The sequence below is a fragment of the Mustelus asterias genome, chromosome 21 (assembly GCF_964213995.1).
Source record: "Mustelus asterias chromosome 21, sMusAst1.hap1.1, whole genome shotgun sequence".
In the NCBI taxonomy this organism is placed as follows: domain Eukaryota; kingdom Metazoa; phylum Chordata; class Chondrichthyes; order Carcharhiniformes; family Triakidae; genus Mustelus; species Mustelus asterias.
The window spans coordinates 5,877,527-5,984,688 of NC_135821.1; the positions used below are offsets into that span (position 1 = coordinate 5,877,527).

The window sequence follows — 107,162 nt, forward strand, 5'->3', positions numbered from 1 at the left end:
CACACCCACAAACTAACACACTCACACACACTCTCTTTCACACACACACTCACATTCACACATGCTCACACACTCACACACACACAGTAGTTTATCTATGACCCTAACCTTAAACATCCCAATGTGTGCATCCTTATAAAAGAGGATGTTTCCCCTTGAGGGAGATTGTGTGGAGTTACGGGGATAGGGTGGAGGGGAGGGCCTGGTTGTGATGCTTCTTCAGAGAACCGATGCAGACTCAATGGGCCGAATGGCCTCTTTCCGCACTGTCGGGAATCAATGATTCTAATCTAGGACTGGGGGGGGAACTGTTTGATGATAAGGGGTCACTCATTGAAAATGGAAATGAGGAGAATTCTTTTCTCTCAGAGGGAGGTGAATCTTTGGAACTCTCTTCCTCACAAGACAATGGAAGAAGAGCCTTGGAATATTTTTAAATCTGTGCGAGATAGATTTGTGATTAACGAGGGGGTGAAAGGTTATCAGGGATCGGCGGGAATGTGGGGTTGAGATTACAATCAGATCAGCCATGATCTTACCGAATGATGGAGCAGGTGTGAGGGGCCGAATGGCCTTACTCCTGCTCCTAATTCACACGTTTGTTGGTGAACAAAGCAGAATCTTAATTGCGCGTGGATTCACTGAGATTGAATCAGAAACTTGATAAAAGCCAGGAAGATATCCAGCAATATTGGGAAATTAAAGGAAATTGTTACGGCGCAGAGGTTGATCCCATTCTCAGAAGCCAAGCCGAATCCCCCAAAGAGGACTACCTCGCTTCGTAATCTGTCAAAAGTGTTTGGGAAGGATTAGCGATTCCGCTGTCTGGAAACTCTTTCTGATTTGGTATCCTTTTATTAGATAGATGGAGAGTCCTCTTAAGAGATATTTTTTTAGCTGGCAGGAGCTGCTCTTCCCTCTTTAGGTGTTGAGAGATGGCAGCTCTTCAGTTGAACTCTGGGCAGGCAGTTGAGTTCATCTTTTTATAACTGCGATAACCTAATCAATTTTCCCACACCAGGATTGGCCTAAATGTTGTCAACAACAGCAAAATCGAATTTGATAGGTTCCAGATAGCCGAGTGACACCACCGTAGTGGGTCGGATCTCAAACAATGACTAGACAGAGTACAGGAATGAGATAGAGAATCTGGTGAACTGGTGCGACAACAATAATCTCTCCCTCAATGTCAACAAAATGAAGGAGATTGTCATCGACTTCAGGAAGCGTAAAGGAGAACATGCCCCTGTCTACATCAATGGTGACGAAGTAGAAAGGGTCGAGAGCTTCAGGTTTTTAGGTGTCCAGATCACCAACAACCTGTCCTGGTCCCCCCATGCCGACGCTATAGTTAAGAAAGCCCACCAACGCCTCTACTTTCCCAGAAGACTAAGGAAATTTGGCATGTCAGCTACGACTGTCACCAACCTTTACAGATGCACCATAGAAAGCATTCTTTCTGGTTGTATCACAGCTTGGTATGGCTCCTGCTCTGCCCAAGACCGCAAGAAACTACAAAAGGTCGTGAATGTAGCCCAATCCATCACGCAAACCAGCCTCCCGTCCATTGACTCTGTCTACACTTCCCACTGCCTCGCCAAAGCAGCCAGCATAATTAAGGACCCCACGCACCCCGGACATTCTCTCTTCCACCTTCTTCCATTGGGAAACAGATACAAAAGTCTGAGGTCACGTACCAACTGACTCAAGAACAGCTTCTTCCCTGCTGCTGTCAGACTTTTGAATGGACTTACCTTGCATTAAGTTGACCTTTCTCTACACCCTAGCTATGACTGTAACACTACATTCTGCACTCTCTTATTTCCTTCTCTATGAATGGTATGCTTTGTCTGTGTAGCATGCAAGAAACAATACTTTTCACTGTATGTTAATACATATGACAATAATAAATCAAATCAAAATCAAATTTTTAAACTGATAGGCTGTCAAAATTCAAAAGCCTGCAAAGCCTGTTACCAAGGCAACCCTGATACTTGGTCCTCGTTACAAATGTTTCAATCTGTGTACCCTGTAGGCATCTGCATTTTAAACCCCCCAGAATCAACACAAAACCAGCTTCTAAAGGGACCACAGTTCACAAACTCAACTTCACAACAAAATTGATTGGAGGAATTTTTATTAAATCTGAAAGGGTAACTGGTGTACGAGAAAGCTGGTATCGAAGGGAATACAAGAGCAGGGACATATTTCTGAGGCTGTATAAGGCTCTGGTCAGACCCCATTTGGAGTATTGAGAGCAGTTTTGGAAGGATGTGCTGGCCTTGGAAAGGGTCCAGAAAAGGTTCACAAGAATGATCCCTGGAATGAAGAGCTTGTCGTATGAGGAACGATTGATGACTCTGGGTCTGCACTCGTTGGAGTTTAGAAGGATGACGGGGGATCTTATTGAAACTTACAGGATACTGCGAGGCCTGGATAGAGTGGACGTGGAGAGGATGTTTCCACTAGCAGGAAAAACTAGAACCAGAGGGCACAACCTCAGGCGAAAGGGACGATCCTTTAAAACAGAGATGAGGAGGAATTTCTTCAGCCAGAGAGTGGAGAATCTGGTGGAACTCTTTGCCACGGAAGGCTGTGGAGGCCGGGTCATTGAGTGCCTTTAAGACAGAGATAGATAGGTTCTTGATTAATAAGGGGATCAGGGATGATGGGGAAAAGGCAGGAGAATGGGGATGAGAAAAATATCAGCCATGATTGAATGGCGGAGCAGACTCGATGGACCAAGTGGCCTAATTCTGGTCTTATGGTCTTGTGGTCTTATGGATTTGGTTCAAGGCAGCGATGTCAGGGAAGCAAAGATATTTTGGACATGCGATGTGAAGGAGGGGGTGTTTGGAAAAAGAGGCGTTGCAAGTCAAGATGCCTGCAAATATACCCGCTGCCAAGTAGGGTGGTGGAGGCAGGCACGCTGACATCGTTTAAGACCTACCTGGATAGTCACATGAGCAGCCTGGGAATGGAGGGATACAAACGATTGGTCTAGTTGGACCAAGGAGCGGCACAGGCTTGGAGGGCCGAAGGGCCTGTTTCCTGTGCTGTACTGTTCTTTGTTCTTTGTTCTTTGTTCTTTGAAGCCACAGGCTGGCATGGATGGGCAATATCTAGACCGTGGACTGGCCTCTCTGCGGGTGGGGGGAGCAGAGAATAGAAATCAGTGGAGAGAGCTTGTTCAGAGTACGGACAACTCTCAGGACGGGGAGAGATGAAAGACAAGGGAGGTGAAGTGTGTTTTCACTATACTAGCAATAAGCAAGCAGGGATTTCGGAATCATCCGAGAGGGAGGAAATGAGAAGGATGGATTGGGTTGTGTTACAACGGGGAGGTGAATTTTCCCTCTGCTCGATTTTGGAACCACCCAAAGGGATATACCTTGCCTCGTAATGTTGTGCAAGTGTGAGTGAGGTGGTAGGAAGTTACTGGTTTTGGTAAATTGAAGCAAGATCTGACACTCTCTATCATGAACAATTAACAGGTCTTTATTTTAAAATTGGTGATAACCTTATTGAAACAATTAACAAACTGAATAAATCCCAATAGAATGCTGTTCGAATACTACAAGACTCATTCAGGAGTAAGGAAATAAGTCCTTATAGAATATAAGCTCCAGGGACCTGGGTTCGATTCCCGGCTTGGGTCACTGTCTGTGTGGAGTTTGCACATTCTCCCGTGTCTGCGTGGGTTTCCTCCGGGTGCTCCGGTTTCCTCCCACAGTCCAAAGATGTGCGGGTTAGGTTGATTGGTCATGCTAAAAATTGCCCCTTAGAGTCCTGAGATGCGTAGGTTTGAGGGATTAGCGGGTAAAATATGTAGGGATGTGGGGGTAGGGCCTGGGTGGGATTGTGTTCGGTGCAGACCCGATGGGCTGAATGGCCTCTTTCTGCACTGTAGGGTTTCTATGATTCTATGATAATCATTCTCAAATAATATAATACCCAGTGTCTGTTGGAAGTATAAACTTTCTTCGAATGCTTCTGTCTGGAACACTTTAAGTTGGTATTTCTTTCTCTTTAGATGGCGATTTTCTGAAGATGTAGATATTAAACTGCAGGATTCTACATGAGAGCCTTGCCTCTCCCTCCTTTCGACTAAAGAGGTAGCAAAGCTTGCTCTAATTGTTATCCCCCCTTGTCCGGGTTTATATACCTGGAATTATCTCACAGTATCCCTGCAACCTGAGTGGATTGAGGCTGTCAACAAACCTCACGTTTGAATTCCATTGGTCCTGTGTCCCTGTGTGCTTGCCTTAAACTCAGTGGTTCAATTCAAAAGCCTGTTTTGCAATGTTGGAACACTGACTGCTGCTTTGGATACAAATGTTACAGCACAGTTTTAACTTTACATCGGCAACTTCATAACAATTGTGTAAATCAGAGAACCTCTACAGTACGGAAGGAGGCCATTTGGCCCATCGAGTCCGCACCGAGCCTCTGACAGAGTATCCTACCAAGGCCCTCCTCCGCCCTTTCCCCACGACCCCGACTGGGCCAGCTGACTGGGCCAGCATTTATTGCCCATCCCTAGCTGCCCCAGGGCAGTTGAGACCCAACCACATTGCTGTGGCTCTGGAGTCACATGTAGGCCAGACCGGGTAAGGATGGCAGATTTCCTTCCCTCATGGAACATTAGTGAACCAGATGGGTTTTTCCAACAATCAACAATGGTTTCATGGTCATCAGTAGATTCTTAATTCCAGATATTTTTTATTGAATTCAAATTCCACCATCTGCCGTGGTGGGATTCGAACCCGGGTCCCCAGAACATTAGCTGGGTTTCTGGATCAATAGTCTAATGATAATACCACTAGACCATCACCTCCCACCTCTACACATCTTTGGACACTAAGGGACAATTTAGCATGGTCAATCCACCTAATCTGCACATCTTTGGACATGAAGGGGCAATTTAGCATGGCCAATCCCCCTAACCTGCACATCTTTGGACACTAAGTGGCAATTTAGCATGGCCAATCCACCTAACTTACCCATCTTTGGGCACTAAGGGGCAATTTAACGCGGCCAATCCACCTAACCTGCACATCTTTGGGCACTGAGGGTCAATTTAGCATGGCCAATGCACCTAACCTACACATCTTTGGACTGTGGGAGGAAACCAGAGCACCCGGAGGAAACCCGCGCAGACACGGGGAGAACGTGCAGACTCCACACAGACAGTGACCCAAGCCGGGAATTGAACCCAGATCCCTGGTGTTGTGAGGCAGCAGTGCTAACCACTGTGCTACCGTGCCGCCCATGTGTGGCTATAAACGACAACAAAACAAATCTCTGTTTCGGATTATACTGGATTTTATTCAGTCACTAAAAACCTGCCCAATTCTCATCATCATTTGGTTCACCATACAGATAAATACACAGGAAATAAATAAACACACACTTGAATTGACAGGAAAAGAACATGCTACGCAAAATATGATAGAAAATACATACATGTGCTACCAGCTCCAGTATTAAGGACACCCCCGGGGCAATTAAAAATACATAATTTAAAGGGACAGTGCTTAAAGGGACAGTACTTAAAGGGACAGTCCATAGTTCCTAGATTGCTGACACCCCCATTATAGAATTAACAACGGATGGTGGGGGGGGGGGGATGGGGCGAGGGAAAGTGTTCTCCCCGGTTGACACAGGTTAAAATTATGAACGCATCTCTGAAGAATGAGTTTCCAAGTTCTCTGCAACTTAAACAGACCAAAGAGCAGGGGCATCCACGGATATATAGTCACCAGGGTCACCACCAACATCTCTGGATGGGTGGGTGAGTTTTAATTGGAATAGTTCAAAGCAAACCACACAAATTTAGCCCCTCAATCCTCTGCCGGTTCTTCTAGGAAGAGTTATCCAATTAATGCCCGGCTCTTTCCCTATGGTTACCGACCCTCCTGCCACTGGGAATGTTTCAAGCCCCGCACCAACAACAATCCCACGCAGCCCCTATCTCTGTAACCCCACATATTTACCCTGCTAATCCCCCTGACACTAAGGGGCAATTTAGCATGGCCAATCCACCTGACCTACACATCTTTGGACACTAAGGGGCAATTTAGCATGGCCAATCCACCTAACCTACACATCTTTGGACACTAAGGGGCAATTTAACATGGCCAATCCACCTAACCTACACATCTTTAGACACTAAGGGGCAATTTAACATGGCCAATCCACCTAACCTACACATCTTTGGACACTAAGGGGCAACTTAGCATGGCCAATTCACCTAACCTGCACATCTTTGGACACTAAGGGGCAATTTAGCATGGCCAATCCACCTAACCTGCACATCTTTGGACACTAAGGGAAATTTAGCATGACCAATACACCTAACCTGCATGTCTTGGGACACTAAGAGGCAATTTAGCATGGCCAATTCAGCTAACAAGCACATCTTAGGACTGTGGGAGGAAACCGGAGCACCTGGAGGAAACCCACGCAGACACAGGGAGAACATGCAGACTCTGCACAGGCAGTGACCCAAGCCAGGAATCGAATCCCGGTCCCTAGCGCTGTGAGATCAACCACTGTGGCACCAAGCCGCCCACCTGCTGGGGTGATCACCAAGCTCTGCATCAACGAGGGACACTGAATCCTGGGCCTTCCTCCAAAGTAGAGTTTTTAATGAACTGATCCGGGGCTGGGCTGTGGGTTGAAGTGATTGAATTTAATTGATTAGCACCCAATACCTTGTAAAATTAGACGCAGCTCTGGTGATATAGAATGTTTTAAAGCAAATTGCTTCTATAGACAGAAGAGGGGAAATCAGAAACAAGGACTCATATAGACCAGGGAGTGCTGTACCGCCATCCCAATCCTGCCCACAACATCCGGATCCATGTTTTACAAGAGGTTGTGGTTGCGTTGCAAAGGTTATTGAGCGAAGGGTAGAACTTGGGGTAAGAGGTCGCCCTCAATGAGGTTCTGTCGGTCTCTCCCATGGGAAGGCAATCAGCCCCATTACACCTTTGGAAAGAAAACACGTGAAATAAATGATCAAAACCTGTAGGGAGGAACGTTCGGAACAGGGATCAGGCCATTCAGCCCCTCGAGCCTGTTCCGATATTCAATCAGATCATGGCTGATTTTTAGCACCCCACGATGCACAGGACATCTCAGTACATCACCCCCTCAGTACGCAGCACCCCTCAGTACGCAGCACCCCTCAGTATGCAGCACCCCTCAGTACACAGGACCCCTTAATACACAGGATCCCTCAGTACACAGCACCCCTCAGTACACAGGATCCCTCAGTACACAGGATCCCTCAGTACACAGGGTCCTTCAGTACACAGGGTCCCTCAGTACACAGCACCCCTCAGTACACAGCACCCCTCAGTACACAGGGTCCCTCAGTACACAGCACCCCTCAGTACACAGGATCCCTCAGTACACAGCACCCCTCAGTACACAGGACACCTCAGTATGCAGCACCCCCCAGTACACAGCACCCCTCAGTACACAGCACCCCTCAGTACACAGGACACCTCAGTATGCAGCACCCCTCAGTACACAGCACCCCTCAGTACACAGGACACCTCAGTACACAGGACACCGCAGTACGCAGCACCCCTCAGTACACAGGGTCCCTCAGTACACAGCACCCCTCAGTACACAGGATCCCTCAGTACACAGCACCCCTCAGTGTACAGGACCCCCCAGTACACAGCACCCCTCAGTACACAGCACCCATCAGTACACAGGGTCCTTCAGTACACAGCACCCCTCAGTATACAGGACCCCCCAGTTCACAGCACCCCTCAGTATACAGGACCCCCCAGTACACAGCACCCCTCAGTACGCAGGACTCCACAGTACGCAGGGCCCCTCAGAGTGTGTCCATCTGGATCATAAACTGAACCCACGGCCTACACTGGCAGCAAAGCCTAAAGGCCCAATTAAGGAACTGGATTTACCCAATATGTTTCGTGGGAACCTGGAGAGAGGCGAATGCTCGCCTGGGTCCAGCTGATAGACTCCAGGCCCCTCCCCTCTCCAAAGGACAAGAAGTCTTTATTCGGAGGGATGATAGACGAGCTGGGAATACCTGGTTATTGAAGGTCCATTAAGCTCAGGAAGGTTTGTAATTGCTGCCTTGTCACCAACTGGCGAATCCTCACACACGTCTGGTGATCCATAGAAGCTGCAACCGGCCAATCAGAATCATCGGAGAAAAGTCTGAGAACAAGACCAAGGAAAAGAATGAAGATGGGTGGATTTAATGTTTATTTATTTGTGTCACAAGTAAGGCTTACGTTAACACTGCAATGAAGTTACTGTGAAAATCCCCTAGTCACCACACTTTGGACACGAAGTGGCAATTTAGCATGGCCAATCCACCTAACCTGCACACCTTTGGACTGTGGGAGGAAATCGGAGCACCCGGAGGAAACCCACGCAGACACAGGGAAACGTGCAGACTCCGCACAGACAGTGACCTGAGGCCGGAATTGAACCCGAGTCACTGGCACTGTGAGGCAGCAGTGCTAACCACTGTGCCACCGTGCCGCACATTGAGTTGTTTAATTTATTGACTTTGGTTGACAGGTTAGTGCTGGCCCAGGCCAGATCTCCCACTGCTCTTCTTCGACAGAGTGGTGGGTGGGCCAGGAATGGGATCTCTCCCGTCCGGCTGAGGGTGTAGGTGGGAAAACGAACGATATACCTCACTCTCAGACGCAGTGGCCGCGTCCTCACCTCATTGACCTGCAGTAGCCGCGGAACCATCTCAGGCAGGGCTGCTGTCTTAGAGTGCGGAGCCTCAGGATCTCACTCAGCGCCGTCGACATGTCCAATCCACCCAGGGAGAGCTCTTTCTCCTCACTAAACACAATGAAAGATTGGCGTTAATACCGCACCTTTCACAACTATTACACAGCCCCATATTTATGCTCTGCCTTTGTAAGTGTAATCGCTGTTGTGTTGCGGCAGTTAGTTAGTGCAGAGCAAGATCCCACAGAGACCAAGCAGATGATCTGCTTCCGCGATGGTTATTTGGGGGATAAAAACTGGCCGTGCGCTCTGGAGAGAAATGAGCGATTGATTTCTCGCCAGGTCTTCAAATAGCCAATGCCGGTACGCCGTTCTGACTGTGGGAGGAAACTGGAGCACCCGGAGGAAACATATCTTTGTACACTAAGGGGCAATTTAGCATGACCAATCCACCTAACCCACATATCTTTGGACACTAAGGGGCAATTTAGCATGGCCAATCCACCTAATCTGCACATCTTTGGACACTAAGGGGCAATTTAGCATGGCCAATCCACCTAACCTGCACATCTTTGGACACTAAGGGGCAATTTAGCATGGCTAATCCACCTAACCTAGACATCTTTGGACACTAAGGGGCAATTTAGCATGGCTAATCCACCTAACCTGCACATCTTTGGACACTAAGGGACAATTTAGCATGGTCAATCCATCTAACCTGCACATCTTTGGACACTAAGGGGCAATTTAGCATGGCCAATCCACCTAACCCTCACATCTTTGGACACTAAGGGGCAATTTGGCATGGTCAATCCATCTAACCTATACATCATTGGACACTAAGGGGCAATTTAGTATGGTCAATCAACCTAACCTCCACATTTTTGGACTGTGGGAGGAAACCATGGCAACCGTAGCTTGCAGACATGGGGAGAACCTGCAGACTCCACTTATTTGTGAAGTCTGCCTGAATCATAAGTTTTGCATCTTAAAGTTGGCTAGGTTGAGCATGATATGTTTCACCTCAGGTCTGATTCAAATGACCCACTAGGGAGCTTTTATCAAACAAAGTTTAATTAAGAATACAGTTAACCTTTGGTGATAGCTTTTACCAATTTCTAACAAGAAAAAACCTATGATATTGTATAAACCTCAATAACTGTATGAAATGTTCCAACCAAACAAATCTCCTTAAAACTTGCGCCTGTCACAGATTTAACACAGAAAATACGATTGCTCGCGTGATGCTGGAACTCAGTCGATTGGTTGGCGAATTGAAACCCTGACTTCTCAGCCTTGTAACTTCCAGCAGACCTCGAGGTAGAGACAGTGCCACTGCCGGCCTCCAGCTTTTAGCCAGCAAACCACTGCAAGAGACAGATTTCTCACTCCAGGAAGGCAAGAAAATCTGCTTCCAGCTCGCCAGCAGAATCTATAATACCGGGGGGAAGGGAGAGAGGGAGAGAAAACCTGCCTGCAACTTGAAAACCAGGCAGCTTCTGATTCTCAACCAAAACTGGATTCCTCTGTGGAGGAAAGCCACCTGACTTTGACCTGTCAATCAGTCTTCCCCCGAACAATTCAAAAGGTCATAAAATCCTAGGCACTAAATAAGGCCCAGAGAGAAAAATAAACAAAACCCCATTTAAACCATTGAAGCAGCAATAAAAGGACTCCTAAGCAGGCAGCCAGTGCCACAATGAAACCAAAATGCCAGCTTGCAAACTGCAGAGAACAGGATTTAAAAAAAATACATTTCTTAAAGGCATACTGGCACACCATACAGACAGTCATCCGAGGCTGGAATCGAACCCGGGTCTCTGGCGCTGTGAGGCAGCAGTGCTAACCCACTGTGCCACTGTGCCAGGAAATAGCTATTAAGTGGACGTGGGAAAACTGGTACAAATCCGTGATGAAAAGCTTCTCACTTAGGAAGTGTGTACAGAGAAACAATTTGTATTGTTACAGGTCAGCTGGCATTGCTGCCTGTTACGCAGTTGTAATCGCCTGCAGAGGCAGAAGTCCCTTCACCAGAATCCCTTTATTTACAATTCCAACTGCAGTATACAGAGTGCTCGCAGTCAACAGTCTACCTTCGGGAGTGCCAGAGGAACTGACAGTCCCAGTTCAATTCAAGGAAAAGGCTCCCTGATTGGTCCATCAATTGGATTCTTAATCAGGCAGTTCATAGTCCAATAGGCCAACCTCAATGGCCTGATTGAAGTCGTTACAGAAGAGTGTTACTGAAGATCGAAAAGGGTGAGGAGGCAATGCCAATTTAATAATGATTTTCCTCTCACCTTCCTTCAGAGTTCTGGGGGGCTGAGTGTAATTCCGGAACATTCTGCAGCATGGTGGAGGAGCCTTCGTGCGTTGCGTTCCCCGCGTCACCGAGATGCCTCTTCACCTTTCCGGCACTCGAGCTCAAACTAGAATTCGAAAAGGAGAAGGAAAGTTAGAGCAAGGATCAATCCATCGGTGGGTCTTCATTGGTTGCAAAGCACTTTGGGACTTCCTGAGTCTGTGAGAAGGTGCTATATAAATGTAAGTGAGTGTTGTTGAGTGAGTGTGAGTCAGCTTCATGTGCTATTACTCAAAACCGCTTATATTTGTTATATTAAGTTTGAAGGCATCAGATGAAAGGAAGAACTAACTCCCATTCCATTTATGTAAAGCACCTTGCTGCCCTTTGGGAAGCTCAGTCATTGTTGTGATGTGGGCAAACTTGTCAAGCAATTTTCACAGAGCAAGATCCCATAACCAGCAAAAACCCCCCCTTCAGTTCACTGGAGTGAGAGGAGTTTTAAGTTTAAGCTTATTTATTCGTGTCACAAGTAGGCTTACGTTAACACTGCAATGAAGTTGCTGTGAAAATCCCCCAGTCACCACACTCCAGCGTCTGTTAGGGTTACACTGAGGGAGAATTTAGCACGGCCAATGCACCCTAACCAGCACGTCTTTCAGCCTGTGGGAGGAAACCGGAGCACCCGGAGGAAACCCACGCAGATACGGGGAGAACGTGCAGACTCCACACAGACAGTGACCCGAGCCGGGAATTGAACCCGGGTCCCTGATGCTGTGAGGCAGCAGCGCTAACCACTGTGCCACCGTGTTCGTAGTGTCATGAGGTTCCTTCCATTTACCTGCCTCAGTTTAACCTGAAGCTCCTTCGAACCCAGCTTGATCTTCTGCCCCGTTCTCTGAACCCATCGCCCCCACCGCGCCCCCCCCCCCGGATCCCTCCCCCCCCAGTGCCACCCTCCTGCTGTTGCCAAGCGTGTCATCAAATATGCCTCCCCACGCCCTCCTCCACCCCAACTCCCACGCTGACCCAGCACAACCCCAGTGCTCCCACACCCATGTTCTGGGTCCTTACCTGGTCTGTGTTTCTAGAATTGAGTTGAGGAAGTTCCGAGCCACAATTATTCTCCTCAGTTTACTTAACTCGCTGGTGAACAGACTGTCTGAGTGTCTCTTGTGTCTGTGTTAAAGGAAGAGAGGGCTCTTATAACACTTCAAACGGTAAACTTTGCATGCCCCATGCCACAGCGACTGGGCAACCCGGGCGTGGGGCAGGGTTTATTCCAACCAGCCTGCGAACAGGAGTGAGGTGAATGGCTCACGATGCGGCCTAATGCAAAGCAGACCAGGCCGAGTACGGACAAACAGAGACGGGGTCTGCTGATGACCTTTCAATCACAGGAGACCTACAGTCGCTTGGTCACTTTATGGGCGGCACGGCGGCACAGTGGTTGGCACTGCTGCCTCACAGCGTCAGGGACCCGGGTTCGATTCCCTGCTTGGGTCACTGTCTGTGCGCAGTCTGCACATTCTCCCAGTGTCTGCGTGGGTTTCTTCCGGGTGCTCCGGTTTCCTCCCACACTCCAAAGATGTGCGGGTTAGGTGGGTTGGCCGTGCTAAATTGTCCCTTAGTGTCAGGGGGACTAGCAGGGTAAATACATGGGGTTACGGGGAGAGGGCCCGTGTAGGATTGTTGTTGGTGCAGGCTCGATGGGCCGAATGGCCTCTTTCTGTACTGTAGGGGATTCTACGATTGTATGGATTGAACCAATAGAAAGCCAGCGTGTGCTCAATGGGCCAAGCGGCCTCCTTCTGCGCTGAGCAAAACCTGGACTTTCCACTCCTCAGAATGATTGGCCAATCCACAGAAGCCTGAACTCTGATTCCCATCCGAAAATATTCTGCCCTGAGTCGTACAGGACAGGAGAACGGAGTCTCTGATGAGAAGTCTGCGCCCGGGACAACTCTCCTCACCTGTTTGGGGGCAGTGATTGCGCCACTTGCAGAAGGAAGATTACCATGAGGAGAAATTGCACGTTGTCCAAAAGTCTGGCGGCCATCGCTCTGTAACAACAGAATTATTTTTAACCTTATCATTACCTCAAGGCGGTCGGAGACTTAGGCCAAAGTTCTTCTGACTTTCTACCCATTCCCTCCCTCCCTACGTGACCTGGTCGACTTTCTCCCCCAAGGACGATTAAGAACCCTTGAGCCATTTTTCTTGCTGTTGTGTCCACACTTCAAATGGGTGGCATGGCCAACATTTATTAACCACTCTGTGATCGCCCTGACAAGGTGGTGGCCACTCTTCTTGATTCACTGATAGGACATTTGGCACAACTGATTGCCAATCCAGGTCGATTTAGAGGGCAGTTAAGAATCAGCCACCTTGGTGTGGGACTGGAGTCACGGGTAGGCCCGGTACGGGTAAGGAGGGAAGGTTGTCTTCCCCGGAAGAGTCTTCAGGAAATTGGTTCTTCATATTTGACGCAACAGCTTCATGGTCACTTGGGGGCGGTGACACAGTGGTTAGCGCTGCTGCCTCACAGTGCCAGGGACCTGAGTTCAATTCCCGGCTTGGGTCACTGTCTGTGCGGAGTCTGCACATTCTCCCTGTGTCTGTGTGGGTTTCCTCCGGGTGCTCCGGTTTCAAGGGCAACTAGGGATGGGCAATAAATGCTGGCCAGCCAGCGACGCCTACATCCCACGAATGAATTAACAAAAAAGAGAATCCCACTGGCGTGAACAGCCGAAGAATTCTGGCCTTGGTGTCAGTAAAAGTTTAAAGTTTATTTATTAGTGTCACAAGTCGGCTTACATTAACACTGCAATGAAGTTACTGTGAAAATCCCCTAGTTGCCACACACTCCGGCGCCTGTTCGGGTTACACTGAGGGAGAATTTAGCATGGCCAATGCACCCTAACCAGCACGTCTTTCAGAGTGTGGGAGGAAACCAGAGGAAACCCACGCAGACACGGGGAGAACGTGCAGACTCCACACAGGCAGTCACCCGAGCCGTAGCGTTACGGGGATGGGTAGGATTGTTGTTGGTGCAGACTCGATGGCACTGCAGGGAATCTATGATTCCGTGTGAACCGTCTGAGTCTCTCCCTATCCTTAAAAACCTCCAAACCCTTTCTCCACAAATGATGTTCTTTTCCTGAGGGAGTTCACGAGGCAGAGTTGTCACAGAGGGGCCACGCTCACTAAGGCTGTCAGATAAAGGTTCCCTCTGATCACTCTCACAGGAAAGATCGCAGGGAAGATTTACGAGGATGTCACCAGGGCCTGAGTTATAGGGGAGAGATTGGCCAGGCTAGAACTTTGTTCCTTGGAACGTCGGAGAATGAGGGGTGACATTATTGAGGGGTATAAAATCATGAGGGGCATCGATAGGATGAACGCATACAGTCTTTTTCCCAGGGGCGGCACGCTGGCACAGTGGTTAGCATTGCTGCCTCACAGCTCCAGGGACCCGGGCTCAATTCCAGCCTCGGGTCACTGTCTGTGTGGAGTTTGCGCGTTCTCCCCATGTCTGCGTGGGATTCCTCCGGTTTCCTCCCACAGTCCAAAGACTTGCTGGTTAGGTGGATCGGCCATGCTAAATTGCCCCTTAGTGTCCCGGGATGTTATAGGTTAGAGGGATTAGCAGGGTAACTAAGTGGGGATAGGGCCTGGGTGGGATTGGAGTCGGTGCAGACTCGGTGGGCCCAATGGCCTCCTTCTGCACTGTAGGGATTCTAGAAAACTAGAGGGCATAGGTTAAAGGTGAGAGGGGAAAGATTTAAAAGGGTAAAAGCAAATTACTGCGGATGCTGGAATCTGAAACCAAAAGAGAAAATGCTGGAAAATCTCAGCAGGTCTGGCAGCATCTGTAATGAGAGAAAAGAGCTGACGTTTCGAGTTCAGGCGACCCTTTGTCAAAGCTAAAAGTTATAGCAAGTGGGAGATATTTATACTGCAGGGGGAGGGAATGAAAGATGAGTCGTAGCCACAGAAACCAGGGGGAAAGGCTGCTAATGGCAGCCCATAGAGAGAATAGAGGGTGTGAACGGCCAAACGGCAGAGAAGCTGGAATCAGAGGGTAAACTGTGACAGATAGAGATGTGGAGGGAGGGTGGAGATGGGTGGGAGAGAGATAAAATTGAAAAAAAGAGGGAAAGGGGAAGCAAAGGGGGAGAAAAGGTAAGGAAAGGGGGGATAAAGTAGGGGGAATGAGTGGGGGATGGAGGGGGGGGGGGAAGAAAAACAAAGCAAGATTTCAAAGGGACCTGAGGGGTACCTTCTTCACGCAGAGGATGGTGCGTGTATGGAATGAGCTGCCAGAGAAAGTGGTTGAGGCGGGTTCAATAGCAACATTTAAAAAGCATTTGGATAAGTGCATGGATGGGGAAGGATTAGATATGGGCCAAACGCAGGCAATTGGGACTAACTGGGAGGGCACGATGGTCGGCATGGACCTGTTGGGCTGAAGGGCCTGTCTCTGTGCTCTACGACTCTATAAAATGGCATAGAAATACCCCAGACATGAACTCACTAGAAAGGAGTTGCTGGGCTGTGTATACAGCACGGGGCTGACCTGGGCATGTTTGTTGTGGGCACTGCCTCGGATTTGGAGGGTGACAGGGGAGGACAGTGGACAAGTAGAGATCCCACCCAATCAGCAAGACCAGTTTCTTACTATATACTGGAGAGATAATGTCCTGTCAACTCTTCGCCATGCTAGCAGAATTGGAAGAAGAAGCTGAATAAGGAATTACTCACGGTATCTGAACGTCTTTGAGAAGCAGTTCTCTGTCTTTGTCTTGTGAACCCAGCCCAAACCTTCAACTGTCGGTGTTCCAAAAAACCATCCCTCTTTATATACACCCTTGGCCTTGAGGTTGCTGGATACACCCACTCACTCAATCTTTCTCACGGGCTGTGCCCTTGACTAATTACCATTGTTGACAATCAGACTGTTTCTTATCTTGTTACTGGAAGGTCGCGGAGAGATAACCACAAATGTCATTGGGCTTAATCACCAGAGCAAGCCAAGGAAAATGGGGGCTAGGAATGGTCAATCACTCTTGAGTCTATCTTCCTGATGCACCACACAGTCGACATTCAATAAAAAGAAACAGGGATGACTTGGCGGCACAGTGGTTAGCGCTGCTGCCTCACAGCGCCAGCAACCCGGGTTCGATTCCCGGCTTGGGTCACTGTCTGTACGGAGTCTGCACATTCTCCCCGTGTCTGGGTGGGCTTCCTCTGGGTACTCCGGTTTCCTCCCACACTCCAAACGTGTGCAGCTTAGGGGGATTGGCCATGCTAAATTGCCCCTTAGTGTCAGAGGGACTAGCTAGGGTAAATGCATGGGGTTACGGGGGTAGGGCCTGGGTGGCATTGTGGTCGGTGTAGACTCAATGGGCCAAATGGCCTCCTTCTGCACTGTAGGATTCTGTGGCTTTTTGACAATTATTGCCTGTGTTTATTTATTTTTTACTCATTCGTAGGACATGGGCATCACTGGCTGGCCAGCATTTATTGCCCATCCCTAGTTGCCCAAGGACAGTTGAGAGTCAACCACATTGCTGTGGCTCTGGATTCACATGTAGGCCAGACTGGGTAAGGACGGCAGATTTCCTTCCCTAAAGGACATTAGTGAACCAGATGGGTTTTCCCGACAATCGACAATAGTTTCATGGTCATCAGTAGATTCTTAATTCTAGATATTTTTTATTGAATTCAAATCCCACCATCTGCCGTGGTGGGATTCGAACCCGGGTCCCCAGAACGTTAGCTGAGTTTCTGGATTAATAGTCTAGCGATAATACCACTAGGCCATCGCCTCCCCTATTAACTGAGGCTTAGAATATCAGAGCTGGGAGGTTATGATGGGAGCTGTATAAAACGCTGGTTAGCCCCCAGCTAGAGTACTGTGTGCAGTTCTGGTCGCCACGCTATAGGAAAGATGTGATTGCACTGGAGGGGATGCAGAGGAGATTCACCGAGATGTTGCCTGGGATGGAGTGTTTCAGCTATGAAGAGAGGCTGGTTAATCTGGGGTTGTTTTCCTCGGAGCAGAGAAGGCTGAGGGGGGACCTAATTGAGGTGTACAAAATTATTAAGGACATGAACAGGAAGAAACTTTTCCCCTTAGCGGAGAGATCAGTAACCAGGGGGCACAGATTTGAGGTAAGGAGCAGGAGGTTTAGAGGGGATTTGAGGGTAAACATTTTCACCCGGATGGTGATGGGAATCTGGAACTCAATGCCCGGAAGGGTGGGAGAGGCGGGAACCCTCACAACATTTAAGAAGCATTTAGATGAACACTTGTGAAATGCCCTATCATACAAGGCTGCGGACCAAGTACTGGAAAATGTGCTTCGAATGGATAGATGGTTGGTGTCCTACACAGATACGATGGGCTGAAGGGCCCCTTTCCGTGCTGTAAAACTCTACGGGTGGTATTTCTCCTGGGCATCATAGTGGGAGTGGGGCGGACCTTGCAAACGCCTGTTGACCTCGGGCGGGATTTTCCGGTTTTGGGGCGAGCGCGGCCAGGAAACCCAGGCCTCAGCCAACTCCAAATCCGACTCAGTTTAGTTGTATTGGAATGAGGAAGTGCTGGAGTTTAGGAGAAGGAGAGGAGATCTAATTGAGGTGTATAAGATGGTTAGGGGGGATTGACAGAGTAGACGTGGAAAGGATGCTTCCGCTTGTGGGGCAATCTAGAACAAGAGGCCATCGTTCCAGGATAAGGGGGGCAGATATAAAATGGAAATGAGGAGAAACTACTTCTCTCAAAGGGTGGTGGAATTCACTCCCCCAGAGTATGGTGGATGCTGGGACATTGAATAAGTTTAAGGAGGAGATAGATAGATTTTTAATGAGTAACGGGGTTGAAGAGTGATGGAGAACGGGCAGGAAAGTGGAATGAAGGCCAAGGTGAGGCCAGCCATGATGGTATAGATTGGGGGAGCAGGCTCGAAGGGCTGAATGGCCTCCTCCCGCTCCTGGTTCTTATGTTACAGATCACAACAACTCGCTGCATTAAAAATTGTCACCACTTTTGTCAATTCCCTTAAACCTGTGTCTTCAGGTTACCAGCTCTTTCCCCCAATAGTAGCAGATTCTGGGGAAGAAATACAGGGGTGAGTATGACGAAGAATTTGTTATGCTGTGAGCTGGAATGACCGGGGACTCACCGCCTGTGAGAATGGAGGAAGTTGGAGACAATCAGAGATGTGAAAAGGAACGAGTAGCGGGGCTGTTGGAGGGACTGGATTGCTCCACAGAGAGGCAGCATTGACTAGATGGGCCAAAGGGCCTCCTTTTCATATTCCCATCTAAATCACAATTATAAATTGGGCAATTAGAAGCAAGTGTGAATGTGTGTGTGTTGTGTATGTGAGAGTGTGGGTGTACATGTGTGTGTGTAAGTATGTGCGCGTGTGTGTACATGTGTGTATGCATGTGCGTGTGTGTGTGCGCATGTGTGTGTACATGTGTGTATGTGTGTGCATGTATATGTGTGTATGTGTGTGTGTATATGTGTGTATGTGTGTGTGTGTGCGTGTGTGTATGTGTGTACGTGTGTGTGTGTGTATGTCTGTGTGAGTGAATGAGTGTGTGTGTGTGTATGTGTGTGCATGTATATGTGTGCGTGCGTGTGTGTATGTGTGTGTGCGTATGCGTGTGTATGTGCGTGTATGTGTGTGCGTGTATATGTGTGTGTGAGTGTGTGTGTGTGAGTGTGTGTGAGTGTGTGTGTGTGTATATGTGTGTGAGTGTCTGGTTATGGCAAGTTAACCAATACACCTTTGTGCCAATCAGTGCAAACATGTGAGCAAGAGGTGCCCTTGGTTTTGGATGGATGGACAGCTATCTGGGGGAAGGCCAAATCTAGCCTTGGGTTTGCTGCAGGCCAATAATGAACTGACACTGAGCTTGTGTCAAGCTGTAACAGAGATGCTGCTGCCAGCAACTTAGCCACTGGTGAACTAAGCTTGGTAAGTGTTAAGAAGGAGGAACTTGCATTTACATGGCACCTATCACACCTCAGCTAAGGAAGTATGTTTGAAATGTGGTCGCGGGTGTAAGTTGGGAATGCAGGAGGAGTCCAGCTGTGCACCTCACAGATAGCAGTGAGGTAAATGAACAGGTAACTATTTTAGTGATGAGGTTTGGCCAGTACGCAGGGGGAGAACTCCTCGGCTTCTCTACAACTTGCACCCCAAAACATCTGACATCCTATCAAAGAGTGCAAACTGAGGAGGAGGCAGAGGGGGGTTTAGGTGCCTCCACCCCGTGCTGTACCTGTCCTGGGAGTGTTTGATGGGGGACAGTGTAGACGGAGCTTTACTCTGTATCTAACCCCGTGCTGTACCTGTCCTGGGAGTGTTTGATGGGGGACAGTGTAGAGGGAGCTTTACTCTGTATCGAACCCCGTGCTGTACCTGTCCTGGGATTTTTTAATGGGGATAGTGTAGAGGGAGCTTTACTCTGTATCTAACCCCGTGCTGAAATTGTCCTGGGGGTGTTTGATGGGGGACAGTGTAGAGGGAGCTTTACTCTGTATCTAACCCCGTGCTGTACCTGTCCTGGGAGTGTTTGATGGGGGACAGTGCAGAGGGAGCTTTACTCTGTATCTAACCCCGTGCTGTACCTGTCCTGGGAGTGTTTGATGGGGGACAGTGTAGAGGGAGCTTTACTCTGTATCTAACCCCGTGCTGTACCTGTCCTGAGAGTGTTTAATGGGGGTAGTGTAGTGGGAGCTTTATTTTCTGTATCTAACCCCGTGCTGTACCTGTCCTGGGAGTGTTTGATGGGGGACAGTGTAGACGGAGCTTTACTCTGTATCTAACCCCATGCTGTACCTGTCCTGGGAGTGTTTGATGGGGGACAGTGCAGAGGGAGCTTTACTCTGTATCTAACCACAAGCTGTACCTGTCCTGGGAGTGTTTGATGGGGATAATGCAGAGGGTGCTTTACTTTGTATCTAACCCCGTGCTGAAACTGTCCTGGGAGTGTTTGATGGGGACAGTGTAGAGGGAGCTTTACTCGGTATCTAACCCCGTGCTGTACCTGTCCTGGGAGTGTTTGATGGGGACAGTGTAGAGGGAGCTTTACTCTGTATCTAACCCCGTGCTGTACCTGTCCTGGGAGTGTTTGATGGGGACAGTGTAGAGGGAGCTTTACTCTGTATCTAACCCCGTGCTGTACCTGTCCTGGGAGTGTTTGATGGGGGACAGTGTAGACGGAGCTTTACTCTGTATCTAACCCCATGCTGTACCTGTCCTGGGAGTGTTTGATGGGGGACAGTGCAGAGGGAGCTTTACTCTGTATCTAACCACACGCTGTACCTGTCCTGGGAGTGTTTGATGGGGATAATGCAGAGGGTGCTTTACTTTGTATCTAACCCTGTGCTGTACCTGTCCTGGGGGTGTTTGATGGGGACAGTGTAGAGGGAGCTTCACTCTGTATCTAAGGCCTCACCGTTGAGAGTGTCACATTCCATTGTGTGTGCCAGCCAAAGTTGTGAATTCAAGTCTTTGGAGTGGGACTTGAACGCATGACTCTCGGCTCGGAGTGCTGGAGTCCGAGACAAATGTTGGTTGTTCTAGGCAATGTCTTTGCTCTTTTAGCACGTGGCCACAAACTGAGTCACCGGTGTTGCTTCTCCCGCTCCCCCCGCCCTGTCTCACTTGTACTTTTCGAACTCTAAATCGGCAACATTGAAGGACAGAATGAACCAACGGATGGAGAATCAAATCTGCGCTGACTAAATGAGGAATGGATTGCTGGTTAGAATGTTCAGCAGAAGGTGCCTGTACATTTGATACTGATCATAGTAAGCCACTGACAGCACAGTGCAACAGCCAAACACACAGTCATGCTATGGAGTGAGTACACACTGTCCTCCAGACTGGGAAATATCACTGCTTTGCATTCTGCTTCCAGCTGATGGGGTGAAACATTGTCTCTCCCACGTGAGTGACCGTCTCTGGTGCTCCCTAAACCCAAACTGATAGAAACTCGACTTCCCACACCCCCTCAAATCTTTCCCAAATGTTCCCCGCAACATTCAACCCAAATAACCTCGGGCTGAGACAAGAAACGTATCGCAATAGCAACGCAGCACCATTGCGGGACAGGTGACCTCCTGAGATTGTGTTAAAGGTATCTTTATGGGTTGGTGGAGAGGGAGCTTTACTCTGTATCTAACCCCGTGCTGTACCTGTCCTGGGAGTGTTTGATGGGGGACAGTGTAGAGGGAGCTTTACTCTGTATCTAACCCCGTGCTGTACCTGTCCTGGGAGTGTTTGATGGGGACAGTGTAGAGGGAGCTTTACTCTGTATCTAACCCCGTGCTGTACCTGTCCTGGGAGTGTTTGATGGAGGACAGTGTAGAGGGAGCTTTACTCTGTATCTAACCCCGTGCTGTACCTGTCCTGGGAGTGTTTGATGGGGACAGTGTAGAGGGAGCTTTACTCTGTATCTAACCCCGGGCTGTACCTGTCCTGGGAGTGTTTGATGGAGGATAGTGTAGAGGGAGCTTTACTCTGTATCTAACCCCGTGCTGTACCTGTCCTGGGAGTGTTTGATGGGGACAGTGTAGAGGGAACTTTACTCTGTATCTAACCCCGTGCTGTACCTGTCCTGGGAGTTTTTGATGGGGACAGTGTAGAGGGAACTTTACTCTGTATCTAACCCCGTGCTGTACCTGTCCTGGGAGTGTTTGATGGGGACAGTGTAGAGGGAGCTTTACTCTGTATCTAACCCCGTGCTGTACCTGTCCTGGGAGTGTTTGATGGGGACACTGTAGAGGGAGCTTTACTCTGTACCTAACCCCGTGCTGTACCTCATAGAGTCATTGAGGTTTACAGCAGGGAAACAGGCCCTTCGGCCCAACTTGTCCATGCTGCCATTTAAAAAAAAAAAACCCTAAACTAATCCCAATTGCCCACATTTGGCCCATATCCCTCAATACCCATCTTACCCATGTAGTTTTCTAAATGCTTTTTAAAAGATAAAATTGTACCCGCCTCTACTACAACCCAGTGCATACTGGGTTGTATACTACGTTAAGGAACACTTTCTAAGACTGCTCGGCTCAGTTCCACCAATCACGATTACCTCTGATATTCTCGGCAACTACTTAAAGGATCAGTTTTATATTTTTATTCATTCATGGGACATGGGCATCGCTGGCTGGGCCAGCATTTATTGCCCATCCCTAGTTGCCCTTGGAGGGCAGTCGAGAGTCAACCACATTGCTGTGGCTCTGGAGTCACATGTAGGCCAGACCGGGTAAGGACGGCAGATTTCCTTCCCTAAAGGACATTTTAGTGAACCAGATGGGTTTTTCCAACAATGGTTTCCTGGTCATCAGTAGATTCTTAATTCCAGATATTTTTTATTGAATTCAAATTCCACCAGCTGCCGTGGCGGGATTCGAACCCGGGTCCCCAGAACATTAGTTGAGTTTCTGAATTAATAGTCTAGCGATAATACCACTAGGCCAACGCCTCCCTAGGTGGATGTTCATCCATCATTGTTCAGATATAGGCCAGAATTCTCCGGCCGTTCACGGCCCCGCCTCTGTTGCCAGCGAGGACGGAGGATTTGGCGCTCAGCCCAATGTCCGTTCACTGCAGCGGGACTGGAGAATCCTGTTGGCGTGAAAATTCCAGTCATAGTTTCAAACATAGCATCACGGCCCTCGTATACAAGGTTCCTCTGTCGATGGGAGAGGCGATGGCCTAGTGGTATTATGGCTAGACTATTAATCCAGAAACTCAGTAATGTTCTGGGGACCCCAGGTTCGAATCCCGCCACGGCAGATGGGAGAATTTGAATTCAATAAAAAATATCTGGAATTAAGAATCTACTGATGACCATTGTTGACTGTCGGAAAAACCCATCTGGTTCATTAATGTCCTTTAGGGAAGGGAAATCTGCCGTCCTTACCCGGTCTGGCCTACATGTGACTCCAGAGCCACAGCAATGTGGTTGTCTCTCAACTGCCCTTGGGCAACCAGAGATGGGCAATAAATGCTGGCCCAGCCAGCGACGCCCATGTCCCATGAATGAATTTTAAAAAATGGATTCTGGGTTTCCGTGTTGTTAAGGGACACCAAGAAAGCAAGGACTTTCTTTGCAACCTTCAGGACAAAAGAGAGAAAGTACTGAGTCCTGAGTGGTTGGATCAGCAATCAGATGGGCCGATAACTCTTAGTAAAATGTTGGACTTGGAAAGGGTCCAGAGGAAGTTCACAAGAATGATCCCTAGAATGAAGAGCTTGTCGTATGAGGAACGGTTGAGGACTTTGGGTCTGTACTCGTTGGAGTTTAGAAGGATGAGGGGGGATCTTATTGAAACTTACAGGATACTGGGAGGCTTGGATAGAGTGGACGTGGAGAGGATGTTTCCACCGGTAGGAAAAACTAGAACCAGAGGCACAACCTCAGGCTGAAGGGATGATTGTTTAAAACAGAGATGAGGAGGAATTTCTTCAGCCAGAGAGTGGGGAATCTGTGGAACTCTTTGCCGCAGAGGCTGTGGAGGCCGGGACATTGAGTTCCTTTAAGACAGAGATAGATAGGTTCTTGATTAATAAGGGGATCAGGGGTTATGGGGAAAAGGCAGGAGAATGGGGATGAGAAAAATATCAGCCATGATTGAATGGCGGAGCAGACCTGATGGGCCGAGTGGCCTAATTCTGCTCCTATGACTTATAGTCCTATTTGGTCAGGCTGGTAGCTATAGGGTAGACATTTGCTTTGAACATGAACTTTACCGTGAGAAGGACCAATGGAGATGGAGAAAGCGTAGCTTAACCCCGAACGCTGAAGGAAACCTCGAGGTCCACAAGTGAATCACCATCCAAACTCTTTATCCATGGTGTCCCAGTCTGGCCAGTGAGGAATCTCTCCCGGGGGGAATGGATGAGAGAGGGGTGGGGGTGGTGGGTGACTGGATCCCAGGCAAGATGGCAAATGTCACCAGCAAGATCCCAAACTGGATTGAGAGCTGTGTGAACTGTGTGAAGTTTCACCAGGATGCAGCCTGGGATGGAACATTTAAGTTATGAGGAGAGGTTGGATAGGCTTGGGTTGTTTTCGCTGGAGCAGAGAAGACTGAGGGGTGACCTGATCGAGGTGTACAAGATTATGAGGGGCATGGACAGAGTGGATAAGGAGCAGCTGTTCCCCTTAGTTGGAGGATCAGTCACAAGGGGACATAGGTTGAAGGTGAGGGGCAGAAGATTTAGCTGAATAAAAATTTAGAAAAATGTATTTACCCAGAGGGCGGTGACTGTCTGGAATGCGCTGCTGGGAGGGTGGTGGAGGCGGGTTGCCTCACATCCTTTAAAAAGTACCTGGATGAATACTTGGCACGCCGTAACATTCAGGGCTATGGGCCAAGTGCTGGCAAGAGGGATTAGGTGGGAGTTCAGGTGTTTCCCGTGCGTTGGTGCAAACTCGATGGGCCGAAGGGCCTCTTCTGCTCTGTATGATTCTATGATCCTATGAATAAGGTTGCCCAAGATGGTCTCCAGTGTGCGGTGCTTAGGGAGGAGGGTGAAGGGGTGATGGGAACTGGATTGTGAATGTAAACATACAGATGAAAAACATAATAATCAAATATAAATACTTGGAAATATTTGAAAAATGTACAAATGACAGGCCTTATCTCCCAGTCAGTGGACAAACAGCAGAAGATTGTCCTAATAAATACTTGGGTTGTAAATGTTTATCTGCTCAGTCCTAATTCCTGTATATTGTTGTTGTGTGCAGATCTTGCTGCTTATTTTGCTTATGCTCGCTTTTCTGGAAATTTCTGAGTTTGGAGCCCAGACAGCGGAGGACATGGCCGCCAATGGCGGAGAGATCAAAATCAGGCATGGGAAGGAGGTCAGAACTGGAGGAAAACAGAGATCTCTAAAAGAGTTGTAGAGGCTGGAGGAGGTTACAGAGATAGGAAGGGTTGTAGAGGCTGGAGGAGGTTACAGAGATAGACAGGGTTGTAGGGACTGGAGGAGGTTACAGAGATAGACAGGGTTGTAGGGACTGGAGGGGGTTACAGACATAGGGGGAGTTGTGGGGCTGGAAGAGGTTACAGAGATAGGGAGGGTTTTTGGGGCTGGAGGAGGTTACAGAGATAGGGAGGGTTATAGGAATTGGAAGAGATTACAGAGATAGGGAGGGTTATGGGGGTTGGAGGAGGTTACAGAGATAGTGAGGGTTTTTGGGGCTGGAGGAGGTTACAGAAATAGGGAGAGTTATAGGAATTGGAAGAGATTACAGAGATAGGGAGGGTTGTAGGGGCTGGAGGAGGTTACAGAGATAGGGAGGGTTTTTGGGGCTGGAGGAGGTTACAGAGATAGACAGAGTTGTTGGAGCTGGAGTGGGGTTACAGAGATAGGGAGAGCTTTTGGGGCTGGAGGAGGTTACAGAGATATGGAGGGTTGTAGGAGCTGATCGAGGTTACAGAGATAGGCAGAATTTAGGGATTGGAGGAGGTTACAGAGATAGAGAGGGTTATAGGAATTGGAGGAGGTTACAGAAATAGGGAGGATTGTAGGGGCTGGAGGAGGTTACAGAGATAGGGAGGATTGTAGGGGCTGGAGGAGGTTGCAGAGATAGGGAGAGCTATAGGAATTGGAGGATGTTACAGATATAGGGAGGGTTATAAGAATTGGAGGAGGTTACAGAGATAGAGAGGGTTGTGGGGCTGGAGGAGGTTACAGCAATAGGGAGTGTTATAGGAATTGGAGAATGTTACAGAGATAGGGAGGGTTGTAGGGGCAGGAGGGGGTTACAGAGATAGACAGGGTTGTAGGAGCTGGAGGGGGTTACAGAGATAGGGAGAGTTTTTGGGGCTGGAGGAGGTTACAGAGATATGGAGGGTTGTAGGGGCTGGTTGAGGTTACAGAGTAGGCAGGATTTAGGGATAGGGAGGGTTATAGGAATTGGAGGAGGTTACAGAAATAGGGAGGATTGTAGGGTCTAGAGGAGGTTACAGAGATAGGGAGGATTGTAGGGGCTGGAGGAGGTTACAGAGATAGGGAGGATTGTGGGGGCTGGAGGAGATTACAGAGATAGGGAGGGTTGTGGGGCTAGAGGAGGTTACAGGGATAGGGAGGGTTATAGGAATTGGAAGAGGTTACAGTGATAGGGAGGGTTTAGGGGCTAGAGGAGGTTACAGAGATACTAGGGATGATCTCTATCATAATTGACACCGATGTAATAAACCATCATATTGGCTCAGTTCTCTGACACTGAATGGTCTGGACAGCACCCTGGGTGTAGACCGCTCTGCCCTGTGTCAGTGGAGAAATGGCTAGCGGCAGGAAAACCATCCCACTGATTCCAAACTAAATGGCCGGAGAGGCACTGGGGCTTTGCTGAAGCCAGCACATACACTCTGAGGAACAAGCATGTAGATTAGCTGGGTGACTACACCTCGCCCACCAGTCCTGAGCTCCCGAACACACAGAACAGGACATCTTAGCTCCTTTCCCTTTGTCATACCAGACTGGTGTAAATCATGATAACACAGTGAAATATTCCAAACAGTCTCTGTCCGTGGGATAAAGGTTGCTCAGTGTTCCTTCTCTAAGTATAGTGCAGAACGGAACAAAGGTCACAACTACCAGGGGATCTTATTGAAACTTACAGGATACTGCGAGGCCTGGATAGAGTGGACGTGGAGAGGATGTTTCCACTAGTAAGAAAAACTAGAACCAGAGGGCACAGCCTCAGGCTAAAGGGACGATCCTTTAAAACAGAGATGAGGAGGAATTTCTTCAGCCAGAGAGTGGTGAATCTGTGGAACTCTTTGCCACAGAAGGCTGTGGAGGCCGGGTCATTGAGTGTCTTTAAGGCAGAACTAGATAGGTTCTTGATTAATAAGGGGATCAGGGGTTATGGGGAAAAGGCAGGAGAATGGGGATGAGAAAAAAATCAGCCATGATTGAATGGCGGAGCAGACCCGATGGGCTGAGTGGCCTCATTCTGCTCCTATGTCTTATGGTCTTATGGTTGGGAGAGTTGGGCTATGTTTTTTCCAGATGTTTGTGCTGATTAGTGCTGTGGTAATCTAGCGGTAATATCACCTGTGTCTCCAATTTAAATTTTCTCTGCCATTCCCATGTCTTCAGCTGCCTGAGTCCCAAGCTCTGGAATTCTCTCCTTCAACCTCTCCGGCCTCCACTCGCCTCCTTCCACATCCTTTTGGAAGCCACCTCATTGACCAAACATTGGCTCACCCGACCCTAATCTCTCCTTATCTGTCAAATGTTTGCCTGCTAACATTCCCGGGAAGCACTTTTCGATGCTTTATCATGCTGAAGGTGTTCTCCATACCCAAGGCGTTGTCATAGAATCCCTACGGTACAGAAGGAGGCCATTCAGCCCATCGAGTCTGCTCCGACCACAATCCCACCCAGGCTCTATCCCCGTAATCCCACATATTTACCCTAGCTAGTCCCCCTGACACTAAGGGGCAATTTAGCACGGCCAATCCACCTAACCTGCACATCTTTGGAGTGTGGGAGGAAACCAGAGCACCCGGAGGAAACCCACGCAGACACGGGGAGAACATGCAGACTCTGCACAGACAGTGACCCAAGCCGGGAATCGAACCCAGGTCCCTGGCGCTGTGAGGCAGCAGTGCTAACCACTGTGTCACCGTGCCGCCCGTATCCTTGGGATGATTATAAGAGTTGGGCGATTGGAGGAGTGATCACGCATCTTGCTCGCTTTGAGTAGCCTGAAACCCAAACCTCAAATAATCTGAAAACCCAAAAGTGTCCACGGATATGGGGGCAAATTTTCCCGTCCCGCCCGCCACGGGAATCGGAGCGGGCTAGGGGCGGACCGTGGAAACATCCGGTGACCTCGGGTGGGATTTTCTGGTTTCGATGTGAGCGCAGCTGGAAAATCGCACCCACAGTCATTTAAAGTAACATCTTAGTCACTCCCGGTGCTTCGGGGGACGGGGGGTGTGGTGGGGGGAGGGGGGGTACAAAGTCTGTGAGTGGTGAGTCACTCAGGTACGAAATATCCCACGTTTGTTGTATGTTGGGTTAGCCAATCTCATAGAATCCCTACAGAGCAGAAGAAGGCCATTCAACCCCTCGAGTTTGCACTGACCACAATCCCACACACCCCCTATCCCCTTAACACCATGCATTTGCCCTAGCTAGTCCCCCTGACACGAAGGCGCAATTTAGCACGGCCAATCCACCTAACCCGCACGTCTTTCGGATTGTGGGAGGAAACCGGAGCACCCGGAGGAAACCCACGCAGACACGGGGGGAGAACGTGCAAACTCCACACAGACAGTGACCCAAAGCCGGGAATCGAACCCGGGTCTCTGGCGCTGTGAGGCAGCAGTGCTAACCACTGTGCCACCGTGCCGCCTCAGTGGGGAGGGCCGCACAGCCTATCACAGCCAGCACAGTGCTTGGGTTTCCTCCGGGTGCTCCGGTTTCCCCCCACAGTCCAAAGATGTGCGGGTTAGGTGGATTGGCCATGCTAGATTACCCCTTAGTGTCAGGGGGACTAGCTAGGGTAAATACATGAGGTTATGGGGATAGGGCCTGGGTGGGATTGTGGTCGGTGCAGACTCGATGGGCCGAATGACCTCCTTCTGCACTGTAGGATTCTATGATTGTAAATACATGCAACAATAATAAATCAAATCAAATCAAACCTTAGCTATAACTGTAATACTACATTCTACACCCTCTCCTTTCCTTCTCCCTTATCTACTCTATGAACGGTATGCTTTGTCTGTATAGTGCGCAAGAAACAATACTTTTCACTGCATCTCAATATATCTCTTCCACTTTCTTCCGTCGGGAAAAAGATACAAAAGTCTGAGATCACGTACCAACCGACTCAAGAACAGCTTCTTCCCTGCTGCCGTCAGACTTTTGAATGGACCTGCCTTGCATTAAGTCGATCTTTCTCTACACTCTAGCTATGACTGTAACACTACATTCTGCACTCTCTCCTTTCCTTTTCCCCTATATACTCTATGAACGGTATGCTTTGTCTGTATAGTGCGTAAGAAACAATAGTTTTCACTGCATCCCAATACATGTGACAATAATAAATCAACTCAAATCAAATCAAACTCTAGAAATGTGTAACACTACATTCTGCACCCTCGCCTTTCCTTTTCCCCTATGTACTCTATGAACGGTATGCTTTGTCTGTATAGCGCGCAAGAAACAATACTTGCGAGCTATACAGACTCCAGACCCACAGCAATGTAGTTGACTCTCAAAATGCCCTCTGAAAATAAAGGGCAGTTAGGAATGGGCAATAGATGGTGGGCCCATCTTGTGACGCCCATATCCTGGAAAATGAATAAAGAAAAATGATGTGGTGTTGACTGCCAATGACAAAGGCAATTGTAAACAGCCTCAGTTACCCTTCCCGGGTAAGTGTAGGATTGGAGATAACGAGGGAGATTCTCCAGCCTCTCTGTCGCGTGTTTCCCGCCGGCGCGTTGTTTGCTGGCGGCGGGATTCTCCAGTCCCGCCGCAGTCAATAGGAATTCCCACTGATGTCACCCCAACGGGAAACCCGTGGGCGGGGGATGTGCTGCCGGCGGGATCGGAGAATCCCGCCAGAGTGAACGGCCGGAGAATTCCGGCCCAACATCTTCCCCTCAGACAGAGAGAACTCCAAAGGTTTCTTCCTGTGAATGAGTTCTTCAGTTTGAATGCACGCAGTGTTGTTTCTATAATGGCTTCAGTCAGGCCATTGAGGGTGGCCTGTTGGAGTTTAAACTCCCTGATTAAGGGGTCACAAAAGGATGTCCCTGATTAAGGGCTCAATTGAGGGGCCAATCAGGGAGTGTCGGTTTCTCTGGCACTCCTGGAGATAGGCTGCTGACTGATGGCACTCTGTTGGAATTGTGAATAAAGGGATTTTGGCAAAGAGATTTCTGCCTCCGAGGAATTATTCCAGTCTCTTTCCGCTGCCTTGTTTCAATTGGAATTAATCTCCTGGAGCTTTGCATCATCTGTATCCGTTAGCATTTTGTTCACCTTGAGGAGATCTCCTTAATCTTCTTTACACGGCTTAGATCTCTCCCAACAATTCTCCATTGCTCCTCCCAACCCCTTCACGTGCGGGCGTTTGGAAAGGTTGTCTCAGGAAAGGCCGAGGCTCCACTTTCCAGGGAACACAAGGCCGAGGGGCGGACGGACCTTTAAGATCGTGAAAGTGTTCAATCAGGTGGATCAGGTTCACTCGGGTGGGAAGACTTAAACTATAAAGCTCGCAAATATGAGGCAGACACAAATAAATCCAATGTTTAAAGTTTATTTATTAGTCACAAGTAAGGCTTACATTAACACTGCAATGAAGTGACTGTGAAAATCCCCTCGTCGCCACACTCCGGCGCCTGTTCGGGTTACACTGAGGGAGAATTCAGCATGGCCCAATGCACCCTAACCAGCACGTCTTTCAGACTGTGGGAGGAAACCGGAGCACCCGGAGGAAACCCACGCAGACACGGGGAGAACGTGCAGATTCCGCACAGACAGTGACCCAAGCCGGGAATCGAACCCGGGTCCCTGGCGCTGTGAAGCGGCAGTGCTAACCCACTGTGCCACCGTGCCAACCATAATTTTGTAATTGGCTTACCCAGAGAGGTGAGAAACAGCCACTATAAAATGTCTGACATTTTGTCGCCACAGGGGCCAGTGGTCTCTGGGGGTGGGGGGAGGGGGGTGGGCGGGGGGGGGGGGGGGGGGGGGGGGAGGGGGGGAGAATTAAAGGGAACTGGAGGAGAGAAACAAAGAGCAAGTGGTAAAAGCAGGCGGTGTGCAGGAATGTGAGGTGATTGAATCCACACAGGAACTGAGCGGGTGATATTGGCACTCCCTCCCAGGTAGACATTTCACTGATATGGATCCCGTGTTCCAGCCGCACGGGGTTGGGTCTGTCCAAGAATGTCTGGAGAGAAGATTCTCCGCATTCTCATTCACTGAATATTGTCAACAAGGCACAGGTTCAAGGTCGGGGCTCAGCCGCACACGGAGAAAGCACTTGGAGCACCCGCCATGACCGCAGGCTCCCAGAGTGCTTGGCAGCCAATCATGTACCTCTCCAGTGTTGTCCTGTCGGAAACATGGCGGCTAATTTGGGCACAGCAAGCTCCCACAAACAGCACTGTGATACCAACAGGCATGTGTGAGTGTGTGAGTGTGTGTGTGTATGAGTGTGTGTGTGTGAGTGTGTGTGAGTGTGTGCATGTGTGAGTGTGTGTGTGTGTGTGTGTGTGATTGAGTGTGTGTGTGATTCTGTGTGTGAGTGTGTGTGTGAGTGTGTGTGTGAGTGTGTGTGTGAGTGTGTGTGTGCATGTGTGCAAGTACCTGTGAGTGTGTGTGTGTGAGTGTGAGAGTGCGTGTGTGTGTGTGTGCGTGTTTATGAGTGTGAGTGTGTGTGTGTGATTGTGTGTGTGAGGGTGTGTGTGAGTGAGTGTGAGTGTGTGAGTGTGTGTGTGTGTGAGTGGGTGAGTGTGAGTGTGATGTGTGAATGTGTGTGTGAGTGTGTGTGTGTGTATGTGAGTGTGTGTGTGTGAGTGCGAGTGTGTGAGCGTATGTGAGTGTGTGTGAGCGTGTGGGTGTGTGTGTGTGTGTGAGTGTGTGGGTGTGTATGTGAGTGTGTGTGTGTGAGTGCGAGTGTGTGAGCGTATGTGAGTGTGTGTGAGCGTGTGGGTGTGTGTGTGTGTGTGAGTGTAAGTGTGAGTGTGTGTGTGAATGTGTGTGTGAATGTGTGTGTGAATGTGTGTGCGTGTTTGTGTGAGTGTGTGTGTATGAGTGCGTGTGTGTGTATGAGTGCCTGTGTGAGTGTGTGTGAGTGTGTGAGTGTGTGTGAGTGTGTGAGTGAGTGTGTGTGTGAGTGACTGAGTGTGAGTGTGTGAGTGTGTGAGTGTGAGTGTGCGAGTGTGAGTGTGAATGAGTGTGTGTGAGTGTGTGAGTGTCAGAGTGCGTGTGTGTGAGTGTGTGCGTGTTTATGAGTGTGAGTGTGTGTGTGTGATTGTGTGTGTGAGGGTGTGAGTGAGTGTGAGTGTGTGAGTGTGTGTGTGTGAGTGGGTGAGTGTGGTGTGTGAATGTGTGTGTGAGTGTGTGTGTGTGTATGTGAGTGTGAGTGTGTGTGTGTGAGTGCGAGTGTGTGAGCGTATGTGAGTGTGTGTGAGCGTGCGTGTGTGTGTGTGTGTGAGTGTGTGTGTGAGTGTGAGTGTGTGAGTGTGTGTGTGTGTGTGTGAGTGTGTGTGTGTGAGTGTGAGTGTGTGAGTGTGTGTGAGTGTGTGTGTGAGTGTGTGTGTGTGTGTGTGTGTGAGTGTGTGAGTGAGTGAGTGTATGTGTGAGTGTGTGAGTGAGTGAGTGTGTGTGTGTTTATGTATGTGTGTATGTGTGTGAGTGTGTATGTGAGTGAGTGTGTGTGAGTGTGTGTGTGAGTGAGTGAGTGGGAGTGTGTGTGTGAGTGTGTGTGTGTGTGAGTGTGTGTGTGTGAGTGAGTGAGTGTGAGTGTGTGTGTGAGAGTGTGTGTGTGTGAGTGTGTGTGTGAGTGAGTGTGTGTGTGTGAGTGTATGTGTGTGAGTGTGAGTGCGTGAGTGTGTGTGTGTGTGTGTGAGTGTGAGTGTGTGTGTGAGTGTGTGTGTGTGTGTGTGTGTCTGTGTGTGTGAGTGTGAGTGTGTGTGAGTGAGTGTGTGAGTGAGTGTGTGAGTGAGTGAGTGTGTGTGAGTGTGTGTGAGTGTGAGTGTGTGTGAGTGTGAGCTGGTGATGATTTGGGTGTGTGTGAGTGTGTGTGAGTGTGAGCTGGTGATGATTTGGGTGCGTGTGAGTGTGTGTGAGTGTGAGCTGGTGATGATTTGGGTGTGTGTGAGTGTGTGTGAGTGTGAGCTGGTGATGATTTGGGTGTGTGTGAGTGTGTGTGAGTGTGAGCTGGTGATGATTTGGGTGTGAATGTGTGTGTGTGTGTGAGTGTGAGCTGGTGATGATTTGGGTGTGAGTGTGTGTGTGCGTGTGTGAGCTGGTGATGATTTGGGTGTGAGTGTGTGTGTGAGTGTGAGCTGGTGATGATTTGGGTGTGTGTGTGTGAGTGTGTGTGTGAGTGTGAGCTGGTGATGATTTGGGTGTGTGTGTGTGAGTGTGTGTGTGAGTGTGAGCTGGTGATGATTTGGGTGTGTGTGAGTGTGTGTGTGAGTGTGAGCTGGTGATGATTTGGGTGTGTGTGAGTGTGTGTGTGAGTGTGAGCTGGTGATGATTTGTGTGTGTGTGAGTGTGAGCTGGTGATGATTTGGGTGTGAGTGTGTGTGAGTGTGAGCTGGTGATGATTTGGGTGTGAGTGTGTGTGTGTGTGAGTGTGAGCTGGTGATGATTTGGGTGTGTGTGTGTGTGTGAGTGTGAGCTGGTGATGATTTGGGTGTGAGTGTGAGCTGGTGATGATTTGGGTGTGTGTGAGTGTGAGCTGGTGATGATTTGGGTGTGTGTGTGAGTGTGAGCTGGTGATGATTTGGGTGTGTGTGAGTGTGTGTGTGAGTGTGAGCTGGTGATGATTTGGGTGTGTGTGTGAGTGTGAGCTGGTGATGATTTGGGTGTGTGTGAGTGTGTGTGTGAGTGTGAGCTGGTGATGATTTGGGTGTGTGTGTGAGTGTGAGCTGGTGATGATTTGGGTGTGTGTGAGTGTGTGTGTGAGTGTGAGCTGGTGATGATTTGGGTGTGTGTGTGAGTGTGAGCTGGTGATGATTTGGGTGTGTGTGTGAGTGTGAGCTGGTGATGATTTGGGTGTGTGTGTGTGTGAGTGTGAGCTGGTGATGATTTGGGTGTGAGTGTGTGTGAGTGTGAGCTGGTGATGATTTGGGTGTGTGTGAGTGTGAGCTGGTGATGATTTGGGTGTGTGTGTGAGTGTGAGCTGGTGATGATTTGGGTGTGTGTGAGTGTGTGTGTGTGAGTGTGAGCTGGTGATGATTTGGGTGTGTGTGTGAGTGTGAGCTGGTGATGATTTGGGTGTGTGTGAGTGTGTGTGTGAGTGTGAGCTGGTGATGATTTGGGTGTGTGTGTGAGTGTGAGCTGGTGATGATTTGGGTGTGTGTGAGTGTGTGTGTGAGTGTGAGCTGGTGATGATTTGGGTGTGTGTGTGAGTGTGAGCTGGTGATGATTTGGGTGTGTGTGAGTGTGTGTGTGAGTGTGAGCTGGTGATGATTTGGGTGTGTGTGTGAGTGTGAGCTGGTGATGATTTGGGTGTGTGTGAGTGTGTGTGTGAGTGTGAGCTGGTGATGATTTGGGTGTGTGTGTGTGAGTGTGAGCTGGTGATGATTTGGGTGTGTGTGTGAGTGTGAGCTGGTGATGATTTGGGTGTGTGTGAGTGTGTGTGTGAGTGTGAGCTGGTGATGATTTGGGTGTGTGTGTGAGTGTGAGCTGGTGATGATTTGGGTGTGTGTGTGAGTGTGAGCTGGTGATGATTTGGGTGTGTGTGTGAGTGTGAGCTGGTGATGATTTGGGTGTGTGTGTGAGTGTGAGCTGGTGATGATTTGGGTGTGTGTGTGAGTGTGAGCTGGTGATGATTTGGGTGTGTGTGTGAGTGTGAGCTGGTGATGATTTGGGTGTGTGTGTGTGAGTGTGTGTGTGAGTGTGAGCTGGTGATGATTTGGGTGTGTGTGTGTGAGTGTGTGTGTGAGTGTGAGCTGGTGATGATTTGGGTGTGTGTGAGTGTGTGTGTGAGTGTGAGCTGGTGATGATTTGGGTGTGTGTGAGTGTGTGTGTGAGTGTGAGCTGGTGATGATTTGTGTGTGTGTGAGTGTGAGCTGGTGATGATTTGGGTGTGAGTGTGAGCTGGTGATGATTTGGGTGTGAGTGTGTGTGTGTGTGAGTGTGAGCTGGTGATGATTTGGGTGTGTGTGTGTGTGTGAGTGTGAGCTGGTGATGATTTGGGTGTGAGTGTGTGTGAGTGTGAGCTGGTGATGATTTGGGTGTGTGTGAGTGTGAGCTGGTGATGATTTGGGTGTGTGTGTGAGTGTGAGCTGGTGATGATTTGGGTGTGTGTGAGTGTGTGTGTGAGTGTGAGCTGGTGATGATTTGGGTGTGTGTGTGAGTGTGAGCTGGTGATGATTTGGGTGTGTGTGAGTGTGTGTGAGTGTGAGCTGGTGATGATTTGGGTGTGTGTGTGAGTGTGAGCTGGTGATGATTTGGGTGTGTGTGAGTGTGTGTGTGAGTGTGAGCTGGTGATGATTTGGGTGTGTGTGTGAGTGTGAGCTGGTGATGATTTGGGTGTGTGTGTGAGTGTGAGCTGGTGATGATTTGGGTGTGTGTGTGTGTGTGAGTGTGAGCTGGTGATGATTTGGGTGTGAGTGTGTGTGAGTGTGAGCTGGTGATGATTTGGGTGTGTGTGAGTGTGAGCTGGTGATGATTTGGGTGTGTGTGTGAGTGTGAGCTGGTGATGATTTGGGTGTGTGTGAGTGTGTGTGTGAGTGTGAGCTGGTGATGATTTGGGTGTGTGTGTGAGTGTGAGCTGGTGATGATTTGGGTGTGTGTGAGTGTGTGTGTGAGTGTGAGCTGGTGATGATTTGGGTGTGTGTGTGAGTGTGAGCTGGTGATGATTTGGGTGTGTGTGAGTGTGTGTGTGAGTGTGAGCTGGTGATGATTTGGGTGTGTGTGTGAGTGTGAGCTGGTGATGATTTGGGTGTGTGTGAGTGTGTGTGTGAGTGTGAGCTGGTGATGATTTGGGTGTGTGTGTGTGAGTGTGAGCTGGTGATGATTTGGGTGTGTGTGTGTGTGTGTGTGTGAGCTGGTGATGATTTGGGTGTGTGTGAGTGTGTGTGTGAGTGTGAGCTGGTGATGATTTGGGTGTGTGTGAGTGTGAGCTGGTGATGATTTGGGTGTGTGTGAGTGTGAGCTGGTGATGATTTGGGTGTGTGTGTGAGTGTGAGCTGGTGATGATTTGGGTGTGTGTGTGAGTGTGAGCTGGTGATGATTTGGGTGAGTGTGTGAGTGTGAGCTGGTGATGATTTGGGTGTGTGTGAGTGTGTGAGCTGGTGATGATTTGGGTGTGTGTGAGTGTGTGTGCTGGTGATGATTTGGGTGTGTGTGTGAGTGTGAGCTGGTGATGATTTGGGTGTGTGTGAGTGTGTGTGCTGGTGATGATTTGGGTGTGTGTGTGAGTGTGAGCTGGTGATGATTTGGGTGTGTGTGTGAGTGTGAGCTGGTGATGATTTGGGTGTGTGTGAGTGTGTGTGTGAGTGTGAGCTGGTGATGATTTGGGTGTGTGTGTGAGTGTGAGCTGGTGATGATTTGGGTGTGTGTGAGTGTGTGTGTGAGTGTGAGCTGGTGATGATTTGGGTGTGTGTGTGAGTGTGAGCTGGTGATGATTTGGGTGTGTGTGTGAGTGTGAGCTGGTGATGATTTGGGTGTGTGTGTGTGTGTGAGTGTGAGCTGGTGATGATTTGGGTGTGAGTGTGTGTGAGTGTGAGCTGGTGATGATTTGGGTGTGTGTGAGTGTGAGCTGGTGATGATTTGGGTGTGTGTGTGAGTGTGAGCTGGTGATGATTTGGGTGTGTGTGAGTGTGTGTGTGAGTGTGAGCTGGTGATGATTTGGGTGTGTGTGTGAGTGTGAGCTGGTGATGATTTGGGTGTGTGTGTGAGTGTGAGCTGGTGATGATTTGGGTGTGTGTGTGAGTGTGAGCTGGTGATGATTTGGGTGTGTGTGTGAGTGTGAGCTGGTGATGATTTGGGTGTGTGTGTGAGTGTGAGCTGGTGATGATTTGGGTGTGTGTGTGAGTGTGAGCTGGTGATGATTTGGGTGTGTGTGTGAGTGTGAGCTGGTGATGATTTGGGTGTGTGTGTGTGAGTGTGTGTGTGAGTGTGAGCTGGTGATGATTTGGGTGTGTGTGTGTGAGTGTGTGTGTGAGTGTGAGCTGGTGATGATTTGGGTGTGTGTGAGTGTGTGTGTGAGTGTGAGCTGGTGATGATTTGGGTGTGTGTGAGTGTGTGTGTGAGTGTGAGCTGGTGATGATTTGTGTGTGTGTGAGTGTGAGCTGGTGATGATTTGGGTGTGAGTGTGAGCTGGTGATGATTTGGGTGTGAGTGTGTGTGTGTGTGAGTGTGAGCTGGTGATGATTTGGGTGTGTGTGTGTGTGTGAGTGTGAGCTGGTGATGATTTGGGTGTGAGTGTGTGTGAGTGTGAGCTGGTGATGATTTGGGTGTGTGTGAGTGTGAGCTGGTGATGATTTGGGTGTGTGTGTGAGTGTGAGCTGGTGATGATTTGGGTGTGTGTGTGTGTGAGTGTGAGCTGGTGATGATTTGGGTGTGTGTGTGAGTGTGAGCTGGTGATGATTTGGGTGTGTGTGAGTGTGTGTGAGTGTGAGCTGGTGATGATTTGGGTGTGTGTGTGAGTGTGAGCTGGTGATGATTTGGGTGTGTGTGAGTGTGTGTGTGAGTGTGAGCTGGTGATGATTTGGGTGTGTGTGTGAGTGTGAGCTGGTGATGATTTGGGTGTGTGTGTGAGTGTGAGCTGGTGATGATTTGGGTGTGTGTGTGTGTGTGAGTGTGAGCTGGTGATGATTTGGGTGTGAGTGTGTGTGAGTGTGAGCTGGTGATGATTTGGGTGTGTGTGAGTGTGAGCTGGTGATGATTTGGGTGTGTGTGTGAGTGTGAGCTGGTGATGATTTGGGTGTGTGTGAGTGTGTGTGTGAGTGTGAGCTGGTGATGATTTGGGTGTGTGTGTGAGTGTGAGCTGGTGATGATTTGGGTGTGTGTGAGTGTGTGTGTGAGTGTGAGCTGGTGATGATTTGGGTGTGTGTGTGAGTGTGAGCTGGTGATGATTTGGGTGTGTGTGAGTGTGTGTGTGAGTGTGAGCTGGTGATGATTTGGGTGTGTGTGTGTGAGTGTGAGCTGGTGATGATTTGGGTGTGTGTGTGAGTGTGTGTGCTGGTGATGATTTGGGTGTGTGTGTGAGTGTGAGCTGGTGATGATTTGGGTGTGTGTGAGTGTGTGTGCTGGTGATGATTTGGGTGTGTGTGTGAGTGTGAGCTGGTGATGATTTGGGTGTGTGTGTGAGTGTGTGTGCTGGTGATGATTTGGGTGTGTGTGTGAGTGTGAGCTGGTGATGATTTGGGTGTGTGTGTGTGAGTGTGAGCTGGTGATGATTTGGGTGTGTGTGTGAGTGTGAGCTGGTGATGATTTGGGTGTGTGTGTGAGTGTGTGAGCTGGTGATGATTTGGGTGTGTTTGCTTCTCTCTGTCCCTCTCGATATCCTGCCCGGGGTTTGGAACTCCCCCTCTCCATGTTCTTGGCTCTCTGCTGGTTCCAGATGTGTCAACACAGCCAGTTAACCGAGCGGCCAATCCGATCTCCGCGTCACCGGCAATGTTCCAGCGGCTGCAACCAGGATTCCAACTTGCTGCTTCCGACACCGGCTGGGTGTTTCTTTAAATATTACCCGTCCAGAGAAAGGGAACTGATGTCATGGGAGGAGGGGTTTGCCAGAACTTTCAATTCAGACGTTTCTCTGGAGGAAAAGTCTGAATTGAAACTCCGGATTAAGGGGATAGATGACAGCGAGGGCGGTGGCAGATTTGCAGCGGGAGTTGCGAGGTGACAAGGTGACAGATTGAGAATTACTGTGCCAGGTAACAACTTCCAGTCTCTTCCCTGTGTCAAACCCTCTTAAAGAGACCTGAACCATCCAATTATAACATTGACAGGAGGCCTGATAGGGTGAGTTCGGGCGAGGATTATTGTCTAACCATAGCAATTGTGATACCACATTCTGTAACTGGGTAAGTAATGCCGTTGACCCATTGTCGTAACAAAAGATTGCCTGTTGCAAGAAGGGGTTTGGTTTGTGTTTTAAACACTCGCACACAGCCCGGAAGAATAAAACCAGCGTCAAACATATCAGTGGTGCAAAGTCCAGCGCTTTTGATTTGGTTTATTATTCGTACTTGTATTAGCATACAGTGAAAAGTGTTGTTTCTTGTGCGCTGTAGAGACAAAGCATACCGTTCATAGAGAAGGAAAGGAGAGGGTGCAGAATGTAGTGTCACAGTCATAGCCAGGGTGTAGAGAAAGATCAACTTAAGGTTTCTGCTGTGAATGGCACATGGATGAGGTGCTTGCGCTTTATCCGTGCGGAATCGATATCAAGAGATTTCGGAAGCACAATTTTTGTAATTTGGGGCTGCTGGTGATCGTTTATCTCGGCGCTCCCCTTAGTTTCAATTAAATAAAGAGATAACTTGTAAAAAAAAAGATCAACTTAATGCAAGGTAGGTCCATTCAAAAGTCTGACAGCAGCAGCGGGGAAGAAGCTGTTCTTGAGTCAGTTGGTACGTGACCTCAGATTTTTGTATCTTTTTCCCGACGGAAGAAGGTGGAAGAGAGAATGTCCGGGGTGCGTGGGGGTCCTTGATTATGTGGCTGCTTTGCCGAGGCAGCGGGAAGTGTAGACAGAGTCAATGGATGGGAGGCTGGTTTGCGTGATGGATTGGGCTACATTCATACCCCTTTGTGGTTCCTTGCGGTCTTGGGCAGAGCAGGAGCCCATACCAAGCTGTGATACAACCAGAAAGAATGCTTTCTATGGTGCATCTGTAAAAGTTGGTGAGGGTCGTAGCGGATGTGCTGAATTTCAACGAGGTTCACAAACCTTGCCTCCGCTTGCGGATTCTCAGTCGGTCAGTGGGACCCGTCCTCAGAGCTGGAAAAACGAGTGGGGTCAGTTACTGAGTGCCAGAGGGTCCCAGGGTCTCAGGGGTCCCTCCAAGCCAGGATTGGGAACCTCGGGGGCAACAGCAGCTACCCGATCCGGAAAGAGAGACTGCGTTGGTGTAGCACCTTTTCACCAGCCACTAGGGAGCCTGCCGGCCAGTGGGATGTCATCGCTGTTGCAATTTGGGAAATGCGGCAGCCCAATCGAGCACAGCAAGATCCCACAAACACGCTGGCCAGGTAACCAGTTCCTACTGATGTTGGTTGAGGGATGCCTGGGGGATTAGCGCTGCTGCCTCACAGCGCCGGGGATCCAGGTTCGATTCCCGGCTCGGGTCACTGTCTGTGCGGAGTCTGCACGTTCTCCCCCGTGTCTGCGTGGGTTTCCTCCGGGTGCTCCGGTTTCCTCCCACACTCCGAAAGACGTGCTGGTTAGATGGATCGGTCGTGCTAAATTGCCCCTCAGTGTACCCGAACAGGCACCGGAGTGTGGCGACTGGTGGATTTTCACAGTAACTTCATTGCAGTGTTAATATAAGCCTACTTGTGACACTAATAAATAGTTTAAAGCACTCATCCCCAAAAGGACGGAATTCTCCCATCTCACTGGTGGGCGGGAGTGGAGAATCCAGCAGGAGCCAGTCAGAAGCCCCGCCAGCCGTAACAACAACTTACGGTCCTCCCAACTGCGGGGGATTAATGGCGGATAACTCCCCCCCCCAGCCCCCCCACTGCCTCGTGGGGTGAAGTCCATGAAGTTTAAAATTTATTTATTAGTGCCATGAGTAGGCTTACACTAACACTGCAATGAAGTTATTGTGAAAATCCCCTAGTCGCCACACTCCGGCGCCTGTTTGGGTACACTGAGGGAGAATTTAGCATAAGAACATAAGAAATAGGAGCAGGAGTAGGCCATCTGGCCCTTTGAGCCTGCCCCGCCATTCAACAAGATCATGGCTGATCTGAAGCGAATCAGTTCCACTTACCCGCCTGCTCCCCACATCCCCTAATTCCCTTATCGATCAGAAAACTATCTACCCGTGATTTAAACATATTCAACGAGGAAGCCTCCACCACTTCAATGGGCAGAGAATTCCAGAGATTCACTACCCTCTGAGAGAAGAAGTTCCCCCTCAACTCTGTTCTGAACCGGCCCCCCCTTATTTTGAGGCTGTGCCCTCTAGTTCTGGTTTCCCTTCTAAGTGGAAAGAATCTCTCCACCTCTACCCTATCCAGCCCCTTCATTATCTTATATGTCTCTATAAGATCACCCCTCATCCTTCTAAACTCCAACGAGTACAGACCCAATCTGTTTAATCTCTCCTCATAAGCTACACCCCTCATCTCCGGTATCAACCTGGTGAACCTTCTCTGCACTCCCTCCAAGGCCAACACATCCTTTCGCAAATAAGGGGACCAAAACTGCACACAGTACTCCAGTTGCGGCCTCACCAGTGCCTTGTACAGTTGCAGCAAGACCTCCCTGCTTTTATATTCTATCCCCCTCGCGATAAAGGCCAACATTCCATTCGCCTTCTTGATCACCTGCTGCACCTGCAGACTGAGTTTTTGCGATTCGTGCACAAGGACCCCCAGGTCCCTCTGCACAGTCGCACGATGTAATTTTCCTCCATTTAAATAATATTCCAATTTACTATTATTTCTTCCAAAGTGGATAACCTCACATTTGCTAACATTATATTCCATCTGCCAGATCCTCGCCCACTCGCTCAGCCTATCCAAATCTCTCTGCAGACTTTCCGCGTCCTTCACGCAATTCGCTTTCCCACTCACCTTCGTGTCATCAGCAAACTTGAATACCCTAGATTCAGTCCCCTCCTCCAGATCATCTATGTAAATGGTAAACAATTGAGGCCCCAGCACCGATCCCTGCGGCACGCCACTGGTCACCAACTGCCAACCAGAAAAGCACCCATTTATCCCAACTCTCTGCTTCCTGTTAGATAGCCAATCCCCAATCCACGCCAACACCTTACCCCTAACTCCGTGTACCCCAATCTTCTGCAGCAACCTTTTGTGAGGCACCTTATCGAACGCCTTCTGGAAATCTAAAAACACCACATCCACCGGTTCCCCTCTGTCAACCGCACTAGTGACATCTTCATAAAAGTCCAGTAGATCCGTCAAACACGACTTTCCCTTCATGAATCCATGCTGCGTCTGCTTGATCGAACCATTCTTATTCAGGTGCTCTGTTATTTCCTCTTTAATAATGGACTCTAGCATCTTCCCAGCTACGGACGTTAAGCTAACCGGCCTGTAGTTACCCGCCTTTTGTCTACTTCCTTTTTTAAACAGCGGCGTAACAGTAGCTGTTTTCCAGTCAGCCGGCACTACCCCAGAGTCCAGCGAATTTTGATAAATTATTACTAACGCATCTGCTATTACCTCAGCCATTTCTTTCAGTACCCTGGGATGCATTCCATCCGGGCCCGGGGACTTGTCTACCTTCAGTCCTATTAGTCTACCAAGCACCACCTCCTTAGTAACAGTAATTGTATTAAGGACCTCCCCTCCCACCAACTCTCGGTCTCTAATATTCGGCAAACTATTTGTGTCTTCCACCGTGAAGACCGACACAAAGAACTTATTTAACGTCTCAGCCATTTCCTCGTTTTCCACTATTAAATCCCCCCTCTCATCTTCCAAGAGTCCAGCATTCACTCTAGCCACTCTATTCCTTTTTATATACTTGTAAAAACTTTTACTATCATTTTTTATATTTTGAGCTAGTTTAGTTTCATAATCTATCTTTACTTTCTTAATCGCTTTCTTAGTCGTTCTTTGTTTTTCTTTAAAGCTTTCCCAATCCACTAATTCTCCACTATTTTTGGCCACTCTGTACGCATCTGATTTTATTTTAATACTCTCCTTTATTCCCTTCGTTATCCACGTCCGGTTATCCTTTTTCTTACAGCCCTTCTTTATCACCGGAATATATTTTTGCTGAGTACTTAAAAAAATCTCCTTAAAAATCCTCCACTGTTCCTCAGCTGTCCTACCTACCAGTCTGCTCGCCCAGTCTACATTAGCCAATTCCACCCTCATCCTATCGTACTCCCCTCTGTTCAAGCAGAGGACACTGGTTTGGGACTCTACTTTCTCACCCTCCATCTGTATCAGAAATTCCACCATATTATGATCACTCATCCCAAGAGGATCCTTCACAAGAAGATCCTTAATCCTACCTGTCTCATTGCACAGAACCAGATCCAAGATAGCTCGCTCTCTCGTAGGTTCTGTAACATACTGTTCAATGAAACAATCCCGACAGCATTCCAAGAACTCTTCCTCAAGCCCTCCACGTCCAATTTGAGTCGACCAATCAATATGTAGGTTAAAATCCCCCATGATTATTGCTGTTCCACTTTTGCACGCATCCATTATTTGCTTGTTTATAGCCCTCCCCACCTCTAAGTTATTATTTGGGGGCCTATAGACCACGCCTACCAGTGTCTTTCTCCCCCTACTATTCCTTATCATGATCAATGCACCTAACCAGCACGTCTTTCGGACTGAGAGGGGAAATTGGAGCACCCGGAGGAAACCCACGCAGACACGGGGAGAACGTGCAGACTCCGCACAGACAGTGACCCAAGCCGGGAATCGAACCCGGGTCTCTGGCGCTGTGAGGCAGCAGTGCTAACCCACTGTGGCACAGTGCCGCCCATCATCTGCACCTCGCGAATGCTTATTAGACAACCGAGCCGGAATCCCATCAGGCCGCCCGATCTTGCCAACGGGACGTCAGGACGGGAAAACCTCTTACGTTTTGCCTTGTTCCCACAGAATGAGTAGCCAGAAACCATTGCTCTGTGACTGGCTAATCCAGCAGATAAACAGCGGCCTCTACCCTGGTCTGTGCTGGATCAACACAGAGAAAACACAGTTCCGGATCCCATGGAAACATGGTTCAAGGCAGGACATTTCTGCAGAAGATACAAAGATATTTGAGGTAACGTCGATTTGTTATTTGTCCAAAATGTTTATGATTTATTTTTCTAAAGAATCCTACTGAAAGAAAAAACACTTGTATCTGTATATTCAGCAGGGTAAGGATTTCTCACTGTGTAACTGTATACAATCCCTGTATATTCAGCAGGGTAAGGATTTCTCACTGTGTAACTGTATACAATCCCTGTATATTCAGCAGGGTAAGGATCGCTCACTGTATAACTGTATACAATCCCTGTATATTCAGCAGGGTAAGGATCGCTCACTGTATAACTGTATACAATCCCTGTATATTCAGCAGGGTAAGGATCGCTCACTGTACAGCTGTATACAATCCCTGTATATTCAGCAGGGTAAGGATCGCTCACTGTATAACTGTATACAATCCCTGTATATTCAGCAGGGTAAGGATTTCTCACTGTGTAACTGTATACAATCCCTGTATATTCAGCAGGGTAAGGATCGCTCACTGTATAACTGTATACAATCCCTGTATATTCAGCAGGGTAAGGATCGCTCACTGTATAACTGTATACAATCCCTGTATATTCAGCAGGGTAAGGATCGCTCACTGTACAGCTGTATACAATCCCTGTATATTCAGCAGGGTAAGGATCGCTCACTGTATAACTGTATACAATCCCTGTATATTCAGCAGGGTAAGGATTTCTCACTGTGTAACTGTATACAATCCCTGTATATTCAGCAGGGTAAGGATCGCTCACTGTATAACTGTATACAATCCCTGTATATTCAGCAGGGTAAGGATCGCTCACTGTATAACTGTATACAATCCCTGTATATTCAGCAGGGTAAGGATCGCTCACTGTACAGCTGTATACAATCCCTGTATATTTAGCAGGGTAAGGATCGCTCACTGTACAGCTGTATACAATCCATGTATATTCAGCAGGGTAAGGATCGCTCACTGTATAACTGTATACTGGGAACAGAGAAGGGGAGAGGTCAGACCATAGGATTGAGAGGTGTCTACTCTAATGCCAGGAGTATAGTGAATAAACAACTAGCTAAAGGCGGAGAGGGCTTGGGAGATGTTAGTAGCGCTTCAACAAACCGGGTCCAGATAAAGGCTGGCATAAAGACACTTTGCATGAAGCATTCGAAACAAAGTCAATGAGTTGATGGCACAAATCCATACAAATGAATATGATCTAGTGTCCATCACAGAAACGTGGTTGCAGGGTGACCGGGACTGGGAACTGAATATACAGGGTTATCAGGCATTTAGGAAGGATAGACAGGTAGAAAAAGGAGGTGGGGTAGCTTTGTTAATAAAGGATAATATCAGGACGGTAGTGAGAGACGACATAGGCTCTAAGGAGCAAAACGTGGAATCGTTGTGGGTGGAGATAAGGAATAGTAGGGGGAGAAAGACACTGGTAGGCGTGGTCTATAGGCCCCCAAATAATAACTTAGAGGTGGGGAGGGCTATAAACAAGCAAATAATGGATGCGTGCAAAAGTGGAACGGCAATAATCATGGGGGATTTTAACCTACATATTGATTGGTCGACTCAAATTGGACGTGGAGGGCTTGAGGAAGAGTTCGTGGAATGCTGTCGGGATTGTTTCATTGAACAGTATGTTACAGAACCTACGAGAGAGCGAGCTATCTTGGATCTGGTTCTGTGCAATGAGACAGGTAGGATTAAGGATCTTCTTGTGAAGGATCCTCTTGGGATGAGTGATCATAATATGGTGGAATTTCTGATACAGATGGAGGGTGAGAAAGTAGGGTCCCAAACCAGTGTCCTCTGTTTGAACAGAGGGGAGTACGATAGGATGAGGGTGGAATTGGCTAATGTAGACTGGGCGAGCAGACTGGTAGGTAGGACAGCTGAGGAACAGTGGAGGATTTTTAAGGAGATTTTTTTAAGTACTCAGCAAAAATATATTCCGGTGATAAAGAAGGACGGTAAGAAAAAGGATAACCGGACGTGGATAACGAAGGGAATAAAGGAGAGTATTAAAATAAAATCAGATGCGTACAGAGTGGCCAAAAATAGTGGAGAATTAGTGGATTGGGAAAGCTTTAAAGAAAAACAAAGAACGACTAAGAAAGCGATTAAGAAAGGAAAGATACATTATGAAACTAAACTAGCTCAAAATATAAAAAATGATAGTAAAAGTTTTTACAAGTATATAAAAAGGAATAGAATGGCTAGAGTGAATGTTGGACCCTTGGAAGATGAGAGGGGGGATTTAATAGTGGAAAACGAGGAAATGGCTGAGACGTTAAATAAGTTCTTTGTGTCGGTCTTCACGGTGGAAGACACAAATAGTTTGCCGAATATTAGAGACCGAGAGTTGGTGGGAGGGGAGGTCCTTAATACAATTACTGTTACTAAGGAGGTGGTGCTTGGTAGACTAATAGGACTGAAGGTAGACAAGTCCCCGGGCCCGGATGGAATGCATCCCAGGGTACTGAAAGAAATGGCTGAGGTAATAGCAGATGCGTTAGTAGTAATTTATCAAAATTCGCTGGACTCTGGGGTAGTGCCGGCTGACTGGAAAACAGCTACTGTTACGCCACTGTTTAAAAAAGGAAGTAGACAAAAGGCGGGTAACTACAGGCCGGTTAGCTTAACGTCCGTAGCTGGGAAGATGCTAGAGTCCATTATTAAAGAGGAAATAACAGAGCACCTGAATAAGAATGGTTCGATCAAGCAGACGCAGCATGGATTCATGAAGGGAAAGTCGTGTTTGACGGATCTACTGGACTTTTATGAAGATGTGACTAGTGCGGTTGACAGAGGGGAACCGGTGGATGTGGTGTTTTTAGATTTCCAGAAGGCGTTCGATAAGGTGCCTCACAAAAGGTTGCTGCAGAAGATTGGGGTACACGGAGTTAGGGGTAAGGTGTTGGCATGGATTGGGGATTGGCTATCTAACAGGAAGCAGAGAGTTGGGATAAATGGGTGCTTTTCTGGTTGGCAGTTGGTGACCAGTGGCGTGCCGCAGGGATCGGTGCTGGGGCCTCAATTGTTTACCATTTACATAGATGATCTGGAGGAGGGGACTGAATCTAGGGTATTCAAGTTTGCTGATGACACGAAGGTGAGTGGGAAAGCGAATTGCGTGGAGGACGCGGAAAGTCTGCAGAGAGATTTGGATAGGCTGAGCGAGTGGGCGAGGATCTGGCAGATGGAATATAACGTAAGCAAATGTGAGGTTATCCACTTTGGAAGAAATAATAGTAAATTGGAATATTATTTAAATGGAGGAAAATTACATCGTGCGACTGTGCAGAGGGACCTGGGGGTCCTTGGGCACGAATCGCAAAAACTCAGTCTGCAGGTGCAGCAGGTGATCAAGAAGGCGAATGGAATGTTGGCCTTTATCGCGAGGGGGATAGAATATAAAAGCAGGGAGGTCTTGCTGCAACTGTACAAGGCACTGGTGAGGCCGCAACTGGAGTACTGTGTGCAGTTTTGGTCCCCTTATTTGCGAAAGGATGTGTTGGCCTTGGAGGGAGTGCAGAGAAGGTTCACCAGGTTGATACCGGAGATGAGGGGTGTAGCTTATGAGGAGAGATTAAACAGATTGGGTCTGTACTCGTTGGAGTTTAGAAGGATGAGGGGTGATCTTATAGAGACATATAAGATAATGAAGGGGCTGGATAGGGTAGAGGTGGAGAGATTCTTTCCACTTAGAAGGGAAACCAGAACTAGAGGGCACAGCCTCAAAATAAGGGGGGGCCGGTTCAGAACAGAGTTAAGGGGGAACTTCTTCTCTCAGAGGGTAGTGAATCTCTGGAATTCTCTGCCCATTGAAGTGGTGGAGGCTTCCTCGTTGAATATGTTTAAATCACGGGTAGATAGTTTTCTGATCGATAAGGGAATTAGGGGATATGGGGAGCAGGCGGGTAAGTGGAACTGATTCGCTTCAGATCAGCCATGATCTTGTTGAATGGCGGGGCAGGCTCGAAGGGCCAGATGGCCTACTCCTGCTCCTATTTCTTATGTTCTTATGTTCTTATATACAATCCCTGTATATTCAGCAGGGTAAGGATCGTTCACTGTATAACTGTATACAATCCCTGTATATTCAGCAGGGTAAGGATCACTCACTGTATAACTGTATACAATCCCTGTATATTCAGCAGGGTAAGGATCACTCACTGTATAACTGTATACAATCCCTGTATATTCAGCAGGGTAAGGATCACTCACTGTATAACTGTATACAATCCCTGTATATTCAGCAGGGTAAGGATCACTCACTGTATAACTGTATACAATCCCTGTACATTCAGCAGGGTAAGGATCACTCACTGTGTAACTGTATACAATCCCTGTATATTCAGCAGGGTAAGGATCACTCACTGTGTAACTGTATACAATCCCTGTATATTCAGCAGGGTAAGGATCGTTCACTGTATAACTGTATACAATCCCTGTATATTCAGCAGGGTAAGGATCACACTGTGTAACTGTATACAATCCCTGTATATTCAGCAGGGTAAGGATCGTTCACTGTATAACTGTATACAATCCCTGTATATTCAGCAGGGTAAGGATCACACTGTGTAACTGTATACAATCCCTGTATATTCAGCAGGGTAAGGATCACTCACTGTGTAACTGTATACAATCCCTGTATATTCAGCAGGGTAAGGATCACTCACTGTATAACTGTATACAATCCCTGTATATTCAGCAGGGTAAGGATCGCTCACAGCGTAACTGTATACAATCCCTGTATATTCAGCAGGGTAAGGATCACTCACTGTATAACTGTATACAATCCCTGTATATTCAGCAGGGTAAGGATCGTTCACTGTATAACTGTATACAATCCCTGTATATTCAGCAGGGTAAGGATCGCTCACTGTATAACTGTATACAATCCCTGTATATTCAGCAGGGTAAGGATCGTTCACTGTATAACTGTATACAATCCCTGTATATTCAGCAGGGTAAGGATCGTTCACTGTGTAACTGTATACAATCCCTGTATATTCAGCAGGGTAAGGATCGTTCACTGTGTAACTGTATACAATCCCTGTATATTCAGCAGGGTAAGGATCACTCACTGTATAACTGTATACAATCCCTGTATATTCAGCAGGGTAAGGATTTCTCACTGTGTAACTGTATACAATCCCTGTATATTCAGCAGGGTAAGGATCACTCACTGTATAACTGTATACAATCCCTGTATATTCAGCAGGGTAAGGATTTCTCACTGTGTAACTGTATACAATCCCTGTATATTCAGCAGGGTAAGGATTTCTCACTGTGTAACTGTATACAATCCCTGTACATTCAGCAGGGTAAGGATCGCTCACTGTGTAACTGTATTCAATCCCTGTATATATTCAGCAGGGTAAGGATCACTCACTGTGTAACTGTATACAATCCCTGTCTATTCAGCAGGGTAAGGATCACTCACTGTATAACTGTATACAATCCCTGTATATTCAGCAGGGTAAGGATCACTCACCGTGTAACTGTATACAATCCCTGTACATTCAGCAGGGTAAGGATTAATACATATTCTATGTTCTACAGGCTTGGGCCATAGCAAGTGGCCGGTACCAACCAGGGGTCGATTCCGCTGACCCTTCCATATGGAAGAGAAACTTTCGAAATGCTTTAAATAGGAAGAGGCAATTTCACAGAATGATGGACAATAAGAATGATGCGGACGACCCTCATCTGATTTATGAGATCCGGAGTGTTGGTGAGTAGTGGGAATCCCAGATCCCAGTGTTCCCTCACGGTTGCACTGGACTATATAGAGGGGGAACTGTGACCTATGACCCTCAAACTCAGATGTCCAGGTCATGTCGAATGCCTGCTGGGAAGATGGATAGAGAGAATGCTGGAAGCGCCCACATCAGGCAGAGTCTGTAAAGAGGGAGGGAGAGAGAGAGAGAGGAAACCAGTTCCCATTTCACCCCGACAACCTCGCCTGGGATCTGGCGGGATTGGTTCTGGACCCAAAACTATACTTGAGATGTTGCAAAGAACAAGTAAAAGTTCACTTGGTTGATCCCGGGTAGGGAGGGATTTTCTTATGAGGAGATGATGTGGCGATGCCGGCGTTGGACTGGGGTGGGCACAGTAAGAAGTCTCACAACACCAGGTTAAAGTCCAACAGGTTTATTTGGAATCATGAGCTTTCGGAGCGCTGCTCCTTCATCAGGTGAGTGGAGAGCTGGGTGGGTTCACAAACATGGCGTATGTAGGCAAAAACACAATTGGAAGATAATTACATATTATTCCCCTCTCCACGCACACTGTCTGTACCTGTCAAGACTTGATTCCCTGTAAAGACTCACATTCTTCACACTCTAATCTGTAATTATCTTCCAATTGTGTTTTTGCCTACATATGCCGTGTTTGTGAACTCACCTCCACTCACCTGATGAAGGGGCAGCGCTCCGAAAGCTCGTGCTACCAACCAAACCTGTTGGACTTTAACCTGGTGTTGTGAGACTTCTTACTTATGAGGAGAGGTTGAGGAGGTTTGGAGCCTAGAAGAGTTTAGAAGAATGAGATTGAGACATATCGGATTATCATAGATAGAATTATAGAATCCCTACAGTACAGAAGGAGGCCATTTGGCCCATCAAGTCTGCACCGACCACAATCCCACCCAGGCCCTTTTCCCATAACCCCCACATATTTACCCTGCTAATCCCCCTGACACTAAGGGTCAATTTAGCATGACCAATCCATCGAACCAGCATGTCTTTGGACTGTGGGAGGAAACCGGAGCACCCGGAGGAAACCCACGCAGACACGGGGAGAACGTGCAGACTCCGCACAGACAGTGACCCAAGCCGGGAATCAAACTCAGGTCCCTGTCGCTGTGAGGCAGCAGTGCTGACCACTGTGCCGCCCCGATTCTCAGGGGGTTTGACAGGGTAGAGTGGTTGTTTGCCCTTGTGGGAGAGTCTAGGACCAGAGGGCATAAACTCAGAGTAAGGGGGTCGCCCATTGAAGACAGAGTTGCGGAGGAATTTCTACCTGCTGGCAAATCCCAGCTACACTGAGATCTGGGCGCCCTGTTTAAAGATCAGATAAACCTTGTCCCGCCACCCCACAATGGAGGTTTCAGGGGCTGCCCTCCAACACCCCGTGGCGGGTGGGATGGGAACATTCCCACCCCGCTCAGGTTTAGACCATAAGATGAAGGAGCAGAAGTAGGCCGTCAGGGCAGCACGGTGGCACAGTGGTTAGCACTGCTGCCTCACAGCGCCAGGGACCTGGGTTCGATTCCCGACTTGGGTCACTGTCTGTATGGAGTTTGCACGTTCTCCCCGTGTCTGCGTGGGTTTCCTCCGGGTGCTCTGGTTTCCTCCCACAGTCCAAAGATGTGCGGGTTAGGTGGATTGGCCATGCTAGGCCCCTTAGTGTCAGAGGGATTAACAGGGTGAATATCATAGAGTCTTAGAGGTTTACAGCATGGAAACAGGCCCTTCGGCCCAACTTGTCCATGCCGCCCTTTTTTTTAAACCCCTAAGCTAATCCCAATTGCCCGCATTTGGCCCATATCCCTCTATACCCATCTTACCCATGCAACTGTCTAAATCCTTTTTAAAAGACAAAATTGTACCTGCCTCTACTACTACCTCTGGCAGCTTGTTCCAGACACTCACCACCCTCTGTGTGAAAAAATTGCCCCTGTGGACGCTTTTGTATCTCTCCCCTCTCACCTTAAACCTATGCCCTTTAGTTTTAGACTTCCCTACCTTTGGGAAAAGATATTGACTATCTAGCTGATCTGTGCCCCTCATTATTTTATAGACCTCTATAAGATCACCCCTCAGCCTCCTACGCTCCAGAGAAAAAAGTCCCAGTCTATTCAGCCTCTCCTTATAACTCAAACCATCAAGTCTCGGTAGCATCCTAGTAAAGTAAATCTTTTCTGCACTCTTTATGTGGGGTCACGGGGATAGGGCCTGGGTAGGATTGTGGTTGGTGCAGACTCGATGGGCCGAATGGCTTCCTTCTGCACTGTAGGGATTATAAAATAAAAACACAACATGCCCGATCAGAACCAAAATTCACTACTCTTCCTCCCCCCCCCCTCCCCACACACACACACACACACACACACAATGGGAGTTGGCATTCTTATCAAATCAGTCACGATCTCATTGAAAGGTGAAGCAGATTCAATGGGCTGAATGGCCTACTTCTGCTCTTATGGTCTCAACCTGAAGGGGGGGAATTTTCCATCCTGCTCACCACGGGCATTGTAGCGGACGGGACATGGATCTCGTGGAGGTCCGTTGACCTCGGGCGGTTTTGGGGCGAGCGCGGCCGGAATATCCTGCCGGGAAGGTTCCGTTACTGCTGACGCGGAACGGACGGGAGCTTGCTGAAATCCGTGAATTACTCCGACTGACGAAGCTGAATCTCTCCCGTTGCATTCTGAACCCACCTTTCTCCACAGAGCCGGGGGCCAGTGCTGAGGAGGACAGTGAGGAAGCCAGCCCTGATGTGGAGATGCCGGCGTTGGAAACCAGCCCTGACGTTGCTGACACCAGCCCAGGACTTCCTCCCAGTTCATCTCCAATCCCGGTACAACAAGGCCATTCTACACAGTTGCTGGTGTTGGACTGGAGTGGGGCACAGTAAGAAGTCTCACAACACCAGGTTAAAAAACAACAGGTTTATTTGGTAGCATGAGCTTTCGGAGCGCTGCTCCTTCATCAGGTAAGTGGAGGTTAGTTCACAAACACGGCGTATATAGGCAAAGACACAATTGGAAGATAATTACAGATTATCCCTCTCTCCACGCACACTGTCTGTACCTGTCAAGACTTGATTCCCTGTAAAGACTCCTTAGAACCATAGAAAATTACAGCTCAGAAACAGGCCTTTTGGCCCTTCTTGTCTGTGCCGAACCATTTTATGCCTAGTCCCACTGACCTGCACTTGGACCATATCCCTCCACACCCCTTTCATCCATGAACCCGTCCAAGTTTTTCTTAAATGTTAAAAGTGACCCCGCATTTATCACTTTATCCGGTAGCTCATTCCACACTCCCACCACTCTCTGCGTGAAGAAGCCCCCCCTAATATTCCCTTTAAACTTTTCTCCTTTCACCCTTAACCCATGCCCTCTGGTTTTTTTTCTCCCCTAGCCTCAGTGGAAAAAGCCTGCTTGCATTCACTCTATCTATACCCATCAAAATCTTATACACCTCTATCAAATCTCCCCTCAATCTTCTACGCTCCAGGGAATAAAGTCCCAACCTATTCAATCTCTCTCTGTAACTCAGCTTCTCAAGTCCCGGCAACATCCTTGTGAACCTTCTCTGCACTCGCATTCCAATCATCTTTTACATTCTATCCTATAATTATCTTGCAATTGTGTCTTTGTCTATCTATGCCGTATTTGTGAACTAACCTTCACCCACCTGATGAAGGAGCAGTGCTCCGAAAGCTCGTGATTCCAAATAAACCTGTTGGACTTTAACCTGATGTTGTGAGACTTCTTACTGCAACAAAATAATATCAGTTCCTGCAGGATTCTTTGTCCCAAGTCGAATTTTACAACAGAGTTTAAAGTTAAAGTTTAAAAATGTATTTATTTATTGGTAGGCTTACATTAACACTGCAGTGAAGTTACTGTGAAAATCCCCTAGTCGCCACACTCCGGCGCCTGTTCAGGTACACTGAGGGAGAATTTAGCACGGCCAATGCACCCTAACCAGCACGTCTTTTGGGCTGTGGGAGGAAACCGGAGCACCCGGAGGAAACCCACGCAGACACGGGGAGAACGTGCAGATTCCGCACAGATATGTCAGGAGATTCTGGATAGGTGCAGAAAAAATAGGGTTGTTGTCGTGGGGGACTTTAATTTCCCTGGCACAGACTGGAAAGTGCTTAGAGCTGGGGGTCCGGACGGGGAGGAATTTGTAAAATGCGTACTGGAAGGTTCTTTGGAACAGTATGTAGATAGCCCGACTAGAGAGGGGGCTATACTGGACCTAGTTCTGGGAAATGAGCCCGGTCAGGTCGTCAAAGTTTCGGTAGGGGAACATGTGGCAAATAGTGACCACAACTCTGTTAACTTTAGGATAGTAATGGACAAGGATGAGTGCTGTCCTACGGGCAGGGTGCTAAATTGGGGGAAGGCTGACTATAGCCGGATTAGGCAGGAATTGGTGGATGTTGATTGGGAGAGGATGTTCGAGGGTAAGTCCGCGTCTGGCATGTGGGAGTCTTTTAAGGAACTATTGATAAGGCTGCAGGATAGGCATGTGCCTGTAAAAAGGAAAGATAGGAAAGGTAGGATTCGAGAGCCGTGGATAACCAGGGAAATTGAGGATCTGATTAAAATGAAAAGGGAGGCGTACGTTAAGTCCAGGCAACTGAAAACAGATGGAGCTCTGGAGGAATACAGAGAGAGTAGGAAAGAACTCAAACGGGGAGTTAGAAGGGCAAAAAGAGGTCACGAGATGTTCTTGGCAGGCAGGATTAAGGAGAATCCTAAGGCATTCTATTCATACGTTAGGAACAAAAGAGTTGTCAGGGAGAAAATCGGACCTCTCAGGGACAAAGGAGGGGAATTATGCTTAGAACCCAAGGGAATAGGGGAGATCCTAAATGAATACTTTGCGTCGGTATTCACGAAGGAGAGGGGCGTGTTAACCGGGAGTGTCTCGGAGGGAGGTGTTGACCCGTTAGAGAAAATCTCCATTACAAGAGAGGAAGTGTTAGGTTTTTTAGGGAACATTAAAACTGACAAAGCCCCAGGGCCTGATGGCATCTATCCTCGACTGCTCAGGGAGACGAGAAATGAAATTGCTGGGCCACTGACGGAACTCTTTGTCGCTTCTTTGGACACGGGTGAGGTCCCTGAGGATTGGAGGATAGCGAATGTGGTCCCGTTGTTTAAGAAGGGTAGCAGGGATAACCCAGGACATTATAGGCCGGTGAGCTTGACGTCCGTGGTAGGGAGGTTGTTGGAGAGGATTCTTAGAGACAGGATGTATGTGCATTTAGAACGGAACAATCTCATTAGTGACAGACAGCATGGTTTTGTAAGAGGGAGGTCGTGCCTTACAAATTTGGTGGAGTTTTTTGAGGAAGTGACAAAAACGGTTGATGAAGGAAGGGCTGTGGATGTCATCTATATGGATTTCAGTAAGGCATTTGACAAAGTCCCACATGGCAGGTTGGTTAAGAAGGTTAAGGCTCATGGGATACAAGGAGAAGTGGCTAGATGGGTGGAGAACTGGCTTGGCCATAGGAGACAGAGGGTAGTGGTCGAAGGGTCTTTTTCCGGCTGGAGGTCTGTGACCAGTGGTGTTCCGCAGGGCTCTGTACTGGGACCTCTGCTATTTGTGATATATATAAATGATTTGGAAGAAGGTGTAACTGGTGTAATCAGCAAGTTTGCGGATGACACGAAGATGGCTGGACTTGCGGATAGCGAAGAGCATTGTCGGGCAATACAGCAGGATATAAATAGGCTGGAAAATTGGGCGGAGAGGTGGCAGATGGAGTTTAATCCGGATAAATGCGAAGTGATGCATTTTGGAAGAAATAATGTAGGGAGGAGTTATACAATAAATGGCAGAGTCATCAGGAGTATAGAAACACAGAGGGACCTAGGTGTGCAAGTCCACAAATCCTTGAAGGTGGCAACACAGGTGGAGAAGGTGGTGAAGAAGACATAAGGTATGCTTGCCTTTATAGGACGGGGTATAGAGTATAAAAGCTGGAGTCTGATGATGCAGCTGTATAGAACGCTGGTTAGGCCACATTTGGAGTACTGCGTCCAGTTCTGGTCGCCGCACTACCAGAAGGACATGGAGGCGTTAGAGAGAGTGCAGAGAAGGTTTACCAGGATGTTGCCTGGTATGGAGGGTCTTAGCTATGAGGAGAGATTGGGTAGACTGGGGTTGTTCTCCTTGGAAAGACGGAGAATGAGGGGAGATCTAATAGAGGTGTACAAGATTATGAAGGGTATAGATAGGGTGAACAGTGGGAAGCTTTTTCCCAGGTCGGAGGTGACGATCACGAGGGGTCACGGGCTCAAGCTGAGAGGGGCGAAGTATAACTCAGATATCAGAGGGATGTTTTTTACACAGAGGGTGGTGGGGGCCTGGAATGCGCTGCCAAGTAGGGTGGTGGAGGCAGGCACGCTGACATCGTTTAAGACTTACCTGGATAGTCACATGAGCAGCCTGGGAATGGAGGGATACAAACGATTGGTCTAGTTGGACCAAGGAGCAACACAGGCTTGGAGGGCCGAAGGGCCTGTTTCCTGTGCTGTACTGTTCTTTGTTCTTTGTTCTTTGTTGACAGTGACCCAAGCCAGGAATCGGACCCAGGTCCCCTGGCACTGTGAAGCAGCAGTGCTAACCACTGGGCCACCGTGCCCCTGACACAGGCTAAAATAACTCCTCCGAGGCTGGTATCCCTTCAGCCAACTTAGATATATTGACATAGTCAGCAACACTCAGGCAGGTACGTCCTCATCCAGAGTATAAACCCAGAGTGCCAGTCACCCCGATACGCCACATTATAGGCGGCACGGTGGCACAGTGGTTAGCACTGCAGCCTCACAGCCCAGGGAGCCAGGTTCGATTCCCGGCTTGGGTCACAGTCTGTGAAGAGTCTGCACATTCTCCCCGTATCTGCGTGGGTTTCCTCCGGGTGCTCCCCACACTCCAAAGATGTGCGGTTGGGTTGATTGGCTAAATGCTGAATTGCCTTAGAGTCAGGGGGATTAGCAGGGTAAATATGTGGGGTAGGGCTTGGGTAGGATTGTTTTCAGTGTCGACTTGATGGGCCAAGTGTCCTCCATCTGCACTGTGGGCATTCTCCTATGATTCTATGATTTATTAGTGATTAATTTATATTGATGACTTCCATATATTCCGGTCTTGTCCGCAAGGGGAAACATTTCCTATGTCCATTAAACCCCTTCAGGAATTTTGCGGTAACTCAGTTGCCTCAATTTTCTGGTCCAAGACTCTCAGGCTATCTGATTATTCCCAAAAAACGTAGATCATAAATCATCACGGTAACCAACTAGGCCGAGAGCCTCCCTCCCCTTTCACCAGTGGGTAGATCTGAGGATGAAGGAATTCAACATAGAAAGCATTCTTTCTGGTTGTATCACAGCTTGGTATGGCTCCTGCTCTGCCCAAGACCGCAAGGAACTACAAAAGGTCGTGAATGTAGCCCAATCCATCACGCAAACCGGCCTCCCATCCATTGACTCTGTCTACACTTCCCGCTGCCTCGGCAAAGCAGCCAACATAATCAAGGACCCCACGCACCCCGGACATTCTCTCTTCCACCTTCTTCCGTCGGGAAAAAGATACAAAAGTCTGAGGTCACGTACCAACCGACTCAAGAACAGCTTCTTCCCTGCTCCCATCAGACTTTTGCTCTACACCCTAGCTATCCCTAGCATTCTGCGCCCTCCCCTTTCCTTCTCCCCATATGGACTCTATGAATGGTATGCTTTGTCTGTATAGTGCGCAAGAAACAATACTTTTCACTGATTTGATTTTGATTTGATTTATTGTCACATGTATTTGTATACAGTGAAAAGTATTGTTTCTTGCACGCTATACAGACAAAGCACACTGTTCATAGAGTACAAAGGGGAGAAGGAAAGGAGAGAGCGCAGAATGTAGGGTGTAGAGAAAGATCAACTTAATATAAGGTAGGTCCATTCAAAAGTCTGATGGCAGCAGGGAAGAAGCTGTTCCTGAGTCGGTTGGTACGTGACCTCAGGCTTTTGTATCTTTTTCATAGAATCATAGAAACCCTACAGTGCAGAAGGAGGCCATTCGGCCCATCGAGTCTGCACCGACCACAATCCCACCCAGGCCCTTCCCGCTAATCCCTTTTTTTTAACCCGCTAATTTTACCCGCTAATCCCTCTAACCTACGCATCCCAGGACTCTAAGGGGCAATTTTTAACCTGGCCAATCAACCTAACCCGCACATCTTTGGACTGTGGGAGGAAACCGGAGCACCCGGAGGAAACCCACGCAGACACGAGGAGAATGCGCAAACTCCACACAGACAGTGACCCGAGCCGGGAATCGAACCCGGGACCCTGGAGCTGTGAAGCAGCAGTGCTAACCACTGTGCTACCGTGCCGCCCCAGATGGAAGAAGGTGGAAGAGAGAATGTCCGGGGTGCGAGGGGTCCTTGATTCTGCTGGCTGCTTTGCCGAGGCAGTGGGAAGTGTAGACAGAGTCAATGGATGGGAGGCTGGTTTGCGTGATGGATTGGGCTACATTCACGACCTTTTGGAGTTTCTTGTGGTCTTGGGCAGAGCAGGAGCCATACCAAGCTGTGATACAGCCAGAAAGAATGCTTTCTATGGTGCATCTGTAAAAGTTGGTGAGAATCGGAGCTGACATGCCAAATTTCCTTAGTCTTCTGAGAAAGTTGGTGGGGCTTTCTTAACTATAGTGTCGGCATGGGGGGGACCAGGACAGGTTGTTGGTGATCTGGACAGCTAAAAACTTGAAGCTCTCGACCATTTCTACTTTGTCCCCGTTGATGTAGCCAGGAGTACACACTGAATCCCAATACGTGTGGCAATAGTGAACCAGATCAAGGGAGAAGTTTATCACAGTTGCGATTGGAATTGTGTTTGTATCTTGTGTTCCCTATACTTTGACCTGTGGAGTAATCATCTCACATCTTCCAACAGGAGACGCTAGCAAGCACCTTGAACAGCATGATGATATTTGACCCACCACCAGGTACATGATGCTGTTATTTTCTCCCCTCCTACCTCGGGGGCACCAAAGCTTGGCCTAGGCCTCTCTTTGCCAAACACACCCCCCCCCCATCAAAGAATCGCTCGCTAGTGGATTTTTACCGTTCTACCCTAAGGGGACTGAGAGTAATCCAAGCACCCGCGCCCCCCAACTCCCAAGAGTTGGGTGGTAGGCCAGAAATGACAGAAACTAATCTGAGGCCTACTCGACAGTCCACTGGGCAGCCTGCTGGGCGAGGGAAGAGAGGCCCGAGGTGTTGGGCAAACTGTCCTCATTCATGACCAATAATTGGTCTGCATCTTCTCTAATGGTTACGAATGACCTTTTGCCCTCTCTCAGTCAATAAGTAGCGCTCCCCTCTCAGGCACAGAAGGTCAGGGGGTCAATTCCCACTCCTGACTCTTGAGCCCTGTTGATGGACAGGGCGATCGGTCGATCTGGAGGATTGTGAGTGAGGAGGGTGGACGCTTGGGATTTTAATTTTTGGTTCATCAGTCCAGAAGATATAGGAGCAGAATTAGGCCATTCAGCCCATCGAGTCTGCTCCGCCATTCGATCATGGCTGATATGCTCCTCATCCCCATTTTCCCGCCTTCTCCCCATAACCCTTCAACCCATTCCCAATTAAAAATCTGTCTAACTCCTCCTTAAATTTACTCACTATCCCAGCATCCACCGCACTTTGGGGGAGCGAATTCCACAGATTCACAACCCTTTGGGAGAAGTAGTTTCTCCTCAACTCTGTTTTAAATTTGCTGCCCCTTATCCTAAGACTATGACCTCTCGGCCTAGAATGCCCCACAAGAGGAAGCATCCGCTCCACGTCTACTTTATCCATACCTTTTATCATCTTGTATCCCTCAATTTGATCTCCCCTCATTCTTCTAAATTCCAGAGAGTATGGGCCTAAACTGTTCAATCTCTCTTCATACGGCAAACCCCTCACCTCTGGAATCAATCTAGTGAACCGCCTCTGAACTGCCTCCAATGCCACTGCATCTTCCCTCCAATACGGGGTCCAAAACTGTGCACAATGCTCCAGGTGTGGCCTCACCATTGCCTTGTATAGTTGCAACAATACTTCCTTACTTTTATATTCTATTCCTTAAGCAATAAATGCAACCCTCGCCCTGAAATGCAGTGCCTTGGGGTGGCAGAGGTTAAAAAACAGGCTCTTGGTGAGGGTTGGGTGCTCTGCGGAGAAAGACTTCCGATTGACAACCATGACATTGCAAGTTCCGCCTTCAACATATTACACTGGCTTCCATTCCAGTTTGACTGAGTTTCCCAGTTGGCAGGTGGCCCACTCACTTGAGCATTCAGTCCAGGGTAATGTAGCCCTTTGACCTGTCTGCCCTTTGACCTGTCTGCCCTTTGACCTGTCTGGCTGTGTGGGGGCGGCGGGGGGGGGGGGGGGGGGGGGGCATCTTTCTGTGAGGCCCAACTGCCCTCTCTGAATGGAGCAGCCAATCAGATCAGGATTCAGTGCCCGGGTGTCCAATTTGGGGCATTGTAATTCTACCACAGAGCGTCCTCTGGATTTGGGCTCAGGTATTGGACTCTCACCTCTCACCCCCACCCCCCGTAGCCTCACACCAGGTGGGATAGCATCAAGAGGGGGGATTCCTGTCTAAATCGCTCTAACAATGTCTCTCTGGTTTCAGAGTACGGCGCACACGGCTCCCTGATGGAGACATTCATGCCTTTCAGCCCTCCCTGCTACACTCCAGACTACGCTGAGTCTCCACACTGTCTGAGTCAAGCACATCCCGCCCTCCCTGGTGCGTGTGAGGGTGCTGCTTACGCGATGCCTCCTCCAGTCGGAGATTCCAACATCGAGATGCCAAATGTTGGCGCCTTCCAAACACAAATGAGTGAATTTGTGCCAAATGGCGAACTTGGTTAGTGTTGACTTTATGACCTTTTATCCTCTCCTTCGCCTGTGTTTAAGACAGTGGTTCCCAAACTTTTTTTCACTGGGCCGCACTTTCGGAATAAAAATTTGCTCGCGCCACACCAAATTTTTTATTGATAAGAAATACATTCAAAAACAACTAGCAGTGCTTGATTCATAACATAGAACACAACTGCTTTATAATATGATCATGGGACATCCAGAAAGTAGAAAACAATGCTTGTTTAAACCATGTTTAAATGTTTCTTTGTCCTTGAATCTTCCCGCCACACTTGCCATCCTCTCTCGCCGCACCAGTGTGGCGCGCCGCGCCCTTTGGGAACCACTGGTTTAAACCATTCTCCCCCGCCCCTCCCCGCCCCTCTACTCCCCCCGCCCTGTTCTCCCCCCACCCCCACTCTTTGAATGCTCGGCAAATTTGACCCCGAGTCCTAGACTCCCCAGCCAATGGGAATGGTTTCTCTCCATCGCTCCTGTTCAGCCCGGTGACCTGTACGAAACAATTTGCGAATCATTAACGCTGGCGCAACGTAACAGAACGTACCTCATTGGCTGGAAAGCACTTCGGAACTTTGTAAAAGACACTGAAGAAATTGAAGTTCCTCCTTCAATGACTCTCTCCGAAGAGTCTATTTATTTATTAGTGTCACAAGTAGGCTGACATTAACACCGCAATGAAGTTACTGTGAAATTCCCCCAGTCGCCACACCCCGGCGCCTGTTCGGGGACACTGAGGGAGAATTTAGCACGGCCAATGCACCCTAACCAGCATGCCTTTCGGACTGTGGGAGGAAATCGGAGCACTCAGAGGAAACTCACGCAGACATGGGGAGAACGTGCAGACTCAGCACAGACAGTGACCCAAACCGGGAATCGAACCCGGGTCCCTGGGGCTGTGAGGCAGCAGTGCTAACCACTGTGCCACCATGCCGCTCAGAAGATGGTGCGTCAGAAGATGGTGGCTTTGCAACCTGTTTTTAGTGCATTGCTGAGGGTGGTTTTATTAAATCCCTGTTCTGTCTCTCTCTCTCTCTCAGTAAAAGGTTGCTTATGGTTGAAGAATCATAAAATAGAATCATAGAATCCCTACAGTGCAGAAGGAGGCCATTTGGCCCATTCAGCCGAGGCAAGTTACTCTGTCGGAGAGTCGGTACAGACTTGATGGGCTGAATGGCATCTTCTGTGCCATTGCAAGTTCCGCCTTCAACATATTACACTGGCTTCCATTCCAGTTTGGATCCTACGAGAGGTGATATAAACTAGCACTGTACACCCTGCAGAAGGAGGCCATTCGGCCCATCGAGCCTGCACCAACAACGAAGGATAATTTGAGTGACGTTTTCAAGACTGTTTTTAAGAACTGACAGGGTCGCTGGAGAGACACCATTTCCATTGGCTGGAAGGGTCTAGGACGAGGGGAGGGTGGGGGGGGGGGGGGGGGCGGGGGCAGAGTCTAAGAGGAGAGCCAGACCTTTCAGGAGTGAAATTAGGAAATACTTTTACACACAGAGGAGATGTTTGGGATTCTCTTCCTCACATGGACAACAGATCAATTATCAATTTGGAATCTGAGTTTGATAGATTAATCTAAAGACAATAATGAGTCGGGGGGACGGGGGGCGGGGGGTAGGGGGGACGGGGGATTCCCTGCCGTCGCCGTGCCTTGTTTCTCGTGGCGGAAGGTGGTGCACCATTGCCTAGTGGTGGGATCGTTCTGGCCAAGGGATGTGGGCTACAGAGTGGTCTCTGGACTCAGATCACAGATCAGCCGTATTCTCATTGAATGGTGGAAGGGATTGGAGGGGCCTAATGGCCTTCTCCTGTTATGTTGCTGAGCTGTGTTTGCGTTCAGGCATTGTCGCCTTCCTCTTCAGAGCAACAAAGAAAAGGACTTGCATTTGGTTAGCGCCTTTTTCTGGTTCTCGGGATGTTGCAGAGCTCATTGATTATTGTCAATGAATTGTTACGGTGGCACAGTGGTTAGCACTGGAAGAGAATATAGGGGGCATGGTTAGTAAGTTTGCAGATGACACCAAGATTGGTGGCATGGTGGACAGTGAGGAAGTTATCTCCGATTGCAGCGGGATCTTGATCAATTGGGCCAGTGGGCTGACGAATGGCAGATGGAGTTTAATTTAGACAAATGCGAGGTGATGCATTTTGGTAGATTGAACCAGGGCAGGACTTACTCAGTTAATGGTAGGGTGTTGGGGAGAGTTACAGAACAAAGGGATCTAGGGGTACATGTTCATAGCTCCTTGAAAGTGGAGTCACAGGTGGACAGAGTGGTGAAGAAGGCATTCGGCATGCTTGGTTTCATCGGTCAGAACATTGAATACAGGAGTTGGGACGTCTTGTTGAAGTTGTACAAGACATTGGTAAGGCCACACTTGGAATACTGTGTACAGTTCTGGTCACCCTATTATAGAAAGGATATTATTAAACTAGAAAGAGTGCCGAAAAGATTTACTAAGATGCTACCGAGGCTTGATGGATTGAGTTATAAGGAGAGGCTGAAAAGACTGGGACTTTTTTTCTCTGGAATGTAGGAGGCTGAGGGCTGACCTGATAGAGGTCTATAAAATAATGAGGGGCATAGATCAGCTAGATAGTCAATATCTTTTCCCAAAGGTAGGGGAGTCTAAAACTAGAGGGCATAGGTTTAAGGTGAGAGGGGAGAGATACAAAAGTGTCCAGAGGGGCAATTTTTTCACACAGAGGGTGGTGAGTGTCTGGAACAAGCTGCCAGAGGTAGTAGTAGAGGCGGGTACAATTTTCTCTTTTATAAAGCATTTAGATAGTTACATGGGTACGATGGGTATAGAGGGATATGGGACAAATGCAGGCAATTGGGATTCGCTTCGGGGTTTAAAAAAAAAAGGGCGGCATGGACAAGTTGGGCCAAAGGGCCTGTTTCCATGCTGTAAACCTCTGTGACTCTATGCTGCCTCACAGTGCAGGGGACTCGGGTTTGATTCCTGGCTTGGGTCACTGTCTGTGTGGAGTTTGCACATTCTCCCCGTGTCTGCGTGGGTTTTCTCCGGGTGCTCCGGTTTCCTCCCACAGTCCCTCCCACAGACATGCTGGTTACGTGCATTGGCCGTGCTAAATTCTCCCTCAGTGTACCCGAACAGGCGCCGGAGTGTGGTATTTTCACAGTAACTCCATTGCAGTGTCAATGTAAGCTTACTTGTGGCACTAATAAATAAACTTTAAACCTTTGCCTTGGAGCAGCCGTTGAGTACATAGTACGAGATGGATGAGCTGTTTCTGATGAGGTAGGTTGAAGAATGTATTGGCCAGGGCATAACCTCAGGCTAAAGGGACGATCCTTTAAAACAGAGATGAGGAGGAATTTCTTCAGCCAGAGAGTGGTGAATCTGTGGAACTCTTTGCCACAGAAGGCTGTGGAGGCCAGGTCACTGAGTGTCTTTAAGACAGAGATAGAAAAGTTCTTGATTAATAAGGGGGTCAGGGGTTATGGGGAAAAGAATCGGGATGAGAAAAGTATGAGTCATGATTGAATGGCGGAGCAGATGGGCCGAGTGGCCTAATTCTGCTCCTATGCCTTATGGTCTTATAGTCTAAGACACACTGACGTTGACTATTGGAGGTGAAATGAGATGCATCAATTCCAGGGCCCATCTGAAAAGAGTCGCTGTTCACACAGCTGCACCCGCTTGTGTGTCCGCAGTTACAGAGTTTGAGGTGAAGATTTTCTATCGCAGCAAGTTGGTGCAGGAGCAGGTCGTGACAAACCACTCTGGCTTCCGGCTCTGCTACAACTCAGCCGCTGCCTGCCCCTACCTTCAGGACCTTCAGTTCCCAGACCCCTCCAGCACCCGGATCATCGACCAGCAGCAGATCAAATATACCAACCGGCTGCTGGACCGCATGGAGCAAGGGATGATCGTGGAGGTGCAGGACACACGGATCTGCGCTCGCAGACTTGGCAGCTGCAAAGGCTTCTGGTCGATGATGGAATACCCCACCGGTTCCGAACCTCAGCAGATTTCCAGCCGGGAATTCACCACCCTCTGCGACCTGCGGCAACTTGTTCGAGGTGAGTGACGGGCCGAGGGTTCGATGCAACACAGTTGACAGTAACGTCCAGACACACAATCATTTTATGACCTTGCTCAAGTGAGGCTCGTAAAATCCCGCCCGAGGCCAACGGAGAATTCTGTTCTGCGAGCCTCACTTGCCCCAGAATCGGGGCGGGAGTGGTGGTAAAATTCCGGCTATAGAATCCCTACCCTTAAATGACGGGACCACATTAGCTATCCTCCAATCCTCTGGGACCTCACCTGTGTCCAGTGACGAGACAAAGATTTGCGTCAGAGGCCCAGCGATTTCATCTCTCGTCTCCCTGAGCAGCCTTGGATAGATTCCATTAGGCCCTGGGGATTTGTCAGTCTTTATGTTCTCTAACAAACCTAACACTTCCTCCCTTGTAATGGAGATTTTCTCCAACGGTTCAACACTCCCCTCCGAGACACTCCCAGTCAACACATCCCTCTCCTTTGTGAATACCGACGCAAAGTATTCATTTAGGATCTCCCCTACTTCTTTGGGCTCCAAGCATAATTCCCCACTTTTGTCCCTGAGAGGTCCAATTTTTTCCCTGACAACCCTTTTGTTCCTAACGTATGAATAAAATGCCTTGGGATTCTCCTTAATCCTGTCTGCCAAGGACATTTCGTGACCCCTTTTTGCCCTTCTAATTCCCCGTTTGAGTTCTTTCCTACTTTCTTTGTACTCCTCCAGAGCTCCCTCCGTTTTTAGCTGCCTGGACCTAACATACGCCTCTCTTTTCTTTTTGACCAGTCCCTCAATTTCCCTGGTTATCCACGGTTCTTGAATCCTACCCTTCCTATCCTTCTTTTATACAGGCACATGCCTGTCCTGTAGCCCTAACAACTGTTCCTTAAAAGATTCCCACATGCCAGATGTGGATTTACCCTCAAACAGCCTCTCCCAATCAAGAGCTGCCAATTTCTGCCTAATCCCACTAAAGTTAGCCTTCCCCCAATCCATTGTGGTCGGTGCAGACTCGATGGGCCGAATGGCCTCCTTCTGCACTGTAGGGTTTCTATGTTTCTATTCTAAACCTTGCTCCACAGAGATACATGTTCACAGGGTACTGTAAATATTCTAAACCTTCCTCCACAGAAATACAGGACTTCCTGGTCAGTGGTGGTCCCTCTCCCCTCTTATCGATTTGGATCTGCTGTGGGGAGCTCTGGCCAGATCCTGACCATAAACCCTGGACTAAAAAGATGATCATGGTTCAGGTAAGGCCAAACTTGTGGTAATGTCAGAGTGAGGCACAAAAGTTCACACCTCTTGTTTTCATCCCGGCCCCACTGCCCTCAGGGAACATTCCAGTGACTATCGCCACTAGAAACCTCCCCAGGACCTGCATTTCATTTCTCCACGCTGCCCACAAAACCTACATAACCTATTTGGATGGATACATGGATGGAAAAGATACAGAGGGATATGGGCCAAACACAGTTGAGGAAACCTGATTGGCATGGACAGGTTGGGCTGAATGGCCTCCATCCATGCTGCATATCTCTATGATTCTATTTGTATGGGATTTGTAATAAGTAAGGAAGCTGGAAAGGAACAGTGTTTGATTCACAAAGCAAAAGTCAGACCACAAGCCCGTGGTACATGTACACAAGTCCCATCCGGGATGATAGATTAATGGACCCACTCAGGGGCCTGCTTTATAAAAGGCTCGGGATACGACTTCCAACTGTTTAGGGAATTACCCATCACCCACAGGAGCTCATAATTCACAAGTCCCGTTGGGAGGTCAATCAGGGATTCCCCATGTAGGTCCTGGGGGTTATCCCAGGATTAGCAGTGACAGCAGGCCATTCAGCCCCTCTAGCCTGTTCTGTCATTCGGTTAGCTGATCTGTTCCTCAAATCTGACCTTTGCTCCGTACCCCTCGATAGCTATTTTTGTTGGGTAAGGGTGTGTGAAGTGCTATTCGAAAGGTGCTATGTAAATGCAAACAGTGATTACTGAGACCAAGACAGAAAGTGCTGGAGAAACCTAGCAGGTCTGACAGCATCCGTGGAGAGAGAATAGAACCAGGAACTCGAAACCTTGGCTCTATTCCCTCCCCACAGGCGCTGTCAGAACCTGCTGAGATTTTCCAGCATTTTCTGATTTTGTTTCAGATTCCAGCATCTGAAGTATTTTGCTTTTATCTCAAGTGGTCCCTGAGACCTGCCATTGTGGAAATTAAGTTACAACAACTATGGCGGGTGGCTCCATCAACCAAGGCAGACAAGGCCTCGTTGAAGGTGAGCGGTTGCATATTCAGGAAAGAGACTAATCTAACCTTGTGTCAGTTTCATAAACACTGCATTCCCGGCTTTGGCCACAGGGTGAAACAAAGACAAGTTACCATGGGAAATACAAGAAAAAACAAGATATGGTGACATATTATGCTAATGAAGAAGATGGTTTTCGATTGGATAAGAAAGGGCAAAAAGCTATGCTATGATTGGTGGACTATGTATGCAAATGAAGGATTAGGAAGTTGCTCGATTCTCATTTGCTGTAATTAACCATACTGTGAATTATCTGCATGAATCAACAGAACATCGAAGTGAAATTCACTGTGTCTATTCTCCTTGCGAGCCGGTAATTAAAGTTTAGGAGATTAGGTACCCACTATGCATTAATCCTCAACACCAGCCTTAACTTCTTGAACATAAGCGCTGTGGCAGCAACTCTCTCAATTCCCTGTGTCTGTACTAATGGGGGCGGCACGGCGGCACAGTGGTTCGCACTGCTGCCTCACAGCACCAGCGACTTGGGTTTGATTTGCAGCTTGGGTCACTGTCTGTGTGGAGTTTGCACATTCTCCCCGTGTCTGCGTGGGTTTCCTCCGGGTGCTCCGGTTTCCTCTCACAGTCCGGAAGACATGCTGGTTAGGGTGGATTGGCCGTGCTAAATTCTCCCTCAGTGTACCCGAACAGGCGCCGGAGAGTGGCGACTAGGGGATTTTCACAGTAACTTCATTGCAGTGTTAATGTAAGCCTACTTGTGACACTAATAAATAAACTTATTAGCTATGAGGACAGGTTGGATAAACTCGGTTTGTTCTCACTGGAGTGACGGAGGTTGGGGGGAGACCTGATCGAGGTTTATAAGATTATGAGTGGCATGGACAGAGTGGATAGTCAGATGCTCTTCCCTAGGGTAGAAAAGTCAAGTACTAGGGGACATAGGTGTAAGGTGCGTGGGGAAAAGTTTAGAGGAGATGTGCAAGAACATAAGAACTAGGAGCAGGAGTAGGCCATCTGGCCCCTCGAGCCTGTTCCGCCATTCAATAAGATCATGGCTGATCTTTCCGTGGACTCAGCTCCACTTACCCGCCCGCTCACCGTAACCCTTAATTCCTTTACTGTTCAAAAACTTATTTATCCTGGCCATAAAAGCATTCAATGAGGAAGCCTCAACTGCTTCACTGGGCAGGGAATTCCACAGATTCACAACCCTTCGTGTGAAGAAGTTCTTCCTCAACTCAGTGAGGCAAGTTGTTTACACAGAGGGTGGTGAATGTCTGGAACGCGCTGCCCAGGGAGGTGGTCGGAGTGGGTACGATAGCGGCATTTAAGGGGCAACTAGACTAATACAGGAATAGGATGGGAATGGAATGATACGGACTCTGTAAGCGCATACGGTTTTAATTTAGGCAGACATCATGGTCAGCGCAGGCTTGGAGGGCCGAAGGGTCTGTTCCTGTGCTCTACTGTTCTTTGTTCTTTGTAATGTCTTCTCTCCTCCCTCATCCAGGTGACGCCTGTAGCCTTCAAGATATTACATGAGCTAGCACTCGGAGTGGGGGCCTCCTCTCTGCAGAGTGAGACGGTGGATCTACAGCTTTCCGACACTCTGTCCTCCTCCAGCTTCCTCTCCATTCTGGAGCCGTTCATGGATGTCAACTAGATGAGGGCTGCCGCACCCCGGGCGACTTGCCGGCCGGTGACTCCATACTTGCCCTGTCGGTGGTCACAATCTGAACAATTAATCTGGATGGGCAACGCAGAGAGCGTGGGTTCAAATCCCACCATGGCGGGGGGTGGGGGGGGGGGGGGGGATTTAAAATCGGAAAAGAAATGATCCGCAACTGATAAAAACAGATTGCGAAGCTCTCAGATTGTTAGGAAGACCCTCTCGATTCATTCTTGTTGTCATAACATAAGAACTGGGAGCAGGAGTAGGCCATTCTGCCCCTCAAGTCTGCTCCGCCTTTCAGTACAATTATTATGGGTGGCACAAAAGTTAGCACTGCTGCCTCACAGCGCCAGGGACCCGGGTTCGATTCCCAGTTTGGGGTCACTGTCTGTGTGGAGTCTGTACGTTCTCCCCGTGTCTGCCTAGGTTTCCTCCGGGTGCTCCGGTTTCCTCCCACACTCCAAAGATGTCGCCTTAAGTAGATTGGCCGTGCTAAATTGCCCCTTAGTGTCCAAAGATGTTACCTTAAGTGGATTGGCCATGCTAAATTAGTGTCCAAAGATGTGCGGGTTAGGTGGATTGGCCATACTAAATTGCCCCTTAGTGTCCAAAGATGTCATCTTTAGTGGATTGGCTATGCTAAATTGCCCCTTAGTGTCCAAAGATGTGCGAGTTAGGTGGATTGGCTATGCTAAATTGCCCCTTAGTGTCCAAAGATGTCATCTTAAGTGGATTGGCCATGCTAAATTGCCCCTTAGTGTCCAAAGATGTGCGGGTTAGGTGGATTGGCTATGCTAAAGTGCCCCTGAGTGTCCAAAGATGTCATCTTTAGTGGATTGGCTATGCTAAATTGCCCCTTAGTGTCCAAAGATATGTAGGTTAGGTGGATTGGCCGTGCTAAATTGCCCCTTAGTGTCCAAAGATGTGCGGGTTAGGTGGATTGGCCATGCTAAATTGCCCTTTAGTGTCCAAAGATGTGCAAGTTAGGTGGATTGGCCATGCGAAATTGCCCCTTATTGTCCAAAGATGTGTGGGTTAGTTGGATTGGCCATGGTAAATGTGTGGGGTTAGGGGAATGGGGAGGGGGTTGGCCCTCGGTAAGGTACTCTGTCGGAGTCAATGCAGACCCGATGGGTCGAATGGCTTCTTCTGCACTGTAGGGATTCTATGATTGCGACAATCTATCGGACAGCTGCTAACGGTATGCGAGTGCATTCCTACTTTTATTTAATATCATTGACCAGAGGCTGTCGCTGACTTACTCTGAGTGGCGAAAGGACTTGTGTTGTTTCAACTTGGAAATTTAACTGCGTGTAAGAATTTTTCACTTTGTTGCACTGTTGTGTAAAAACAATCCACGTTGAATATTGTGAAGCTGGTTACTCTCACTGTTGGTGTCACAATGAAGGATCGCACTTGAATCGGGTCACGCCCCACCTTCTCTTGACCCTGGAGCAACCTCACCAGAGATCTGTCGATGTGTTAATAAAATTTGAATTTTCTCACTGGGTGGATTCAAGTGATCTTCCTGCCAACAATTTGACCATCCCCCCTTCCCTCCTCCCCCATGTTGATTTAAGCACAGCTAACTTTCACAGATGTGTGAATCATAGAATCCCTACAGTGCAGAAGGAGGCCATTCAGCCCATTGAGTCTGCACCGACCACAATCCCACCCACTTCCTAACCCGTAATCCCACATATTTACCCTGCTAATCCCCCTGACACTAAGGGGCAATTTAGCATAGCCAACCCCCACATCTTTGGAATGTGGGAGAAAACTAGAGCACCCGGAGGAAACCCACGCAGACACGGGGGTGGGATGGGGGGGCGGGGGGCGGAATGTGCAAACTCCACACACACAGTGACCCGAAGCCGGAATTAAACCCGGGTTCCTGGCGTTGTGAGGCAGCAGCGCTAACCACTGTGCCATCCTGGCTGCAGACAGATCCTTAGACTGTTACTGGATATATTCCAAGTTACTTCTCTTTAACTCACCTCATCACAATTTCTTCCATTCCTTCCTCCCCCATGTGTTTAATGAGCACAATTTTTTTATTTATTTGTGGGACATGGGCGTCGCTGGCTGGGCCAGCATTTATTGCCCAATCCTAGTTGCCCGAGGGTAGTTGAGAGTCAACCACATTGCTGTGGCTCTGGAGTCACATGTAGGCCAGACTGGGTAAGGACGGCAGATTTCCTTCCCTAAAGGACATAAGTGAACCAGATGGGTTTTTCCGACAATCGACAATGATTTCACAGTCATGGGTAGATTCTTAATTCCAGATTGAATTCGAGTTCCACCATCTGCCGTGGCAGGATTCGAACCTTGGTCCTCACAGCTTCACCCTGGGTCTCTGGATTGCTTGTCCACTGCTAATACCACTAGGCCACTGCCTCTCTTGCCTTAACCAACGCCACCCTCTGAGAAATATATATAATCTGCAAAGCTACTGTTCAAACCTGTTTAATAGAATCTTAGAGAGTTACAGCGCTGAACGAGGCCATTCAGCCCACTGTGTTTGTGCTGTGCTTCATCCCACACTCCAGCCTTTAGCCCACAGCCCTGGAAATCCCTCTTCCTCCAGTTCCTGTCCTGTCCTCCAGCACCCTTTGAGAATTAGGGAGTCCGCTTCCGGCACTTTTCAGATCCCCAACAATTCTGAGCAAAATATATTCTCCTTATCTCCCCCTCCATCTTTATTCCAATGATTTTAAATCTGTGTTTACTCAAGAGTCACTTGTCAGAGGGAAGAATTTTTCCCACTCGATCAAAACCCCTCATCATCTACATCTTGCGATACTAATAAACAAATGGTACGCACTCGGTAACAAGGAATGATGTCCCCCAACCCCCCCCTGCCGCTTTGACACCTATCCCCCCCCCCCCCCTCCGCATCAGTGAGCAGGGGGGTGAGGGGAGTCACCCTCAGTGGGTAGGACCAGAAAAGCCCATTCAACGTTCCGGGTTGGCGATCTTCCTTCAGATCCGTAGCTTTCTCTCAATAGGTTTTTGTATGAAGGGTTACGGATCCGGGGCAGGTAGATGGTGTTAAGATACAAGTCGACCGTGATCTAATTCAATAGCAGAACAGGTTCCAGAAGCACCTATCGGACAGAGAAGGCTGACGGGGGACTGATTGAGGTGTACAAGATCCTGAGGGGTGTGGACAGGGTGAGTAGGGAGCAGCTGTTCCCCTTGGTTGGAGGGGGCAGAGTTTTAGGCTGAGGAATGGGAGATCCAGAGGGGATTTGAGAAAAGGTTTTTTCACTCAGAGGGTGGTGGGAATCTGGAATGCGCTGCCTGGGAAGGGAGTGGAGACCGGAAACCTTACAACCTTTAAAACATATTTGGACGAACTCTTGAAATATCACAACATTCCAGGATATGGGACAAGTGCAGGAAAATGGGATTAGCTTGATTTGATTTATTGTCACACGTATTGGGATACAGTGAAAAGTATTTGATTTATTATTGTCACATCTATTAGTATACGATGAAAAGTATTAACTCTTGCGTGCTATACAAAGCATACCATTCATAGAGAAGGAAAGGAGAGGGTGCAGAATGTAGTGTTACAGTCAAGAACAAAGAACAGTACAGCACAGGAAACAGGCCCTTCGGCCCTCCAAGCCTGTGCCGCTCCTTGGTCCAACTAGGCCAATCGTTTGTATCCCTCCATTCCCAGGCTGCTCATGTGACTATCCAGGTAAGTCTTAAACGATGTCAGTGTGTCTGCCTCCACCACCCTACTTGGCAGCGCATTCCAGGCACCCACCACCCTCTGTGTAAAAAACATCCCTCTAATATCTGAGTTATACTTCGCCCCTCTCACCTTGAGCCCGTGACCCCTCGTGAACGTCACTTCTGATCTGGGAAAAAGTTTCCCACCGTTCACCCTATCTATCCCCTTCATAATCTTGTACACCTCTATTAGATCTCCCCTCATTCTCTGTCTTTCCAAGGAGAACAACCCCAGTCTACCTAATCTCTCCTCATAGCTAAGACCCTCCATACCAGGCAACATCCTGGTAAACCTTCTCTGCACCCTCTCTAACGCCTCCACGTCCTTCTGGTAGTGCGGTGACCAGAACTGGACGCAGTACTCCAAATGTGGCCTAACCAGCGTTCTATACAGCTGCATCATCAGACTCCAGCTTTTATACTCTATACCCCGTCCTATAAAGGCAAGCATACCATATGCCTTCTTCACCACCTTCTCCACCTGTGTTGCCACCTTCAAGGATTTGTGGACTTGCACACCTAGGTCCCTCTGTGTTTCTATACTCCTGATGACTCTGCCATTTATTGTATAACTCCTCCCTACATTATTTCTTCCAAAATGCATCACTTCGCATTTATCCGGATTAAACTCCATCTGCCACCTCTCCGCCCAATTTTCCAGCCTATCTATATCCTGCTGTATTACCCGACAATGCTCTTCGCTATCCGCAAGTCCAGCCATCTTCGTGTCATCCGCAAACTTGTTGATTACACCAGTTACACCTTCCAAATCATTTATATATATCACAAATAGCAGAGGTCCCAGTACAGAGCCCTGCGGAACACCACTGGTCACAGACCTCCAGCCAGAAAAAGACCCTTCGACTACTACCCTCTGTCTCCTATGGCCAAGCCAGTTCTCCACCCATCTAGCCACTTCTCCTTGTATCCCATGAGCCTTAACCTTCTTAACCAACCTGCCATGTGGGACTTTGTCAAATGCCTTACTGAAATCCATATAGACGACATCCACGGCCCTTCCTTCATCAACCGTTTTTGTCACTTCCTCAAAAACTCCACCAAATTTGTAAGGCGCGACCTCCCTCTTACAAAACCATGCTGTCTGTCTCTAATGAGATTGTTCCGTTCTAAATGCACATACATCCTGTCTCTAAGAATCCTCTCCAACAACTTCCCTACCACGGACGTCAAGCTCACCGGCCTATAATTTCCTGCGTTATCCCTGCTACCCTTCTTAAACAACGGGACCACATTCGCTATCCTCCAATCCTCAGGGACCTCACCCGTGTCCAAAGAAGCGACAAAGATTTCCGTCAGAGGCCCAGCAATTTCATCTCTCGTCTCCCTGAGCAGTCGAGGATAGATGCCATCAGGCCCTGGGGCTTTGTCAGTTTCAATGTTCCCTAAAAAACCTAACACTTCCTCTCTTGTAATGGAGATTTTCTCTAACGGGTCAACACCTCCCTCCGAGACACTCCCGGTTAACACGCCCCTCTCCTTTGTGAATACCGATGCATAGCTCAGGTGGAGAGAAAGATCAACTTGATGTGACGTAGGCCCATTCAAAAGTCTGACAGCAGCAGGGAAGAAGCTGTTCTTGAGTCGGTTGGTACGTGACCTCAGATTTTTGTATCTTTTTCCCGTTGGAAGAGAGAATGTCCGGGGTGCGTGGGGTCCTTGATTATGCTGGCTGCTTTGCCGAGGCAGCGGGAAATGTAGACAGAGTCAACGGATGGGAGGCTGGTTTGCATGATGGATTGGGCTACATTCACATTGTTGTACCTTTAGTGGTAGTTATTATTGGTGTAGACTCGGGCTGAAGGGCCTTCACTGCATTGTATGACTTTATGGATGGTATCTGTTCCTATTGCAATGCTAACCTGCTTCATTGCTGCAAGGGTCAAGATCCTGGAACTCCCTCCCTAACAGCACAATGGATGTACCTACACCACACGGACTGCAGCGGTTCAAAAAGGGAGCTCACCACCTTCTCAAGGGGCAATCAGGGTGGGCGATAAATGCTGGGTCCAGCCAGCGACAACAACATGCTGTGAAAGAATTAAAAAATGGGGACCTTCACAAGTTGGCATAGGAATGCTGCAGGAGCAAATGACAATGCTAAAAAGATGAAGCAAGTCCAAGATATCAAATTCCTACGTGGCATTGGAGGGATCCTTTCCTTCTACAGACCAAAGGGCGGCACGGGTGGTTAGCACTGCTGCCTCACAGCGCCAGGGACCCGGGTTCGATTGCTGACTCGGGTCACTGTCTGTGTGAAGTCTGCACGTTCTCCCCGTGTCGGCGTGGGTTTCCTCCCACAGTCCGAGAGACGTGCTGGGTTAGGTGAATTGGCCATGCTAAATTCTCCCTCACTGTACCTGCACAGGCGCCGGAGTGTGGCGACTGGGGGATTTTCACAGTAACTTCATTGCAGTGGTAATGTAAGCCTACTTGTCACACTAATGATATTCTCCATGGTTAAATAACCAGCTCACATTTGTGCAAGGTCCCATCACCAAGAGGGCACTTACCATCCATCTGAACAAGTAGCTCTGCCTTCACTCGTAACAAATGGTACACACTCAGGAAGAAGGTATGGTGTCCCCCAACCCCGCTTTGACAATGCACCACATTAAAGTCAGACACATGGAGGCATGGACACTGATGTAAAGTATTTGTCAAGAGGTGTGGGGGGGGGGAATAAGAAAACCGTTTTTTAAAAATGCAGTGTGCCATCATGATTTGGAACTCACGGCCCAGGAGGATGGTGGAAAGGGTGAAGATCAATCATTTGAAAAGGAAATTGGATGGGCGCTTTATGAAATAAAGTTGTGGGGCTATGGGGATAGAACAGGTGTGGGAGGGGAAGAAATGGGACTGACTGGAATCCTCGACAGAGCCAGCATGGATCTGATGGACACGGTGACACAGTGGTTAGCACTGCTGCCTCACAGCGCCAGGGACCCGGGTTCAATTCCCGGCTTGGGTCACTGGCTGTGTGGAGTTTGCATGTTCTCCCCGTGTCTGCGAGAGATTCCTCCGGTTTCCTCCCACAGTCCGAAAGACGTGCTGGTTAGCTGCATTGGCCGTGCTAAATTCTCCCTCAGTGTTACCCGAACAGGCGCCGGAGTGTGGCGACTTGGGGATTTTCACAGTAACTTCACTGCAGTGTTAATGTAAGCCTTACTTGTGAGTAACAAATAAACTTTTACCCCACTGCCCCTGTGTTGGAGTGACTCACCTGAAAGCCTGCTGAGACCGTCTCCACCAGCCCGCTCGCCAGACAGCTCTTCAGTCCGTGGCCTCGGCTAGTCATCTAGGAGGGAGGGAGGGGGGGTTGTCCCCTGGATAGAAGTAGGAACCCCACGCCGTCAATCGATCTACAGCCCACCCCCTCGGGGTAACCGAAACCAACACTGCTGCCCTCACTGGTATAACAGCCGCTGATCCTGGCAGGGGTGGGGGTGGCGGGGAACCTATCTGTGTCATACTTTTCTTAAAAGAGACGAGAACTGCTGTTCTGTAACAATCGGATTTTTATTTGTACAATATTCTCAATAACAGGCAGATAAATACAATATTAGCACGGCTGATGGAGCACAGGGGCTAGCCAGATAAGCTCCCCCCCCCCTCCCTCCCCCTGATAACAGGTCCGGTATTATTTCAGTTCTGGCTGGGGCGTGACTGTACAATTTACTTTTGGAAAAGGGGTGCAAAAGTTCACAGTGATTGCCCTTTGCCCGATTTCGGGAAAGGCAGAGTGGCTCCGGGCGTCTCATCCTGCTTTTTTTTTAGGAACCCTTCCCATCCCTTAATTTTTTTTGGCTACTGACCCTTTGCTTTGCTGCCTGCCTTCCCCCCCCCCCGCCCCCCCACCCCCTACCCCCTTCACCCACCAACGCCTCTACTTTCTCAGAAGACTAAGGAAATTTGGCATGTCCGCTACGACTCCCACCAACTTTTACAGATGCGCCGTAGAGAGCCGAATGTGTCACAGCTCGGTATGGGCTCCTGCTTTCTCCAAGACCGCAAGAAACTACAAAGGGTCGTGAACAAAGCCCAGTCCCATCACTCACGCCTCCCATCCATTGACTCCGTCTACGCTTCCCGCTGCCTCGGGAAAAGCAGCCATTAAGGACCCCCACGCACCCCGGACATTCTCTCTTCCACCTTCTTCCGTCGGGAAAAAGATACAAAAGTCTAAGGACACGTACCAACCGACTCAAGAACAGCTTCTTCCCTGCTGACTTTTGAATGGACCTACCTCGCATTAAATTGATCTCTCTCTACACCCTAGCTATGACTGTAACACTACATTCTGCACCCTCTCCTTCTCTATGAACGGTATGCTTTGTCTGTATAGCGCGCAAGAAACAATACTTTTCACCGTATACTAATACACGTGACGATAATAAATCAAGTATCAGATCAGATCAGATCACCCTACCCCCACCCTGCCCAGGGATTTACTTAGTCAAGGCGCTGTGATATCTGAGGTGGTCGGTCATAATGGTAAAAGGGACACACTGGGATACAGAGGAAGAACAGTTAAAACTCAGAATACAAACCTATCTCCTATAGCTCAGCAAATCCTAACATCGATGTGTTCCTCATTTCAGCTGTGCTAATACTGTTAATAGCTTGCTTTTTAAAAAAAATTATTCTCAGGGCGGGAGAAAAACGCTCGGGCAGGGACCTCAACTGCGAATATAAACAGCCCAAATAAATTAGTTGTTTTACAAAACAGTTGTCCAATTTTCTTCAGGCAGTGAGCTTGTTTTTTTTTAAAAAGCGCATTTTAGAGGAGATACTATAACTTGACAAGAGGGACCCTATCGCTTCCTTTTGAATGTGCATTCTTTATCATTGTGTTTTTAAAAAGGCCAGCCAAGCCCAAAATATCAAATATTTATATACTCCTTGGGTCAGTGAAACCTGTTTTGGCCCCACACACACACACACACACACACACACATACACACACATATATATGCGCACAGTCTCATTCACCTTTCAATGCATTCACACCATTCAGCAAATCCATTCAGAAATATAGACCGGCATCAAAAGAAACAGCTAAAGGCTGGGAACACAGTGCTCTCATCACGCCCTCCACAAATCCTTCACCCCCCACCCCGACCCACCCTCCCGCTACCTCCTTGAAACAGCCCCTTCAAGTCACAACCCCAGTTCAAACCTTTTAAACCCCATCCGCGCTGCCATAAAGGCAGATCGCGCGCTCTGCTGCGTTCCTTTCGAACCGGAGACTCAGCCTGCTTCAGAAACTAAAGCAAATTACAGCGACAAGCGGGGAGTCGGACGTGGCAAATTCGGCCATGGGGCGGGGCGGAAGGGGGGGGGGGGGACTGATTTGGGGTACGGACGAGCAAGTTGCCCCGAGTTTAGTCAAGTATTCTAGAACATGATTGGCAGCAGATCGAGTGAGTCTGGGAGGTGGGGTCTGGGCAGTGGATGGTACGATGGTTACGGACTAAAAGCGCAAAAATTAAAACAGCTTAAAAACACAATATCGCCCCACCATCAACCCCCCCCCCCCACAAAAAGGAGAGACTTTCACCGCTTCCTGACTGCCCAAACTTACAATGTAATATCTGGGGGTCAAAATTGAAAGGAAAAAAAAAATAAAAGTTTTGCTGGAAGAACAGTTGCCAGAAGGACAATTTTCACAAGTGATCCCCGACGCGCTGTTGCGAGCGACACTCGCTGCCTTGGATCAGGGAACCTGGCAGAGGTCCTCAGCGAGTCTCCCACTGTCCCTTCTGCAGCCCTTGTGTCCTTGGACCTGATGCTCAAACATGGCTCTAAGAGGGTCGTTGGTGGTGGGGGATGAAGAGGGGGGGGGGGGGGTTGTGGAGAGATGGGTGGCGGGGAGGGGGGGTCAGGGGGAGGACTACAACAAAGTGGACGCGTGGGATTAAGAAACCCCCCCCCCCCCCGCAACACCTCCCCGCCGTATACAGACCTTCCCTTTCTCCGAGAGCCTAACGCTAACTTTACAACATTGATTCTGTAGCGGAAGAAAGTGTCTGGCCACTGAACAGCCTCGAGGGTCACCAACTCCATTTATTTAATCGGGTGGATGGTAAAACGCAAGTTACATTGATAGGAAAAGGAGAAAGTGTCCAGAGACTGCAACCGTGGGACAGTGGCCACCAGTACAGTCCCCATCCCTAATTAAAATGCGCAAATGAAAATACTTAAAATCGAGGCCTTTTTTTTCCTTTCCAATGTTGAACTATACACACATATATATATATATTTTTAAAAAAGAGTAAAGAACAGCATAGACATCGACGGGAGGGGGGGAAAAAAAAAATCATTCTCTTCTTGACACATTGCCCTCTCTCAGAACAGCTGACCGTGTAATATATATATATTTTTTATTACTGTTTAAAAGACAGCGCAGCTCTGTGGAAATCACCGACCTACAAAAACAAAACTTCATGCATGCAGAAAATGGAGGGGAGGGAGGGGTCGGAGGAAGAGACGGACAAAAATCAACAGGACACGAGGGGGAATGAGAAAGCTCGTCAGTGGCTCCTAGCTTATATACACCGATCAGGAGATACAGTAAAGTTTTTATTTAAAAAGGTTCTTTTTTTCATCTTCCCCCCCCCCCTCCCTCCGCCCGTTACTTTCCAAGAATATTCTGTTCCCACTCCCCTTGCTCCCCCGCTCCCCAGCCAACGCAGCCGCTCCCCCCCCTTCCCCACCCCACCCCTCCCTCTCCACCCCTCAGCATTTCATTAAAAGTGTCCCAAGTTTCTTACATCTAATTTAGGACCCATTAGGCACTGCCACAATGAGGGATAATCCAGGAACGTCTGAACGGACTTGTCTAAAGTTTTCTCTTTTTTTTTTTTAAAAAAAAAGTCTTCACACTTATTAAAATGAAAATAAAAGGAGAGGTGCGCAAAATTATTGAATTCTGGTAAATAATAAAAACTGTCTCTCGTCTGTCCCCCCCCCCCACCGTTTACGTCTGCGCCGACGCTTTTCCGTGTTTTTCTAACTTTCCGGCTTCCTTCCCGTTACTCTGGTGGCCGCCCTCGTCCGGTCTCCTGTTGTGCCTCCGTGCGTACTTATATTTCTCCACGTAAGCTTTCACCAGGTTGGCAACTTTGACGGGGTTGATTTCACCACTTTTGCTGTGGCAGATCTATAGTGGGTCAGTGGTGGGTGGGGGTGGGGGCAGGGGGAGAGAGAGAGAGAGAGAGAGACGTGACATGAGTTTGGATTAGAAACAGAAAATGTTGGAAAACCTCAAGCATGTCTGACAGCATCTGTGGAGAGAGAGAGAGAGAGAGAGGGAGGGAAAAACAGAGCGAGCGTTGCGAGTCTGAATGACTCTTGGAGACTGCCGGTATAAAAGGGGGAAACAACAATTCATACAGCATGAGGATGGGCGACTCAGTGGGTTAGCACCGCTGCCTCTCAGCTCCAGGGACCCGGGTTCAATTGTAGCCTTGGGTCACTGTCTGTGTGGAGTTTGCACATTCTCTCCGTGTCTGCGTGGGTTTCCTCCCACAGTCCAAAGATGTGCAGGTTTGGTGGATTGGCCACGCTAAAATGCCCCTTAGTGTCCCAAGATGTGTCGGTTAGGTGGATTAGCCATGGTAAATTTGTGGGGTTACAGGGATAGGGTGGAGGAGGGGGTAAGATAGTCGGTGCAGACTCAATGGGTCAAATACCCTCTTCCGCACTGTGGGGATTCTATTCTATGAAGGATGCATTCTTGCAAAGTGTTCTGATGCATGCAAGACAAAAAGCTTCAACATGTGGTGAGGCTTTGGAATGCGCTGCCAGGGAGGGTGGTGGCGGGATGCCTCACATGCTTTACCAAGTACCTGGATGAGCACTTGGCACATCATAACGTTCAGAGCTACTGGGGCAAGTGCTGGTAAATGGGAGTTCAAGTGTTTCTCATGTGCCGGTGCAGACTCGATGGGCCGAAGGGCCTCTTCTGCACTGAATGAGTCATAGAATCCCTACAGTGCAAAAGCCATTCGGCCCATCGCGCCTGCACTGACAACAATTCCACCCAGGTCCTAGCCCCGTAATCCCACGTATTTACCCTGCTAGTCCCACTGACACGAATGGGCAATTTAGCATGGCCAATCCACCTAACCTACGCATCTTTGGACACGAATGGGCAATTTAGCATGGCCAATCCACCTAACCTACGCATCTTTGGACACGAAGGGGCAATTTAGCATGGCCAATCCATCTGACCTGCGCATGTTTGGACTGTGGGAGGAAAGCGGAGCACCCGGAGGAAACCCACGCAGACACGGGGAGAACGTGCAAACTCCACACAGGCAGTCACCCGAGGTCAGAATCGAACCCAGGTCCCTGGCGCTGTGAGGCAGCAGTGCTAACCACTGTACCACCATGCCGCTCCATGATTCTACGTCTTGGGACGGCATGGTGGCACAGTGGTTAGCACTGCTGCCTCACAGCGCCAGGGACCCGGGTTCGATTCCCGGCTTGGGTCACTGTCTGTGTGGAGTCTGCACATTCTCCCCGTGTCTGCGTGGGTTTCCTCCCGGGTGCTCTGGTTTCCTCCCACACTCCAAGGATGTGCGGGTTAGGTGGATTGGCCATGCTAAATTGACCCTTAGTGTCAGGGGGATTAACAGGGTAAATGCGTGGGGTTACGGGAATAGGGCCTGGGTGGAATTGTGGTCAGTACAGACTCGATGGGCTGAATGGCCTCCTTCTGGACTGTAGGGATTCTATGGTATGGTTCTATGGTCTCATTGTACAGTAATACTCAGGCTTTGCCCTGGCAAATTAATACTTCAATCCTTGTACTTCAAGAGAATGAGAATACCAAATGTTAGGATTCAGTCGGGGCAGGATGTCACATCTCTCGCTATTTTGCACTGCTCCACAAAACAGGGAACTTGTGAAAGCGGAGTGGTGATTACCTTATGTACAGCTTTGCGAAGAATATCTTTGTAGTCATCCTTGTTGATCTCCTTTCTCTGATAGAAGGGTTTGATGGCCAGTTTCACCTCCTCCACAGCCCGTTCCTGTGTGTGCAGCTTCTTCAGGTACTGCGAGCAAAGGAACAACAGGGTCAGCGTACACCCTCTCACCGCGGAACCCCGCGCCTCCTTTCCCAGCCCAAACTGGGAAACCCTTTCGGATGCGAGCACAGGCTGGCTATGCACTTGATGTCAATAACGTATAGTATACAGATTTCCATACTCTTTTTGCCCCTGGATCCATTTAAGACCAGAAGATATAGGAGTAGAATTAGGCCATTCAGCCCATCGAGTTTGCTCTGCTATCCAATCACGGCTGGTAAGTTTCTCAACCCCATTCTCTCGCTTTTTCCTCGTAACTTTTGATCTCCTTACCAATCAAGAACCTATCTATCTCTGTCTTAAAGACACTCAATGACCCAGCCTCCTCCGTTGCAACGAATTCCACAGATTCACCACTCTCTGGCTGAAGAAATTCCTCCTCATCTCGATTCTGAAGGGTCATCCCTTTACTCTGAGGCTGTGCCCTCAGATCCCAGTCTCTCTGACTAATGGAAATATCTTCCCCATGTCCACTCTATCCAGGCCTTTCAGTATTCTGAAAGTTTCAATGAGATTCCCCCCCTTATGTACAGGCAGCTGGGATCAAGTGAATCCCTTGAAGAGTATAGCGGGTGTAGGAGTAGAGTTGAGAGAGAAATCAGGAGGGCAAAAAGGGGACACGAGATTGTTTTGGCAGATAAGGCAAAGCAGAATCCAAAGAGCTTCTACAAATACATAAAGGGCAAAAGAGTAACAAGGGAGAGAGTAGGGCCTCTTAAGGATCAACAAGGTCATCTATGTGCGGATCCACAAGAGATGGGCGAGATCCTAAATGAATATTTCTCATCAGTATTCACTGTTGAGAAAAGCATGGATATTAGGGAACTTGGGGAAATAAATAGTGATGTCTTGAGGAGTGTACATATTACAGAAAAAGAGGTGCTGGACGGTAGATAAATCCCCGGGGCCTGATGAAGTGTATCCCAGGACATTGTGGGAGGCTAGGGAGGAAATTGCCCTAGCCGAGATATTTGAATCATCGATCGTCACGGGTGAGGTGCCTGAAGATTGGAGAGTGGCAAATGTTGTGCCTTTGTTTAAAAAGGGCTGCAGGGAAAAGCCTGGGAACTACAGGCCAGTGAGCCTCACATCTGTAGTGGGTAAGTTGCCGGGAGGTATTTTGAGAGACAGGATCTACAGGCACTTAGAGAGGCAAGGACTGATTAGGGACAGTCAGCATGGCTTTGTGAGTGGAAAATCATGTCTCACAAATTTGATTGAGTTTTTTGAAGGGGTAACCAAGAAGGTAGATGAGGGCAGTGCAGTTGATGCTGTCTACATGGACTTTAGCAAGGCCTTTGACAAGGTACCGCATGATAGGTTGTTGCATAAGGTTAAATCTCACAGGATCCAGGGTGAGGTATCTAAATGGATACGAAATTGGCTTCTTGCCAGAAGCCAGAGGGTGGTTGTAGAGGGTTGTTTTTCAAACTGGAGGCTTGTGACCAGCGGTGTGCCTCAGGGATCAGTGCTGGGTCCACTGTTATTTGTCATTTATATTAATGATTTGGATGAGAATATAGGGGGCATGGTTAGTAAGTTTGCAGATGATACCAAGATTGATGGCATAGTGGACAGTGAAGAAAGTTACCTCCAATTGCAACAGGATCTTGATCAATTGGGCTAGTGGGCTGACAAATGGCAGATGGAGTTTAATTTAGATAAATGTGAGGTGATGCATTTTGGTAGATTAAACCAGGGCAGGACTTACTCAGTTAATGGTAGGGCGTTGGGGAGAGTTACAGAACAAAGAGATCTAGGGGTACATGTTCATAGCTCCTTGAAAGTGGAGTCACAGGTGGACAGAGTGGTGAAGAAGGCATTCGGCATGCTTGGTTTCATCGGTCAGAACATTGAATACAGGAGTTGGGACGAATTGTTGAAGTTGTACAAGACATTGGTAAGGCCACACTTGGAATACTGTGTACAGTTCTGGTCACCCTATTATAGAAAGGATATTATTAAACTAGAAAGAGTGCAGAAAAGATTTTCTAGGAATGCTACCGAGACTTGATGGTTTTAATTATAAGGAGAGGCTGGATAGACTGGGACATTTTTCTCTGGAGCGTAGAAGGCTGAGGGGTGATATAAAATAATGAGGGGCACAGATCAGCTAGATAGTCAATATCTTTTCCCAAAGGTAGAGGAGTCTAAAACTAGAGGGCATAGGTTTAAGGTGAGAGGGGAGAGATACAAAAGGATCCAGAGGGGCAATTTTTTCACACAGAGGGTGGAGTGTGTCTGGAACAAGCTGCCGGATGCGGGTACAATTTTGTCTTTTAAAAAGCATTTAGACAGTTACATGGGTAAGATGGGTATAGAGGGATATGGGCCAAATGTGGGCAATTGAAATTAGCTTAGGGGTTTAAAAAAAAGGGGCGTAATGGACAAGTTGGGCCGAAGGGCCTGTTTCCATGCTGTAAACCTCTATGACTCTATCCTTCTAAACTCCATAGAGTACAGACCCAGAGTCCTCAGATGCTCCTCATAAGTCAAGCTTTTAATTCCCGCGAACCTACTCTGAACCCTCTCCAAGGCTAACGCAATCTTTTTAAAAAGTAATTGCTGGGAGGGAAGAGGAAGCAGGAAGCCCGGCCCAGTGCTTTTTCCAAAAACCATCTTGTACGAGAGAGGATTGTGTGAGGGTGAGGAATTGGATGGGTTGCAGACGGTCTACAGGAGGGGTGGAGGGGGAAAGGGGGAGCGGTGACCAGACCTGACAGGGAGGGGTAGAGTGTGGGAGGGGGAGAGAAAAGAGAGAAGGCAAGAGCAAGGTGGGGAGGGAACGAGGGTTACATTATGTGGTGGTTAGGAGGATGAGGGGTGATCACATTGAAATGTATGAAATTCCTACGAGGGCCTGCCAGGGCAGACAATGTGAGGCTGGCTCCCTTGGCTACAGAGTCTAGAACTCAGTGTCATTGCCTCAGGATAAGGGGGAACGCATTTATGGGCGGCACGGTGGCACAGTGTTAGCACTGCTGCCTCTCAGCGCCAGGGACCCGTGTCCGATTCCCGGCCTTGGATGACTGTCTGCGTCGAGTTTGCACGTTTGCACCGGAGTGTGGCGACCAGGGGATTTTCACAGTAACTTCATTGCAGTGTTAATGTAAGCCTACTTGTGACACGAATAAATAAACTTTAAAACGTTCTCCCCGTGTCTGCATGGGTTTCCTCCCACAGTCCGAAAGACGTGTTGCTTAGGTGCATGGACCATGCTGAATTCTCCCTCGGTGTACCCGAACAGGTGCCAGAGTGTGGCGACTCGGAGATTTTCCCTTCATTGCAGTGTTAATGTAAGCTTACTTGTGGCACTAATAAACAAATTTTAAATAGGGGATTAGCAGGGTAAATACTTGGGGATACGGGGATAGTGGCTGGGTGGGATTGTTGTTGGTGCAGGCTTGATGGGCTGAATGGCCTCTTTCTGCACTGTAGAAATTCTATGGTTCATATTTAAGATCTAGTCTGGAGAGGTTTCTTCACTCAGGAGGTTAGAATTCTTTGCCCCAGAGATCAGAGGATGCTCAGTACTCGAGAACAATCCAGACTGAGACCGATCGTGTTTGGACCCTAAGGAAATCAAGAGATAAGGTTTTGTAAGAGGGAGGTCGTGCCTTACAAATTTGGTGGGGTTTTTTGAGGAAGTGACAAAAACGGTTGATGAAGGAAGGGCTGTGGATGTCGTCTATATGGATTTCAGTAAGGCATTTGACAAAGTCCCACATGGCAGGTTGGTTAAGAAGGTTAAGGCTCATGGGATACAAGGAGAAGTGGCTAGATGGGTGGAGAACTGGCTTGGCCATAGGAGACAGAGGGTAGTGGTCGAAGGGTCTTTTTCCGGCAGGAGGTCTGTGACCAGTGGTGTTCCGCAGGGCTCTGTACTGGGACCTCTGCTATTTGTGATATATATAAATGATTTGGAAGAAGGTGTAACTGGTGTAATCAGCAAGTTTGCGGATGACACGAAGATGACTGGAATTGCGGATAGCGAAGAGCATTGTCGGGCAATACAGCAGGATATAAATAGGCTGGAAAATTGGGCGGAGAGGTGGCAGATGGAGTTTAATCCGGATAAATGCGAAGTGATGCATTTTGGAAGAAATAATGTAGGGAGGAGTTATACAATAAATGGCAGAGTCATCAGGAGTATAGAAACACAGAGGGACCTAGGTGTGCAAGTCCACAAATCCTTGAAGGTGGCAACACAGGTGGAGAAGGTGGTGAAGAAGGCATATGGTATGCTTGCCTTTATAGGACGGGGTATAGAGTATAAAAGCTGGAGTCTGATGATGCAGCTGTATAGAACGCTGGTTAGGCCACATTTGGAGTACTGCGTCCAGTTCTGGTCGCCGCACTACCAGAAGGACATGGAGGCGTTAGAGAGAGTGCAGAGAAGGTTTACCAGGATGTTGCCTGGTATGGAGGGTCTTAGCTATGAGGAGAGATTGGGTAGACTGGGGTTGTTCTCCTTGGAAAGACGGAGAATGAGGGGAGATCTAATAGAGGTGTACAAGATTATGAAGGGTATAGATAGGGTGAACAGTGGGAAGCTTTTTCCCAGGTCGGAGGTGACGATCACGAGGGGTCACGGGCTCAAGCTGAGAGGGGCGAAGTATAACTCAGATATCAGAGGGATGTTTTTTACACAGAGGGTGGTGGGGGCCTGGAATGCGCTGCCAAGTAGGGTGGTGGAGGCAGGCACGCTGACATCGTTTAAGACTTACCTGGATAGTCACATGAGCAGCCTGGGAATGGAGGGATACAAACGATTGGTCTAGTTGGACCAAGGAGCGGCACAGGCTTGGAGGGCCGAAGGGCCTGTTTCCTGTACTGTACTGTTCTTTGTTCTTTATATCGAGGAAGGGTGGGAAAGAGAAGCTGAAAATCAGCCAATTATATTTCATGGATGAATAGCTCAATGGGGACACATAGCCTACTCCTGCTGCTAGTTCATACGCGCTAATGAACTGTTGACTAATACTGTGTTGAAAATAGTGTGCACATTCGGGGGATGGGGGTAACTCAGTGCGTCTGCAACACAAAATACTGAAAGGCCTGGATAGAGTGGACGTGGGGAAGACGTTTCCATTCGTCGGAGAGACTGGGATCCGAGGGCACAGCCTCAGAGTAAAGGGATGATCCTTTAGAACTGAGATGAGGAGGAATTTCTTCAGCCAGAGGATGGTGAATCTGTGGAATTCATTGCCACAGAGGAGGCCAGGTCACTGAGTGTCTTTAAGACAGATATAGATAGGTTCTTGATTGGTAAGGGGATCAAAGGTAAGGGCGGCATGGTAGCACAATGGTTAGCACTGCTGCTTCACAGCTCCAGGGACCTGGGTTCGATTCCCGGCTCGGGTCACTGTCTGTGTGGAGTTTGCACATTCGCCTCGTGTCTGCGTGGGTTTCCTCCGGGTGCTCCGGTTCCTCCCACAGTCCAAAGATGTGCGGGTTAGGTTGATTGGCCATACTAAAATTGCCCCTTAGTGTCCTGGGATGCGTAGACTAGAGGGATTAGCGGGTAAAATATGTAGGGAGATGGGGGTAGGGCCGAGATGGGATTGTGGTCGGTGCAGACACGATGGGCCGAATGGCCTCTTTCTGTACTGTAGGGTTTCTATGTTTCAAAGGTTACAGGGAAAAGGCGGGAGAATGGGGTTGAGAAACTTATCAGCCGTGATTGAATGGCGGAGCAGACTCGATGGGCCGAGTGGCCTAATTCTGCTCCGATATCTTATGGTGAAGGCTCATGTGTAAAGGTGGCCATTTTCAGTTTGCTCACACAGCAAGGCTCCTCTTGAAATTGCCCACCAATCGTTCTGCTGCTGTGCCAATCCCCTTGGGCGTGAACCGTACCTGGAGTTGAGGGTGTCTACGAGATGGTGTGAGGCACTGACCATCTGGACGCTCCCTTCTTTTTGCACACTTGTATCAATAGAAAAAGGGACGGGGTTCTTCCAGAGTGCGATGTACACGAGAGGCTTACCCTGTCGCTGTCCATATTGCCATCTGTGCTGGTGGTCCCTTCCACCTTGGCAGGCTCAGTGCTCTCCAACATGCTGTACAGCTTCCCGGAGCTGGTGGCTGGAGGATTGACCGTGGATCCGGACAGTGCGGGGGGTCCTGCAGAGCAGCCCAACATCGACAAGGAGCCCTGGCGGAGAAACTTGGGTGCGGGCTGGCTGGCAGGAAGGTGGGCGGAGAGACTGGTCGGCACTGGTGGTGCAGGGGGCTTAGTCTGACTGAGAATCTGCAGGGTAACAGATCAGTTATCAAGTATGGGTGAGTGCTTTGCATTTTATTGTAGTTCCTTCAACATCAGAAATTATTTTGCAATATCACAATATTCAGCGTCTTCATTAGACACGTTAATCACAGCACAGGAGGCCATTCAGCCCAGCCTCTCTGTGCTAGCTTTGATAGTAATATCCAATTAGCCCCACCCAGCATTGCTCTTTCCCCATAATCCCATAAATTTAACATGTCATTCCAGGAACTAAAATTTCACATTAATTTGCTTCAAAGTCATGTAACTATATTGCTTTTGGGATGCTCTTGATACGTCATCTATGACTACGTACACACACAGGGCACGCGCGCACACAGAAAGATAACCCGCTCGCACGCAAGGCCTCGCGCTCGCACGCAAGGCCTGAGTGATACAGGTCTGTGTGCGGAAGGGCCAACTTCAAGCAAGTTCAAAACTAACCGCTATTGGTGATAAATATCAGTCGAGCCATGAGTTGGCACCGGCCGCAGTACCTGAGTGATCGCTTGAATCGAATCTTGGGCCTTTGCTCGGTTGGCCTCCTCCATCTTGAACAGCAGTGCAGTAACTTAAAATCAAAACACAAGGGAAATGTTCACAATTATATCCGTAAGGCACCAACACCAGTCTCAGGACTCAACAACCAGCCCTGGCCACCGCCGGAATATAACCGCAGCAGCAAACTTGCAGCAGTTTAGTGCCTGCACTGTGCCAAGTGCTGGGATCTGGACGCCCCAAGTATCTTTTCCTTTCCCCTCCGCCAGCCCAGGAGTTCCAACGGGGGATGCACTCAGCAAAGAGCAGACAAAAGTTATCTGGATAAAATCTTGAAGAGAAAAGATGTGCAGGTTAGGTGGAATGGCCGTGCTAAATTGCCTCTTAAGTGTCCCAAAATGCGTAGATGAGGGGGGATTAGCAGGGCAAATATGTGGGATTATGGGGATAGGGTGGGATGCACTTGGGAGAGTTTTTTTAATTCATTCATGGGACATGGGTGTCGCTGGCTGGGCCAGCATTTATTGCCCATTCCTAGTTGCTCTTGGAGGGCAGTTGAGAGTCAACCACATTGCCGTGACTCTGGAGTCACACGAAGACCAGACTGGGTAAGGACAGCAGATTTCCTTCCCTAAAGGACATTCGTGAACCAGATGGGTTTTTCCGACAATGGTTTCATGGTCATCAGTAGATTCTTAATTCCAGATATTTCTTTTTTTATTGAATTCAAATTCCACCATCTGCCGTGGCGGGATTCGAACCCCGGGTCTCCAGAACATTAGCTGAGTTTCTGGATTAATAGCGATAATACTACTCGGACATCACCTCCCCAGTCAGTGCAGATTCGATGGAACGAATGGCCTCCTTCTGCACTGTGGGGATTTTATGAAAAGGAATTACTGGAAAGAGCAGGGGGAAGTTGGACTAACCGGATGATTCTACCAAATAGCCAGCACCTACATGATGGGTTGAATGGCCTCTTGTGCCACATCATTCTATTATTTTGAAAATTTAAATTTCAAGTGACCAGCTTTGTCTCAACACATCTAGTGTTTTCAAAAATCCAGACGTTTATTGTTGAACGCTTCAGACGCACCGAGAAAGGTGGCTTCCTCTGATCTCAGTCTTGAATTTATGTCCCAGGATGATACAGTACAGAAGGCCGCCAACAACCTGTCCTGGTCCCCCCATGCCGACACTATAGTTAAGAAAGCCCACCAATGCCTCTAATTTCTCAGAAGACTAAGGAAATTTGGCATGTCCACTGCAACTCTCACCAACTTTTACAGATGCACCATAGAAAGCATTCTTTCTGGTTGTATCACAGCTTGGTATGGCTCCTGCTCTGCCCAAGACCGCAAGGAACTACAAAAGGTTGTGAATGTAGCCCAATCCATCACGCAAACCAGCCTCCCATCCGTTGACTCTGTCTACACTTCCCGCTGCCTCGGGAAAAGCAGCCAGCATAATTAAGGACCCCCACGCACCCCGGACATTCCCTCTTCCACCTTCTTCCGTCGGGAAAAAGATACAAAAGTCTGAGGTCACATACCAACCGACTCAAGAACAGCTTCTTCCCTGCTGCCATCAGACTTTTGAATGGACCAACCTTGCATTAAGTTGATCTTTCTCTTCACCCTAGCTATGACTGTAACACTACATTCTGCACTCTCTCCTTTCCTTCTCTATGAACGGTATGCTTTGTCTGTGTAGCGCGCAAGAAACAATACTTTTCACTGTATACTAATACATGTGACAATAATAAATCAAATCAAACTATACGGCCCATCATGCATGTTGGCTTGTTGAAAGAGCTATTCCATTTGTCTCTCTCCCCAGCTATAGAATCTTGAAATAGGAAGGGCATTCTTACGGGTGTTCAATTGAATTGTTTTTGCCCTTCTCATGTGTAATATTAGGTAACCTGCAAACGCGGGGGAGGCGATGGCCTAGTGGTATTATCCGAGACTATTAATCCAGAAACTCAGCTAATGTTCTGGGGGACCCGGGTTCGAATCCCGTCACGGCAGATGGTGGAATTTGAATTCAATAAAAAATATCTGGAATTAAGAATCTGCTGATGACCATGAAACCCGATTGTCGGAAAAACCCATCTGGTTCCTTTTGGGAAGGAAATCTGCTGTCCTTACCCGGTCTGGCCTACATGTGACCCCAGAGCCACAGCAATGTGGTTGCCTCTCACCTGCCCTCAGGCAACTAGCGATGGGCAATAAATGCTGGCCCAGCCAGCGATTCCCAGGAATGAATAAAAAAAATAAACACCAAGATAGGCAGCAAAGGCCCAGAAGTGTCCTGTTATTACCCACTGGCAGAACGAGCTGGACTTGGAGAATTAAACTACCCAATTGTGAGGCAACCCATCAACGAGAACCCGTTGTAAACTCCGAGCTGGACAAATGTTTGACTAAGGGGACGCTGTTCCTGCCCCAAGGTTTACCTGACTGGAGGAGTCATTCAGCACAAGCAAGAACACTTGACAGGTGTTGACCTAAGCAGGTACAGGTGCCACACACATCCACATCTATGGCTTCTTGCTCACGCGCCTACTGTCTGAGCCCTTTTATGTACGGCTTTCAATCCTTTGCGCCACAATTGAAATCAGATGTTCAGTGACAATGTGCGCGCAATAGTTGGCAAGCTGATGATGATGGTATTCTCCTCCTCACTGCCAGGAGTAACAAAGTGTTAACAGATTGTTTGACGTCCCTGCAATGGCTGTGAATAAATCCAGCCCTAACTACGATATTCAACTAAATCTTGGTAGGAGGGACAAACAGGAGTGTTTGGACTGACCTCACTGCCATTTGTTGCTGGGGATAAATGTGACATTAGTGCACCTTTAAGAGATGTTTTTTTTTAAAATCATGATTTCTGCAGCTCTCACAGTCAGTGTTTCTCAGCTCACAGCCTTAGCTGATGTCGTTACAGCACCGGTTTCACTGGAGATGTCCTTTTAATGCTTCTTAAAGGGGGATTTGTTTAGTTTTACTGGGATGTTTATGGCTCTGCATTGTTAGGAGAAACTCTGGTTGGCGAGAGTTTTTTTCATTTGCAGTTTGGAGCTGCGAGTTTGAGGTTTAGTTTTAGAAGGGGCACCAAGCTGAAAAGAACTCTTTCTCCCTGGTTTTGGTAATTCTGCTGGTTAGCTGAAAGCAAGTTCTTGCCTTTCTGATTTTTGGGGGGGGGGGGGGGCGAAATCGGCTGCTGGTGGGTTGCCTAGACTCCATAAGACCATAAGACATAGGAGCGGAAGTAAGGCCATTCGGCCCATCGAGTCCACTCCACCATTCAATCATGGTTGATTTCAACTCCATTTACCCGCTCTCTCCCCATAGCCCTTAATTCCTCGAGAAATCAAGAATTTATCAATTTCTGTCTTGAAGACGCTCAACGTCTCGGCCTCCACAGCCCTCTGTGGCAATGAATTCCACAGACCTACCACTCTCTGGCTGAAGAAATTTCTCCTCATCTCTGTTCTAAAGTGACTCCCTTTTATTCTAAGGCTGTGCCCCCGCGTCCTAGTCTCCCCTGCTAATGGAAACAACTTCCCAACGTCCATCCTATCTAAGCCGTTCATTATCTTGTAAGTTTCTATCAGATCTCCCCTCAACCTCCTAAACTCCAATGAATATAATCCCACGATCCTCAGACGTTCATCGTATGTCAGGCCTACCATTCCTGGGATCATCCGTGTGAATCTCCGCTGGACCCGCTCCAGTGCCAGTATGTCCTTCCTGAGGTGTGGGGCCCAAAATTGCTCACAGTACTCCAAATGGGGCCTAACCAGTGCTTTATAAAGCCTCAGAAGTACATCCCTGCTTTTGTATTCCAAGCCTCTTGAGATAAATGACAACATTACATTTGCTTTCTTAATTACGGACTCAACCTGCAAGTTTACCTTTAGAGAATCCTGGACTAGGACTCCCAAGTCCCTTTGCACTTTAGCATTATGAATTTTGTCACCGTTTAGAAAATAGTCCATGCCTCTATTCTTTTTTCCAAAGTGCACGACCTCGCACTTGCCCACGTGTTTTCCTGGTGTTTTGGGAAGCTGTTCTGACTTCAAACTGTTCTGAGTCTATCCAGAGAACCGCAAACTTCAGCCAAAGGACTCAAGTCCAGTATCACGTGAGCATTAGTTTTTGCCGGGTTAAACCTGTGAAAAGGGTCTTTTGTCTATGGGGATGGTTTTGATTGGAGCAGATTAGACATATTCATTAAGGGTTATACATTATACTGGTTGGTTTGTTTCTTGTTCGTAATTGAGAAAAGTTCTTGTTAATTTTCTCACTATACATGTTAACTATATTCTTAAATAAAACTTTGTTTGATAAAAGCTCCCTAGCGGGTCATTTGAATCATACCTGAAGTGAAACATCTCATGCTCACCCTAGCCAAACTCAAGAGGCAAACCTTATGATCCAGGCGGGCTCCATAAAACACTTTGGAGTTTCTGAGCTGAACCATAACACAAGGAGCCTCACTCATCTCTCCCCAGGTATCAGCTACCAGCTTGAGTAGCCCAATGAAATTCTACACAAGCCTCTCGACCCAAGGCATGCCACTCGATGGAGACATTTAGAGTCATTGAGGTTTACAGCATGGAAACAGGCCCTTCAGCCCAACTTGTCCATGCCGCCCTTTTTTTAAACCCCAAAGCTAGTCCCAATTGCCCACATTTGGCCCATACCCCTTTATACCCATCTTACCCATGTAACTGTCTAAATGCTTTTTAAAAGACAAAATTGTACCCGCCTCTACTACTGCCTCTGGCAGCTCGTTCCAGGCACTCACCACCCTCTGTGTGAAACAATTGTATCTCTCCCTGTTTGGTAGTCACATCTCATCTAAGACTTAAATAACATCTTGAGGTGAGGGTTAAAACTCTGATCATGAAAACACTCGCTTTTCTAGCGCTGGGTTGGACTTTCAGCACGAAATATCAAGTGCAACCAGGAGGATTTATAAACCAATCTAATAAGGAAGATATTTCCCGACCACCGTTTAGCTCAGTACTGTGAGATTTATGACAAAGGCCTCCTCTCCAAGACTGTGTCAAGACGTGACTTACGTGCTAACATTCCTCCGCCGGTTTGGAGGTCCCACGACAACGGTTTGCCCGGCACTCTGGGTTTGTCCCCGTTGACCTTCGAAGTGTCGCTGTGCTCCTGATAGTCCTTCTGTTGCTGCGGAGGGGGCGGGGGAGGGGGCTGGTGCTGCGGGGGCTCCTTTGGCATGAAGGCAGCCTCCAGCGGTTGGGGGGCGCTCTCTGAGATCTGGGAGAGCGGGGACAGCCCCGGCTCCACCACGTCCTTCGCCGGGCTCGGGAGGGCGCCCTTGTCATCGGACTTCTCCGAGGAAGACCACGACAGCTCTTCCTTGATCCTGAACGGACTGGAGTCCTTGCTGCTGCTGCCGCTGTCGGTGGCTACTTTCTTGAGAGCCACTTTGGGCTTGGCCTCCTTCTTCTTCTTGCCGGAGCCCTTTGCCTTGCCGCCGGTCACTTTGGCTTTCTTGGTCGCCGAGCGGGGCTTGGTCACCGCCTTTACCTTGGGCACCCGCGACGGGATGGCTTTGTTGTCCGAGCTGTCCACTCGATGCCGGCCCTGCTTCGGGTCGTGGCTCTTGTCCTCGGTCTTCATGAACGGGGATCTGCTCTCCCTGTCGCGACTGAACTTCACGCCAATCAAACCTCCCCCCTTCCCGCGATCGTCCTTCATTGAGGCAGCACAGCTCACCCCATCCCGGATCAGAACCGCCACCTTGGACTGGAGCTTCACTTTCCTTGGCACCTGCTGCTTGCTTTCCTTGGGCAGTGACTTGACTTTTTTATCAGACTGGCTCCCGAGCAAATGCTCCTTCCCTTTCTTCTCGGCCTTCAGGCTGTCCACCCCCGCTGGGCCCTTCGGCCCGTCAGCCAGCTTTTTCCTCCGTTTCTCTTTGCCCGACTTCTCGTCCAGGTGAGCCCTTTTCCTGTCCTTGACTTTGACCAGCTTGGAGCCGGGCTCGCCTGCCCGGTGGCTTTTCTCGTGGCCGCTTCTCCTCTCGTTCTTGCCCCCCTGGCCCTTCTCGGAAACCCTGCCCTCCTGGTGGTCCCCAGGCTCCACGTCAGAGAAACTGTTCTCAAAACCCAACTCGTCCGAGTCGTACAAGGCTTCCCGGTTTGGAGACAGCACTGCCACCTCCATGGAATCTTCCTGGTCTTCCAAAGACTCGCCTGGATTCACAGTAATGGTTCTGGTAATTGAGCGAGCTTTGATTAAGATATCGTCATCGTTCAGGTCTTGGATCGAAGGGGGAACCACTATTCTGCTGTCCCGCCTTCCTTTCACAGTCTTCTCATGTTTCTTTTCGTTCGCAGGGTTCCTCTCCCTACTCCTGTCCTTCTCTTTCTCGTTCCTTTCCTTCGACCTTCTGGGGGAAGGGCTGAGTGGTCTCTTCTCCCTCTGCGACCGCTCTTTGGATCTTGACCTGGACCTCGAGTGCCTCCGCTGTTTCGCTGCCTCCAGCTCCCGATGCTTTTCCTTCTTGCGCTTCTCCTTCCGTGACTTGCTGCTTGACCGGGAGCGGCGGAACGAGCTGCTTTCCTTTGACTGGGGCAGGCGGTTTTTCCACCTTTCGGCAGAAGCTCTCATAGACCCAATGGCGGAGATGCTGGTGCTGTTGGCTGGTGACCACGATCGAGATCTTCGATGCTCCCTGGAGCGGGTGCGGGACCGCGATACCTTATGGCGCGACCTGGAACCGGATCTCCTTCGCTCCCAGGATCTGGACCTGGACCTGGATTTTTTGCGGTGGATTCGCAATCTGCTTCTGGACCTGGATCTTTTGTGTTCCCGCGACTGGGACCTGGATCGTTTCCGATCCTTGGACCGAGCCTTTTTGTGCTCCCGCTTGCGTTTTTTCCTGCTGCGGGAGCTGGACTCGGAGTGCGAGCCGGACTGGGTCTTGGACTCTGCGGGCGACCGGGAGTGCTTCACGTACTTCTCCCTCTGCTGGTTCGACACTTTCCTCCGGGGGTCCGCCTTCTTCCGCCCTCCGTCCGTTGGGTTCTCGCCCAGGTCGATCTGCAGCGCCCCCTCGTCGGAGTCGGCGTGGAGCGAGATAAAATCGTCTCCTTCGACACCTCTCAGCCGCTCGAAGATTCGGCCCCGACTGCGGAAGGTCCGGGCCGGGCTGAAGTTCTCGTCATCCTGCTGCACAATCTCCCCCTCCTCGATCTCAGAATCTTCGTATTTGTGCGAGTCCTCGGGCCACTTGGAGACGTTGACCGTGAAAACAAGGTTGTCCTTCCTCTCCACGGTACGATGGGACTTGTGATGGTACCTGGAGGCTGAAGCAGACTTGCTCTTGTGTTCTGCCTTCGAATGCTGCTTGGAGTCAGATTTGTCCTTCCGAACCGCTTCCGCTCTCGACCGCTGCCTGGACGCGGACTTGGATACCACGCGGCTACTGGTCTTTGCCTTCAGCCGACTTTGGGATTCCAGAGCTTCCGCCGGGGCAGAGACGGTTCTTTCAGAGTTCTTCTGATACCGGGCTGCGCTTTGCGAATTCGCGCCCGTCTCTTGCTTCCCTGTTTCCGTGGTTCCCGAGGCGGCCTTCGCTTCAAGGGCGGACACTTTTGATTGCTCACTTTTCCAACGGTCCCCCTCCTGCAAGGAGCAGACCAAGGCCTCCTGCTGAGCAGCCTTCAGCGCCTCGCTCTCGATTTGTACCTTGCGGTCAGGACTCTGCATTAAGCCGTAATCGATCCCGGCTGGTGATAACTCCGGCTCCTCCTCCTCCAGCATCGCGTCGGCAGCTCCTTCCCGAGCCAGTTCGTTCTGGGATTGGACGTCTGAGTCAACGGATTCGGTCCCCTGTTGCGAGATGGAGTCGAGCTGGACGTCGATCTGCAGTTTAGAATCACTTTCAAACTCGTTCTCCATCGAGGAGCTTAACCCCTGAGCAAAGCCAGTCTGGGATTCAGCTTCCAAATCTCTGTATTCCGGAGAGCTGTAAAGGTCAGGTTCCATGCTGGACTTGACCATGTTCGTACAGTCAATCTGCAACTCCATGTCTGACAGCGCACACGCCGCCGATTCAGGCGACTGATCTTCCTCGTACTCGGGGCTCATGCAGTCCTCCTCCTCCGTCATTCCCGCGTCGCTCACAATTTTCAGCTCACCCTCAGAATCATCGCCCAACGGACTCAAATTGTTGGAGCTGGCGACGGAACCCGTGGGGTCGAAGGGGTCGTATTTCTCCTCCTCCTCCTCCTCGGGCTCCTCCTCCTCCTCCTCCTCAGCCCGGTCTTTCGGGGAGTAGTCGCCGCTGGTGAACTCGCCGTTGATGTTCTCCTCGTCAGTCGGGCTGAACGGGTCGTAGGTGTCGGGTCCCAGTCGAGCGCCGGCGCAGCTGATCCGATTCGCCACGCTCTGCTGGCAGGAGACGGAGCTGGACTCGGCCTTCTCGGGGCACGTTTGAGACACACTCGACGAGCTCGGTTGGTTCCCCGAGTTGGAGCATCCGCCTCCATTCAGTGGTCTTTGCTGGCCGTTCGAGATGCCACTGCCATTCCCAAGGACCAGACCCCAGTTGGCTCCATCCGAAGGACGCAAGCCCTGCGCGTCACCCACCAGCCTTCTTAAGGGCGAATCTGCTGACTCTTGTTGACGGGTGTGCGAATTCACATGGCCATTGCCCCTCTGAGACAGACAGCTGTCCAATGGATCCAACTTTCTCTTCATTGCCAAGTCTCTCTCCAGGGAGAAAACTGATGCTTTAGTCCCCGGCTCTCCACCCATCTCTGTCCTTAACTCTGTGCTTCTCGTTCTAGAGGCCCCCAGTGCATTAGTTTCCTCTAGATTACCCATGTCCCTCAGCAAGCCCTGCCTCAAACAGTCCAAGGATGCCGGTGACAAGAGGTACGGATCCAATAAACTCAATCCATCGCTTGTCTTTTTAACACCATGGGACGCCCCGGATTGGTTTCCATTGTTTCTTACGCTGGACAGGCCGCCACTGCTTAAGCAATCTCTGTAAGGTGCAGCTTCTCCCAAGATGGTGTGAAAGGGTACCCTCTGCGATGAAGACGGAAGGCCAGCAGACACTGCAAGGAGGAGAAACACAGGAATTGTAATACCAAGTCGCCACTGACTCATGCTGCCATATCTTTACCCTTTGTGCAATCCCTTCCTCCTCTAATTCTCTCCGGTGGGGGTCAATTTCTACACGTTTACAACTGCATGCCCAGCCCCTTAACCAAGTGGCTAGACTTCACATGTGAACCCAAGCAGTGAATGTTGAGCTTTTGGACAGCATTGGAGCCAAGTGTAATCCTATCAAAGAACAAAACAGCACAGGAACAGGCCCTTCGGCCCTCCAAGCCTGCGCTGCTCACGTGCCCAACTAGACCATTCGTTTGTATCCCTCTATTCCCAGTCTGTTCATGTGGCTATCTAGATAAGTCTTAAACGATCCCAGCCTGTCCGCCTCAATCACCTTGCTTGGCAGTGCATTCCAGGCCCCCACCACCCTCTGTGAAAAAATACGTCCCCCTGACATCTGTGTTGAACCTTGCCCCCCTTCACCTTGAACCCGTGACCCCTTGTGTTCGTCACCTCCGACCTGGGAAAAAGTTTCCCACTCTACACCCTATCTATGCCCTTCATAATTTTATACACCTCTATTAGGTCGCCCCTCATCCTCCGTCTTTCCAGGGAGAACAACCCCAGTTTACCCAATCTCTCCTCATAGCTAAGACCCTCCATACCAGGCAACATCCTGGTAAACCTTTTCTGTATTCTCTCCAAAGCCTCCACGTCCTTCTGGTAGTGTGGCGACCAGAACTGGACGCAGTATTCCAAATGTGGCCTAACCAACATTCTATAGAGCTGCAACATCACATGCCAACTTTTATATCCTCAAAAGGTCATCTGGACTCGAAACGTCAGCTCTTTTCTCTCCTTACAGATTCTGAGCAGCCTCCCATCCATTGACTCTGTCTACACTTCCCGCTGCCTCGGCAAAGCAGCCAGTATAATTAAGGACCCCACGCACCCCGGACATTCTCTCTTCCACCTTCTTCCTTCAGGAAAAAAGATACAAAAGTCTGAGTTCACGTACCAACCGACTCAAGAACAGCTTCTTCTCTGTTGCTGTCAGACTTTTGAATGCACTTACCTCACACTAAGTTGATCTTTCTCTACACCCTAGCTATGACTGTAACACTACATTCTGCACTCTCTCCTTTCCTTCTCTATGAACGGTATGTTTTGTCTGTATAGTGTGTAAGAGACAATACTTTTCACTGTATACTAATACACGTGACAATAATAAATCAAATCAAACCTGAGATTTTCCAGCATTTTCTCTTTTGGTTTCAGATTCCAGCAGCCTCAGTAATTTGCTTTTATTAAGTTTATTTATTAGTGTCACAAGTAGGCTTACATTCACACTGCAATGAAGTTACTGTGAAAATCCCCTAGTCGCCACACCCTGGTGCTTGTTCGGTTTCACTGAGGGAGAATTTAGCACGGCCAATGCACCCTAACCAGCACGTCTTTCGGACTGTGGGAGGAAACTGGAGCACCCAGAGGAAACCCACGCCGACACGGGGAGAACGTGCTGACTCCACACAGACAGTGACCCCAGCCGGGAATTGAACCCGGGTCCCTGGAGCTGTGAGGCAGCAATGCTCTGAATCGCCCTGAAAAACAGCCAACTCTGCGAAGAGCAAGAGTTGAACGAGGTCTTTCCGGAAGAGTATGGTTGAATATCAGAAGGGATCTGATATATTATTATAAAGGGGAATAATATTAAATACATTCCTGTTTACGTAGATTCCCACAACAGCCCTACACTTCACGCAAACGCTCCTAGCACAGAAACTAGCCTTTACATACACAGGCAGTAACAGCTCTGTGGAGCCGATTCATTTACACAGGGTAGTCTTCAATGTACAAACACAAAATTGACAGATCACACAGAGGAGAAATTTCTTCACCCAGAGGGTGGTGAATGTGTGGAATTCACTCCCACAGAAAGTAGTTGAGGCTAAAACGTTGACTGATTTCAAGAAGAAAGTAGATATAGCTCTTGGGGCTAAAGTGTACAAGGGATATGAGGGGGAAGGGATGGAATCAGGATATTGAATTCGATGATCAGCCATGATCAGAATGAATGGCAGAGCAGGCTCGAAGGGCCGAATGGCCTCCTCCTGCTTCTAGTTTCTATAAATGACACAAAAAAACCGTGGCATGGCTGAGGCGAATAGCACAGACGCCCTCAACGGGAGACTAGAGAAAGGATTCGGAGGGCATACTCGGCAGAGATGATGTAGGCTGGGGGAGGTTCATGTGGAACACTGCCAGCCCGGACCAGCGGGCTGTGTGGCCTATTTCTGTGCTGTAAATTCCATGTATTGTAATTTTGAATACCTCCCACCGCCAATATGTCAGTGCGGCAACTAATTCAGTTTAAGTTTATTTATTAGTGTCACAAGTGTCATAACACTGCAATGAAGTTACTGTGAAAATCCCCTAGTCGCCACACTCCGGCGCCTGTTCGGGGACACTGAGGGAGAATTTAGCACGGCCAATGTACCCTAACCAGCGCGTCTTTCGGACTGTGGGAGGACACCGGAGCACCCGGAGGAAACCCACGCAGACACGGGGAGAACGTGCAGACTCCGCACAGGCAGTGATCCAAGCCAGGAATCGAACCCGGGTCCCTGGCGCTTTGAGGCAACAGTGCTAACCACTGTGCCATCGTGTCGCTCCTAATTCACTAAATGCTTATCAGCCACATTCATGGACAGGAGTGCGTGACGGGTGCAGCACATCTTGCAGACAGAATCATAGAAGCCCAACTGTGCAGAAGGAGGCCATTTGACCCATCGAGCCTGCACTGACCACAATCACACCTAGGTCCTATTCCCGTAACCCCACATATTTACATTGCTAATCCACCCCCCCCCCGCCCCCACCGACACTAGGGTCAATTTATCATGGCCAATCCACCTAACCCGCACATCTTTGGACTGCGGGAGGAAACCGGAGCACCCGGAGGAAACCCCACGCAGACACGGGGAGAACGTGCAAACTCCGCACAGACAGTGGCCCGAGCCTGGAATTGAACCCGGGTCCCTGGCGCTGTGAGGCAGCAGCGCTAACCCACTGTGCTGCCACCGATCTACCACACTGCCGCAACTCAAGAGTGAGGCGAACAAATGGTGGAGGCCATGTCTTCCGAGTTGGTGCCTTCAGGGAGGCAGTGGTGAGGAAGTAAAGCAAAGCATTTCCCCACCTGACTTCTTGTATCTCCAGGCTCGGTCTTTCTTCAGAGTAAACCCCTGGTGACGTACAACGCGGATGCCAAGGCTCGAGATGCCGTCTTCTTGCAGGTCGCTGGCGGCCTCTGTGCTTTCTGGCTCCAACCTGCTGCTGGGAGAGATACCAATGCACTGATTAAAGAAACAAAACTCCCTGGACTCCGATTGCAGCTGAACTCAACCAACGCAGAAACAACTACCATCAACACAACCCGACCAATTCCATCCACAGCGGGACAGCTCTCGACCTCTCGTCATCCTGTCCGCTGAAAAATGACGGATGCAGTTTCCTTAATAGTGGAATGGATTGGGCAACACCCAGGGTGGGAACGGACAGAGCTTCAGGACAGTTACGCAGAGATGGGAGGTGGCCATTCAGTCCCTCAGCTATATTCTGCTATCCCATTTCATCTGTACTTTAATGCCGCCTACCGACCGAGATTGCGAAAAGCTCGACACTGGCCCAATAAAAATTGATCAATCCCAGCTTTGAAATTTTCAACTGAGCCCCAGCATCGACAGCTCTTTGGGCAGGGGGGGTGGGGGTGGGGAGCAGATTTCCCCGACCCTTCTGCGTGAAGAGGTGATTCCTGACGTCACTCCAAAATGGCCTGGTTCCGATTTTAAGTTTCCGCCCCTTTGTTCTGGAAGCTCCCACCAGAGGGAACAGTGTCTCTCTCTATCTAGTCGATCACCTGCTTTAATCATCTTACAGCGTGGTGACATTTTTCCATTTCTCACACTCACTAATCTAAGGGTCTCTGAGTGAAACAGTCAGTCCCTGTCATGAAGTAGGAACATGTCCTGGAGCGGGATGCTTCCTCCTGTGGGGCATTCTAGGACGAGAGGGGATAGATAGAGTGAACGTTCAAAGACTATTTCCTCGGGTGGATGGAGCTATTACAAGGGGGCATAACAATCGGGCTCATGGTGGAAGATATAGGAAGGATGTCCAAGGTAGGTTTATAGGGTGTGGAATGGACTGCCTGCAGTGATAGTGGACTCAGACACTTTAGGAACATTTAAGCGGTTATTGGATAGGCACATGGAGCACACCAGGATGGTAGGGAGTGGGATAGCTTGATCTTGGTTTCAGATAAAGCTCGGCACAACATCGTGGGCCGAAGGGCCTGTTCTGTGCTGTACTGTTCTATAGTCTTAGGATAAGTGGTAGCAAATTTAAAACAGAGCTGAGGAGAAACTACTTCTCCCAAAGGGTTGTGAATCTGTGGAATTCGCTGCCCCAAAGTGCGATGGATGCTGGGACAGTGAGTAAATTTGAGGAGGAGTTAGACAGATTTTTAATTGGGAATGGGGTGAAGGGTTATGGGGAGAAGGCAGGAGAATGGGGAGGAGGAGCATATCAGCCATGATCGAATGGCGGAGCGGACTTGATGGGCTGAATGGCCTAATTCTCTTCCCCCCCACACACACACACTATCTCTGTAACCTTTTCCAGCCCTACCACTCTGCTCCTCTAACTCTGGCCTCTGGCGCGTTCTCGGTTTGGCAGCCGTGCTTTCAAGTGCCTCGATCTTAAGCACTTTGCTTCCCTTCCCTCCCCGAGGATGCATCTTAAACCTACCTCTTCCACCTGTGCGAATATTTCCCTGTGCAGTTCCTGTAAACACCGTGGGACATTTTACCATGTTAAAAGGTGCTGTATAACAATGTAATTGTTGCCGCTGTAGCCTACTGGGCAGCATGCTCATGTCCGAGTCAGAAGGTTGGGAATTCAGCAGCATAGGGGCAGCCCGGTGGCACAGTGGTTAGCACTGCTGCCTCACAGCGCCAGGGACCCGGGTTCGATTCCTGGCTTGGGTCACTGTCTGTGTGGAGTTTGCACCCTCTCCCCGTGTCTGCGTGGGTTTCCTCCGGGTGCTCCGGTTTCCTTCCACAGTCTGAAAGACGTGCTGGTTAGGGTGCATTGGCCATGCTAAATTCTCCCTCAGGTGTTCCCGAACAGGCGCCGGAGTGTGGCTACTAGGGGATTTTCACAGTAACTTCATTGCAGTGTTAATGCAAGCCTACTCGTGACACTAATAAATAAACTTTAAAGTCCCCAAGTCGGGAGACTTCCGCACAAAATCCTAGTCCGATATTGAGTGAGTACGGCACTGTCAGGCGTGCCATTTTCGCAAGGGACATTAAACTTTATAGTTTATTTATTAGTCACGAGTAGGCTTACATTAACACTGCAATGAAGTTACTGTGAAAATTTCCTAGTCGCCACACTCCAGCGCCTGTTCAGGTACACTGAGGGAGAATGTAGCGTGGCCAATGCACCTAACTAGCACGTCTTTCGGACTGTGGGAGGAAACCGGAGCACCCAGAGGAAACCCACGCAGACATGGGGAGAACGTGCAAACTCCGCACAGACAGAGACCCAAGGCTGGGAATCAAACCCGGGTCCCTGGCGCTGTGAGGCAGTGGTGCTAACCACCGTGAGCTGCTCTCCCAGTTGGGCAACAGGATCCCAAGGCCACCGGGCACCTGAAGGATAGGGCTGCCAATATTGATATTCCTCTGAACAGAAAATTCAAAAAAAGACAGTCTGGTCATTATCTCGTTGCTGTTTGCGGGATCTTGCGGTGTATGAACTCTCTGCTTTCCCCCCTGCCCCCCGCTTCATTACAACAGTGACGACACACAAGAAGTGCCCGAGAAGCACTTCGGAACAACTTGTGACCAGGAAGCACTTCGGAACAACTTGAAGTTGTGAAAGTCAAACGCAAGTTTCTTCTTTAGTTAGTGACCCCAACACGCAGAAAGTGCTGGAAAAATTTAACAGGTCTGGCAGCATCTGCGGAGAGAAGGATAGAGTTAACGATCGAGTCCCCGTGAGTCTTCTTTCGAAGAAGATTCATACTGCACTCGAAAGATTAACTCTTGTTTTTCTCTCTCCACAGATGCTGCTGGGTTTTTTTCCCCCAGCATTTTCTGTTTCGATTTCAGATTTCCAGGGTCCGCACTACCTCGCTTTTAATCTAAACCGAAAACAGCACTAACACCCGAGTGAAGGAAGGAGGCTGCAGCATGCAACTGAGCAACAAAAGAGAGAAAGAAAAGTTATCCTTACAAATAAGATGCCCCAAGATGCGCATTGGGCTCGGGCACTGTGTTCAGTCGAGTGCGGAAAGTGGCTCCGTAAGTGGATCCGATGTGTTGCAGCGCGTTGGTGAGATGGGACAGTAAAACAGACACCACTTCCTTCTCCTTCAAAGGAACAACAACAATAAAGGGGTGGTCAGTCCACGGAACAGACTCAGACGATGGCAGAATCAGGCAGCGACGATTCATTCAAACACGTTAAATATCAGTTCTTACAACATACACTTTTGGGATCCAATCGATGAATAACTTCAGACATGGCGTAACGGGGAGTGCAGCTTAGGGGGAATAGGTTTTTTAAATTCATTCGCGGGACATGGGCGTCGCTGGCTGGGCCAGCATTTATTGCCCATCCCTAGTTGCCTGAGGGCAGCTGAGAGTCAACCACATTGCTGTGGCTCGGGAGTCACATGTAAGCCAGACCGGGTAAGGACGGCAGATTTCCTTCCCTAAAGGACATTAGTGACCCAGATGGGTTTTTCCGACAATCGTTTCATGGTCTCAGTAGGTTCTTAATTCCAGATTTTTTAAATTACTGAATTCCACCATCTGCCGTGGCGGGATTCGAACCCGGGTCTTCCAGAACATTAGCTGAGTTTCTGGATTAATAGTCCAGCAATAATATCACTTGGCCATCACTTCCCCGAGGTGACTTTGGAACTATGGTTCCCCAATCCCCCCACCACTGGGGACTTTTCCTCACCTCACGTCTGTGTCTATAGATTCACCGATAGAGATTGATCACTATGATCGGTCATCATAGAATCCCCCATAGTGCAGAAGAGGCCTTCAAGTCTGCACCAACTCTCTGACAGAGTATCTTACCAAGTACCTCTCCCCTCCCCTATCTCTATAACCACACACATTTCCCATGGCTAATCCACCTAACCTATACATTTTGGGATATCAAGGTGTAATTTAGCATGGCCAATCCCCCTAACCTGCACATCTTTGGACACTAAGGGGCAATTTAGCATGGCCAATCCACCTAACCCGCACATCTTTGGACACGAAGAGGCAATTTAGCATGGCCAATGCACCTAACCAGCACATCTTTGGACACTAAGGGGCAATTTAGCATGGCCAATCCACCTAACCCGCACATCTTTGGACACGAAGAGGCAATTTAGCATGGCCAATCCCCCTAACCCCCTTTGGAGTGTGGGAGGAAACCGGAGCACCTGGAGGAAACCCACGCAGACATGGGGAGAACGTGCAAACTCCACACAGTCACCCAACGCCGGAATCGAACCTGGGATCCTGTGCGACAGCAGTGCTAACCACTGAGCCACCATGCCGCTCAATAACTCCATTACCACTGTATCAAGTGATGGGCAGAATGGATGAAGGCGAAAGAGATGGTCCAACAATCCCTATGTTCCCAGGATGTGACAGGTCTGTTCAGAAATCTTACCGGATTCCCACTTCTGGCTGCACCGTGGAGACTGGCCACTGCTATCTCTGGTGAGCTCCGAGTGATGGCATTTGAACCCGCTGGTGTACAAGTCTTCCTCCTCCTCATCTGTTTCTGCTTTCGGGAGTCTAGGGAAAGAAGAGCCACAAATAAAATCAAACTGCAAGGCGGGAAGTCATTCGGCCCATTTTGTCCATGCTGGCCCTTTGCAAGAGCTGCCGGTTAGTTTGCTGCTCTTTTGCCACAGCCCGGCAAACTGTTCCCTTTCAGGCAGAAGCTCAACTCTCCTTTGAGTGAACAAAGCCCAATCCATCACGCAAATCAGCCTCCCATCCATTGACTCTGTCTACACTTCCCGCTGCCTCAGCAAAGCAGCCTGCATAATTAAGGACCCCTCTCATCCCGGACATTCTCTCTTCCACCTTCTTCCGTCGGGAAAAAGATGCAAAAGTCTGAGGTCACGTACCGACCGACTCGAGAACAGCTTCTTCCCTGCTGCTGTCAGATCTTTGAATGGACCTGTCCAGCATTAAATTGATCTCTCTCTACACCCTAGCAATGACTGTAACACTACATTCTGCACTCTCTCCTTTCCTTCCCTATGTAAGGTATAGTACAAGGGATATTGTGTACAGTTTTGGTCACCTAGTTACAGGAAGGATGTAAATAAGGTTGAAAGAGTGCAGAGAAGGTTCACAAGGATGTTGCCAGGACTTGAGAAGCTGAGTTACAGAGAGAGATTGAATAGGTTGGGACTTTATTCCCTGGAGCGGAGAAGAATGAGGGGAGATTTGATAGAGGTGTATAAGATTTTGATGGGTATAGATAGAGTGAATGCAAGCAGGCTTTTTCCACTGAGGCTAGGGGAGAAAAAAAACCAGAGGGCATGGGTTAAGGGTGAAAGGAGAAAAGTTTAAAGGGAATATTAGGGGGGGCTTCTTCACGCAGAGAGTGGTGGGAGTGTGGAATGAGCTGCCGGATAAAGTGGTAAATGCCACTTTTAACATTTAAGAAAAACTTGGACGGGTTCATGGATGAGAGGGGTGTGGAGGGATATGGTCCAAGTGCAGGTCAGTGGGACTAGGCATAAAATGGTCCGGCACAGACAAGAAGGGCTAAAAGGCCTGTTTCTGAGCTGTAATTTTCTATGGTTCTATATCTCACATATGATTTCCACGCAGTTCAATAAAGGTTCACATTTGAAACACAGAATCCCTACAGTGCAGGAGGAGGCCATTCAGCCCCTTGAGTCTGCACTGACAACAATCCCACCCAGGCCCTATCCCCGCTTTGTTACCCTGCAATCCCTCTAACCCATCACATCCCGGGACACTAAGGGTTAATTTGGCACGTCCAATCCACCTAACCCGCCCATCTTTGGAGTGTGGGAGGAAACTGGAGCACCCAGAGGCATACTAAGGTGGCACCGTGATTAACACTGTTGCCTCACAGCAGGAACCCAGGTTCACTCCCATCCTTAATGTTTAAAGTTAATTTATTAGTGTCACAAGTAAGGCTTACATTAACACTGCAATGAAGTTACTGTGAAAATCCCCCAGTCGCCACACTCCGGTGCCTGTTCAGTTACACAGAGGGAGAATTTAGCACGGCCAATGCACCCTAACCAGCACCTCTTTCGGACTGTGGGAGGAAACCGGAGCACCCGGAGGAAACCCACGCAGACACGGGGAGAACGTACAGACTCCGTACAGACAGTGACCCAAGCCGGGAATCGAACCCGCATCCCTGGAGCGGTGAGGCAGCAGTGCTAACCCACTGTGCCACCGCGTTGGGTCTGCAATATAAATGGGACGTGTGCTATAGTTACAGCCGTAGAACCACAGTTTTGCTCTGTCGTGCAGGCCTGAGTATTGGTGTGTAACCGCGTATGTGTGTGTGTGTGTGTGTATATCCAGCACGTGTGGACACCGTAAACCTCTAACAAACCAACACAACTCCTGCGTGTTCACCTGGACTCCACTGAAGAATAACGGTTGGAGTGTGACATGTCCACACAGTGTTAACTTGACAGCACTCAGCAGAACAAGACAATCAGGGTGGCAGTGAGCACAAACCAAACCTTCTTTGAGTGAATGAACCCCAGTCCATCACTCAAACCAGCCTCCCATCCATTGACTCTGTCTACACTTCCCACTGCCTCGGGTAAGCAGCCAGCATAATTAAGGACCCCACGCACCCCGGACATTCTCTCTTCCACCTTCCTCCGTCGGGAAAAAGATACAAAGGTCTGAGGTCACGTACCAACCAGTGATGGTAGAGCAATTAGGGAAAGG

General features: G+C 48.9%; 2 protein-coding genes and 1 non-coding gene across 6 annotated transcripts; 2 read left to right on the plus strand and 1 right to left on the minus strand.

Moving 5' to 3' along the window:
* Positions 1-38,529: 38,529 nt before the first annotated feature.
* On the plus strand, positions 38,530-69,884 carry irf3 (interferon regulatory factor 3). 3 transcript variants are annotated; one of them, XM_078237288.1, is made up of 9 exons: positions 38,530-38,684; positions 43,576-43,741; positions 49,274-49,445; positions 52,170-52,297; positions 58,416-58,467; positions 60,150-60,386; positions 64,095-64,463; positions 65,573-65,694; positions 68,225-69,884. In XM_078237288.1, the coding sequence occupies exons 2-9, from the start codon at positions 43,577-43,579 to the stop codon at positions 68,375-68,377; spliced, it is 1,398 nt and encodes a 465-aa protein (XP_078093414.1). In that variant the 5' UTR covers positions 38,530-38,684; position 43,576; the 3' UTR covers positions 68,378-69,884. The 3 variants fall into 3 exon arrangements, with proteins under 3 accessions (XP_078093414.1, XP_078093413.1, XP_078093415.1); XM_078237287.1 differs by having other exon boundaries at positions 38,665-38,772; XM_078237289.1 differs by lacking the exon at positions 38,530-38,684 and adding an exon at positions 38,767-38,834.
* LOC144509576 (U11 spliceosomal RNA) lies at positions 39,134-39,265 on the plus strand. Its single transcript, XR_013500501.1, has one exon. It is a non-coding gene; the product is annotated as a U11 spliceosomal RNA (small nuclear RNA).
* An 8,312-nt stretch (positions 69,885-78,196) lies between the features above and the next one.
* Positions 78,197-104,992, minus strand: LOC144509031 (uncharacterized). 2 transcript variants are annotated; one of them, XM_078237291.1, is made up of 8 exons: positions 104,869-104,992; positions 103,423-103,559; positions 100,319-100,452; positions 93,102-97,121; positions 88,009-88,082; positions 87,233-87,496; positions 81,082-81,210; positions 78,197-79,310 (listed from the first exon to the last, which is right to left on the minus strand). In XM_078237291.1, exons 1-8 carry the CDS (start codon positions 104,974-104,976, stop codon positions 79,128-79,130), a joined length of 5,049 nt encoding a protein of 1,682 aa, XP_078093417.1. In that variant the 5' UTR covers positions 104,977-104,992; the 3' UTR covers positions 78,197-79,127. The 2 variants fall into 2 exon arrangements, with proteins under 2 accessions (XP_078093417.1, XP_078093416.1); XM_078237290.1 differs by having other exon boundaries at positions 100,319-100,455.
* Positions 104,993-107,162: the final 2,170 nt, after the last annotated feature.

Bases quoted from the DNA above. Each gene is read 5' to 3' on its own strand.
- LOC144509031 (XM_078237290.1), bottom strand. From the start codon at position 104,976: ATGAGGAGGAGGAAGACTTGTACACCAGCGGGTTCAAATGCCATCACT. The intron at 103,560-104,868 runs GTAAGATTTCTG...GTTCCTTTGAAG, and splicing joins CAGCCAGAAGTGGGAATCCG to GAGAAGGAAGTGGTGTCTGT. The intron at 100,456-103,422 runs GTAAGGATAACT...TATCTCTCCCAG, and splicing joins CATCTTGGGGCATCTTATTT to CAGCAGGTTGGAGCCAGAAA.
- irf3 (XM_078237288.1), top strand. From the start codon at position 43,577: ATGAGTAGCCAGAAACCATTGCTCTGTGACTGGCTAATCCAGCAGATA. The intron at 49,446-52,169 runs GTGAGTAGTGGG...CTTTCTCCACAG, and splicing joins TTATGAGATCCGGAGTGTTG to AGCCGGGGGCCAGTGCTGAG. The intron at 58,468-60,149 runs GTACATGATGCT...CTCTGGTTTCAG, and splicing joins GATATTTGACCCACCACCAG to AGTACGGCGCACACGGCTCC.